Source organism: Lepisma saccharinum, chromosome 26, assembly GCF_977018435.1.
Source record: "Lepisma saccharinum chromosome 26, izLepSacc3.1, whole genome shotgun sequence".
Taxonomy (NCBI): Eukaryota; Metazoa; Arthropoda; class Insecta; order Zygentoma; family Lepismatidae; genus Lepisma; species Lepisma saccharinum.
The window spans coordinates 49658213-49802391 of record NC_139254.1 but is presented as its reverse complement, the minus strand read 5'-3'; the positions used below and the strand labels follow the sequence as shown (position 1 = coordinate 49802391).

General features: G+C 40.0%; 1 protein-coding gene across 3 annotated transcripts; it reads left to right on the top strand.

Moving 5' to 3' along the window:
- The first annotated feature begins 67418 nt into the window (after positions 1-67418).
- Positions 67419-143659, top strand: LOC145979815 (clavesin-1-like). 3 transcript variants are annotated; one of them, XM_083112836.1, is made up of 8 exons: positions 67419-67503; positions 118723-118881; positions 125296-125387; positions 130529-130682; positions 131169-131362; positions 137924-138034; positions 139708-139858; positions 143431-143659. In XM_083112836.1, exons 2-8 carry the CDS (start codon positions 118740-118742, stop codon positions 143472-143474), a joined length of 888 nt encoding a protein of 295 aa, XP_082968962.1. In that variant the 5' UTR covers positions 67419-67503; positions 118723-118739; the 3' UTR covers positions 143475-143659. The 3 variants fall into 3 exon arrangements, with proteins under 3 accessions (XP_082968962.1, XP_082968963.1, XP_082968961.1); XM_083112837.1 differs by lacking the exon at positions 67419-67503 and adding an exon at positions 106284-106396; XM_083112835.1 differs by lacking the exon at positions 67419-67503 and adding an exon at positions 113815-113967.
- Positions 143660-144179: the final 520 nt, after the last annotated feature.

Below are 144179 nucleotides of genomic sequence, written 5' to 3'. Positions count from 1 at the left end.
ACGTCTCCGCAAACTTGGTACAGTCGGTGACGTATTCGTAGGGGTAGACCCCCTTACGCCTGAAGAGACCGGCGTCCAAGTTTGGAAAATTTGCAGAGGTAATGAACATTTGCTCGTTGCTGAGCTTTTTCGCCAGGGCATCGAGGCTGGCCGGGAGGAACCTCAGGGAGTCGAGGAAGCGAAGCTCGACGGTAGAGCATGATCTCGGGATTCGAACCCATTTGCTCACACTGATGTAACGCTCCTCGTTCTCGGCGAGAACGTTGATTCGCATGTCGTCGTACCCAAGATGCTTGATCAGGTGGTGAAAGTCGTACCCCGAGCCGTTGTGAAAAAACACCGGGATGAAGCGCGGGTCCCAGGCGTTAACGTTACATCTGTTGCACCAAGGACCAACATACCTACCGTTAAAGTGATCGTGGTGATGGACTTTACGGTTGTTGATGCTAAACTCACAGGTGCACACAGGACAGGTAGTAGCCTCCTCGTGCTTGATTTTGTCGTCAGAAGACAGCGATTCCATAGGCTTGGGGGTCAACAGGAACTTCCCTATCTCGATGGCCTCGTCAACCATCCTCTCGAGGAAGTGTTTGGCTGCGTCGGGACCGCGATACACATAGGGCTCGGGGGCGATGTGTTGATCTCGTCGCACGACAACGTATGCAAAACTGGATGCCTCGTGGAGTTGGTAAGGGGTGGTGGAAGAAACTTCAGGATCGGGATCGCAAGTGGACAGGGGTTTGAGGAAGGCCTCGAAATCCGCGATGATGATAGCAGGGTGCTCCACCATGGCACCGTGCATGTGGAAACGCTCCACGGTGCCAGGTTCGGGCAAGTCTGCCACCCCCGGTTCGTTGGCATTGCAGTAGAGCTTGTGGTTAGCGAGCTTCTCGGCAGCAATGTTGGGACCTCTGATGCGTTGATAATCCTGCTGTTCTCGATTACGAAATGTAGACAAGCACCTGCGACACACCTCGACGCGGTGACTATCACTGCTCCGTTGGCTTGAAACAAGTCTAGAGAGGGAGCGAATAAGAGTGTAGTGGTGATGGGTCTCGTCCTTGATGAGTAGGAGATGGATTTCTCGAGCATCATTGTCGTCTACGTCGCTCACCCGGATGGGGTACACCACATTTTCGTCAGTGAGGCCATAAACATTGATGGCCAACCGAGGGTTGTGTGTACGGGCCTCGAACTTGCGAATGTCCGAGACCTCCACCGGGTAGTCGATCCCAGCAATGGCATCTTCCAGTTCTGGCTCGTAGGGTAGGTAGTGGTTAACTCGGTGTGGTTGTTTTTTCCAGTGAACAGTGATACGGTCCAGATATGGCTACAAGGCTTGGTCTTCACGGCCAAGAAGAAGAAAAATCACAAGCAGATATATTCTGTGAAATGCTTGTTATATCAGGGTTCAATGTATTTTGTATGTTTCGGACATAACGTCCAGTGAATATTAAATATGTTAATTGTTTACCGTCTGGTTATTAATCCACATTACCAAGTCCTTCACCCCGAACCCTAACAATTTGGCGCTGCGGACAGGATCAGAAGATTTGAAGGATTCTAATCATATCGGCACGGGATTATAACAAGTAAGATTTCTGTAGCAAATCAACAAGACGGTCTTACATGTAACGTTTAAGTTTGCTAATTTTCTAAAAGCAAGTTTCAGTTACACATCGTAACTTTTATATTTTCCAGTTATTTCTATTACTTAATGTAATTTGAAGTTTCGATAACATGGCTCTCAACATTACATTCAGCGAATTTGCTGAAGAAAATGAAGATATCGAGAGTTATTTCATGCGTTTTGATCAACTCTGCCTTGCACAGAATGTGGCAAATGAAAGAAAAGCAGCAGTTCTATTAGCAGTCATTGGTCCTAAGGCTTTCCAAGTTCTTCGCAATATTACGGCTCCTGAAATGCCATGTAATCTAACATATGCTGTCATTCACGACAAAATGGTTCAGCACTTCAGGCCCAAAACAAACAAGTATACAGAGAGGTTCAAGTTTCGAAAATGTATTCAGTCTTCAGGAGAATCAGTTACTCAATTCGTAGTGAGAATCAAACAACAAGCAGCCAAATGTATGTATGAGCAGTATTTAGATGAGGCACTTGTTGAACAATTTCTTGTTGGTGTACAATCTGACAGTACTCGGAAAAGATTATTATCTGAAAGTGATCTTTCCTTTGCTAAATGTCAAGAAATTGCTTTACATTGTGAATTATTAGAACGAGAAATTAAATTATTCTCGAATAAGTACAATGCAGATTCTGTAACTTTTGCCACCAACTCAAGAAATTTGACGCGGATGAATCCAGATCGTCAAACAGACCCTTCAACGAGTTCACACTCGGGCGAAACGAGGCAGAAGAGCTACAATCAACCTCAGAACTCAACTGCTACCAAGCAAAATCCTCACTCCCAGTGCGGCAACTGCACAAAGAATCACTCACAAGGTCTATGCCCGGCAAGAAACGCAATCTGTAGCTACTGCAAACGACAAGGCCATTGGAATATACGATGCAGAAAGAAGCAGAAAGATAGAGCCTTAAATAGAACGTCCAGTTCAACCTCACGGAGCACTACATCCGATGAGTTGTCTACGTTCAGCTTCAACCATCTCAACACTGATGCACTCAGTCATCATTCCACCCTGGTTACTTCTACTCAACACATTTTGGAGCACCAATTCAGTTCGGATAGCTTCATAATAAATCTCGAAATCAATAAGTGTATTGTTAAATGTGAAGTAGATACTGGGTCTGCTGTTACTCTTTTCAACGAGAAGTATTTTGACCAGTTGTTTCCACACTATGTTAAATCTAATTCCAGCCTACGATTACGAGGTGTAAACGAAGGATATGTACGTGTTACAGCACAAACATCCGTCAAACTATACTTAGACAATAAGGATTATACTTTACCTGTCTTTCTCTGCCAGGAGAAACTTTTATATCCATTGATCGGTCGTACATGGTTGGACATTATTCAACCATCTTGGAGGCGATTATTAGTTACAGCCAGTGTTCTTTCAACTAACACAGTACAAGGTACTATTACTAGCGCTGGTGCCGACGACCTAAGGCGAGAAATTTCTTCTAGATACGAGAAAATCTTTGATGGTGATTTGTCCAAGCCCGTTACACCTTATTTGGTCGATATACCACTAAGATCCAACTCTGCACCGATATTTCGTAGACATTACGAAGTTCCTTACGGTATTCGAGACCGTGTTCAGGATTCTATTCAAAATCTAGTGAAAGTAGGGTTATGGGAACCGGTCGAATATTCTGATTGGGCCTCACCACTTGTCGTTGTTACCAAGAAAGATGGCTCACTTCGTCTCTGCACTGACTTCTCAGGAACTGTGAATAAAATGACTGAAAACGTCAAGTTTCCCATTGCTAGAGTCGAGGATATTTTCTCTAAGTTGACCAGGTGTAAATACTTTACGGTAATTGACCTTCAAATGGCTTACGGACAGTTGGAACTTTCTGAAGCTGCCAAACGCATCACTGTCGTCAACACACCTTGGGGATTATATAAACCTCACAGACTACCTTTTGGCATAAACATAAGTGGAGATCTGTTTCAAATGGTCCTAGCGAAGATACTAGATGACATTCCCGGAGTTTCCTTCTACTTTGATGACGTCATCATCGGAGGTGAAACTTTGCAAGAATGCTTCACACGCACGTGTGATGTCCTGAATCGTCTGGCCAAACACAATGTCAAAGCGAGCGCCAGCAAAAGCCAATTCCTAACCTCATCTATCGAGTACCTAGGATACAAGATTGACGTCACTGGTAGGCGGCCATCAGGCAAGAACTTGGAGGCCGTCCTAAATTCTCCACCACCTCAAGACAAATCACAATTACGTTCCTTCATCGGGATGATCAACTTTCATCGAAAGTTTGTACCGAACTTAGCTTCGAAACTTCACTTTTTGCTTTCTTTACTCAAGAAAAACGTCTCTTGGAACTGGGACGATAACTGTCAACACGAGTTCGACAACATCATGGCGGAACTTCGACAGGTAAATCCTATTGTACCTTTCGATCCAACAAAGCCAGTTGTACTTATCACTGATGGATCTCCTTTCGGCTGTGGCGCTCAATTGTGTCATCGAGTTGATAGCGGTTTACAGACCATCGCCTGCTCTTCTACCACCTTCAGTGAGACGGAGCGGAGATACTCCCAGGTAGAGAGAGAAGCTCTAGCCATAGTTCACGGAATCAAGCGATTTCACAAATTTTTACTCGGATCCAAGTTCGAGATTGTTACAGACGCACGTGCTGTAAAGTTTATCTTTTCTCCGGATCGAGCTATTTCGAAACATTCATCCAATAGATTGATGAGATGGGCTCTACTTTTATCTTCATACCAATATAATATAATTCATTCCAGCAAGGTAGAAGTAGCTGACATGCTAAGCAGGTTGCCTACGCAAACACGTGACACAATACCAGCTGGAGAAGAAGAACTTCATGCATATTTCGGGTCCATTGAAGACGCTGTAACTCCTCTTTCTCGAGACGCAATACAGAACGCCACTTCAGAAGACCCACTGCTCTCATTAGTTGTGTCCTGTGTAGTAAATGGTTGGCCAGATCAACTCGACACGTCTACCGAACGGAAGAAGCTCGCACCGTTCTTCGAAAGAAGAGCTCACCTTACGTACGAGCAGGGAACGCTCATGTGGTCGGGTAGACTTATCATTCCCACAGTTAAACGGAATGAAGTTCTTAGAGCTTTACACGATGGACACATAGGTTCAACTCGTATGAAAGAGTTATGTCTATCCAGATTTTGGTGGCCAGGCATGTCAGCAGAGATTACGGATTTTGTAGCGAGCTGCAATACATGCCGAGCAAACGCTCCTAAGGTCCGAAACGGACCCGATTCGTCATGGCCTCTCGCTTCGTACGTGAACGAGAGATGGCATATAGACCACTTTTTCTTTGCAGGGCGTAAGTTCCTACTGATAGTAGACGCCTTCAGCAAGTGGACAGAAGTATGGCCTGTACACACATTGGACACAAAGGAAACGATCCGCTGGCTTATGCAATCTTGCGCCACGCTAGGGATACCAAATACTATCGTATCCGACAACGGCCCAACGTTCACTTCTCTCGAATTTCGTAACTTTTGCCTTAAGAATGGTATCAAACATGTTACTTCACCGCCTTATCACAGCCCTAGCAACGGCTTAGCCGAACGATACGTTCGTACTGTCAAAACCGCTCTTGCCAAGCTTATAACTGACAAACCCAATCTGACCACGCTTGAACTTGATATGGGGATCGCCAACCTTCTTTTCATCCTTCGGAACACGCGACTGGGTGGAAACGGAAGCCTACCAGCACTTTCGGTCTTGAAACACCAACCCAGATTTTGGTGGGAACCAAACAAATTGCCTCTGTCGAGTGAATCTCCGTTCAAGCCGAGGAAGTCAGCAAAGTTTCAGAACGATTCTTCATCGAGATATGGTACTTTCGCCATCAACTCAGCAGTTTGGGTTCAATCACCTAAGCACGGTACTCCAAATTACATCCCAGGAGTTGTCATTCGTCGAATTGGGGATAGTATCCTCTACGAGATAATGTTGGAAGATGGAATCAAACGAGTGGTACATCCCAGGTGGTTGAAGAGACGTGTTTCACGTGACACTGCAGATGAGGACGACTTCAACCTTACAATACCAAATAGAAATTCAGCCAACCCCGGTGGAACAGTACCAGAACCTACCCCAGGCAGAGCCGGATACCCAGGACCAGGTCCTAGCACACCTCACTCGTCTCCGAGAAGGTCTACCAGGATTCGCCGCCCACCAGATCGATACGGTCATCAGCATACCTGATTTTTTTTTTATGGGACACCTGGAGGGATGATACGGTCCAGATATGGCTACAAGGCTTGGTCTTCACGGCCAAGAAGAAGAAAAATCACAAGCAGATATATTCTGTGAAATGCTTGTTATATCAGGGTTCAATGTATTTTGTATGTTTCGGACATAACGTCCAGTGAATATTAAATATGTTAATTGTTTACCGTCTGGTTATTAATCCACATTACCAAGTCCTTCACCCCGAACCCTAACAAACAGGGTGTAACGCTGCAAGCACAGACCAGAGAAAGCACTTGGCGTCACTGTTCTGAATGTTCAGGACGGCCTTCTTTTCCACAATCGTATCTGGTAAGGGGACGTAGCTGGAGGCGGAGAGAGGCACAAACTTGGAAAGTTTGACGCGCAGTTCGTGACGCTCACCACACAGCGAACCCCCCGAGCCCTTGGCTTCATGTTCTTCTTGCTTTGCCAGCAGCTCCTCGACAAACTTGTTGTAGATGACCTCGAGGTTGTCGACATCCGCCAGATGCAGCGTTTTCGCCTTGGTGTTATGGCAGAACCTGTAAATTTCACCAGACGGCTTCTTGTACCAGCAACGTAGCGATGCGTAGAATTTAGTGGAGGAGTGCGTAGCCAGTGCATTACTAAGAATAGAAACTATCTCTGCTCGCTTTTCCTCTAAAAAGCTACAAACATCGCAAGAGCCATCCGACAATTGGACGTAATCTCCTAATATCCCCCCGAAAGCAGACCGGTCTGCTTTTATCGCAGGCTTGACGCGTTTAGCGGGTGGTGCATTGATGGAGGCTGCTTCTGCCTCCCTCTTGGTGGAGGTCGAAGGCTGGGCCCCAGATGTATTTTTGCTTAGACAAGTAAGCTTATGCTTCTTGGCATACGCAATTGTAATGTATTTATTGCATCCGGAACACAGTTCGGTGGCAGCCAAATGCTTGCCTGGCACGCAGGTGCGACAATGTCTTGCAAAATGTTTGCTTGATATAGTTTTTTGCACACAGGGCAACTTTTCATGGAGCGCATTTTTTCGGGGTATGTTTATTTATATATGGGTAGCGTTGCCTTCCTCAAATATGTGCTTTAATCAACTCTATAAAAAAATAAAAAAAATATATAAGAAAAATATAATTGTAGATGGAAAAAAAACACAATAAATATTGTATGCATGTGTAATTCTATTTAGTTTATTTTTGTTAGACACAAATTTTCTTCAGATTTTATTGCCCATTAGTATATTTTTCCGCCAATCTAGTAGAGGTATGAAACTATGAAAATATACTTGTTTATATATATTCTATTATTTTGACTGATATAATAGCAAATATATATATATATATAGCTATTTTGAAATTCTAAAACTTTCAGGTATACTTATTTTTACATGCAAACATACATCATAAAAAAATTACACAATCATATTTTTTTTCCATACACACATTTTTTATTTTCAGAAAACAAAATTATTTTCGATCTTTATTTTTTTAAATCAAGCAATAAACATTATTTGTGTTTATAGTATTTGTCGAGCAATAGCAGATAAAACAAGAATAGGTTTTCTACGACCCATAGTTTGCGAGTTACAAAACAACTTAAAAATTACATCTTGAAATTTAAATTTAAAATAACTCGAAAACAGTAAGCACTAATCATTATGTTTCCAATAGGTTGTAGAGTACATTCAATTTTTTATCAAACATCATTAAAATTTTCGAAATAGGGTAAAAACTAAGCCAGCAAATCAAGTTTCTCAAAAAATAAAAAAATTGTCTATATTTTCGAAACTTGAGGGGGTGGAATCGATTTTATTTGCTAGTCGAATAGTTTTCGTCAAATCCTATCCAACAAACCTAAAATCATCATCCTAGGTCAATTAGGAGACAAGAAAATCAATATCTTGGAAAACATCTTAAGACAAATGTCTTAAGAAAATTTTCTTGACAGACCGGAAGTAACATCTTGACAGACCGGAAGTCGACTTTCTTAAAGATTAAGACAAATATCTTAAGATGTTTTCCAAGACATTGATTTTCTTGGTTCCTATGGGACCTAGAACCACGCAGCTTTGGATTATGTATATACCGTTGTTTTTTCCTACATATTTACTAGGGTTCGATAGTGCTGTGGTTGTGTTGTTGCCTTGTAATCAAGAGGTCCTAGGTTCGAACCCGATAAAAATATATAGTGGTTCGGATCCTACTTTAAAAAAACTGTAGGCCTAGTCCCGATTAGTCTTACTGTGCATAAAATAGACTTAAAACAACAAATCCGATCTAGAGTATCAACAAATTCAAAAAATAGAGTTTCCCCCTGTACACTTGTATAATTTTAAACTCCAAGTTCGATACCCGGCAGAGGTGGTTCGGATCCCACTGTAGGCCTAGTCCCGATTAGCCTTACTGTGCATAAAATAGACTTAAAAACAACAAAATCCAATCCAGAGTATCAACAAATTCAAAAAAAATAGAGTTTCCCCTGTACACTTGTATAATTTTAAACTCCAAGTTCGATACCCGGCAGAGGTGGTTCGGATCCCGCTGTAGGCCCAGTTTCGATTAGCCTTACTATGCATAAAATAGACTTAAAACAACAAAATCCAATCGAGAGTATCAACAAATTCAAAAAAAATAAAGTTTCCCCTGTACACTTGTATAATTGTAAACTCCAAGTTCGGATCCCACTGTAGACCCAGTTTCGATTAGCCTTACTATGCATAAAATAGACTTAAAAAAACAAATCCAACCCAGTGTACACGCGTCAATACTATCCACTATAAGTAAACTAACATGATCATAATCATTGCCCCCTCTCCCTCCGATTGTTACCTCGCTTTTATGTTATTTTGCGATGAAGAATAGTTTTTTTCAAGCACATGTTATATATGCTCATATTTTTTTGTTTAGCGTAATTTCGCTGTTTAATCAAAACAACACTTTCTGTTCACTAACGCCGCTCGCAATTATTATTAACACACACACATGCAAAAAAAATAACAAAAAAAACAAAACTTACCTACAAAAAGCTGCTAGCAATTTAACACACACAAAACAGTAGTATAATTGCGTAAATTTTAGTTTTATAGCTAGTCAAGCAACTTGTGTGCGTATAACTTATGCTGATATGGTACTCACCTGACAGACCAAACTAATTCGGTTTCTATTACACTTGATATTACACTTGGTATAGCGTACACTTTTATGCGACTACCCAGTAGCAATACTCGACTGCAACTGATGTGCGCGGGGTTTCTAATAGAAACTTATACCTGTCGGTAGCTAAAATTCCAAGGTTGGTTCGAGTTACGTGTGCATGGCCTTTGACGATAAATAATAACAAAAAAACAACACACCCGTCCATCATGATTTGGATCGCAGCCTTTGGAGCTTTCTGCGTCCCTGGCGTGCCCAGCGGCGGAACCAACACAATACCGCCGAGGTCACCCGCACAAAAACTGACCGGAACTGGGTGGAGCAGACCTTCGGGTGGGAACAATAACACGGAAGACAATCAGACGTCATCGCCTCACTGGCGTGCCCAGCGGCGGAACCAACACAATACCGCCGAGGTCACCCGCACAAAAAACTGACCGGAACTGGGTGGAGCAGACCTTCGGGTGGGAACAATAACACGGAAGACAATCAGACGTCACCGCATCACTGGTGTGCCCAGCGACGGAACCAACACAATACCGCCGAGGTCACCCGTACAAAAACCGACCGGAACTGGGTGGAGCAGACCTTCGGGTGGGAACAATAACACGGAAGACAATCAGACGTCACCGCCTCACGTTCCCACGCTAACTCCTCCAGTTACCAGCAGCACTTTGCCAAATAACCAAAATACTACAACAACAATTAACCCACCCACTATTGCCGGCACCACCACTACCATACAAAAAAACACGTGAAACTCTACAGAGGTGTGGTTATTTAGAGCCGCAGCCGTTAGAACCTTTTTGGGTTGGGCACCACGCACCCTGGCGGGGTTAGGGGCCAGGTATTCTAAAAAAAACAACAATTATTTATTTGTTTGTTTGCGTCACAATACAGGTGCGCGCGCGCGCATATGCATGTGCAGCACATCGTTCCCGCGAGAGAGGTTTACAAAAATCGCGATATACATTGACGCCCGGGACTTGGAAATAATGCGTATTCGCTCACCACTGTTGCCAGCTTAGTCTCTCTCTTCATCTTACAGCAATATTGGTATCTCTATCTTTTTTAGTTGCAGGTGGGTTGCCAACACACTCTAGTTAATAATGCTACATATTATACACACACACGCACACACATACTGTGTTGCCATCCATCCATCCATCTCTTTCTCTTTTACGGCTGTGTGTGTTTGTTACCAGTTCTCCTTGCCCAGTGTATGTATGTTACGCCAGTATATAAATTGGCTATGCCCTTGCCAAGTAAAAAAAAGCTGTAGGTAAATATTAGCAACATTGTCGGTTGTTTAACTTTTCCCCCTCTCTCTCCCTCCTCTTTTTTTTTTGTAAAAAAGCTATGACAAAAATACCAGTAGGTTGGCAAATTGTTTTATGTACTGTAAGATAAGTCTTAAGTAGTGTTGTCAACTTTTTGTTTTAGGTTAGGTTAGACCACAAAAAATCTTGGTGATTTTTTCGAGTAAAATGTTGGCAACACTACAAGCACACAAGTGCCAGCTCCTTGCTTTAGGTTAGATTAGACCAAAAAAAACCTTGCTGATTTTTTCGAGTAAGATATTGGTCACACTGCGAGAAAATAGAGCTTATGCCTTACAAAAAACAAACCATTAAAACAAACCTCAAGCAGTGTTGCCAGTTCCTTGCTTGAGGTTAGGCTAGACTAAAAAAAACCTTGGTAATGTTTTCAAGCAAGAAGCTGGCAACACTGCGAGAAAAGCCTCAAGCAGTGTTGCCAGCTTCTTGCTTTAGGTTAGGTTAACCCAAAAAAAACCTTGGTGATTTTTTCGAGTAAGAAGCTGGCAACACTGCGAGCCCCACCGAGCCCCAGCTGGCAACACTGCGAGAAAAGCCTCAAGCAGTGTTGCCAGCTCCTTGCTTTAGGTTAGGTTAGACCGAAAAAAAAACCTTGGTGATTTTTTCGAGTAAGAGGTTGGCAACACTGCGAGCCCCACGGAGCCCCATTTTCGGTTGGTGAACCGGGCCACCTGGTCTACTTATGTGTTTGTTTCTTGTATAGTACTTCCAGCGTCTGGAAGAATATGTCTTGTGGTCTTAATAGTTATGGTCGAGGTAGGCGCACAATGTTCCGACGGAGCCTCAATTTTCCGATATCTTTGATGAGCGGATTTGAATGGACTTGGATTTTCCTCCAAAGTTTTGCTTGAACTGAGTGAAGGGCTTCCATGAGAGGTGAGCACTCCAAATCTTCGTGCATTTGTTGCATTCTGGTTGTTCTTGGGTAGTGTCCTATAGCTCCAAGGGCTCCATTTTGCACCACTTGGATTTTGCGATGATGGATATGGGACATCTGCTTCCACACTGGTCCTGCGTACAGTAATATAGGCCGGATCATCATCCTATATACATGGATTCTGGCTTCTAGTTGGAGAACGGGCGAACTGAGTATCGGGTATAAGTATCCAATGCGTTGTTTTGCTCGGTTGGCCATCTTCTCGGTATGTTGGCCGAAGGTGAGATGACGATCCAATGTCACTCCTAGGTAGGTGACGGATGTTGTGCTAGGAACTGCTTTCCCGAAGAGCTGGATGTTCATCTTTCTGGTGGAAGGACCGAGTCCAAATTCTATGGCCCTACTTTTCTCAGGATTGATGTTTATCCTCCATTTGCGTGCTCATACCTCGAAAGTTTGGAGGTATTTCTGAATAGCTTGCATGCTTGGAAGGAGTCTTCTGCTCCATCCAAAGATGGCAGTATCATCGGCGTATGTAGCGATGAGTCCTTTTTTAGGTTGAGGGATATCAGCCGTGTAAATGGCGTAAAGGAGTGGAGATAAAACTGAGCCTTGGGGGACTCCTGCTCTTACTGGTCTTCTTTCAGATCGTCTTCCGTTGAAAGTACCTGTGAAGGATCTTCCGAGTAGGTAGTTGGCTAGGATTTTGCAATAACTGATCGGGAGCTTCATATTGTAGAGTTTGTAGAGAAGACCAAGCGTTCCAGACACTGTCAAAGGCTTTGTGGACGTCCATGAATATTCCCAGGACCCGTTGTTTACGATCCATCTGCACGGCAATATTGTCCACTACTCGCAGGAGTTGATCGACTGTTCCATGTTGGGCTCTAAATCCAAACTGGTGATTGGAGATGATGTGATGTTCTTCAAAAAAGTCAGTGAGTCTTTTTCGCAAGACACGTTCGAATAATTTGGCTAGATGTGACAGGCGGCTAATTGGCCTATAGTTCGTTGGTAGTTCTGGATTTTTTCCGGGTTTGGGAATTGCAATAATATTTGCTAGTTTCCAATCCTTTGGGAAATACCTGATCCTCAGTATATCTGTGAACAGTCTTGCCAGGAAAACCGTGCCTTTTCTGGTGGGATTCTTTAAGGCCGCTGACGGGATCTTATCAATCCCCGGTGCTGATTTGGTTTTCATTTCCTTGGCTGCTGCTGCCACCTCACGTGGGGTGACATGATGTACATCCAATCTCCTAGGTAGGCTTTTCAGTACGTCAAGTCCTTCTTTTACCACTTGTTCCGTGTCTTTGTCCCGGAGGTGGTGATGTGGGACAAAGGATGCGTAAAAGTGATCAGCCATCATATCAACCTGCTTATCTGGATCCATTTCGTGTTCTCTTCCAGTTCGTAGCACTGGGGCAGAAGGAAGTGTCCATCGGAGGCAGATGTCTTAATGTATGATCCCATCTATCCATTCTATTACGGAGAAGGTAGTTGTGTAGATGTTTTTGGACCATCATCCAATGTGTTGGAACTCTGGATAGTTGCCATCGTCTTCGGGTCCATCTAGCCAAGTGAATTAGAATAGTTAGCATCGGTGTTTCCCGTGGTACTGCAGCATTGCTGTAGGAAGTCGCTTTAAACCAAGCCTTCGTTACAATGTGCGTGAATTTGATGACCGCTAGTTCAATGTCCCTTGGCGAATGCAGGTGAATTCTGGGGTAGATCTCGGCATGAGTTTACTATCGGTATTGATTCCAGTGGTAGATTGCTGCAGTGTCTTTAATCGTTGGCAGTAGATACCTTGTGCCAACGATGCTATTATTGGAAGGTGATCCGAGGTTAGTTCAGGGACCACATAGGGGGCAATACTGGTGCCAACTCCTTTCAGAAGAAGAACGTCTAAGACATCTGGGAGACCTCCGTTACGTGGATAAAATGTGGGTTCTTGTGGTGCCATAATATGGAAATCTGTATATCCTATTATATAATGTATTCCAAGCTGTGTTGGAAGTCCTTCAGGACCGTGAGGATGAAAAAGAAAAAAAAGAATATATATATATATAGTGTAGTCATTTATGGTTAAAAAAAGTTTAGTATATTTAAGAATATGTAAGTTATGTCTTAGAGTCTGAAGAACATTTTAGAAAGGTACTATTACTACTACTTTAGGAAACAAAATTCCAAGTGTAAATTTCTCCGTCACATATTCTGACTATTTTTTATTTTATTTTATTTTAATTCTTTGATTTGCGCCCTCTGTTCTCAGCGGCCTAGTCTTTAGGCCCCCTAGCCTATACTTGATGCTCTGGGTCTGCAGTTGCCTCCAACTTTTCACGTTTTTTTAAAAAAAACCTTGTCTACCTTGCCCAGTGATGTGCGTCTACGCGTAAACAACGATAGTCTACATTCTACACGTAGACTATGTTATACACGTAGATTACGTAATCTATGTAAACAACATGGCGAAAGGTGATAACCTAGCAATGAGCGCCGTGGAATTAAAATAAAATTATACTACGTATCAGTTGCAGATTTGTGTGAAGAACTTTTCATACTCTTTCTTCCAAATTCGAACAATTTCTCACCTAGGAAGAAACCTAATATAGGAAATATTCTAGTGTTTTATGGGGAAAATACCACTCGTGCCTCACGACTGCCATCTGTTGTTGTTTTTTGCATACTATTTATCTTCTTCCATAGCTGATAACAGAAGAGAAGATAAATTTTGTTGTAAATAGGGTTCTTTTCATTTCGTTAGGAACTAATATAGTTGAAAATGTCACTTTCATTTCATGAAACCCTTGAAAATGCACTTTAGATTGTCTACGTAGTCTATGTAAACTACAATCCAATGTAATCTACGCGTAGATTACGTGTAGACAACGCATGTAGACGTAAACTTATAGTCTACGGCACATCTCTTGCCCCTAGTCATCAAAATGAAATATATATATTCATGTCGAATATTTCTATTCCTGAAGTCCGTTACTTCATTTCAGTTATTTGTCACTCGTGGCATTTTATTTTCATGCAAGTTGTTGTTTTATTGATTGATGGATTTGCTTTATTTTGCTTCGCCTTTTGTGTCACTTTTGGCTAATTTGCGAAGATGGGGATGAGCAGGGGCGGCGCCAGGGGGGCGCGAGGGGGTAGCTTGCACGCCCCTTCATTTTCTTCCGCACCCCCTTCAGCACCCTCTACGTTCAACTGAAAACACTAACATTATTATGTAATATTATGTCATGTTTGTGGCCGTACAGGCTAGCTCTTTCCCCCCTGGGTCGCTTGGTTGAAGCCGAACAATAGGCGGTTGGGGACCAAGCCGTCCAGGGTTCGATGCCCGGCTGTACCTGCACGGTGCACATAATCAAATAGAAAATACTATTGAGATGGGGGAAAAGGATGGGGTGCATATGAAATTATAGCGATTTGATTCATGGACTGTGATATGTGAGTATGTATTATGTTAAGAATCTCTACATGACATGAGAATTGCAAGTCCACACCTTAATTTCAATTCCGGTCACACTTACACCGATGTCCTGGCGCTGTGTATTGATGTCTCCATTGTCTGTCCTTAGGGAGCCTGGTTGTCCCAACTGCCCGTGGTGTCAATCACACTGCCCTCCGGTGACGATTCCTACATATATATCGGGCCGCGGAAGCACACGTCACAGTTCACATCTGTCTTCTGTACGATGACCATTAACATGTATACTTTTATATGCAAACGTTATATGTAGCGAAAACTATCCCGTTCATCATAAATCAAGTGTTATTTGCAATACTCTGGGCACTGACGGACACTGGCTTCATAACGCAGACTCTTCATGACACCGACTTTTCTGTACTATCCCTAGACACACAGCTGTCACCTCAATTCTCAACACCGACTCTTCACTTACATTCTCAACACCGATGTCCTCTGTCTAGCTTATAGACGCACACTGAACCGCCAAAATTCACCGTTGGGTTAGGGGTTTTTGTCCATGTCCACTTTCTATTGGCTGGCGTGGAGGAGGGGGTTGGTTGCAGGGAAGAATGGAAATATTTCACGTTGGGGAGACAAAGGGGCTTCTGGGAGAGAAAGCGTAAATATAGCCGTCGCCTTTTGTGGGCAAGGCAAATGACCTTTGCTTGGATTCTCTGAAACTGACGGGGATTTGGAGACGTGCTGAAAGTTCGATAATGATAATAAATGTAGAAGATGATATATTTATATATTGATACTAGTGTGCACGTATGGAAATACGGGTACATGTCGTCATATTGAGCGCCGAATGATAGGTATACTGAAGTAAGACCGTTATTATTGTATGCAACAGGCAAGCACTGAAAGAGGTGCCGATACTTTTCTGTACTGGCGGCACCCTCTGTAAAGATCAAAGGCCGTTTTTTTCCTTTCGTCAGCATTGTTGTTATGATTTTTTTCTTCTTTTGTTTCTTCAAGTGGTCTGTTCGTGGTTTTTGATAATTGCCTAATGTGAGTTATGTTTTTTTTTCTTTTTTGCATTGTTGGTAAACGGTTTATTTTCCGCCTAATTGTTCTTCCTTTATACTGGAGCAAAAATTTCAGCTGCTTTTTAGGTATCACCAGGTCGTGCTCGGGAAATTATTTAATGCGAGTTGTAACATGAAGGGTAGGTAGTTTTCTTTTTAATACGTTCTGTGTATTTTTTCCACATAACATGTCTAGTAAACGTACCATTTCAAGATTTTTCAAAAACTGTTAGGAAGAGGCCCCAATGTTCACGAATAAATTTTACAGTTCTTTGTTGGGGATAGCGTGGCAGAAGGTATTTTGAAGATGACACAGTTGCTGTGCTCTTCGCGTTTTGTCTTATGGCATAATGTACTATGTATTTTGTACCTTCATTCGTTACATTGAAAAGGTTCAAAAATTGTGTTTTTAAGGGCAGGATGATTTTATTTTGTATTTCACTACATAGTTCAATAAGACTGCAATGTTTACACTGTATGACCACTTTCTTGGAGTAGAAGACATATCATCATGGACGTCCAGGGGGAGGGCAAGGGCGGGGGTGGGGGCAGCATCCCTGGAAAATGAATGTCAATCTAAAGTTATATATTTCACACATATATTTTAATTTCAGTCAGTAATTTATGTTAATCAGTGGCGGCGATTAGGGATGCATTTTCCCCCTGCTTTTTGCTATGTTTGCCCCCGCACTATGCTAAACCTTATCTACCAAGGGAAAGTAAACTGTCCTGCCCCCCCCCCCCCCCAGTTTTGGTACCTAACTCACCTAGCTTTGAAAGTTGCATGCGTGTTTCATGTTTTCCTTATTTTCAGAATCGCACCCCCTAAATTTCTTTCCGCACCCCCTCAGCACCCCTAGATGAATAATTCTAGCGCCGCCGCTGGGGATGAGTGATAATATGATGAAATTGATGAGTGGACACTAGGGTTATGACTAAAAATATTTCTGCAAAATTTTGTATCTCCTGTGGTCGCAAATGATGAACTTTTGTGACTTTATTACTAAAAAATCATTATTGCAGATGGCTCTAAAAAATACTTCCCGCACCAACCCGTTTCAGTTTCAGTGTCTGTCACGATATCTGTATATACGGTGCTGTAGCCAGTAGCTACTAAAAAAGTAGATCCTTATAATATAGCTCACGATAAAATGACTAATAAAATGTGTTGATATTTTTAGTAAAACATTATTTAAAATGATACGTGTATTTGTCTCTGTATGTAGTTACAGATTATGCTAATTCCACAGTGTGTGTGACTGTTGGTGGGTTCAAACAACAGGGATTCTTTGGAAAGAGCTTCACAATAAATTTAATATTTTCATAACCCTACATTATCAATAACTATTTTCGGGGCTCTATCGAGAAATACCACAAACAACATTTGAAAAGGGCATTATTAATGTAATAATTAGTAAATTAATGTAGTAATTATTAAATGATTATTTATTAAGTGACTGATTGTGTATATTTTCTCTATTTTCAGGTTTGGTAGTTCAATATTAGTATTATAATGGCATATTATAAATCAAGTGAAGCGATTAAGAAAAATGCGGAATCGTGGACGCCGAATGTAGCTATTGATGCAACAAAAAGACGCGATGTACCTATAATTGAAAAACTGAATATGCTGACCAAGGCAGAAATTTATTTTATTATAAAACATAAACTAAAAGTAACGTTTCAACCTTCTAGCAAGGTCTTCTTCAGACTCTGCACCAAGTACAAGTGTAACAAGGTACACAATATACAACACAAAAATTCTCCCCTCCAGACTATTAGAAAGTAGTTCTGGAACAATCTAGCAGGTGGCTTTCCCTTGTCAACTGTACTTTCACCTGAAAGAGAATGTGGTTGGACTCTTTCTCTCACTCTCTATTTCCTTCATTTTTCTTCCTTCTTCTCTCCTCTTTCTCTCTTGTCCTTTAACGTCAGTCCCCCATTCCAGTTCATTGTATCTTCTTCACCTTTCTTCTCTATTTCCTTGGCCTCCTTCAATTTTCTCACTAGTATTCTCTTCTCCCTTCCTATCTACTTAGCCTCATCCCATTCTATGTCATGTCCTGTTTCTCTCATGTGTTCAAATATCGCATTTCTCGCTCTCTTAAGTCGTACATCATCCCTATGTTGTTTCAACCGGTCCTTCAGCCTCTTTTTCGTTTCTCCTATGTACACACACTCTGACATTCTTTACATTTCACTTCGTATATAATCCCTTCCTCTTCTCTGTTTTCCTTTTTCTTGTTTGCATTCTTCGCTATTCTTAAAATGCTCTCCCTCCCTTCCTGTAAGTTTGAATGCCCGTTTTTCTAAGCACTTTTCATATCTCTTCTGTGGTCTTCCCCATACTCCTTATTCCAAACCTTCTCTCTTTTTCTTTCTCTTCCTCTTTTTCTTTCTCTTTCAATTCTACCCTGCCACTTTTCTTCCTTCTTCTGTTTATGTCCAGTCTATCCTCCTTGTCATAGCCATTCTTTTCCAGCTGTTTCCATAGGCTATTTATTTTGCCTTCTTTTTCACATTCTTTTGTGCATATTTTCTTGATTCTATCTTGAGCGTGAGATAAAGAGTCCAGCGACATTCTCTTTTAGGTGAAAGTACAGTTGACAAGGGAAAGCCACCTGCTAGATTGTTCCAGAACTACTTTCTAATAGTCTAGAGGGGAGTATTTTTGTGTTTATATGTCGTCCTGTTGTGTACCTGGTTACATTTGTACTTGGTACAGGGTCTGAAGAAGACCTTGCTAGAAGGTTGAAACGTTACGTTTAGTTTATGTTTTATAATAAAATAAATTTCTGCCTTGGTCAGCATATTAAGTTTTTATATAATGGAAACAAGGCTTAATGGTGCTATAATTGAAACACTTAGTTCTTTTACTCGACTTCCGCGAAAGAAAGACATTGTTGGTCGCTATCATACACTTCTGGAAACAGCGAAAGATAAGAAAGATAGAATGGCTATGATAACTGGTGAGCTTACTGTTCTCTGGGAAAAATTTAGCTTTCCAATTTTATCAAAACAAACAATTATGTCAAAAGTAGTTAAATTGATTAAAGAGAACGATAAGAATAGAAAGAGGAAAAATGATTCATTTCAAGTTGAAATAGAAAATATATTTGACATAACGAAAACAGACGGAAATTGGCTGTGCCAAGAAGATAAAGAACTATAAAGTTACAAGTTAAATCACAGGGTAAAATTGGATATGTAACAAGCACAGTTGCTGCACAATCGTCCAGCCATCCCTCTAAGCGAGTGTGAAATCGGCTTCACAATCTGAACCAAACGCTGTCTTTGCCACTGATGTAGACGACGCATCATCAGCAGAAGTAAGTAGTGATGATCTTTTCTGACACAGCATCTGTATCAGAAGAAAGTGAAAATGAAAATGACAAAAGAAAACGAGTCGTGCGTTTTTCAACATCACGTGCAGCTAAGTTGGTGGGAAAACATCTCTTTCAAGTAACAAAGCTGCTGTAGTGTTCTCCAGTCGAGCCGATGATGGAATCACTGTTCGAACAGCATCACAGTCAGCTGTTTGGCGAGCTGTTATAAGAAGTGGCGAAGGTGCGAAGCGTAAAATAAAATCTATTTTGCAAGAAGAGAAACATTTCTGCCTTCATTTCGACAGTAAGCGAATTGCAAATCATGAGTATCAAGTGGTAATCTTGAAGAGTTCACTTAGAGAATTGAAATTAGGTATAGTAAAATGTGAAAGCGGATCATCACAGGATATTTTTAATGCACTGCAAAGCTTGCTGAATGAATTTGATGCATGGAAGAACTTCAAAATGATCGTATGTGACACAACATCAGTAAATACTGGACGAGTGAATGGAATTGTACAAAAAATAAAAAGTGAAATGATCACCAGAGGATTTGATCAGCCACAGTACATTGGCTGCCAGCATCACATTCTTGATAGAATCGCAAAGCATGTGTTAGACTTCTTTAATCCGATTTCTTCTACCAAACCAACTGTCAACCATGAATTCGTGGACGAAGTGATAAAACAATACGATGTCTTGCAGCAGTCCTATAAGGCATAAAGTGAAATGATAACTGTTGATGAAATGATTTTAGATTTCTGTATGAGTTATGTAGAACATTCAGTTTCCTTAAAGAAACTGGTGCATACCCAGTAATTAAATGGAGAAAACTTACCGTCTCTTCACAATGCCAGATGGAATTCACGTGCTATATATGCTCTTATTTCGTACTTCCTCATTCCTAAGTCGAAAATATCACTGGAAATACCGCGCGCTTTCATCTCAAATACATGGCAGGAAGCCTGGTTTTCTAACCAAATGTTCAACGTAGAAATTCATCAGAAACTGATGGATGGAATTTCCGAATTAAATTGCTCTGCAGCCATGAAGTGCTTTGTAACTCAATGGAACGTTGAAAGATCCGTTGTAGATATAGCACGGACGAATATTTGTGCCGAACGAGGGGTGAAATTAATGGAAGAACTAATTCTTTTGCAGTTATTGAACTTTTAAGTAAATATGACCCAATTTTGTCGCGTCTAATGAACAAAGAGAGTAGAGAAACGTATTTAAGTCCGGAAATACAGAACGAATTAATAGGTATGTTGTCGTCACAGATTGAAAAGGAGATCATATCAGAAATTCAAGATGCTTGTTTTTATTCTCTTACTTTGGATACTACACAAGACATATCAAAAACAGGACCAGTTGAGCTTGGTTTTCCGATATGTAAAAGAAAGCTGTGACGTGAATAGAATGCCAGCAAAATTCATCATAGAAGAAAGTTTCCTAGGTTTTTTGCGAATTACCGATGGAAGTGCACTCGGGTTGAACATTTTAACCAATTTATTATTTTCTTGAGTAAGGAGCGCTTTGTCTTGTATTCTCTTTTTTCTCTAGACCTTGCAAGTTTTAATATGTTAACAATAAAACACCTACAATTCCCACGGAGCCAGGTGTGAGGCATTTAAATTGTTGCGTTGTTTTCAACTCACGAAGGGATGGATAATATTAGCAGCTCTTCCTTCTTTCCTGCAGATTCAGATTTCAGCTTCCGGAAAACAGAGAAAGACATATATAGTGTGAATGTAATTACTAATATAATTTTCTTCAGTAATTTATTATTACAGTAAAACCTCGTGAATCCGGACCCCGATAAGCCGGACTTAGCTTAATCCGCACAGGCCAAAAAAAAAAAAAAAAAAAAGCAGAATGCTAGGTTTTAAATGTGGCTAGAAGTCAACAAGAGAACTTCCAAAAGAAAAGGCAGTGAACCACTGATGAAATTCTGTTTCCCGCAGACTTTGTACTGTACTGTATAGTGTATTTAGGCCTATGCCCTTTAAATGCACCATAATAAACGTGTTTTGTTGCTACAAACGGAGTTTTAATGCACTTTATAGAGTTCTTTCAGGTTATTTCAGTTAATCCGAACTTTCGTTAAACCGGTCAACTTATCCCCCCATTAGTCCGGATTAACGAGGTTTTACTGTACCGGGTCATCCGTTTGAGATGTCAGAAAAGTAAACCTTTACACACAAGAGGTTAATGTACGTATCTCATACTGTGTGCACTGTTGTGCCGTTATCACCACCTTTGGTACCATGGACATTAGCGCCGCCATGTGGCTGAAGTCTGTAAACCTCCACTCACTCGAAACTTACATCCTTTCTGCTTATATTACAACAAGCTGCTGGGAGATATCTACATTAACCTCTTGTGTATAAAGGTTTACTTTTCTGACATCTCAAACGGATGACCCTGTATTATTATTTAAATATGATAATTTGTATCGATTCACATTGAGATTTCAATTTTCAAGAAGGATGGTGCCTCGAATTCTAATCTCACCCAGGGCCTCACCATTTGTTGCTACACCACTGCATATAGGCTTAGGATAAAAAATTAGTTTCTTCTAGAATTCGTTACATTGAAATTGCCAAAATAAAAAGTCAAAATAAATAATTCCACTTTATGCTTAAATGCGGATATACAGACTGGATATTCAGTTTAAAGTAAAATCCATTCGACTGTGCAAAGCACCGACATCAGTGATCCAATGAGGGACGCCTTAATTACAATGCAATGGCTCAAAATGAGTAAAAATTCTCTACGTCATATGAAAAATTATGGACTCTATGGCAACATCCTGTGTACACAGTCCCGTCTCCCCCTTCCCTCACCGCATACACACACACACAACTATATCTCGTATAAACTAAGTAAAATAAACCAAATAATAAGAACTTACTTTCACATTTTCGGATATGTCCGTCCCCTCAAAACATCCTGGGTACGAGGCTAGCTACCAAAGTGGGTCCAGTCGCGATTAGCCTTTCTTTGCATAAAGCGGACTCAAAAACAAAATCAATCTATTCTATTCGAGAAAATGTTAGAGCACGGACATAGTGCGCCCATTATGTGCTCTTCCAAAAAGAAAACTAACATCTATCCAAGATTAAGCAACACAGCACACCACCATCTACCTATTTAAGGACTTTCGTTTTAAAATCATAGTGAAATATTGTGAATGATTAGATGTTAATTCAAGAGTATTCTAAACATATACCAAATTGCAATTTTTTTTAATAAAACGTATTTAAATACATTAAATCTGTTAATAGTTGCTTTCAGTTTTCTGCAAATTACTTTAAGGAATTGATAATTTATAATACCAAAGGGATCCTGACATCTTTTGACAGTTTTTTAAAACAATATTTCAGTTATCTGCGTCCATTCCATTCAGCCATTTATGTCACGAATTTTGCCAAACAAGGTTGAAATGAAAGTAGCACTTTCTCTCTACTCTCTTATTTCATATATATATATACACATACATACATACATATATAAAAACAAGTAACTTTTCCCTATAAAGTTTACCTCGAAAGCGCTTAGTATCTGCGCTATAAGCGTTTAAAATCTATCCTGTACGTATGCAACCCAACACAGCAAACGCTTGCTCTGACATAACTACCAGGGGCGCGTGGCAGGGTTGCCACTAGCGTTCCTCGTTAAAAGAGACCACTTGAAAACAAACAACTTGGGAGTCTTGCCTAAGCAAAATCCAAACATTAATGATATTTGCTATGTTGTAAGAAGCATTGACAGTATTTATAAACTGACCAAGACAAATAATGGACAGACTGAAATACAAGATTACTCATTCTAAAATATTTCCATAATCGATTGATTGATTTGGTTTATTTTAATTCGCCTTTCTGCCAACTTTGGCTAATCGCGAAGATGAGGATGACATGACGAAATAACAAATGACACCAATGTCTAGACCAGGATTTAAACCCGAGACACCTGGCGCCGTAGCGAGCTGTCCTAACCATATCACTACGGAGTGTTTCGTGTATCATGCAATATCAACAATTGCAAGGGACACGTGAGATATGGGAAATCCACGAACGAACAAACTGTAAATAATTCGCAAATGTGCAATACGAGTGCCCTTTACAGTTCAGTGCTTGATATAAGTATGCATTTCTTGGCTTTGGTTTTTAATAGGCACTAGTTTTAATGTGTGAATTTATTCATGTCTAGACGATGTTTTTCATTAAATTGAAAGTCGGCCCCCGTGGCGGAGTGGTTAGAACATCGCGCTACGATCCCAGGGGGCTTGGATTCGAATCCCGGCTTGGGTATGTATGTTTGTGAGTGTCCATTCATCAATTTCATCATATCATCACTCATCCCCATCTTCGCAAATTAGCCAAAAGTGGCACAAAGGCGAAGTAAAAGCAAATCAATCAATCAATGAATCCAATCATTAAATTAAAAGAGCCTTGCAATGATTTCCTCACGATTAGCAATAACGCTAGCACAGATAGGAATAATTTTCAAATACATTGTAGTAACATTACAGTCTGCGTGTTCGAAACGAGGCAGCAAACACATCATGTTTACATTTGTTCGTTCGAGGATTTCCCCTATCTCATGTGTCCCTTGGAATTGTTGATATTGCATGATACACGAAACACTCCGTGGTGATATGGTTAGGACAGCTCGCTACGGCGCCAGGTATCTCGGGTTTAAATCCTGGCCTAGACATTGGTGTCGTTTGTTATTTCATCATATCATTCTCGTCTTCGCGATTAGCCAAAGTTGGCGAGAAGCGAATGAAAATAAACCAAATCAATCAATCAATTATGGAGATATTTTAGAATGAGTAATCTTGAATTTCAGTCTGTCTATTACTTGTCTTGGTCAGTTTCAAAATACTGTCAATGCTTCTTACAACATCGCAAGTATCATTAATGTTTTGGATTTTGCTCAGGCAAGACTCCCAAGTTGTTGTTTTCAAGTCGTCTCTCTTAACGAGGAAAGCTAGTGGCAACCCTGCCACGCGCCCCTGGTAGTTATGTCAGAGCAAGCGTTTGCTGTGTTTGTTGGGTTGCATACGTACAGGTTAGATTCTAAGCGCTTATAGCGCAGAAACTAAGCGCTTTCGAGGTAAACTTTATAGGGAAAAGTTGCTTGTTTTTATGATATATACCAGCACCCAAGCGTTGTTGAAAGAGTTTTGCGACACCCTGACAGTTAATTCTGACAACCTGGAATCATGAGAATGGTAAATAACATTATTATTTCACTCATTTTCGTTCCTTTATTTCTCACAACCGACAACTTCTTTTCACTTTACAAAGAAGTCTACAACCTGCCTTCTCCGCTTTTTATTCAGATTTTTCCCCCAACCCGTGTGCCAGTTGACAACATTTTTATCTTTTTGGAGAGATTATGAAATGAGGAAGTTTTTTCCGTAATTTTTACGCTAAGTGTGTTACCATTTTTTTGAGAAATCCTCTTCGATTTAAACGATAATTTCCAAATTTCTTCATGACGTGTGCTCCAATGACTGTTTCTTTCTGTGGGTATGGGAATTTTGGGCATGAATTTTTTCTCCCAGTAGTCACTCATTCGTCAGCTGTTAGCAACATGTCGATTAAGTGCCCAGGGTGTAGTAGTTTTTTGGTCGCAAGTCGGAATATATCACGAAAATCTACAAACTGCAATAACTCGAAACCCATTGATTTCCGACCCCCTGTGCATAGGGTCAAATTTGTTGCAAATGTGCTGAGAAACAGGAAATTCCAAGTGTAAAATTTCCCATCACATTCCTTTTTTTTTTTTTTTTTTTACTTTGATTTGCACTCTCTGTACATAGCGGCCTAGTCTTCACACCCCCTAGCACCCCTGTGTTGCCACCAAGGTTTTACCACTTTTTACTACCGAACATGGCCTCTTAATAATAAACTTGGTCTACCTTGCTCTGCTAGACATTAATATGGCCGCCATGACAAATATTTCTATTCCCCTGGACCCCGTTACTTCATTAGAGTTATTTAGCATTAATGGCATCTTATTTTCATGCAAGTTCCAGTTAAACTCCATTGTAATAATAGATATTAAAGAGATCCACTTCATCACATAACATTATAAATATGGTGGTTAATGTGGCCGCTAAAATTTAAATTATATGCATTTCACCTACAAGATCAAGTATTGAATCACTCCCTGTGTTTTGGAGGTTCCAGAATTCAAATGGCACCAAAACTAGTACAAGACCAAGTCTATGAAATAATAATAGTTGTCTTTTGACAATCTTATGCATACAGGGTGAATCAAAAGTCAGACACCATAGAACAATCTCGTTATTAGAGCAGATAGCGAAAAATGGAAAGTTATTGGAAATATGCGGTTTCCAAAGTATGTACATCTGGAATAGTTGTCCACAACCCAGGTGCCTACTTAGAGGAGGGGGTGAAGTCTTTTTGTACTCACAATGCTTTCACTTCAGTGCTTGAAGAGTTAGGCCTTGTTTAGATGGAGTTCTCGAAAACAGTTTTTATTCTTGTTTGATTAAGTACGTGCATTATTACTTCTTTATCTAGTACGGCTGCCGTAATCTTAACATTGCTTATCTTTTCTTCGGATCTATTTTTGTCTTTGACTTAAACTTAATCATTACCGGGGCACTGGATATCCAGTATTATTTCTACTTGATTGCGTTCCGGAACGTAAAGGACCAAGAGTGTAGAACTTGTCCGGCTGCGAAGGACCAGAAATGAATGATGATCCGAACCGGTAGGATCTAAATGTAAGTGAAATTGTAGGTTACCACTTACATCTCTCTGGTATGGATTGTGTCGCTACAGGGCAAAGTTCACCGCGATCCTCTTGGGAGTTGTAAAGAAAATACAGGCACACACACTGATAACTATAACTTATTATAAGGTATATACACATAACACTTGATTACACTTCCCATGCACTCCTGTCTAGGGAGAACTGTTTACACGAAGTTGCAGCTGGTGTTACAACAACGCGCCACTAATGAAACGTAGCCACGTTAGGCTTACGGTATCCATAATTGTCTGCGACGGTTTCTGGCTGTGTCCCGAGTGGCTTCTCTACGCACACTGGCTGGAAGTGACTACCGCGGTATGGGAGTGCAGGTTACTTAAGGCATTTGATATACACAAATAAACAATTGAAGCTATATGCAATATAAAATATATAAAGAAAGAATAAACGTGGTGACTTTTATAGATAAATCTCCAACATACACCCCCCCCCCGTTAGAATGTTCACATCCAACTTAACACTAGGGGATATATTGTCAATGTTTTAGCTCATGGAGCGTCTTCTTCCCAATGTGGTAAAGGCACAATTTTGCTTAATGCTCTCTTGTAGACTCCGTCTCTGGTACGCACGGTGACTACGCGCACTAGGTTATCCCTTCCCGGAAACACTTCTTGGATGACGCCGACTCTCCACGAGAGTGGTGGAAGATTGTCCTCCTTCAATAGCACTGGTGTGCCAGGCTTCAAATTAGACTGATCGGCTGTCCATTTCTGCCGCTGTTGCAGAATATGTAGGTAGTCCTCAGACCACTTAGGAGATTACTACAATTGTACCAATAATAGTTATCTCCTGTGTGTTAGAAATGAGGCACCTAGAATTCACACCGTACCAATACAGAGTGTCATCACCGCCGCGCGCACGTGTGTTTATGGGCACATGGTGCATAGTGTATAAAATGGACTTAAAACAGAACGTTGCACAGCTGTGTTTACACTTAAATGTTAAACCTATCCAGAGAGTCAAATATAACTTTACTTATTTCAAAAGACGTTACACAGAAAGATATTGAATTATATGTCTAAATATATTCATACTACCTAGGTAAAACTCCAGGATTTTCTGTTTCCAAATACGTATGCGCATATATTACTGGGCATTTAATGTCAGGATAAGTCAAAAGCTGACTTTCGCTTGTAACGAAACTTCAAGAATATATACATAGAACTAGATATTATTTTAAAATGAATTACAAGTTTTCTCAGATTTTGGACACATTTTGAAATTCTGAGTTTTTCACGTGCCCCCCGACACCACATTTTATTCTGCGTCGCCTGTTTTGCCACTTGAACTAATCGAAGCCATGAGATGACTAGTGACTGGATAAAAGAAGACTTAGAAAGTCGTCACCCATGCACAGACAGAAGCCAAAGTTGTAACCTTCGGTAGCAAAATAGAGAGTCCACCTTTCAACAGGCTTCGCCACAGAGACGCCGGTAATGTGATTGGATGCTATAGTTACGAGGACCACTATTTATATTTTGAGCCTTGGCAACACTGATTGAAGTTAGGCGCGATTTGACGTTTGCACGGAATCGTCTGGCATTATTGACCATAACGTACTTCAAATGTTTTGTCAATAGCTTGATTTGTGTTGTTTATGTTGCCTTGGAGATTGCGCGACAAAAAAAAAAAATAGTTGACAAAAACTTGACAATTTGACAAAAACTCAAAGAGACGCTCGCGTCAATTGGTGCAAACAAATGCTTAATAAATACAATCGTGGTGCTTCAAAAGGCGTATATAAGATTGTAACAGGTGACGAATCATGGATATATGCATACGAGTCGGAACGTAAACAGCAGTCGACTGTATGGGTGTTTCAAGATGAACCCAATCCAACAAAAGTTGTTCGCGCTCGAAGCACATCGAAACAAATGGTCGCCTGTTTTTTCGGGAAAACTGGTCATGTGGCAACTGTGCCTTTAGAGGAACGTAGAACGATCAACTCTGAATGGTACACAACAATTTGTTTGCCAGAGGTCTTAGGTCAAATACGGAAAACAAACAAACGCCGTCGGATCATTCTTCATGAAGACAATGCCAGCTGTCACACATCTCGTCTAACAACCGACTTTATGAAAGGTCAAAAAATCGAATTGATGGGTCATCCGCCGTACAGTCCTGATTTGGCACCCAATGACTTCTTCTTGTTCCCGAATGTCAAGAATAAATTGCGTGGACAATGATTTTCGTCGGCGGAAGACGCCGTTGATGCGTTCAAAAACCATATTATGGAGGTGTCTCAAGAAGATTGGAAAAACTGCTTTGACAAATGGTTCGAACGAATGCAAAAGTGTATTGACCATAAAGGAGAATACTTCGAAAAACAATAAAGCAGTTTTCAAAATATAAATAGTGACCCTCGTATGAAATCATTAAAATACATTCTAAATTTACATTGTTTTTCGGCATGCAATAAACATAATGTATAAGAGTCAAAGAGGCAATACAGCATAGGGGGTAACATGTAGGGATTTGAGCATGTTTTTCAATAAGTTCCTAACAGTGTTATGTTTCTTCTTATTGTACACTCGCCTCAATTAGTACTCCAGCAGTTTGTTCCTTTATGCAGCATATTTGCAGAAGATACAATTCAATTAAGAGGTGTATCAATTTACGCTGTGTAAAACACACCATATTACTATCTTCGTTGACCCTGTATGACGCATGTATATTTTTTTGGTCGTACTAAATACAACTTTTGTGTAAATTCAAATAGGGGAGTATGGGGTTGGACCGGTTAACAAACCGAAAAGTATGAGTTTTGATGAAAAGGATGAAGGTCCACGGGTGCCACCCTCGCATAACTATTCGAAGAAAATATATCTGACATTGAATCAGCCAGGTGATTTCCGGAAAGGCTTCCGAGCTTTCGAGAGCTAACGTCACTCTCATCTTCAGGGAATGAAGTGAAGCCTTTCCGGAAGTCACCTGGCTGATTGCCCGAGAAAACCTCTTCAATATTTGCCGCCAGGAAAGTTTAAAGGATTATATCTGACATTATTTGAAATTTCACGTTTATTATACAACAAGTCCATATGCACATTGGACGTATATCTTCATCGCTCTTCTTCTTCTTCACATCCATGCTTCATCGCATCTTGGATCGTGGCGGTTGCTATGCTGTGAAGTTCCAGTCTTAAGACTTTGCCTCCGTATATGCGTTAGTCGTATTAGTTTTTTGATGTCACTTGCAACTGTCGCAAGTGTAAGGATTGACTTGGGATTTAATGCTTGTCGTATGGTCTAGGTACAGTAGTGCTTAGATAAATTGAAGGTATAAAAGTAGCAGCTGGTGTGCTGCGAAAATATTAACGTAATGGTGGTGATGCCCCTGAGTGGACTTGTAATAGGTATGTTTTTTTTTGGGTAAGCTGTTTCTGGCTGAGTTGATGAGGTATATTTAGGTAGAGGGTTACTTAGATCAGGGTGTTCAGGTGGGGTGAAAGTTGAATCTCAAAGTTCTAGAAGTTTTTGAAGATCAGGCGAATTTCATAGTGAAGACTGAGTCCTGTATGCTCTTCTGGCGAGTGGGACCTGACCAATAAAATTGATTGTGGGATTTTGGTGATGAGGCTGGAAGGCCCAAAATGTTGTTCCCTCCCTCATAATGAACTCGAACAGAGTTTCCATATCCAGGTCCTCGTGGATTTGAGTGTTTCTGGTGAATCTGTCGGCGCCGTAGATTATGCGGAGCGTTCTGTTTTGGACGGATTGCAGCCGGTTGATGTAGTTGTAGCGTCTCCCCATGCTACACACGCATATGTGATGAAAGTGCGAATAAGTATCTTCTTGAGTGCTACTCGGGTGCGGAGTGAAGTACCTGGCTTCGTTGTAGTGGGTAGAGGCTTCCCAGCAGTTCAGATCCCTTGTTTCCTTTTTCCAGTATGACTCCAAGGTAACGTTCTCTAGTGGTATTGTTCTTTGGTTTAATCTTAGACGTGGGCGGAAATGTTTCGTTCTTCTGGTGAAGAGGACTGCTGTGCTCTTCTCTGCGGTGACTTTGATGCGCCAGTGCGTTGTCCACTCTTCTCGTTGCTGTAGATATCGCTGCATGTACATCTCGCAGTATGGAGCGTTGACGCTGGTGGTAAAAATCGCTGTGTCGTCTGCGTATAGCCAGCTGTTATGCTTCTCTTGGGATGTAGGCTTCGTACATTCTGTGGTGTGTTTGGATACGATTCTCTGCCACGGATTCGCTGCTCGGATTGGCGGAGCTATAGGTGTTAACGCGTGGAATTTTCCTCAAATAGAAACATAACAAGAATTAGAAATATGGCATATGAATATTGAGGAACACGTGGCATGCGTTTACTGTAAGATTGAAAGCAAATTTCCGCACCCTGTGCATTTTCTTTCCCATCATTATTTGAAAGGATCGGGTGTAAAACATGGTAAGTGACATTTTGGTAATTTCTGAGTTAATTAAGAAAAATGTCATTAGAAGCTATACTGTAGATAAATTGTTTTCGTGTTGTGTTTACCAACTTTAGAAGACTTCACTGAGTCCAATGCAAATTGTATGACATGGCAATTTCACTCGAAAATTTAAGGATGGCACATTTTACTTTGTAATTAAAAAATGGCCAAAATGTCATTCACCATGTTTTACACCCGAGCACTTCATTTATTTTCCAACCAGTAAAAGAATTTCCCCAACCATATTTTCTATATATATTTTTTATCACTGGAATGTTGGTACAGATTTGTGTTATGAGTGAAACCCCACAGAATAACAAATACGGAAGCACAGTCTAATGTAAATGGAAATTCATGTATAGTTTAATGAAAGTAAAGTCGCTTCAAGTACTAAGAATTTAGAACTTCTTGATAGTTTTATTGTCTATAGTTTATTGATAGTCATACCAAGTTTAAACCACGACCAATAGGTTGATTGATTGATTGTTGTTTTAAGTCCACGTTATGCACAGATATGCTAATAGGGATTGGAAGTATAGTTTTAAGTGGAATCAAAACCACTATGTACCTCCACCGGGTATCGAACCCGGGACCCCTTGATTATAAGGCGACGGCGTTACAAGACAAATTGGTGTAATTATGATATAGTAGCCCGACCCTGTGGCCGAGTGGTTAGCACATCGCGCTGCGACGCCAATGGTCCCGGGTTCGCATCCCGGTCGGGCTTGGTTGTTTGTGAATGTCCATTCATCAATTTCATCAATTCATCACTCATCCCCATCTTCGCAAATTAGCCAAGAGGCACAAAACGCGAAGTAAAATAAACTAAATCAATCAAATCAATTATGATATAGTAGACAAGCCCAAGTCCTGAATTGTGACTTTTACCTGCATGCAATGCTAATAATAGGCACAAACAAGCCAGATCAATCAGTCATAGGTCAGATTTAAAAACTGAGCACTGTTGCCAACTTAGCTCTTTTGGATCCCGATCGAGTTCTTTCGTGCACTCGTTTAGCTTTTGAACTGTGGCACCCGCCCCCCTGCCCCACTATGATGCCATCACTGCCTCCGGCCCACATGGACCGACTTATGCCATGAGTATACATTTTGCACGTGACGTGATATTGTTATAGCCTATTGGTTGCGTCGCCCCACCCTTCTTATCTCGTCAGCAACTTTTTCATAGCTATATTATATTTCGATTTCATACGACCATCGGTGGATTATTGAGATGCACGATGCCGCCGGATGTAGACGGTGAAAACTAAGAATAAATTGTTTTCACTTAAAAGTCAACTGTAATAGCAGGAGCCATGGGGAAAATCCCGGATCGAACCTGGGTCTCTCGCATGGTAGTCCGACGCCCCAACCGATTGAGCTACCGCGGCCATTTTCTACTGGAAATCGCAGCTACAAGAAAATAGAGTAGAGTCTCGAAAGAACACTACTTAATGTAGCAAGAACACTAAGAAATACAATGTTATCAATCAATACTGACAGCTGCCGGCTCCTGTGGCGGAGTGGTTAGCACATTGCGCTACGACACCAGGGGTCCCGGATTCGAATCCTGGCCTGGGCATGGATGTTTGTGAGTGTTCATTCATCAATTTCATCATATCATCACTCATCCCCATCTTTGCAAATTAGCCAAAAGTAGCACATCTGTATGCAGATGAAACTTTTGATAAGTTACCTTTGAGAGCTGTTCAACAGAGAACAATTCAACTGGGGCAAATTACTGCAGAGTTAGGGAAGAAAACCTTAATATTTAGTTTACGGTATGGAACATTAAACAAAAGTTACTAACCAAAGAACTACTAGTCAACCTAAAATGAATAACAAATCTTTTCACCTTTAAATATTCAGTATATATACCATAAGGCAAGGGTTTTCTAAGTGCGGGATTTCGCGGTTTGTAGATCGGTACTTTCCCCAGTTTATATTGCATATTTCGGGGCGTTTTTCGCGTTAAAGTGCAAATTTCGGGGTTATTCTAAACCAAAATGGCATAATTCGCGATATTTCCAGATTCCGAAACACCGAAATTTTGTCTCCTTAACGTAGACCTACCCTAATACATGTTTAACATTTTATTATGCTTTCTTCAAATTTTCCTTGCTGTCGTTAAAACGAAAACTTCATGTCTCTAGTAATGTGAGAGCGAATTACAGGCTTCCTCGTGACTTTAACTAGCGACACTAGCGCCACTGCTTCCACGCCAGGGTTTCAAATGCCTTTGGTGTATATAGTATATCATCATTCAACGAACATTTACGAAAATATCAGATTGGTAACATTTCTAGCAATTATATTAGTAAGTACATTCAATGTATTTCGCAAAACTGAAAAAGCAAGCAAAAGATTATGTCTACATTAATGAAGCCTTCAAGTAATATGAAACTTTCTCCCTACATTTAGTTTCATTAGTTTGAATTTTGTCAAGAGATGGGGTTACAAACATTTTCAAAAAATAAGTTATTTCTTTTAAAAAAAAAGGATTATTAACAATATTGCAAAGTAATGTTTGCAACATTTATTGCAATTAAATTCATTAAATAAAGGTTAAAAAGTGAATTAGTTTTATTTCCCCTTATTTTTTTAGTAATGTAATTTTTCTTTCACGTTCCCACGTCGAGTTTTTCTAGTTCTTCCTTGAAGTAGGAGCTCTGGTGTTTTGCTTTGTCTGATGTCGATTTTGCATTTAATCTTTTTGAAAGGCATAAATTAGGTCGCACGAGACTTTATTTTCTGCCTAATCAGGAAAATAAAAACATGTTTGTTCTTAGCTCCAATCTCGCAGTGTGTAACGTGTCTTTTCTCTTTCACTATAGAAGTTTTATGAGGTGCGTGTGACATTTGGGGCTGGGTGAATGTACTTTCATATGGTAAGTAAAGTGCAGAAAAGCAGCTCTCAGCCTCAACAGGAATTTCCACTTCGAACAAAGTATTAAGAATTCTAAATTCCAATTATGTAAAAATGTATTTACGAATTGTATTATCGATTCTGAGAAAATTCGGTAAAACTAAGTAGTAGAATGTGCAAATGTTCAAATGAGTTATTGTGGAGCTCTGAACCGAATGGAAACATCTGATAACTTAACCTCACAAAAGAATCTCTACAATTCCTTTTTCAGAAAATGAAAATATTAAATAGTATCTTCCACAACTACTAAAAGATGCAGTGATTAAATTAATTGAAAAATATAAGAAATTACCGTGTATGGTATTGTCAAAAGGATGACTTAGGTGGGCAGGCCATTTGGCACGAATGAAAGAGGAAAGAAGAGTTTTCAGGATTCTTGTTGGGAAACCTGATGGTAAGAGACCAGTAGGAAGACCAAGACCAAGATGGAGGGATAATGTTGAGATGGACCTAAAGGAAATTGGTAGTGATGGAAAAGAGTATATAGATCTTGCTCAGGATAGGGTGGCCCGTAGCCAGACAGGGACCGGGGGGGGGGGGGGGCTCAGACCCCTCTGGAACTGCCGTCAGTCAACCCTGGCACTGCCATCAGTCACCCTTGACATTAGGTAAGACTATTTTGTATAATTTGTTTGCTGTGAAGAGTGAAAATGTAGTCAACTCACAACTTTAAGGATAAATCCACAGAACATGGACATCTTGTTTATGAGCTGAAGTCTAAGTAGCTGCAAGTATTTAGAAGATTATCTAGACTTTGTAACTTCTTTCATGCGGGAGCTATGTTCACGTTGCGACTTCTCTGTCTGTGAACTCTGTGACTTTGATGTTATCATGCAAATTCCCTTCCCATCTATATCAACGGTCAACAGTTCCCAATTTTTGGGAATGAAGGGGAGGCTTTGTGATTGAATATTGTGCATTTTTTGTGTGATATAAATATCTGTATCATCTCAAGTAGTATGCAGTGTGTAAGGGATGATTTTAATATCTGTCAATTAACACTTCAAGATGTACAATAATGTAGTATTTGTATGATATTTATAAATTTTATGTAACTTTACGACCCCCCACTCCCCCGCACACATAATTTAATAATAATAAAAATAATCCTTTGCGCAACAGCCCTGAAGGGCCTTGGCGGACCTACCGAATGCCGTCTCCCTCCCACGCTTTCCTTCGTCACCTCTAAGCGTGGAGATCTTCAACCAGTATTGGAATTTGGGAGGTCAGCCCGACGTATCCCCAGCCGTTGTAGTAGGTCTACGCGATCGGATTACGCGTAAGCACACATAATTTACCTTCATTAGATATATGTTAAATTTTTAAAAAATGGACTTGGTTTACAAAGCGCCCCCCCCCCCCCCCCCCATGGATATCAATTCTAGCTACGGGCCTGGGCTAGAAATAAATGGAAGGACTGGGTTGCTGCAGCCATGAACTTTCGGGTTGAAGAAGGCTAGAGAGTTAGTTAGTTAGTTAGTATGGTATTGTCTGGTATCAGAGACTGTTTCTGTCGAAGAGCACCTGGGTGATATTCGAAAGAAAGAGGACAAAACAAACATGCCGTTACGCCCTGACTAGGCAGTGACAGAAATACTAAAATACTACTATCTTCTTTCTTCTTCTCTTCATCTTGGTTTTCTTCTTTGGGCTGGCATAATGGCGTGGGCGACATCTATACGAGATGAGACGTATCGCAGTCTCGTCTCGTCTCGTGAATCAGGATGGTCATCTCGTCTCTTCTCGGTTGCCCCGTCCCCACTCTCGTCTTGAAACATCCGTTTACCTTCAGGTTAACGTTAAACAATAACCCAGATTCATGTACAGTCATGGACACTTCTGGACTCCGATTCCATTGCATTGTTGCAACCCAGAAGTGTCCGTGACTGTACAACCCCTCGGAGAAGTAGTTCAGTCCGGTATTGTCCTTCGTTCTATTCTCCTCAAACAAGCCTCGAAGGGTTTAATTTCGTTCTCGGCTCGATTTGCGCCTACCTTCGTGACGGAGTGGTTGTCACAACGCACTACGACGCCATGGGAGACGGTTTCGAATCCCGGCCTGGGTGTTCTTTGTGAGTCAATTTCATCATATCATCGCCCATCCTCATCGTCGCGATTAGCCAAAAGTGGCAGAAGAGCGAAGTAAAATAGACCAAATCAATCAATTGTTCGGAGTCTCGGTCCCATCTCTAATTTTGAGAAGCGATCGAGACTTCTTTCGTCTCATGATACAAGTATTACTTTCAAGGAAGAAAGAAATTGGTATATTTCTCGTATCGGACAAACGGCTGAAATTTGCTAGTTCATTTAATTTGAATATTCGTACTTACGTATTCTGCATTGAGAAACATTGCTGAAAGTGGCATTTTGCTTATTTCACAGAAGTAAGCTGTATTTGCGACATATCGAGTAAGTTTTCTTCGTTTCTTTTTGTCTTTGGTAACACGCAAAATGGCGGTCACAGTTTCACTACCGTACTCGGCATGCAGTGTTTCCACCCCACTACACCCAAAATTACCTACGTAGCCCCACAAACCATTTCCGGTAAGGTTAGGTTAGGTAGGGTCACGTTTAGGTTACAATAGTTAAAAATTGGTCTAGAAAAAAATATGCGTAGCCCCACACACCATTCTCGCATAGCCCCACGAAGCATTGACACATAGCCCAAAGAACCATTGACATATAGCCCGACGAACCATTGACACATAGCCTCACAAACCATTTCCTGGAACGTGCCTTCTGCAGTTACAAAAACACGTGGTTGGAAACACTGACCGGGTTTACGTCATCACACACAGGCTACATCCACCTGGAAGTAAATGGATGCAAGAGCTTTCGTGCATCGGTCACACATTTATATCGAAAAATAGAAGATTTACTGGTAAAATTCAATGAACGATGCGAGAAAACACTTCCCCAAACTTCCACAAGTATAAAGAAACTGCATTCGGTAAGTAATTTCTCTTGTAAATTTGAAGAAATCCGTTTGTCCGATACAAGAAATTTACCAAGAAATGTAGGCGGGATTATTTTGGTAACATCTGTAACTATTGTGCATTTGAAGCTTGGGAGAGAGTCGTAACTCCCGAAGCAGCCAATCAACAAGTGAGCTGCTGACGTCATCTCAACCCTGCACCTATCGCTTACACTCTTGCTCACGCTCTAGACTGTTGGTAGACTCGCTAGCCAGAAGAGCACACACTCCACTGACCACAAAGTGCACAGATTAAGCCAATGTGGAGATTTCAATTCAGAAAGTGTGGAATATACCGTATGACAGAGGAAAAGCAACTATTACTTCGAAAGCCTCACCATCACAATATATTAGAGAAACGAATGGTATTTATGGCTTGGTATATACGAGGGTCGTCTTCAAACTTCGAGAGATTATTTATTTTGACGTAAAAATTTCATGTTTTTAAGACGACATAAAACAATTAGTGCCGAATGTCGTATTTACGAAACCACTGACATTATGAAATAGACTGAAAAGCTTTCAACCATACGACAGTAATTTTTAGCCTAACCTGGGTGAATAGTCACCATTAGAGATAGTTAACGCAATTGCCTTAGCTAACAAAAAGACCACACTGTGACGAATCTTAACTTATATTCAAATCTTCGTCGCTACAAAGGATATTGGGGTTAATACCTTCTGAACAACGCTGAGAGAGAACAATTCTTCACAGTAAAAATTGCAAGAAAGTACTATAAACACATAGTACAGTTCCTTAGTACTCACACTATCACCTGGTGCCCTTACGTATGCAGATGCAGATGAACGTTCCTGTAGCCAGTTTACCTAAGGACGCTTTCACTAACACTTCAAAATCATGTTCAAAAATTGTTAATGTACACAAAGGAACACCACTTATTCCAAAAATTATACATGCCGAAATTTAACAGCCTGCTTCTTAGTGTAGAAGACGGTACACAACCGTTTTTTTTTTAAAAAATGAATATGTTAATCTGCATAAAGATAAATAATTATTATAAATTATTACAAATTACATTAATTAGGCAACTATATCATGGCCGTTACCACTTTAAAAACTGCCACGATCATATTTGTAACGCTAGTTGAACGCCATCCAATCCAAGGTGCAACTAAATTTAAAAAAATATATATATATAATAATAAAATAATATTTAAAAAAGCGCCCAGGGCACACTCCCTGCCCAATAGTAAAATCTAAAAATTTGGTGTATTATATTAATTTGGCGTTTCAAGTCCACTTTATGCACAGCAATGGTAATTGGGACTGGACCTACAGTCTAAAGTGGGATCCGAACCACTATGTGCCTCCACCGGGTATCGAACCAGGGACCTCTTGATTACAAGGCAACGACGCTACCACTGCGCCATCGGGAAGGCCCTTTTTGGTGTCTTTGTAATTCCTAGTCCGTCACTTCTTCAGTCAACTTTCTACAGGGAGCTTTTCCCTCAAGGAGTCTAAGAGGGGCGCCAATTCCTGGGTATCCCCCTTGAGTAGCGCCAAAACCTTATTTCTGACTAGAAAAACATAGCTGTTTGTTTTCGAAAGAGTTGCATTTGTGTAGACAAAAATTATTTGACGCACTGCTCCATAACATAGTCAGTAAATGCTAAATCATGTAGCAATTTGAGGTACGAGATTCCTGTTATTTTGATTTAATTATGTAGGCACTAAATAAACAATAAACAAGACTTGTTTGAGGTCCACTTTATGCAGATAGGCTAATTGCAACTGCTTAGAGTGTTAAGTGTGGAGACCAAGCCACTGTGCAATGCGCCTCCACCGGGAATAGAACCAGAGGCCTCTTGCTTAGAAGACACGACGTTACCACTTCGACATCGCGGAGGCTCTATACTTCCCTGTCGGATAAGGGTTAAGTGAAAGTGTTTCAGAGCATCTTAATATATATTAAGACGCTCTGAAACACTTTCACTTAACCCTAGCTTACCCGAGTGGGGAGGAGGGGGGGGGGTGTCACGCCCACCACCTCCAGCTTCTATAGTTTTCAACTGAAAATGTTCATAAAAAAATGGTGGTATATTTTGTAATTATTACAATTAATACGTAACTGCACCTAATTAAACAATAATGCTCTGAATAAAAAAATATATGGTCTTTGCGAGTTTTACTGAATGGTAAAACATGTATGACACTCATTCAATAACTGATTATTGTATTATATTATTAATCATGGTATTTTTGTAATTATTATAATTAATAAATGACTAAACTTACAAAAAGAAGAAAAGAATATTGATTTGATAAAGAAAAATGTTCCTTTAAAATTTCAGTGATGAAAAAAAGTGTAAGTATAAGTTTAACGTTAGGCAGGGTAAGGTAGGGTTAACACATACGCCAGGTTGCAGCTCTCCCTCAAAATGTGCGTCTTATCATTACAAGCAGACACATGTCACTTACCGTATCTATGCTTTGAAGGTAAGCTTCGGAATTGTTGTCCAGAGATGTTCCAGCGTGTGCAATCACTCCTCTGGGCTACCAAGACTGGCGTAACCAGGAATTTCTTTTCGGTTGGGGCCCTACCTTTGCTGAAAGGGGAAAAAAGTGTTAATTTAAAAGAATGCTGAAAAAGCAATTTACAATGTGCCTAACTAACAAAAAAAACCTAACGCTCTAGCATTCTTAAACCCGAAGATTTATGGTTGCAGCAACACAAGCGCTCCATCTGTCCCTATCAAGATCAATCCAATCTTTTCCATCCTTACCGATTTCCTCTAGGTCTATCTTCGTTTTGGCCTTCCTACAGGTCTCTTACCATCAGGTTTCCCAGCAAGAATCCTGTATAATCTTCTTTCCTCTCTCATTCGTGCCACAAGGCCTGCCCACCTAAGTCTTCTTGATTTAATCATTCTAATAATATCTGGACATGAATACAAATTGTGCAGTTCTAAATTGCTTAACCTACTCCACTCACCTGTCTCCTCATCCCTTGCACATTATTCATAAATTAATATTCGTATATTTATGAAACTTATAAATTATTCATATAAAATAGATTATTTAGTTTAAATATTATAAATTAGTTCTAAATATATACAAGTTAGTGCTAAATATTGTAATTTAGTTCTAAACACAAAAAAGCGAACAGCTGGTCAGTGTTATAACATCGAATAGTTTCATCATATCATCACTCATCCTCATGGTCGCGATTGGCCAAAAGCGACAGAAAAGCGACGTTAAATAACAAAAACCAAATCAAATGAGTGTATAATAAAACAACCTTGGTCAGCAACTGTAGTGTCTTTTTTTATAACATGAAAACAAGGCTTAGTGTTACCCAATCCAAGTAGTGCATGCAATCCCCCACTCATAAAATGGCCACCGATTACCATTTTTGTGAACAACTTTTAAAACTAAGATTAAAAATGACAGGAAATATTTTATTGCATCCTACCCCTCCCCTAGAACGCTGCTATACAATGTCCACATTTACAATTCCAGCCCCTCCGGAAAAAATCCTGCATACGCTAGTGGACGCTAAAATCAAGAAATTCGTACCTTATTTCTTTATCCAACAACAGTGTTTGTAGTTAGGTAAATCCTCTTTCCAAATTGGAGATGGTTAGCCATATTTCTCGCAGGATATTAACGAATAAAACTTTATATGGCTAAAAAATGTCGTTCCTCTGGAATTTTCGTAGTGTCATTGCCATGAATACCATTGTTAACAGATACTTCTCTTTCTCATTATTGCTACCTTCTGGTTTAATTGTTGTACACACAGCCATTGCCTTCGTTTGGGACTTAATTGAAAACGCGATAAAATTCTTCCTAGCTTATCCCGTAAGGCAACCTTACACCATATATTGTCTCTTGGTTTTTACCATTATCTGGCTTGTCTGATATATGAATAAGTCATAGGAATTTTGGGGTGTGTTTAAAGCCCGCATCACACGGAACTGGATTTCCAGTAGGTATGCCCTAGTTGGCGCTGGATTGGCTACCAATTTGCTAGTTTTCGCCTCACACGATACTTATCAGCGTACATGTTCCCATACGAGGGAAGTTGTAATGGCGGCCGCGTGAGATGTAAACAATGTATCACTTCACATTTTAAAAAGCCGATAACTATTCAACCGAGAGGAATAACGTTTCGTATAAAACTTTATTATTAACAAAACAATGGCGCTGCTTAAATACATACTTTAAAACGTTTACCGTACACGTATGGGAGAATACTTTAGTTGTTTCAAATGTAAACACCGTGCACTCAGCATTGATGGTTTAACTCAACGCACCTTTCATGCTGTATACGTTATACATTGCTGGAGTAACACTCGGAAACCACAGACAAAAACGCTCCTTTGTACACTCACAGATTATCTTCACATGGCGAAACTTTGCTCTGATTGGCTGTTTCACAGAATCCAGTCGAGGAAAGCAAGTAGCAATTAGAACATGTCCTATTCCTCCAAACCAGTCAAGCAGTCAGCCAGGCGGCCATGATTGCTACCTAGAAAGTTAGTTCAGCTCCAACTAGAGCATTCCTACTAGAAATCCAGTTTCGTGTGATAGGGGCTTTAATTAGGGATGGACAATATCAGAAATTAGGTATCGAGATATATCGTGGCAGACGATACCATACATTTTTTTTCCGTGTCGTGATATCGGCGACATACCATGTCCACGATATGTAATGAATAAGTTGATTTATTTTACTTTACGTTTCTTCCCCTTTTTGCTAATTGCGAAGATAAGGTTGAATGGGGACCGATTTATACACACTTCCCCACTACTCCACCCCCTACACACAAAATTTCCTCAACGCCCCCTAAATTATTTCCTCAACGAAGGTCCAATGTATGGTCATTCTGGCTCGAAACATTTCCTTACACCCCCCATAAACCCGAACTTAACTATCTTACATTCCAGAAAAAAAAAATCTGGATAAATCTCTCAATGGTGATATGATGAAGTATGATTGATTGATTGATTTGGTGCTTTAAGTTCACTTTATGCACAGTAAGGCTAATCGGGACTGGAGCTACAGTTTAAAGTGGAATCCGAACCACTATGAGCCTCCATCGGGTACCATTGCGCCATCGGGGAGCCGCTTGATGGAGTATGAGAAGGGAGAATCACAAACACATGTGGACAGCACTCAACACAAGTCCCTTAGAAGATTATACTGGGTCCAGTCACCAGAGCCTCGCAAAATGCAGTCCAAGGTGTATACTACGTGAAAGTGTGATTGACATTTAGGTGTCCTCGCAAAGGGTTACCGCTTACACCCCGAGAAATATTTTGTTATCCAAGCTTTCACTGGATCGCCTACAAAAATAAATGTAAATGAAAGCGTTGATTTCGTATTATTGTGCTTTGTTTCTTGACAATTTTCTCGAAAAAGAAACATTTTGTCGAATATAACACGTGGATAATATAGTGTACAAATGTTTATAAAATGGTGCGAAATTTTTTAAAAAAGAATCGTCAAAAATCATTTTCATTAATAAAATTTGAAACATTACAAGTGAGTATATTATTTCATCTTTATTACAGTAAATTATTAAATAAAATGTAAAAAATAGTTGCTTTGTGCAGTCGAGCAGACTTCTAACCACCTCTCCCCTGTTTTCTTCACAAGGTAGGGGGAATCAGGTGAGAATTTTACTATCAGCCTCCATGGTAGAGGGAGGAGTGTATGAATTTCAGTTATGGCATAGAAGTATGGGGGTGGAGAGAGGAACGCAAAGGTGGCCGCAGTGAAAGAATCGAAAACGAAAGCGTCGTCGGCTCGCTTGTGGTAGCAGATCCAATGCGTTCCTGGATTTTTGAAACTGTCCAAGTCGACGGCTTCGCACTCCGTTTTCTTAACTGTAGAGGTTAGAGAGTCGGACATGACCCCCCCCCCCCTGAAGTGTTTGATGCCTAACGGCTCGATCAAAGCTTCAATGCCGTGGTTGGACAGCGGTTCTTTTTTCTTTAAGCAGCAAAACCATCGTGCCGCCTTGAGCAAGCTTATTTAGGCGGCGTGCCTTCCACAGGCTTGGTGAAGTATCTCTGTACTCCCAACCTCTTCTACAGCAACGAATGCATCCAGGGTTTGGAGGAAGCGAACTGCGGCCACCTTTGCGTTTCCATGCTCGCGTTCCTTTTTCGAATAAATAACTGGACGTTCCAAGATTTCCAGAAAGCGCTGTGGCACCTGAAGCATCATGTAGGGGATTCTCGGAAGAAAAGACAATCACAAAACCACACGCTGGTTCTTTTAAGATACATACAAAAACAATGCGTGAAAGATCTTTTCACGTTATTTAACTTTTCTTTGTATGTGTCCGTTACGCTGATGCTACATTAACAAAATAATTATTAAAAGTATTAGCTATTTTTTGCGGATCTGTCTCAATTACATTACCTGCTTGTAATATGATGTCTTGATTCGTGTTCGTTTTTTTACCTGTTATATGATTAACTATTTTCCATAGTTCTGCAGTTTTGTTTTCTGAATTATTCAACTTTTTATCAACATACAACTGTTTGCAATGTTTTAATGTTTTCGTGTAATTATTGTTGAACTGTTTGTAATGATCTTTAAGGGTAGGGCTGTTTGCATATTTACTCTGTTTATGCAATGATCGTTTTAATTTGCTAAGATTTTTAATTTCCTTGGTTGTCCATAGGCAACTGGTTTTGTTGTGAACTCGTGCTTTTTTAATGGGAAACCATTTATTAAAATGGTATCTTACAGTATCAAGAAATTTTTCCAATTTCCCGTTTACGTGTACAGACATATTGTTTATAAAATCCCATGTTTCTGATTTAAGCGCGTTCCTGAATTTTGAAATGTTCTCATCATTGTTTGTAGGTCTAACAAATCTGAATTTTACGCGTGGTTTATGATTTCGCTTGTCTTCAATTACGTTTACTTTAATAAGCTGAGAATCATGGTCAGAAAAACCTATGCAAGTTTCTACTGAATATTTATTAACGTTTATATTGGTAAAAATATTGTCTATTGTACTTTTTGTTTTGTTGGTGATTCTAGTTGGAGTTGTAATTGTATGAAACAGACCAAAAGAGTTCATTACATCCAGAAAACTATTTTTTTCTGCTGTGTCTTTAGATACATCCATGTTAAAATCTGGACAACAATAAGCTATAGCATTATTTTTGGTTTGCTTCAAGGATAATGTCGTCAAGTGTGTATATGTACAATAATCCTTAGCGTACATATCACGTGAAAAACTGAACATTTCTTACGGGTAGCAGAAAGAACATTCTGGAATCTCGATACTAAATTTATTGCGCAGCAAGCATATGCAGAAGGCGGGGAAGGAAATCAGCTGACTCTTCGTGCGAGCAGAGACGATTGTGTGGCCAACATCGGCAGCGCTGAATTTTGCAGGTAATCAGGCTCATTTAGTACCATTTCCTTTTCCTTTCTTTACATTGCATTACGTTCATTAATTGCATTGTTGTGAAACCTTATCAGTTATCCTTTCACCATGACAGAGGCAGAGATTAAACGTTTAAAAGTTGTGCGAGGAAGCTACAAAGGGCAATTGACCCGTATGAAAGCATTCGTCGATGCATTTGACATTAATATACAGAGTGTTGAGGAAATTAAACTGAGATTAAGTCACTTGACTGAGACGTGGGACAAATTCAATGACGTTCAAACCAGTTTGGAACTTCAATCGGAAACAACCGAAGAGGAAGTTCACAGAATAGAATTTGAAGAAAGGTAATACAGCATTAGGTCTCAAATGGAGACAATAGTGAAGTCGCAACTGAGACTTCCAAAGATTTTCATACCCTCACTTGATGGGAATTATGAAAACTGGCTTCCATTCAAGGACACTTTTAAAGTGTTGGTCCATGATAACAATACATTACCAGCAATACAAAAATTTCATTATTTGCGGTCTTCTTTAAAGGGACAAGCCAGTAAGCTCATTTCAAACTTCCAAGTCAGTGAGGCAAATTATACAGTAGCATGGAAATTGCTCACCGAAAGATATGATAATAGCAGGCTTATTGCATCACATTATGTTAGTGAACTATTACACATAAAGTCGGTGCGTAAAGAAGATGCTAATGAATTGAGACAGTTTGTAAATACAGCAACCTCAAACCTGAATGCTTTAAAGGCTCTTAAACTTGAGGTGCCTTTGGATGAAGTCATTTTATATCAACATTTTGTATCTCATTTGGATCACAATACTCGTAAGGAATTTGAATTATCACAAGAGCATGATTACTTTCCTACCTTGTCAGAATTATTTGCATTTGTAGAGCGCAGGTGAGAAGGTTTCGAAAACATGAAACCGACACATAGTGACACCAACGCTAAGCAGTTTCTATCACATGATAAACAAGGTAAATTCATGAAACAAGGCAACACGTATTTAGCAACATCCACTAACATTCAGTGCATATACTGTTCCGCAAATCATACTTTGTACCAATGTGAGACTTTCTTACAGGCAAGTTATAAAAAGAAGCAAGAATTTGGAAAGAAGAAAGGTCTTTGTTTTAATTGTTTATCTTCAAAACATTCAGTGAAATTTTGTAAATCTGGAAATTGCAAAATTTGTAATTTGAATATCTTGCATAGGGATACATCTGAAAGACCAAGATTGTCGAGTGTCAGTAACTATTCAAACAATGGACAACAATTGAATTCCAGGATGTCTCCTCAAGAAAGCAACAATGTGGCAAGATATGAAGCACCTCAATCTTCATACTGAACAATCAAAGAAAAACACACTTTACAAGTTGTATATTGTCAACTGCCTTAGTGAAGGTAAAGGGCGATAATGGACAATTTCATTATTGCAGAGTTCTCTTGGATAGTGGAACTCAGACAAATTTTGTAAGTACATCATTAGTGCAAAAACTACGACTGAAGAAAGAAAACTATGTTGTGGTGCTAATAACATCCTCTCCAAGATAGCCGACGTGGAGAATATATTTGGGCCCAACCCCGTGACGATTTATATTCTAATAAAATCGTCGCTTAAATCGTTAACAACGTCCTTCGTTCCGCCGTCGACTACGAGTGCACATAAATTCATTTGTTTTGAAGTGTAGTTTGCCTAAAGGTGGTCAGATGGCAGCACCGTAAGATCCTAACCCGGAAATAATTGCAACACAAATGTTTTTTTGTGCCAGATTGTGAGGAATTGTATAGCCAACCAAATGTTTGGGGAATATCCGTCATCTTGGAAAATGGCGGCAAATATTAAAAATAAAATAAAAATTAATATATCGAAAACTGTGCATTGCACACAAAAAGTGAAGATAACCAAAATAAAATAACAGAAAATGTGCTATATTATGGTTTTTGTTTGATAGATAATTGAATTAGAAAGATTCAAACGTTTTCTTTAATTTTTAGAATTAGCGTAAGATTTGGTTTCTGACACAAGAAACAGCAAATATGTAAGAAACTACGTATGTAATTTATGTCCTAAAGTCACTGAACCAAATTCACAGCTTATGTTCTCCTCTAGAGATTGGTTTTTGATTCGTGCCTTTAGAGTCAGGGGTTGAGGAGATATGGAGTCTAATGCAGAATCATGTGTTTCCCTGAATTTACGTTGTTCCATTTCTTATGATATTGGTTGCTTGATTGATTGATTTGCTTTATTTTAGTTCGCCTTGTGCCACGTTTGGCTAATTTGCGAAGATGGGAATGAATGATGATATGATTAAATTGATGAATGGGCAGTCACAAACATCCATGCCCAGGCCGGGATTCGAATCAGAGACCCCTGGCGTCGTAACGCGATTATGAAATTGGTGAGAACGTAATACGAATGTTACTTTCTGCAGTATTTCGTTCACGTGGCGTTTGTTACTTACATGTTGCTTTTGTTGTTTAAAAATGTATGCACACAGTAGCGGCGATTAGGTGTCTTAACTGACCGGGGGGGGGGGGGGGGCACGAGGGGCAAGGATAGTTTACTTTTTACTGACTGCAATTAGAAAGAATCGATTTGAAAATGCAATTCTGGCAGATGATTTTGAGTCAAATTTACTGGTAGACAATGCTTAGCATTACGAGACCATAATGCGGGGACAAATAGTGTCTATGGGGGGGGGGGCTGCTCCCCATGCTCCCCATCCCTAATCGCCGAAATTGTCAATACATTGAACTAATGTGATACGGTAAAATTCGGTTTAAACCTGTCACTTTGCGTTAGACTCCATTGCAGAATTTTGTGTAGATACCTGGTGCTAACATGTTAATTTTCATAATTTCCTCCACATACAGACTTGGACTTGTAGCACAGGTATTTGACCCTGATGTAGCAAAAGGAGAAGATTTGCGTAACTGATTGAAGATGTAAACCCCACTTCCCAATATCCTCGGCTTGAATGAAATTCCGAAGAATATCGAGCATTCTAATGTATTTCAGTCACAGAGCTGCAGTGTCCTGTAATCGTTCACAGTTGAACCAAATTTAGATAAAATATTTTCAGCACCTCAAAGCTTGAACTTACATTAGCGTCTCCTTCTGAATTGAGCAGTCCAACAATTTATTGAACGTATCTTTACATTCCAAAAATGTGACTAATAAAATAAAAGATTGTGCAGCATACTTCATCTTGAGTCAAGTTGTGTGTGGCATTGTTCAGATCTGCAATCTTGGTAACAGTTTCTGGCAAAATTTGAAATGCTACGTTTGCTCAGGCCCGCACCCAGCATTTATTTGAGGGAGGGATCAAATCAGAAAATGTGCAGCAAAGAGAAGATCCGAAGTGCTGTTGGGTAGATAGAGTTTGGTTTCTTTTACGTCGCCCTTCTCTACTTTTGGCTAATCACGATGATGAAGATGAGTAATGATATGATGAAATTGACGAAGGGGCACTCACAAAGAGCACCCATCCTCAGCCGGGATCGAAACCGTGACCCCTGGAGTAGTAACGCACCGTGATAACCACTCCGCCATGGTGGTTGGTGAACTGATGTTGGAATACCAGATGTCACCTCCAATGCTATGGTAGAATTGCAGTTAGAGGTAAGCGTACAATTGTAGAGTCGTAATAGTATGGTACATACGAAGGAACAGAAGAAAATGACCTCACCAGTAGAACAACCTCCCCTCCACTCCGCCAGACAATCATCACCACAGTCGCTTAAAGACAAAGGCTCTCATACGACATACAGCTCATTGTTTACATTTAATTCTCAGACGTCTTCGAATACGCAAATTAACAGTGTATTCAAATATCCTTTAAGTTTCTTACGCCATAATCATTGAACAGCCACGATAATTCCATGTATATTCAGAAAATAATATATTTATAAATGAAATGATACTTAATTGATGATAATTAAGATAAATAACATGACAAAATGTGAGTTAACCAAATACGATACAGTTTCGCCACACGATTGCAGTTCGAGAATAGTCGGGACAGAGAATAGAAAATGTAGGTAATACAGGGTCATCCGTTTGAGATGTCAGAAAAGTAAACCGTTATCTACAAGAGGGTAATGTAGATATCTGTGAGCAGCTTGTTGTAATATAAGCAGAAAGGATGTAAGTTTCGAGTGAGTGGAGGTTTACAGTCTTCAGTTGCGTGGCGGCAGAAGCATGCATGTAATACTCGAAAATTTCGCATCACATACGACATACTGTGTGCGCTGTTGTGACGTTACCACCACCTTTGTTACCATGCACATTAGCGCCGCCATGTGGCTGAAGTATGTAAACCTGCACTCACTCGAAACTTACATCCTTTCTGCTTATATTACAAGAAGCTGCTCACAGATATCTACATGTACATTACCCTCTTGTAGATAACGGTTTACTTTTCTGACATCTCAAACGGATGACCCTATATAATGCCCTACTAAATTGGGACATCTGGTAAATTTTCACGAATGGTTATAAAACTAAAATTACTCAATATTGTAGACTGCAGACATCTGAAGCCTTCCTCTCTCCACAACAAATGCAAGGACGAAATCGAATTCTTGCAAAATCTAATAATAATAATAATAATAATCGTCAGTGTCGTTTTCGTAGGGTTTTGTAGGTTCACATTAAAATAATTTCATAGTTCGATGGCGGGGGGGCAGGGCTGTCATCGCCCAACCAATGTGTACTAACAATGAAAGAAAAAAAACTACCCGTCGCGATGCAACTCGCGTAAAATAATTTCCCGAGCGCGACCAGATGATGTCTTGAAAGCAACTGAAATTCTTGTTGCAGTGCGACTTGGAGAAAAGAGGAACAACAAGCAGGCTGCGAACCGTTCCTTATGAACAATGCTAAGAGGAAAAAACATGAAGCAACTCACAGAGCTACAGTACTGGCCAAAAGAGTGTCAACTTTTGTTTTTTTTGCTGTAACTGAGGTATTTATTGTGAGAATTACACAATATTTGCACCAAAACATCTTCAAATGGATTACATTCGACTGATAACCGAGTGGTTCGGCAAACTGTGAAATGGTCTACAAAAGAACAAGTTGATTTAAATAGAAAAAAAATACACACCATCGAACATAAAGACATATTGTACTTCAGTTCACCGGGAAAGGTCAAAACTGGTGTTGATGAACACAAAACTAACAAACAGTATCTAGTACTTTGTGGCAAAGCCTTTGGCGTCAATAGCGGCTTGGCAACGACACGGCATGGAGTCGATGAGATTGTGGATAAAAGAGACTGGTATCTTCTTCCATTCCTCCTCCAACTGAGCAAACTTCTCATCAACATTCGGTGCTCTCTTCCCTGCCAGTCGACGCTCCAACTCCTTCCACATGTGCTCAATCAGATTGAGATCCGGGGATTGGCTGGGCCACTCGAGAACATTAACGCGACGACGGCGGAACCAGTTGCTGATGTGCTTGGAGGTGTGTTTTGGGTTGTTGTCTTTTCGGAGGGTGAAGTTACGGCCAAGGGTTTGGAGAGCAAATGGTCTCATTGTGTTCTCCAGTATGTACTCGTACTGGAAACGGTCCATAATACCATTTATTCGGCGTAATGGTCCGACGCCATTGACAGTGATGCACCCCCACACCATCACAGATCACCCTCCATGCTTGACTGTGGGAAGTTGAAACTTGGGATCAAATCTCTGGCCGACAGGATGTCTAATCCACACTATTCCTTCTGTTCCAAAGAGGCAATACTTTGATTCATCACTCCAGACCACATCTTTCCATTCTCTCCTGATCCACGCCAGATGAGCTTTTGCCCATGCAAGTCTGGCCTTCTTATTCTTCGCCGAAATCAGCGGTTTCTTGACAGGCCGACGTCCATTGAGACCAGCCGCTTGGAGACGACGTCTGATGGTCCTTTCAGATGGTGACGGGGTGGTTGGGAATGATAGCTCCCGAGGAATGTCGGCTGACGTCAGTATGGGGTTGCTTCTGATGATGCGGAGGATGGTCCTGTCGACGTGTCTCGACGTGATCCTGGATCGTCCTATATGGGATTCCTTCACAACACCTCCCTGTTGCTTCCACCGCCTCAGAAATTTCGATACTGCACTTCTAGTGATTCCAAACTGTGTTGCCAGTTCCTGCAGTTTTCGCCCTTGTGCGCGTCCGTTAGCAATGCCTCTCTGCATGTCCGGAGACAGATTGGTGCATCCACTACGAGCACCCATACTCTGAACACATAGATATGTGTCATGATGAACACAAATTGTACAATGTCTGGTATACATTGTTACAATCATTAACCAGCATGGATAGGTACAATAGTAATTTTTCGGCGGTTTTTCTAAATTCCTCAATATTATGGTGAAAATGGTACACTTCGACCAAAGTACATGCGTTGAGCATCAGAAACATCCTCAACAACATATTATGAGACGTTCATCCTCATCGGATAACACTGGCAAGAGGTATGCAAAAAAAAAGACGAAGTTGACACTCTTTTGGCCAGTACTGTATAGGCAATTACAGAAAACCACAAACAGCTTACTTGAAGAAACAATTCTTGACAACAATGTTGACGAAATAATAACTGATGCTGATTTCTCCAGAGACTACAGGAAAGTAAGTGCGGCATTACTTTCAGAGTAAGATTGATGGATTGCCTGTTGTGTGCAATAATAGCGGTCTCAAATCAAAACTTAACATTCTCAGCTAAAACGATCGTCATATATAGGTAATCATAAAACCATTCCGTAAATATTTGAATGCAGCTACTGAGGAAATCGCCTCAAACACAAAAGTACGAATCCATATGCACAAACACTATTGAAATATGTAATGACTTGGGTATAGACATTTCTCCATTCAACTGAAACAAGTATCTCACCGACTATATGATACAGGGTGGAGCATTTTCGACTACACAGTCGGTTGGCAACACTGCAAAACAAATGCATTGGGAGGGCGGTTCCCTCCTGCCTTGTGTACACTGTGACTTTGGATTTCAGTAGAAATGGAGCGTTGACCTCTACAGCAACGTATATTTTGTGTGGAGCAGTTCGTGTTAACGAAGTCAATTGTAGCGGTGCAGCGTGCATTCTGCAGGGAGTATGGTGATCAACAATGCCGTGGACGAGTTCCTAACAGGAAAACAGTCAATGAATGGTGGAAACAATGGCGTGAAGTTGGAAGTGTTCAAAATAAACCACATGGGATAAAAAGAACAGTCAGAACACCAGATAACATTGAACGTGTTCGCGTTTCTGTGGTTCGCAGTCCTCTGCGTTCGACAAGGGGCATCATTTGAAAGATGTTATTTTCAAGAAATAATTGTGTGCACATTGTTCATGTATACATTTTCTATAATCCAAAGGTGCAATATTTATTCTAGAAATGAAAAATAAAAGTAAATGTAATCAGCAAATCGTCTGTCTTTATTATAAAATAGGTAGTCGAAAATGCTCCACCCTGTATATGGTAAAATGAATACCAGTTGATATGAAAAGAGGAATAATTCAAAGTACAAACACTTGTGCTCCATGACTCCCTCATCAGCGACATTGATGTACATTTCAGTCAAAAAATCTGGTGACTGGAGTGGGTAGGCTTTTTTACATTAAGCCTAATGAAGAAGATCTCGAACTTATTTCTGCATAGTTCCTGAAGTGTGGGGCGTTACCCCCACACCCCCTATACGCCTTCATGGCGTGGTGCTAAGCACAGGGGAGCACTTTACCTTTTTTTCCCCCTGAAGCCCGACTTCTAAGCAGCTCTGCAAGTGAAACCAGACTTCCTAAGGAATGTCTTAGGTAGATTATAGTGATTGTGATACCACTTCAGCTGCAACATACATAAATCCTCGTAAAGTACTGAAGATGGCACACATAGAAACTAAATTGCAATTAAATTTAAATTATCTGATGTTGCCTTATGTTGAGCAAAATCTTGCCGCGCGTGTAGGTGACGTAGTGGATTTAAACTCTTGTATCAACTGCAAGAAGATTAACAATGCAGTATAGTACATTTTCGTAAGACCGCAAGAGTTCATTCTAATGTTGGACGACAGTATTTACGCTATCCAATGTATGTAAATACAAATATACTGTATGTGCCTTTAATTTCCAATTAAAGTGAATTAAGAGCCGTTAAATTGGTTTAGATTCTGCTCTTCATTACTTGGTAAGTAAATATTAGTTCAATTGCTACATTAGGGGTATTATATTGATTGATTGATTAAATTGGTGCTTTAAGTCCACTGTATGCACAGTAAGGCTAATCGGGACTGGACCTACAGTTTACAGTGGGATCCGAACCACTTGTGCCTCCACCGGGTATCGAACCAGGGACCTCTTGATTACAAGGCGACGACGCTACCGCTGCGGCATCGGGGAGGCCCGTGTGTGTGTATTTGTGTACGTAAATGTATGTAAACACAAATACACACATAATTACACCTGAAAGTACACTAAAGTTATATTCGGAGAGTCCAGAATACAAATAAACAGTGAGATGGAATGAGGCTGTTAATTCCCCGACTCGACTTCGAAGCTATTGTCTTCCCCTAATTAGAAAGTCTCCCCTCGTCTATGTTCTAGCTATACTTTGACACATTTGTGTACTGGTACAGAACTGGTGCATTGGGAAACTCTCGGGCGAGCGAACGACATCAAGGCTCTGCAATTCGCTGTCTCACCTTCTCTTCCGTTATGCGTGGCCTTGCCCTCACATATTCCATAGAAAGAATATCTCTTCAGTGATCTAATTTACAATTGTCCAGTATGTTGATTACATTGTAAGCGCCATGTGTCAGTGTCATTTTAAAATAATCATTTCTTCACGCTTGTGATTTATCAAAGAAATACGTATTCTAGTTTTAATAACATGCAACTAACACTGCAAGTTAGCCTGTAAACAAGAAATCTAATGGAAATTTAAGAACAGAATTAAGACACTAAAGTGCAAAAAGTAAAAATAATTCCATCTTTCCCTATCTTGAGCAAGATCTATATACTCTTTTCCATCCCTACCGATTTTCCTTAGGTCCATCTCAACGTTGTCCCTCCATCTTCGTCTTGGCCTTCCTACAGGTCTCTTACCATCAGGTTTCCCAACAAGAATCCTGCAAACTCCTCTTTCCTCTCCCATTCGTGCCACATGGCCTGCCCACCTAAGTCTTCTTGATTTAATTATTCTAATAATATCTTTGATTATCATATTGATATTTTAAAATTGTGAATGGAGTATTGTTTTCTTCTCCATGGCCGAAAACTCAACGCAACAATACTAAATACCAGCTTCTAAAATATCAATTCCTATCGCCAGGATAGGGATACGAGATGCGTAACAGTTCTATTCCAGAAAATATTTGATCACGGACATCATTGTCCCACTATGTGCTCTTTCAAAAAGTACAAATATAGTGTGCAAACGTCTGTCGAATAGTATGCCAACAGTTACATATTTTACGTAAGATATTCCCGTGGCAGTGGCAACAGTGAATATCCTCGCGTAATTGCATGCATACAGGCTTAGGATAGAAAATTAGTTTTCTCTAGGATTCGTAACATTGAAATTGCCAAAATAAAAAGTAAAGATCCGTTTGTCATAGTTCAAGTTTTTTAAAGTCCACTTGATGCTCAGATACGGATATTCTGATTGGATATTCAACTTTAAACTGAAGTTCATTCGACTGTGCAATGGACCCCCATCGAATCAGGGACGTCTTAATTGCACAGCAATGGCCTTATTAATAGACCATCGGGATGATTAAAATGAGCAAAAATTATCTACGTCATGTGAAAAATTATGGGCGGTGTACGGCAACATCCTGTGAACATACTCTCCCCCTCCTCCTTCTGGCTCTACGTATATACATAAACACACAAGAAACATCTCGTATAAGCTACGTAAAATATGCCTAAGAAAAAAAACCTAAGGTTAAGTTTGCAGCAGATGGCGCTCAGCATCTCCCATGCAAGTCTTGCCTCAACTGCCGAGCTGTTCATATCACAGACTTTGAGAAAATTAGCAGTATTGCAGCAGGACTACATTCAGTGTGCACGTTTGGGTTTATTACGTAGGTCCAGTCGCGATTAGCCTTTCTGTGCAAAACAGGACTCGAGAACAAAATCATTCAAAAAAATTATATTCGAGAAAATGTTAGAGCACGGACATAACATGCCCATTATGTGCTCTTCCAAAAATATTAAAAAAAAAGTGAGGAATATTAACATGTTCGTCGACACAGCATTCTTTATTGACTGTTCTAACAAAAAGTAGAGTAAAATATTGTGAATGATTAAATATTGATTGAAGAGTATTCTAAACACGTACCAAAGTTGCACATTTTCTAATAACATGTATTTAAATACATTAAATCAGTTAATAGTTTGTTTTAGTTTTGTGCAAATTACTTTAAGAAAGTGATATAATACAATCCAAAAAATGTCCTGACATCTGTTGAGAGTTTTTGGAAACAGTTTTTCATTTATCTTCGCCCATTCCAGTCCTTAGCTATGAGCTATGAAACCGGCGTAGAGATGGAGCAGAACTGGTATGTGCAGTGACGGCGCCAGCCTGATATAAGTGGGGAGGCTACAGATTTCTTTTTCAAATTCTCGGGGGGCTAACATAGGAGGCGTAACTTGGAACCTAATTTTCGGAGCGGGGAAGGGGGGGGGGGAGAGAAAATCGAATTGAGGGAATAGAGAGAGAACTTAACCTCTAGTTGCCAATTCGATTAGGAGCTAACACTTGATTTGCTGCAAACTAGAATAATGTTCTTTCACATTCAGCTGTTGATGTGGTATGCACATTACAATAAACAAAGCTTAAAAATTGGAATGCGATTTTGAACTTTTCAACTATTGCAAGCAGCTGCTGAGGGATTCTTATTTTGTATTGCCTTTCTTCCTCGTAACGTGCCATAACTTTAGGCTTCTCATCTCTAATTCAGACATAAACTGTCCATATCACAACAGTAGCAGGCGGCGAGATATTATAGCTTTTCATCGACATTTTCTGAACTGAAACGGATAACTCCAATTAACACATCACTATCGCTATCCTTAGTAAAGCTTTCCTTTCATTTAGAAATTAGGTGACCAAGAACTGGAAAAGTGAATCCTAAGTTTAATATCCTCTTCACAGCTCATTTACTTTTACATGCTGGAATAGAAATGGGCTATTATGACAGTACTCCAGATATGATAATTAATGTATAGAAGGCCTACGAGTATTACAATTGCAAAGGCGTTCTGATTTTTGCAGTGTATTACAGCATTTAGTTGGTTGGATTTGTATTTACACGCACTACGTGCACAGAGACTAATCGGGACTAGATCCACAGCTCATAGTGAAATCCGAACCACTTAACGCAGGGCTCGAAATGGACCGGAACACCGTTCCAGTTTGTGAATATCTGGAACCTTTCCGTTCCGTTTCGCGAGAAATGGCAACGGATCGTTCCGGTGCGTTTAATTTTCACATTTTCATTTTCAGTATGAATTGTAATATTAACCATGATTTAATTGTAATACAGCGTGCCATTTCAATAGTCGTTAATCTCGTCGCTGTAATAAGATACAACACGCAAAATCAAGAAAAAACACCATGTTAACGATAGCAAATCGTTCAGTTTTGTGAAAATTTGTATTTTGAGCCCTGACTTACATCATATTTGGAGGTTTTTAGGAAAATATTTGATTAAAAAACGTTATGTAAGTGATATAAAAAGTTTTATTTTTTTGAAATAGGACGACTTTCAATTATATTAACCTTATCGCCTTCTCGAATCTTACTATTTGGATAAATAGTTTGTCAGCTTTATTTCAAGCACAAGCTGAGCAAAGAGCCTCCACCAGGGATGGAACTCGGGACCACTTTTTTACAAGGTAGCAGTCTTACAGCTAGACTACCTGGCTATGGGGGATCAAATTTAATATTTCCAATTCTTAGCATTTAAGAAATAGGCTGATTCATTAACGTCGCATTTCTCAGTCTCGGATATTTCCAACGATATGGATATATACAGGGTGTCATTTTAATCGCGCCCACGGACCACGGAAACGTACAGAGGACATAAAAACAAACAACTTTTCTCAGTAACATTTTTCTCTTTGGTGCATCGTTTCGGCGCTACAGTCGTTCACAAAAAGCCCGTTTTGCCGCCTGAATGCTGGCAACCACACACAACATTTGATTGCATTTGTGACGTCATATCCCGTCGTGAAGCGATGCGTTACAGGGTTGCCAGGAACACACATATTCTGTGAAAAATGACATAGCTACAATCAGCCACATTATGTACCGTAAAACAAAACGAGAAAACACGTTCTGTAACCTAACAGGAAGTAAACAAACGATACGAAAAATGGTAGTAAGAAAATAGAATTCAAGTGGAAGTTATCATATCGAATTTTGTATTAGCTTGCATGTCAAATATTTGCAAATCTAGTTACCAAGTTGGCATCTACAATTTAGTCTATCCACTTCGTCCTTCTGATACTAGTTGTCTGTGACACACTGAACAGAGGACAAAATAGAAATGAAAGAACTCAAAATTCCAAAGCTGATCTTCTGGCTGGTAGGCTATGATGTTCGGTCTTCGGATGTGTTTCTCGCTTTCGTTTTACAGCTAATAATGTGGTTGGTAGTTTGTCATTTTTCACAAAATTTGTGTGTTCCTTGCAATCCTGCCGTGCGCTGTATCGCTGCAGAAAATGACGTCACAGGTACGATCAAATGTTGTGTTGGGTTACCAGCATCCAGGCGGCAAAACTGTCTTTTTTGAACGGCTGTAGCGTCGAATCGACGCACCAACGAGAAAAATGTTACTAAACAAAGTTGTTTGTCTCGATGTCCTCTATACGAATCTGTGGTCCGTGGGCGCCATTAAAATGACACCCTATGTATATATTGAACGACCCACGTATTTGAAAAACTCTGGCCCCTTTTCTTGCCTAGTTTGATGAAACACATCGCCTTGCAAATCACACAATTCAAGTTGGAGAGAAGCTTCTTGTTCTTCGATGTTAACGCCAAGAGGATTGCTAAATAGCTGGATGCTGGTTTTAAGTTCTTCAAAATCTTTAAATCTGGAGTCAAACGCATCCATTATTTCTTTAATATTTGCAATGAATTTAGAAAAGTCCAGCGTTTCTTCATCTTCTGCTAGCCGCCAACAGCTTGGAAAATGGACCAGGTTATTCCTCTCCAAAGTAACGTTGAAGTTATTCAGTTTATTACGAAACCCATTTATGTTTCCCATTAAATCTGACGGGCGAGTTCATTCCGCATCATAGCGAAGGGGTGGAATGTGGAATGCATGGTGTGAAGAGAACGTTACGTCACTTTAGATTCTTCTGATGATCATTATTGACTGCAAAATCAATTCTACCTGTGATATTGTCTTTCTTCACAGAGCTTCCATTCCTTCAGTAAAAATAGAACGTATTTTGATAAAAATACATGAAATTAATGTATTTTGCAAACTGGCTTCGCGGGCCGCAAAAAAAGACATCGCGGGTCGCATGCGGCCCTCTGGCCACCAGTTGGAAACCCCTGATCTATACGATCAGTGATCGGTTAGTTCGTATGAACTTTCCAGCCTGAACATTACCAGTGCGTAGTTAGAGATTGGTTAGTTCATTTAACTCTGCAGCCTAATTATTGCCTATTTTTGTGGGAGCAGGAAAAGGTTTATTATCCATTTTGCCTTGATTCATCTCACTCAACAGGCCGCTAGGTGCCGTTGCTTGCCGCGAGTTGATAGTTTTCTGGAGATGAGGCCTTGCTCGAAAAATGTTTATTATCCAGTTCGTGTCTTCTAACAGATCTCGAATCTGTTAGCTTCTGCTTGATTTACCATTCCCTTAGTGGAAATTTTGATGTATACCAGTGGCGGCGCGTTCAAGTCGCGAACCACAATTACCTTTGGTTGCACGTCCCAGCCGTTATACCAACTTGGATGCGCGTTTCAGTCGTTCAGCACCAAGTATACACCTTGTTGGACTTATTTAGTGTTGGCGCGTTCCAGTCGTTGCCTCAAGGGAGGAGAGTAGAAATAGACGGCGTAGATATCAACCCTCACCCTCGAAATTGTAACCCTCTAGGACTTGGTGTGAATGAAGAAAAAGTGAGGTGTTATCAGTTTGTGGAAAAAGGACTTAGTGAAGAGGGAAAACCTACATATGAAAATACCAGAAGAATTGGCATAAAGGATACGCGTTCCAGGGATTACATAAGAGTCCAGAAGGAAGTGAAAATCCGAATTATCGCAAAGAAGGAAGTCCAAATCCAGATTTCCCACAAAGAAGGAAGTCCAGATCCAGATTTCCCACAAATGAGGAAGTCCAGATCCAGATTTCCCACAAGTAAGGAAGTTCAGATCCAGATTTCCCACAAAGAAGGAAGTCCAGATCCAGATTTCTCACAAAGAAGGAAGTCCAGAAAGAAATTCTGAAGGAAGCATCTACTAAAGAAGATTAAACAAATTAGAAAGAAGAAATAAATTCTCAGAGCATACAAATTGAATGTTAATAAGAATCAGAAGAAATACGTATCTCATTATGTAAATATATAAATCCGTGTATCCTTGTTGAGATAATATAATCGTTTTAACGTCTCCATTGGAAGGCATCCTGTCTGGTTTCGTTTTAAAAAAAAAAAAAAACCTACCCTGAAGATATAAATTAGCCGTGGTTTGATATTAAGATTTACGTACCTTTGCACAAATAGAGGTATCAACGTTGCAGTTTCAAAAGTCCAGTCAAGCCATCTTTAATAGGTTCTATATGATTAACGTTCTAAAAGTGTAAATATTATTTCGAGACACCCTGTATTGTCTTCCCCAGGTCCCGCACCCACTTAAGGCTGGCTTTGAAGGTTATCAATACCTTAACGATCATTTTTACTTCGTCTTCCATGTAGGCCTTTACCAATGTAAGTACTTAGGCTTGATTCACATCAGTTTGGTAGTTTACACCTGCGCAAGGTCCTTTCCGTGGGTGCACCGATTGATTGTACAAGTAACGCTTTACTTTATATACACACGCACGCACGCACGCACGCACACACACACACACACACACAGCTATCTTAGTATTTATGTGTATAGACCACTTCATACGATAACAGATCACACGGTTTCTTGTTTATTAATAGAAAACTTGCATTAATATTCTTTATTTTTTTAGAATTTTACAAGTATTTCCAACGAATTAAAAAGACTCATAATTTCAGAACAGGTGAGGCTCTACGTCTTGTTCTGCTCTCATTTGAATGTAAATATAAAACCAGAAATTTGAAATATGGAAGTTCCTGCCAACAACATACATGGATTAATTGTGATATCTAAAGAACATCAACTAGGAATGGTATTGAGATTAGACAAGCCAAGGCTAGAGAAAGTGTCGTCTTGTCTCGAGTTGCTTGTAAATGTCTGCCTCGTTCTCGTGTCGATTTGTAAATGACCGTCTCGTTTTCGTCTCGTTGTAGTCTCGAAAGCTACACTCAGGTAGGCTAATCGGTACTGGACCTACAGTTCAAAGAGAAAGATAAATCAGTATTCATTGTGTTCCTAACGGGGATCAAATTTCGGATGCTATGATTCAGGCGACAGTGTATCAATGCGCCATAGGGGAGGGCCTCTATGTCATCTTGAGTCTCGAAATATACACAGTGCGTTTTTCCGTCCGTCGCTTGGGTCGCCTGTCGGCGGCTCGCTTTGCGGCCGGACGGACTGCAGCTCCCGTCAAATAGCGTATGATATCTCTGCTATGGAAACAGATAGCTTCGAAGTGACTTCAAGTTCTCAGAATTATGGTTACAATTACAATCAAGGCAAGCATGTACCTTGTCACAGGTGATGGAAATGTTGTCCTCGTGCATTCACACATTTCTGGCATGTTTTTACGAAATTTCGCGGAGCTTTGGTAACAAAACATGCTAAAAGGGCACTTTTGTTTTCTAACAGCTCGAGACGTCAGAGCAGCAACCGAAACCTATGGCTTTGCGTATAACTTGTGAATTTCTTAACCCCATTCCATTTCAGTAACTTAGCGATTTCATTTCAGTCGTATTTTTAAAGTGTTTACGTGTTCTTTTGGTTTTCTATTGTCTTATAAAGTGTTTATTAAGTGTGTAGTGTTCCAAGTGTTATTTGTGTTTTGCTATAGTTTTAATAATGGCACATACATACACATTACAACAAAATAAAGTTCATATATGCAACAAGCCACCACACATTCGAAGAAGTAAAGGAGAATATCAGAAGAGAAACTGAAGCAATTTCAAAAGCTGAACTGTTACGTGTAAATGGAAATTTCCTTAAAAGATTCCAGAAATGGGTGGATGCATGAGGACAACATTTCCAACATCCCCTGTGACAAGTAACGTGCTTATTTTGATTGTAATTGTAACCATAATTCTGAGAACTTGAAGTCATTTCGAAGCCAGCGGTTTCCATAGCGGAGATATCAGACGCGATTTGCCGGGGGTTTCCGTCTGGTCGGCCGCCAAGCGGGCCGCCGACGAGCGGTACAAGCGACGGAATAACACATTGTACTATAAGCAATATATACAGTATGTCATGTTTCACATTTCGGCAGCGTATACAGGTCATCAAGGCAAACAACTTTTTCTGCGGACGCCTCGTTTCAACGTTACGAACACTGGAGAAGCATAATTTTATCCTAAATATATACGAGGGGCGTACTATAATGATTTACACTATTTTTTTTCAGGTTCCAATGGTCCACCATTCGAGAAGTGAGGACTGGCATATGAAGCTACGAGTCTAGTCTACCGATTGCAGGCAGCAATGCTCAAAAAGAATTCCCGGTGTTCACACAGCAGCACGTTCCGTACATCATTGTCAGCGGACTATTGGACAACATGGAAAGCTACTATAATGGCCAGCATTGGACAAGTTGGTTTCTATGGAGAGAGGGTGCGACCACAGCAGAGATTTACAGACGATTTGTGGCAGTGTGTGGTGGCCATGTGCCTTCACGGAAAACAATTTACAATTGTTTGGAAGGCTGCAAAACAGGACGAACGTCAACAGAAAAAGGGACAAGTTCTGGAAGGAAAGTGACTGTGACAACACCAACGAATATTACACGTGTTGAGCAAGTCATTCTTGAGAACAGATGCATCACGTTTTCTGAAATGGAGGAGACCACGGGTCTGTCCAGAAACACCCTGCAGCTAACAAAAAGTAAATTTAAAACAAACCAAGGCAGTGGAGGCTATAAGGGGGTGAGGGGTGGCAGTTGCCCACCCAATATTCACCAATTTTGCCCCCGCACTATGATAAACTTTATCTACAAAGGGAAATATACTGTCTTTGCTCCACAGTTTTAGCACCTTGCCCTTTCTACCACCGGTTTTCTAACCCAATCGCCGCCACTGAACAAAGGTATGAACTTGAGGGGCTTTTATAGAAACGTTTGTGTGTACCGATGAAGAAACTGTTATCAAACTTAGGATTACCAGATTGCTATAAAGGAAAAGTAGGACATAATGTCCCAAAATGTAGGACTTTAAGTTAAAATGTAGGACACATTAACATTCACAATAAATAATACACATATATAGAACACGTTAGAAAGTAATGTAAAGTTTAAACTTTGCAGCTTTTAAGAAACATGATTTCTCAATTAATTCTTAAATGCAAAATTTCCAAACCTGTAATCACTACTAAACAATGCACTTCTCAGTACATATGTTTTAACTCGTACTTCTCAGAGGAACCAATTTTTATCAAAATTTTAAGTTTAGTCAAAGTATATTTATGATAGACTGAACAGTCGAACTCTTTGAAATTATACTGAACTCCAGTACCAAGTTTTACAGACTTTTTGAATAAAATATTTTTATCATGACTCCGTTGTACTGATGGTAAAGAAAGTACTCTCTCATTATGACCTGGAATGGCAAACAAATATTGAGCAATTCCCGTAACTTGAAATGGTTTCAGAATTTCATCTAGGGTAGTTTTTAGTTCAATAACTTTGTTCTCTATACCCCCTGCTTTACAACCAAAATATTGAATAAGAAACACCTTGTTCCATCAGTATAAACCCCAAGGCAAGAAATTCCACTCAGGCACTGAACAGTGACATCATCAGAATGTGGACCCAAAACTACTTCCGTTTTTGTTCTAACAGAAACATTTCTTTTCTTTTCGGGCAATGGCTGAATCAAAATAAATTTCACTATAGAGTTTGGGAGTGCAGTCCATAGACTTGTAACTTCCATAATTTCACTTTAACTAAATCACGAATTTTCCTAATTAATATTAAGTGACGCTCAAAATGTAGGACATTTATGATATTTTTCAAATTCCTCCCGGACGCCGGACATAATGCAAGAATGTAGAACATGTCCGGGAAAATCCGGACGTCTGGACATAAGAAACTCTTCTTCTCTCGGCCAAAATTAAAAAAAAAACATCTTCTGGAGTAAACTTACCAGTACTGAAAACCGCAAAATAAAATAAAATGAAACCTTTTGTGTAAACTTGTAGGACCAACAACCGCTGACTTTTCCTGTATTTTGAGTATTTTAGTTATGTGTGTGTTTATATATTACGTTTATTTTTTTTTTACTTTTTTAAACTTTTCTTGCAGCATATAATATTTTCTGTGTTTTTCTATCCTTTTTTTCTTGTTTGTGTTTTTATTTTCTTTGGTATTCTAAGGTTTTTAGTTTTTAACATTTCGCACTTAGCTATAATAATCAGTTTATAAAATGTAAAGTAGAGATGGTTAAGTGGAAGAAAAGACTCGTGTCTTAACTTCGCCATCCAAAACAAGGAATATATAAATAAATAAATAAATAAATGTAGTTCTTCGCGAACCAAAAACTAGATTAAGAATAATTTAATAGGACGCCAATATTTTCTGGAGTTGGAGTGTCGATTTTTCTTGAACTTTTTTGAACGTTCAGCAACCTCTTGCTACAGTGACAGCCTGTTTCCCCCTTCCTTCTAGCTACAGTTTTGATATACTTGTGGCATTGCTACAAAACTGGTGCAAGATATGCTCCCTGTGTTTCAATTCCAAGTTGGCAGCATATTTTTATAGGGTAAGTTCCGTTGGCCCATGTTATTTCAAAATAATAAATTCTTCATCTTGATTATTTATAATATAAATATTCCAGTTTTGATAATTAGCAACATAACAGTCCTACTGAAATTTGAGAAAAGCACTAAGACACCAAAATAAAAATAATAAATTAATATTCACAAACACATGCATGAGAAGTGAAACAATTATTTTCCAGAAAACGTTTAGAGCACGAACATATTGTATACTGTATACCTAAATGCTTCAACAGCAAATATAAACAGCAATTTATTTAAAGAATCTTTGCCATTTCCTGTGAAGTATTTTAAGCAATTGGATTTTGATTAAAACGTAATGTAAAAGCATTTCTAAATTATACATTTGCTACTAAAATACATATAAATGCATTAAAGTAGTTAAACATATTTATAGAAACATACTGGCTACCTACATAAAGTAATACACTACATAATTTAAAACACACTGGCATATATTAACGATTTTTAATACTACATTGCAATGTTTGTGTTTTTGAGTACGTTCTTGTCCTAACTCGTAAACTCCGATACCGATTTAAATGTACCACTAGATTCATTGCCATAAAAAGGTATTTTCTCACTGTCCTGGGCGAGCTTTTCTTTTGCTAATGCCTCGTGGCTTTACTTTCAGTTGAAAATGACACAGCCCCCCCCCCCCAAATGAAATCGAAGCTGTTGCAGACAAAAAATCACGGATGAAACAATTGAAGTCTCTTATTGTAAATGATAATCAGTTAATCAATAATGTAAGCTAATCATTAATCTTAATTTATTCATGAGAAAGAAGTGTATAGTATTTCATAGTTCATACAACTATTATTAGTCTCTAGCATTTGTCAAAAATAAATAATCATAATCAAGAGAATTATATTTATTTTGCACCCCATTCGTAAAAAGTTGACCGGTTTAACGAAAGTCCGGATTAACTGAAATAACCTAAAAGAACAGTAGAAAGTGCATTAAAACTCAGTTTATAGCAACAAAACACGTTTATTGTGGTGCATTTAAAGGGCATAGGCCTAAATACACTATACAGTACAGTACAAAGTCTGCGGGAAACAGAATTTCATCAGTGGTTGACTGTCTTTTCTTTGGGAAGTTCTTTGGTTGACTTCTAGCCATTTAAAACCTTGAATTCTGCTTTTCTTTTTTTTTTTGGCCTTTTGCCTGTCCGGATTAAGCGAAGTCCGGCTTATCGGGGTCCGGATTAATAAGGTTTTACTGTATTAACAAATACACAAAGTTTCATTAAAATTTCAATCGGTGGGTGTCATAGCCTGGATCATTTGATGTGGAATCAGTCATTTGTTATTTAAGGGATCGTTAATTAATTCCGCTGAACTTATTGGAAGGCAAGGAATTTGGCTCACACGGCTTTCAAGGACAGTTCCAAAGATTTATGCACACTACTGCTTATAACTTATAATATGCATCAAATATTAATCAGGAACATTACTTTTCGTAATTTGTAATAGGCAATTAAAGGCGATCACCGTACAATTATTTTTGCCGAACTTCTTTTTTGTTACCGGCTTCCGTGGCGGAGTGGTTAGCACATTGCGCTACGACGCCAGGTGTCCGGGGTTCAAATCCCGGCCTGGGCATGGATTCATTCATCAATTTCATGATATCATCACTCATCCCCATCTTCAAAAATTAAGTGGCAGAAAAAGCTAAGCAAAATAAAGCAAATCACTCAATCAACCCTTCTTGTTTTTAAATATTCAATTCTTTATGTATTTGACATTAAGTTCCTTGCCAGGGCAGTTGGCGATATTAACTACAAGTAACCTAGAAAATGAATACATGCTGTTGTTGCCAACTTTTTTCCTATTCATGAAATAATACGTAACAATACAGTACTCATTAATTAATTTGAAAATTTAATTAATAATATCATAATTCATTATTATTAGTATCACATCGAGGTACGACGTCAGGGATCCCGGGTTCGGATCCCGGCCTGGGCATGGATGTTTGTGAGTGTCCATTCATCAATTTCATCGCATCATCACTCATCCCCATCTTCGCAAATTAGCCAAAAGTGGCAGAGAAGCGAAATAAAATAAAGCAAATCAATAAATCAATCAAATCAATTATTATTATTATTGTTATTGAGACACTTGGTCGGACACTCCCCCACCCCCCAAATGTATTTATGGATACCTACCTGTTGATAGCAGCTAATGAAGAAATAGCCTCAAACACGAAAGTAGCCCAAGTGAAAGGGAAAGCAAAGGACTGTTTTTGCAGAAGACGACATTTCAGTTCATGATATGTTTAGAGATATTGGCTAATATTTTTTATATCTTAAGCCTTGTATCCAACATTAAACCTTACGCCCAGTTCCAATTAGCGACCTCGTAATTTAATATAGAAAGTGTAATAAGTGGACGGGACATTTGTTTCTGGATTTCAGCTACCCTTTGGCTATTCTGTACGTACTGCATAAGCTTTTCTATCTTACCCTTTGCTTGCTTGTGAAAGAGAAATTTCATCAGTAGAGATACAATTGACAGAACCTTAACGTGGCGTTATTACCCCAAGGGACCTTATGCTTCCCAGGGGTTGCAACATGGAAGAGAGTTTGCGTCTGACTAGGACATGCCATACACCTCAGAAAAATAGTTAAAAGGTGAAGAGTTCCCCGTGCATAGAGCCATGAAGGTACATTTAGGGGATGTGGGGATAGGGCCCCCCCAACACATTCTCGATCTCGGCCATTTGGAGGTGATACGATCAGTACCACACTCCGCCCCTAGGGTTGACCCCAGGTACAAGGGCGCCCGCAGGGAGGGGCCAGGGGGGCACCTGCCTCCCTGAAATTTCTGAAGAAAGTTAATGCAATTCGAATGGTAAAATTGTAGCGATACTTTACAACAAATAATGTTGTTTTCCGTGACTTTCAGGTCGTAAGTTACAACAACTATTATTATTTTTATTTGAAGTAGGGTTATATTTAAGCTTACAATCTATTTTACGCTGATTATAATCAGATAACGATAAAAACAGCTTTTTGACAGTATATAGTTATGCAAATTGTATATAGATATACAGAATATGGAAGTTAAAAACGCATGTATTTTTTATAAAAACATAAGTAGTAGTAGTAATAACAATGACAATAACAAAAAATAATAACAACAATAGAAGTAGTAATAATAGCAATAATAATAATAAAACATTCTCTGAGAAATAATCCTGCAGGTGTTCTTGCCTAGGTACCCATTCATTTGAGACTTGGTGAGCCCCGGAGACGCTTCATGCGGGGACAAGGCCGGAATAATTCCAGTCTTAGATCACCACCCTAGGAATCGAACCAGGGTCTCGAGGGTGGTAGTCAGACACCCTACCAATTATACCACCGCGGCTCTGGCACCTCAGAAAAATAGTGCTAAATATAAAAAATATACAAAATGATTAATTTCATTTCATTTATTTTACTTCGCTCTCCTGCCACATTCGGTTAATCGCGACGATTATTAATTCATAAGTTATGATGTGATGAAAGTGATGAAGGGACACACACAAAGAACAACCATGATCAGTGGCGTAGCAAGGGGTGGGCGAAGTGGGCGACCGCCCGGGGCCTCGCGTCTGAATGGGCCTCGCATCTCTGGGGATGATACAAAAAAAAACGTATTAAATAGAAGTGAGGGAAAAGAAAGATGTGGCTAATTTTTGTAGGCAATAAAATTAAAACATTCTTTTTTATCTGGATTTAAATTCTAGCTAAACGATATAATACGTCAAATCAGGAGTGTAGCATACAGACGGGGGGCTCTAAGCCTAAGGGGAACCGGAAAAAGTAAAAATTATTGTCATATTTCTCATGTGAAACATTTACGCAAAAATTCACAATAACTTCAGTGGACATTTTTACCCATTTATTCTTTTCTGGAATAAAGTTATTTGTCTTGTATTTAATTCTTCCTCTTGACCTTGCACTCCAGATTTTAATATGTTAACAATAATACACCTCCAACTGCCGCTAATCATTTAAATGCTTGGGTCGTTTGCAACTCAAGAAGGCAATGGATAATATAAGCAGTTCTTACTTCCTTCCTACAGCTTCATGTTTCAGCTCCCGAAAAACAAAGAAAGACATTATTAGGGTGAGTGAAATTATTAAATATTTTCTTCAGTAATTTATTATTATTTAAATATCATAATTTGCTGACGTACCCCTGAAGATTTTGTATCGATTCACATTGAGATTTCAAATGTAAATAAGGGATGGTAATCTCGCCCAGGGCCTCGCGATGTGTTGCTACTTCACTGCCCATGATCACGATTCGAACCCAGGATCTCTGGTCGTCGCAGCGCGATGTGCTAACCACTTCGCAAAGGAGATCGGCTAAAATACAAAATGAATGACACCACCCAGACACCAGCCTTTGTACCTATCAGCTTCCTGACCAAAGTACCCTATCCGGTACGTCACGCAAAACTTCTAAACTTACGCAGACGCACGCACAAAAGCGGTAAAAAACGATAAAAGAGTGAACGATGTGACATTCGAAGACAAGGTACACTCGTTGAATCACGCCGCGACTGAGGTTGACGATGGACTTTGACACTGGCATTAGTGACACAACAGAATCCGACGTGTCAACACGATCTCACGGTGAGAGATTAGGTCAGGTTAAAAGACAATGCATCCTCAAGGAGCTATCGGTCTCAATACGTCTCCCCCCACTCTCCGCATATTTATATATAAATTTGATAACGTTGGGAACAAAAGCGAAATTCCTGTCGAATCTTACGCATTCGTTCTGTTGTGCTCGGCGATTGTGTTCAGAGTTGTTTCACAGGTAGGTACTATATTGTAGCCTTAATTTGATTGGTAGTGCTCCCGTGTGCTTAATAGTTAGCGCTTTTTCCTTCGGCGTCAGTGAGCCAGGTTTGGATATCCAGTAGGTAGAACGATACGATTTCGTCTCGTCTTCCGAGCTGAAATAAACATTTAAAACAAACTATTTTCTACTCGCTATATGAACTAAATTAATGTAAACAAGTACACATGGCTTAAGGGAAATCCTGTTCCAATGACACCTGTGCGCAACCAAGGGAAGAGGCATGGGGGGAATGCCCTCCCCCTCGAATTATGAAATATTTAAATGTGAACTTATGAAAGACCACGAAAAAGATATCAACGATATAGTCTTATGAAATTTGTAAAAAAATCGATTTTGTCCTCGCATAAATGAATGAGTTTGTTGTGGAAAGAGACAGGTTTGAGAAGTCTGCAATCTGTAATATTGGGTAGTTTTAGAATTTGATGTAAAGCTACAAGAAGTCCTGATTTAGTCGGGACAGTGAATTCCTTTAACTCTTGTCCCGACTTTTTTTTGGTTAACTCACTTTTACACATTTTCTTTATTATAGCTGCAGAAATAGTAAACTGGTTTTAATAATCCATGGTTTCGTTTGTTGCAGAGTGATTGTTGCATAGAAGGGGCAGGCATGTAGGGGGTACCTTGGAAAGTAGTTGGCAAGTGTTGTTCCGTCAGTGACATGGGCAGTTAGCCATGAGCGCTGAACAGTGGCTGTAGAGTGCTTTATTAGAAGTGTCCCTCTCACCAACACACAGCGAACATTTCGACGACAACTGAATCGATGTGATGCACCTTCTTCTGTTGCTATGCGTTGTTGGGTAAGACAATGGTGTGAAGACGGTAGTGTGAAGAATGAATCACCACCCGGCCGTCCGTGTCTCTGCAGTGCGGAGTCCATGCAGATCACCACTTAAACATGCTTTAGCGTTGAAAATATCGGACAGAAGCATTCGGCGAATGTTGCACGTGGACTTAAACTTTCACCCGTGCAAGATGCAAGTAGTGCCACGTCTGTCAGATCACCATAAGGTGGTCCGTGGGTAATGCTGTCAGCGGATTAATAAGGCAACAGCCGACACTGCTGGACACGTTGATGATGAGGATGAAGCACACTCATCTAACAGGAACAGTTAATAAGCAGTTGTCGCCGAAATGATCTCTGTGTGTTGGTGAGAGAGACGCCCCTAATAAAGCACTCTACAGCACAAATAATCTCCGCCACTGTTCAGCGCTCCATGGCTAACTGCACACGTCACTGACGGAACACACACTTGCCACCTACTTTCCAAGGTACCCGCTACATGCCTGCCCCTTCTCTGCAACAATCACTCTGCAACAAACGAAACCATTGTTAAATTTGCGGAACATAGTAGCTACTATTCGAATATTTCTGAGAATTGATTGTAAGCAATAAGAGCTAAGCTTTTCGCCGTGTGAAAGCTTTTATCTGTAAGCGACTGTGTTGCTGATTGCAGGGTCCGCGGGGGGGGGGGGGGGGGGGCATGGGTGAGTTCAATTTCTTCCGTTACTTTGGACCATAATATTGCAACACTACGATAGTACCTTCAGCTCCAGCTGCAATATTACCATAACATTGGTGGTCGCAACTAATACAGGGAGGTTATTTCAGTCGTTCACCGCCAGCGTGACGGCCGTTCCGCGGACTCTTCATGCAACAGGTCCCGGCAAATTGCGTTCAGGAAGTCCGTAACAGAAACCGCTTGTTTTGTAATGTTTCCACTTTTCACAATTACAGTTACAATTACAATTGAAATAAGCACGTACCTTGTCGCACGGATGCAGGAAAGGTGTCCTCCCAAATACAAATATTTCTGGCACCTTATTTCTGACATCTAATCTTAGATTAGTCATCGCTACTTTATTCTCAGTTGTCGCGACAGCGCCTGCAGCTTATCGGGGGTTGGGTGAGTTGTCAGCCGCGAGAGGGCGCTTCATACTGCACGTGTCGGCAGTGATGCCAACCGTAGGGACATGTCCCTACGCATAGGGACTTTTTACTAAATTTCGCCCGCGTAGGAACGTAGGGACAGATTTTGCCAAATGAGGGAAAACGTAGGTACTTTTTTCAATCTTGGTAAATTACATTTTATGAATTAGTTTATCTGGATACTTTAGCGAGGAGGAGAAAAAAGAACTAACTAACAGATCTCCATCAGAATTTTGGAACATGTTATCGGTTACCAAAAACTTTCAAGGCAAGTTCCTTTTTGAAAACATTTCCACTCTCGCGAAAATAGTGCTAACATTGCCGCATTCTAACGCGGAAACGGAAAGAATATTTTCAATGTTAAGTGATACAAAAACAAAAAAGGGAAATAAAATGGGACCAAAATTGTTAAAGAATGCAGGAAATACAGCATCACCAACCAACATCTATCTCTTCACAGCAGCAGCATGTATGACTTCAAATAACATAATCAACAGTAAACGACTCAACGTTATTCATTAGGGGTGTGCTGGATTCTTTACTTTAAAAAGTCGTTAATTCTCGACGTTTTCTGCCTTGTAAGTTTCTGGAACTTATCGAAAGTTGTAAGTTTTTATTCTAGAAATGCAAAAACAATCACTTAAAGTGAAAATGACTTGTAAAATTCGAGATTTCCAGTGCTTCGGGAAATTTCGAACATTTCCCGTCCAGAAAATTTTCCGACTTGGTCGGGAAATTGCAAATTTTTCAGTCCCGAATGTCGGGATTTAAAAAAATTACCGTCCCGATCCCGTCCCGACCCAAAAAATTCTGTCCAGCACACCCCTATTATTCATTAAGGCAAGAATTTACAATACCGGACCCTTCTGTAATTTCTATGCTACGTCTTATACTCACGAAATAATTATTCGTGATTATTTATCTCAAGTTAACATGTTGGGGTGAGGGGGAAAAAATGTTCATTAACGTGTAGAAGTTGTAAAATAAGCTTTTCAATTCTCGCAATGATTCTCCGTATACAAGTATGGTAGCCATATTTGTTGATATGAACAAATTACAATTAGTTACGCTGTCTACAGCGTTGCCACACTGTTGATTTCATACTTGGAGAGCATGGATCGTGTAAGAATGGCGGAAGAGAACAGTAAAAAAGTTGTTAATGTTGTACAGATTGTTAGGTGGAGTGTGCAGGAGGATGGCTGTGAGCTAATTAATAAACTTATGGATTTCAGTATATTGCCCAAAGAACGTGCTTACATGTGACAGCGACAATCACGATGTAGAAGAACTGATTTGATTACAGGTAAATTTGGCAACAGTACATCAATCATAAAATTGCAGGATACGAAAATGGCGTCTTCGATGATGAACGTTTGCCGTTAAAGTGCTACGAAAATAATATTTTTTATCGGTTCGTAATCACAATTACCGCAAAACCATTCAGGAATAGCCCCACTGACCATTCTCGGTAAGTTTAGGTTAAGTTAGGTTAGGCAAACATAGTTAAAATTTGGGCTCGAAAAAAACATGCACGGGTAGCCCAACAAACCATTGACGGATAGCCCCACGAACCATTCAGGTACGGTTAGGTTAGGTTAGGATAGGCAAACATAGTTAAAATTTGGGGTCGTAGTAATATCAGGAATGTATATTTCGTTTTTTAAGTACTGGAAACACAAAATCTTCCGGTAAATAATAAGCAATCGTGCCGATCGCGGACCACTCAATGTCACTTATTTTGCAATTTCTACACGTGACCCCCCAAATTTTAACTTCAAATTCGTGATTAGGAGGCCTCAATTAGTGAGTATGCGAAATATTACAAAAAATCGGGGAGAGGTCCTGTATTGTAAATTCGCTCCTTCATTAATTGTGGAAGCACCGAGCAGAAAGATTTGGTAAGTAAATGTGTATATTTTATCTTCTGTTTGCATGCTCATGAGGTGTTTTTTTTTTTAGTCACTTTACTTGGCGTAGGGACATTTGGTCAGTTGTAGGGACATTTTGACTACGTCTGTAGGGACATTGCCGAAAAATGGTTAGCAACACTGTCGGCTACCAGACGTCAGTGTTCGTTCATGTTCAATTCTGTTTGCGTTCAACAGTACGCGTGTTGCTTATACTGTGTTATTGTAATGTGCTTACTCGTGGCCAGTGCTTTATTGTGTGTTAATTGTTATTCATTCATTACTTATGTCGTTAAACAAATATAGTCTTGAACATAGAGTTTTTATGTACGATAATTACGTGAAAACGAATTCTTGCAGAAAAGTGGTCAGGGATTACGATAGACAGGATCTCTTGAACCTAAGAAACGTGTTGTATTGCTGTTGAAGGAAGTCATTTTCAACATCTCTTATAACACAGGAGGTTAGTGATCATCATTATTATTACTTTTAAATATCATTTTACGCTTTCGGTTTGCTTTATGCGCCGGGATGCTGTCTTCCCTTTCTGTCAACTGAGGATAAAGTAGCGATGTCTAATCTAAGATTAGATGTCAGAAATAAGGTGCCGGAAATATTTGTATTTGGGAGGACACCTTTTCCTGCATCCGTGCGACAAGGTACGTGCTTATTTCAATTGTAATTGTAACTGTAATTGTGAAAAGTGGAAACATTACAAAACAAGCGGTTTCTGTTACGGACTTCCTGAACGCAATTTGCCGGGACCTGTTGCATGAAGAGTCCGCGGAACGGCCGTCACGCTGGCGGTGAACGACTGAAATAACCTCCCTGCATGTACTCCGACAGCATTTCGCCGAGCACCTCGGCGGAGTGAATAACACAGCTCGCTACGACGCCAAGTGTCCTGGGTTCGAACCCGGCATGGGCATGAGTGTTCTTTGTGAGCGTGATCCTTTCATCGTATCATCACCCATCCTCTTCATCCAATGGCAGAAAAGCGAGGTAAAATAACAGCATTTAATCATCCCCAGAGCATTTCGCATCTTCTCTGTGTTCTCTCTGCCCCTCCGAAAAATAATGCTGTGTACGGGCCTGATGCGTATGTATAAAGTGCATGTTGCAGTTGCGGGATCATATTACGAGCTGTACAGTTAGTACAACCAGTAAATTCACAGGCACAATAACACCGGAACTAAGACACAGGATAGAAACTGCATCTCAGAAATCACGTGGTATTTGTTTATATTAACTTCGTTCTTGCAGTGGACGGAGAGTTATAAGTTTTTGCACATTAAACAACTCTATATCTAAAGAATCAAGACAGCCTTCCCTTGGTGTATTCTAATAACGCTCACACTGAAGAAAATTATCATGTGCATTACAGTCTAGATGACAAGTCTCGAATCAGTCTCATTCTCGTCTCGATTTTAGTGACACATGTCTCGTTCTCGATCTGATCTCGTCAAGTCTATACTCTGTCCCGACCACCTCTGGAGCGAGCAAACGAACACAAGTTTCTGCGCAAGTAGGGACGCGAGACGGCTCCACCAATGAACACGCGAGAAGGGATGGGATTCCGTGGAGAGGGAAGCGACTGCAGCTATCAGCCTTCGCAGCAGCGTGTACTGCTTCGCTCTACCCAATCGATTTCCCCCCTTCTCTACCACTATGCGCGCTCTTACTCAGCAAATTCCGGGGTTTGAATATAGTCCTTTTCTTGTTTCGGTAATTTCGGTCAAGACCACTCTAAAACACTATTTTATTACGAAGCAATACCAATAATTAGGTATGTGCGGGACAGAATTTTTTGGGTCGGGAGGGAAATTTTTTTTAAATCCCGACATTCGTCAAGGGGAAAAAAATCCCGAAGCTCCGGAAATCTTGAATTCTACACGTCATAATCACTTTAAGTGATTGTTTTTGCATTTCTGGTACAAAAACTAACAATTTTCGATAAGTTCCAGACATTTACAATGCAGAAAACGTCGAGAATTAACGACTTTTAAAAATGACCATTCGGTAGCCTATTTCCCGACTGCTCGGGATCTCAAAAAGTCGGGAATTCACGGGAAATTTCTTACCGATCTCGGTCCCGACTTTTCGGAATCCCGCACACTCCTACCAATAATGTCTAATACACTGGTTCACAGGATTGACAGTGGCTGCGATTAGGGGTGCGTGGGAAGCAGTGATGTGCATCTACGCGTAAACAACGATAGTCTACATTCTACACGTAGACTACTTTATACATGTAGATTACGTAATCTGTGTAAACAACATTTCGAAAGATGATTACTTAGCAAAGGGTGCCGTGGAATTAAAAGAAAATTATACTGCGTATCAGTTGCTGATGTGTGAGGAGAAATATTCATACTCTTTCTTCCAAATTCGAACAATTTCTCACCTAGGAAGAAACCTAATATAGGAAATATTCTAGTGTTTTATGGGGAAAAGACCACTCTTGCCTCACGACTGCCATCTGTTGTTGTTTCTTGCATACAATTTATCTTCTTCCATAGTTGATTATAGAAGAGAAGAGAAATTTTGTTGTAAATAGGATTCCTTTCATTTCGTTAGGAATCAATATAGTTGAAAATGTCACTTTCCTTTCATGAAACCCTTGAAAATTTATTTTAATGCACTTTAGATTGTCTACGTAGTTTACGTAAACTACAACCCAATGTAATCTACGCGTAGATTATATGTAGACAACGCATGTAGACGTAAACTTATAGTCTACGGCACATCACTGGTGGGAAGGCAGTTGCAACTCCAATATTTTCCCGCTTTTCCTCTTCCACTTTTCCCTCATCTAGCAAGGGAAAGAAAACTATCCTTGCTCCCCCAGTTTGGAACCCAATCGCCTGCACTGGCCTTCATAAAAATCATCCATGTGTACGTGTGTTCTTACACAGTGGCGTAGCAAGGGGTGGGCGAAGTGAGCCACCGCACGGGGCCTCGAGTTCCATGGGGTTGATACGAAACATGCAATAGTAGAAGTGAGAGGATAGATGGAAATGACTCATTTTCGTGGTCAATAAAATTAGAACATTCTGTTTTTAAATTCTAGTTGAACGTTATAATTTGAATTAATGCCTCAAATCAGGGACGTAACATTCATTTGGGTGGACCCTAAGCCAGTGGATCCAGAAAAAAGTAAACATTATTGTCATTGTCGTATTTCTAATTTCTCTCTCATTTACGCTAAAATTCATGTTAATTAGCTTGTACATTTTTACTCATTTATTCTTTATTGAATGAAAATATCTTTGTCTATATTTTCTTCTTTCCCTTGATACTGCATTCTCGATTTTAATATGTTAACAACAAACCATCACCAACTACCACGAAGCAAGTGTGAGGCATTTAAATTCTTGCGTTGTTTTCAACTCAAGGAGACATGGATAATAATGTACTCGTATTAGCAGTTTTTCCTTACTTCCTAGAGCTTCAGATTTCAGTTCCCGGAAAACAGAGACAGACATTATCAGGGTGAATAAAATCGTCAGTAATTTATTATTATTATGTAAATATGATAATTTGCTGACGTATCTCTGAAGATTTTGTTAGATTCACATTGAGATTTCTAATCTCACCCAGGGCCTCGCGATATGTTGCTACGCCACTGTTCTTACATGTAGGCCTAAGCAAAGCAGTGGTAGCCAGTGATGTGCTTCTCCGCGTAAACAACCATAGTCTACATTCTACACGTAGACTATTTTATACACGTAGATTACGTCATCTATGTAAACAACATGGCGAAAGGTGATAACTTAGCAAAGGGCGCCGTGGAATTAAAAGAAAATTATACAGCGTATCAGTTGCTGATGTGTGAGGAGAACTTTTCATATTCTTTCTTCCAAATTCGAACAATTTCTCACCTAGGAAAAAACCTAATGTAGGAAATATTCTAGTGTTTTATGGGGAAAAGACCACTCTTGCCGCAAGACTGCCATCTGTTGTTGTTTTTTGCATACTATTCATCTTCTTCCATAGTTGATTATAGAAGAGAAGAGAAATTTTGCTGTAAATAGGATCCTTTTCATTTCGTTAGGAACCAATATAGTTGAAAATGTCACTTTCCTTTCATGAAACCCTTGAAAATGCACTTCAGATTGTCTACGTAGTTTATGTAAACTACAACCCAATGTAATCTACGCGTAGATTACGTGTAGACAACGCATGTACACGTAAACTTATAGTCTACGGCACATCACTGGTGGTAGCACGCCTACCAACTAAGCCATGTATTTATAATACTGCAGTTTACGCACAAATCAGCAACCTGTAATAGCATCTATGCACTTTTCTTCAATCAGCCACAAGAGAAATGAGACGGTAAATGGAGAATTGCAGGGAAGGTGCTCTTACGTAACATAAGTGCAGAACAAACAACCAATGGCCTTTCAGGATTATCTAATACAGCCCGATTAGATTTCAGACTAATCCTTGAACATTTTTATCCATGATTAATACTTTCCACACTAGGTGCTTGCTTGGCCTGGTATTAGATTCTCCTTGGCATTTCGTCCAGCTTTTTGCAACGGTTGAGTGGTTTCATTTCAAAAGTTGGTAAATAAACCCATCCTTACGAATGAAACAAAGTGTTTAAGACACAACAAAGTCGATGATTGAAATAGGTTGAACAACGTTTTTACTGAAAATCTTGTTAAGTCTAAAATTGCACTCGTGTTCGACCAAAGAAAAATTTGACAACACATTCAAATTTTAACGTGAGATGGCAGTGTGTGCAGCACAATAAATAAATAACAATATTGACAGTAAGATTGCTTTACACGAAAATAATTTTCTTTAGAATTTCTCTTGATATTTATTTTACTATGTAAAGAGAAAAAAATCTTATAGAATTTTAGTGCTACAACACATTTCATGGCATTGTGAATACGGTTATTGAAGTTTAATAATAATCTTTCTACTATTAGTATCATCATCATTGCAGCTTTGCTTATCTTGCTTATCTTTTATCGATATTATCCTTTGCTAATCAATCAATGTTATATTAGAAAGGGGTTCCTTCTGTATTTATCATCCCAATCACTAATACGTCAGTTACAGTTCTATACTATAGAGAATTAGGAAACGAGGCGGCTTTTTGTTCCATTTTAGAAATTTTATTATTGAAATTTTAATCTAGACCTTGAAAATCGCAACATTCCGTGAAGGAGAGTGGTAGATGTGTAGATAGGGGCTCCACGCGTCCACAATGTCGGCAATTTGTTGAGGTGATGTGGTCAGCACTACGGTCCAGGCGTCTTTATCTCCCAGGGTTGCTGCCAGGTACCCATTTATTAGAGGCTGAGTTAAGCATAGAGTCACTCTATGCATGGATATTGCTGGAAAAAGTCCCACCAGAAATCGAACCTGGGTTTTCCACGTGGCAGTTTCACGCCCTATCGACTGGACGATTGCGAGTGCACACACATGCGCACACACACCCCACACACGTGGGTGTAGTGGCTTGCCCAAAGGTTTTTTTTGGGGGGGGGGGTTCATACCAGTGATCCAAAATGAGAAGGAGACTACGGTTATATCTAAAGAGTATTATATTACAGAATATTTGCATTATATAATAAGTGAATTACAATTAATGTGTAACATGATACCTACACATAATTGCCATTGATATGGATGCACTGATCCTAGCGTGTAGAAGGGAGTGGATGGCTTCAGTGTAGAAACTCCTGGGTTGATTACGGATCCAGTTTTCCACGGTGTTCTGCACTTCCTTGTCACAGGTGAATCGTTGACCTTTCAGTGATTGTTTTAAGGGGCCGAAGATATGGGAGTCACATGGGGAAATATCGGGGCTGTATGGAGGATGTGTGAGGACTTTCCATTGAAATGTTCTCAGCAGGTCTAGGGTCTTCTTGGTCACATGTGGCCTAGCGTTGTACTGGAACAGCACTATCCCCTTCGAGAGCTTACCTCTGCGCTTGTTTTTGATGGCCTGTTTAAGCCTCAGCAACGTGTTGCAGTACCGCCTGCGATAAATTTGTGAAGCATGCTCGCCTTCTGCGCGAAGAAATTGGATTACAACCACTCTCGCCAACTGAGGAAACAGCAGGCGAAGTCGTTCGCTACACTTGCAAACTGGGACAAACACCGCGCCATCTATCGGCAATCAAATTTACCTTCTTCGATTAGATACAACGCCGCTACAGCAAAGGTCTCCTTTTCATTTGGGCATACCTATTAGAACGTCAAAGGCAAGAAAAAATGTCAAAATGAGGGCTGACTACTAAGAAAATACGTATCCCCTCCGTATCGAAAATCCTGGGCACGTCACTGCGTGAGTGTACAGAGTTTTTGGTAAGTCTAAACCGATAAAAGATTTTAACAGAATGGCGCGCCTCCGCATTACATGCTTACAGCGCAACGTTACATTAACATAGATTTTCCCGCATATTGGGAATTTCCCGCATGAAGGTCTCCAAGGAACCCAGATCTCACTCATCTCAATTTGGTTTTGTGTGGCCACCTAAAAGCCGTGATGCACAAGGTAAAGAATCAGAGCATTCTCCTTAAAGAACGCACTGTGGAGGCGTGTCAGCAAATTTCCGTGACCCTGATTCATAAAGTGTTGCAGAATGGAAGATTTAGTCTTCAACTGTGCAGTCAATACAGTGGCGAACACTTTGAACATGTAACATGTAACAAAGATAAAAATCTAAAGGTGTTTGATCCGGAGAACGTGTAGGCCATTCAACAGGTTGGAAATTTAGCATGAAGAACCTGTTCACTTAATTAATCCAAGTAGCCCTCAGCATTTAAGATACCGTCGATGAAAAATAGACTAACCAATCGCCTTGCCCACACCACACCATACCATAAATTAATTTAGCAACTGGTATTTGTCCAATATGGGCTATCACCATGAACATAAACATTAGCTTTGTCACCGTGAAGGAGTTTTCTTCCAGAAGGTAGAGTCATCAAGACATCATTCACAATATTAAACTCTTCTGGGGTGTCGCTGAATAAAATCAAGTGCAATGCTACGTAAACGTATATCCCTAGACGTCAGTATGGTATTGATGCATTACTCACGCGTTATGCATTGCAATGCTTTTTTCTGACACCTCGAGAAGGAGAAAATGGTCTCAAGCATCCATTCATAACTTCTTACTGGTTAAAGATAAGTCTAAAATACATTCATCAATGCATTTCTAGTGAAATTCTAACCTGATTTGATTTATCATATCACCCCTTTCCATTTCAAATTCCTGAGTTGAATTCAATATGGCGGACCTCAGCTTGACACACACAACTACTGTTTCCCCTAAGCCTAACCTGTTTTCTATGAGACCTTTAGACAAAATCTATAACACACATACATACCCACACACCTCGTCCTCATAAGGGTACAAATAGCTCAAATGATGACGTTGTAATAATTTTAATTTCCCAGGGGTTCTGGGTTCGAATCCTGGCCTGGGCATGGATGTTTGTGAGTGTCCATTCATCAATTTCATCATATCATCTCTCATCCTCATCTTCGCAATTAGCCAGAAGTGGCAGAAAAGTGAAGTAAAATAAAGCAAATCAATGAATGAATCAATCAGTATTTTTAATTTGAATGAATCAATCAATCATTCAGTGCTAAAAATGAAGAGATGACATACTGTTTGGGCTGCTGGCGTCAACATTGAACTGAAACGTAAATCAAAGTTGAAAATCCAAGTCACGTGCTACCCAAGCACTTGTGGTAAACCACAACCACAGTTCATTAACCACAATGAGCCATAAACAACAAACCAGCTTCGTCCTTTGAAGGTGAGCATGCTTCCTAGAACCTTTAAAGATCTCCCGCCGCTTTCAAATTTCCTCTTGAATAACCTCCGACATCGGATTTTTTTGAGTTTAGCAATATTAAAACTTAAATATGATCGTTTGCACTTGGCCAGATATTTTTAGAACGAGCCAGTGAAGTGAATATACTAGTCTGTTTTCAGTGACAGCTGCAACAAATACTCATCGTGCTGTAGTTCTTGGTAAGCTCTTGCATCTCGTCTTCCATGTTGTAGAGTCGATGTAAAAAGTTGGAAATTTGGTAATGTAATGTTCCGGAAAAGCTTTACAAAACTCGGACCTTACCATCCTCACACATAACGAGGTGTGGAGGGTCATGTGACCGACCACCTTATGTCCAGAGGCGTGCGCAGACTAATTTCTTTGGGGGTACCTTAATGAAGTTTCAATTGCCTGTGTTCGACACCCGGTGGAGGCACATAGTGGTTCGGATCCCACTTTAAACCGCAGGTCCAGTCTCGATTAGCTTTATTGTGCAGAAAGTGGACTTAAAACACCTACTCAATCAATCAATCAATCAATTGCCTACCAGGACAATGTTAGCTTAATTGTCATAACTTCATGTTCCTTTATTACAGAAACTATTAGGTACATGAAGATGAAATTTTAACGCTGTAGTCTCTGACTATTATCACTTTAGTACAGGTTTTCCTATCATTGTTACGATATTATTTAAATAACGAAAGTAAACATTTTAAAATCACTTTTCTTACATTGTAACTAATTCTAACAAATGTAATACAATACAGGTAAAACCAGCTGTATCTGTGTCAATAAATACATCTGTAGATTCAATTATCCAAGTTTTCTTATGGACATTACTTCAGATAATATTATATTGTACCTGATCACTTGATAGTTAATACAAGGGTTTCTTATATAATTTTGAACAGTAGAGTAATAGCTTTCAGATGCAATCAAAATCTGGAAAATTGATATTTTTAATATACTTTAGCATTTGGAATTTCATAGCGGAGTTAATACCGTGCTTTTTTATTTGTGATTTTCAATCTTACATTACGGTACAACTTCATGCGAGAGATAGGGGTCATTTCAAATGAAACTAAATTCCTGACTTGTTTTTAAACACATATATTATTTTAATTAGCAAACTAAATGAACGATGTGCAAAATGGTTTGCCCAATTGGAAATTGCCGCTTAGAATGTGATTTAATATTTATTTGGAACTCAACGGTAGTTTTGATTTTATTATCTTTTATTTTCTTTTGGTTGAGGGTTATAATTTACTTTGATACTTTTCAATGTAATTTGTGATTAATTTTTATTGCTTTTCCATTATCTTTGACTTGATTAAGTTCCTGCTTAGCAGACACAAACTAACTCCCTTTGACTTCAATATTGTAAGTATTTTCACAGTTACATAAAAAGGAAGAACATAAGTAAGATAATTAATATGAAAGGTGAAGTAATTTACACACTTCAATCTACAATGTATATTTAATAACAATAGTGAGAAATGTTACAAAAATTGAAAAATAGTACAGAGAGAGATAATACATTCGAAATGAAGCTCTAGTGTGGGATATAAACAAGAAGGCTAATTTAAAACGGTGTCCTATTTGCAAATAAAACATTAATGAACTAATGTAAAAGTCAGACAGCGTCCAAATCGTATGCAAAAAGTCAATGAAATGAATAGAACACGGCGTGTGAAGGTATGAATTGTCGTGTATGTGGAACATACTTACAGGGGCTGGACAAAAATATGGAAACACCACGACATCGGAACGGGTGATATCGACGCAACTTTTCCACTTGAAATCGGACGAGGTGAAACATTCTTTTGTTTTGCGCCGTGAGACCCTGTCGAACTGGTAGGAGTAGACAGTTGCGCTGTAGCTAACATACAGTGCAGTTGATACTGAATCATGTCCGCGATGACAGCGTTTCAAAGAGGGCACATTGTTGGTGTCCGTCTTGCAGGCGCCTCTGTTACCAAAGTAGCCATGTTATTTCGCGTGTCGAGAGGGACTCTATCCAAGATCATGATTACATAATAGTGTGTTCGGAAAGACATCATCAGATAAAACACCTGCGTGGACGAAAATGTACACTGCGTGACAGAGACAGAAGGACTATGGCATAACTAGACATCCTTATTCCGGCGGACTAATCAACGTTATAGATGAAGAATGGTGCAGATCCCATTATCCACCATCCAGGACTTGTATGTGTCCATTCCTCGGAGACTGCAGGCCGTTTTGGAAGCTAAAGGCGGTCCTGCACCTTATTAGCTACAGCATTCCGGCTTTTCTTCGCAGGTGTTTCCATATGTTTGTCCATCCCCTGTAAGTAACTGTGTTACGTGCTTTAATTAACAAAGTGACTAACTAACTAAACGACGACAAAGCAACGCAACAACGCAGAATCGCTCCCCGTGACACCTGTCACGCGGATTAAACATTACATGAATTATAATACGGTCAGGATAAGTGCCTACAGTCGGAGTTACCGAGAATAAACCTAGGAGGATTTGATTTCAAGCACCTGAAATGACGTGACATAGTACTACGGTCGTTCAGAATATACACATATATTAAAGCACAGATAAATACACAGTACATCTTGCCCTCTTTCTCTCTCTCTCTCTCATTCATACACACATTCCATTGCATATTGCGACAATATGAAAATTACAAAGGTTAGATTAATTAATACTTTGACTATACTCATGCTATTTCTTGGCTACATTGCCTTTTACAATTTACCGTTTAGGGTTTTAAGTATAATATGAATAATTGTTCCTTGTGCGAACCCTACTATCTTTTCTGAAGGTATAAATATATTTCAATGAACTATTGTTTGCTGTTAACATAAACTCTGATCTATAACATTGATTAGTCCGCCGGAATAACGATGTCTAGTTATGCCATAGCACTGATTTAAGTTATGCGATGATTTGATTTACGCAGATTCGCGGTAGATTGGCGTCATCTCTCTCACACACGCACATGGTTGGATCTTACCTTCGCTGCATTCCCTCTGACCTGGGTTGGGTGAAAGTGGTCCTACAGTTTTGGAAGACGTCCACACTCCAGCGTTGTACTTCGCTGTTATCCTGGTTGGCGAAAGTGGATCAGTCGGCAGCTCCATCTGGCATCATCGGATCCTGGCTTCACTCGTTGGCTTCGTTGGCACGTCCATGACGGTACACGTACACTGTCGACTCCATACGACAACTAGCGCAGTAATAGTAATAGGTCAGTTCTTCGCGGTCACTCGTAGGTAGAGATACGTGGCTTGGGCGATGAGACGAACATACGAAATGAGCCATTCGCGGTTTCACATGGACACACATGGATATTAAATGTTATTAACTTCCGTATTGTTATGCACTTCGGTATTAATTTAGCTATCAATTGTTGTTAACTTCTGCTACTTCGGACGTTGTTTCAGACGATTGACACAGGTGGACGTGTCTGGCGTTATTCTCACATAACCACACGTATGTGCACGGATGCGTTGGCGGCGAGGGGGAAACGACCCCCTGGGTCTACTCTGCTCTACTCCATGGTTCTAAACACTCACGCGAGTAAAAGACAAATCCAGACCTTGGGTCCGATCGCGACTCGCAGCTAGGTCGCGCGTAGCTCACACTCCGGTGTCGATTCTAGGCAAACTGTTTCCTCGCTATTCCGAATCATCTCTTTTATTCAAGATTTGAACGTGGTGACGCTCTAGCCTCGGTGTTTAGGTGTCTATTTATTGTTTCTGGTGCTTTGACCGTTGTCCTCCTATCCTGGTCAACGCTCAGTCCGGTCCTTAACCTCTGGTAGTAGCCCCTCGTGCAGAGATTAGGCTAAATCCTCGGCTATTGTGTCAGGCACGGACAGTGAGCGCCATCTCCACAGGGTATCATCTTCCATTGTATCCAGCGATAGATCTTTAATAATTCATAACTCCCGTAGTTATGTTCTGATTAGGCTCAAATCTTGGAATCAGTACTTTCATGATGTGGTCTTCCGCTGGTTAAAATCTCATCCAATTCGGTCCATTGGTTTAGAAGTTGCTCTTTTCCTGCTATTCCCCATATGAATGCATGTAAATCCGAATTCGGGCGAAAAACGGTGGTTGAGCAAGTTAGCGTTGGCTAAGGCAGTCGCTAGACACCTTTATTCGCGTCGGATTTTAATATTACCAATTGTAATTAATTCTTAATAACGGACAATTAGGTTAATTACTTGTTACTCAATATTTGACCGTTATAACTGCTTCGTAGCTCTGGAAACGTAAAGATCTAAGAATGAAAAGGTACAAGGTATTCATTTTAAAGTACTAATATTTCAGTTAATCATTATGAATAATTTAATTTCCAAATGGGAAGAAAGAAAACAAAATCCAAGGAATTCTGGTTCGGGAATTTACCATGCTACTCACTAGATGACGTGCGGATCGCATATACAATCATTGGCCGATATATATGTAGAAACATTGGAGGAAGCTCTTTGCGTATTCCAGAATACAAGACAACAATACATTAGTAACGATTGTATGTATATTGATTGATTCTCATAAGTATGTCTAGTGTAAAATGGTGGCGAATTAAAGACTTTCTGGGATAGATAGTAACATTGTCACCTAAGATGACTGGCATGTATGTAAAATGCGTTGTTGACCTCTAGTCCAGGGTGATGAGAAGAACTTTCAACAGATCATAAAAATTAATAATAAGTAAAGGCTTTAAACTTGCTACCACTCCCAATTAATTAGTAACTTTGTCAACATTAAATCCCTAACCCATTAAGTCTTTTATCCCATTTCATACACTTTACACTAGTATTAATAACCTGTTCTCTCTAACTTTAAGATCTTCGCGCTTAATTAGTTTCGACATGCGCGCTAAATCCGTTTCGTTCTAATTCCTTTCGCGCCTAATCCGTTTCACTTTTTTCTTTTCGCCCTTAATCCCTTTCGAGTGTTAATAACAAGAAATTTGCTAGGGAACGAAGTTGTATAGTTCAATTTCATAGAAAATAATGCACCTTCCTCTCCCCTCCGTGGCTGCTTAGAACTTTCGTCGGCTTGGAAATACTTAATTTTTTAAGGAGTATAATATTTTTTATTAACGGTGATAACATTCCTCTACACTAAATTTCTAAGTGGGAGTATTAGTGGGGGCAACTGCCCCCTCTTGCCCCTCCGTGCGCACGCATATGTAAATACACTACATTTAGCTTAACCACGAAAGCATTTATCCTGACGTCAGAAGACGAAATACGGCGCTTGATCAAGAATGTGTTTGCATTTGGTGCGATAAGTGATACTTATCACCTAGTGACTACTGCCTATTTATACCACTAAAAAATACTCTAAAGTGCTATTGTTGTTCGCTAACGATGCTGAGGTCCTTGACGTCGCTGATGACTAGTTCCGCAGCCAATCACAGATGTTCTTTGATCGAGGTTTCCACAACCCTATAGGTTTTACCTATGTCACAAACTGTTGCATTGTGGTAAAAGTTTCCGCAAACATGGCGGCCATAGACATCCTGACGTCACATGAAACCCACCTATTGATGCGCTGGGACACTTGCTTCAACCGACAAGGGAATATGTCGTATGTTCATATCGGGCTAATCGGGACAAGATCTACAGTTTAAAGTACGAGGAGCGCTCAAAAAGTAATGCCCCACTTTTTTTCTAAGCTAATATTTAATTGACGTTAATGATATTGCTACAGAATATTGTTGTATGCATCCTCTATACATGTGATTTTTCAACATAATCTCCATTCACTGCTACGGCCTTAGCCATCTTGGAACAAGGGCTTGTATGTCATCCTTGTACCAGCTTACGGGCTGTTTTTTCAACCATGTTTTCGCAGCACGAACCACACTCTCATTGTCCTCAAATTTCACACCGCGCAGTGCATCCTTCATTGGCCCGAAGAGATAGAAGTCGGAAGGAGCGAGATCAGGGCTGTAAGGAGAATGGCGGAGTGCAGAGAACCCCAATCTGGCGATTGCCTTGGTGGTTTACAGGCTCGTGTGTGGTTTTGCATGCAAAAGCAACACATCATTCACATTTCTGTCTGGTCTAACTGTCCTGTAGCGTTTCTTCAGTTGCTCCAACGTGTTGATGTACCTGTCAGAATTTACTGTTTCACCTTGGGCCAAAACATCAACAAGAACGACCACAAATATGTTCCAGAACACTGTAATCATCACTTTACCGACGAAGGCTGTTGTTTTGAACTTCTTCTTTCTTGGTGATTGTGTGTGGTGCCACTCCATCCATTGTTTCTTTGTCTCTGGTTCGAAATGGTGTGCCCACAACCCGTTTGTGAATATTCATCACACTTTCGTTCTCGGCCACCAAGAATTCAATTACCACTCTGTGTTTGTAACGAGTGTCACACAGACTCGCCATCTTTACTCACCGCTACACTGCTACCGCGTATCGGTCGAACGTGAAACTCTGCACACAAACCAAGGAAGCATCACAGTCGGACTGAGGAACAGGACACTTCGGTATCTTGAACCAGTAATGAGGGGGAAAATGTGGCGCATTACTTTTTGAGCGCTCCTCGTAGTATTTGAACCCATGCTTGCCTCCATCTGGCATGGAACCCGGCACTCCTTGAAGGAAAGAAAGAAATAAACAAAATAAAGACAGGAAAGGGACAAGGGAGAAGGAAAATAGAGAAACAGATGCAGAAATATGAAGAGAGGGGTGGGGAGAAGACAAAGAGAAAGAAGAGTACAAAGAAACAAATTTTAGAAACATATAATGAAAGAATGAGAGAAAAGAGAACAAGGGCGAATAAGTAAGGGAGGAGGTAAAGAGTAACAATGGGCGATATTAAGAGAGAGAGAGAGAGAGAGAGAGAGAAAATAATAAGAAAATATACAAATAATAAAACTAAAAGAGATGAAGGGAATGAAAGAGAAAGCACAAGCGATAGACAGAGAGAGAGAGGGAGAAGGAATGTATAGCTACTGGAGAGGCATAGAGGAGGAAAGATAGATGAAACAAAATTATGACAGAGAGAGAGGCAGAGCAAGGTAAGCAGAATGAGTAGTACAGGTGGCCCGGTTCTAAATCCTCATTTGGGGCTCGAATCATCATGTGGGGCTCGCAGTGGTGCCAACTCACCCCCCGAAAATTTCACCAACTGATATTTTGAAGCCTTTCACGGTGTATGTTAACCTCACAAGCAGTGTTGCCAACTCGGCGTAGCCTTTTATGGTGTATGTTAACCTCACCAGCAGTATTTCCAACTCGGCGTAGCCTTTCACGGTGTATAATTTTTTTAGCTTTTTTTTTTGTGTGTGTGAGTGTACATGTGTTCGGGCGAGGCGTAGCTTTTTACGGTGTATGTTAACCTCACCAGCAGTATTTCCAACTCGGCGTAGCCTTTTATGGTGTATGTTAACCTCACAAGCAGTGTTGCCAACTCGGCGTAGCCTTTCACGGTGTATGTTAACCTCACAAGCAGTGTTGCCAACTCGGCGTAGCCTTTCACGGTGTATAATTTTTTTAGCTTTTTTTTGTGTGTGAGTGTACATGTGTTCGGGCGAGGCGTAGCCTTTCACGGTGTATGTTAACCTCACAAGCAGTGTTGCCAACTCGCTTTACAAAAACACTCGCTGAAATGGCGCTCGCTGAAATAGCGCTCGCTAAAAATGGGCGCTCGGGGTCAGTTCTCGGAGAGAGGTTAATTTAACCTAATTTTTTTTTACCTCTGTCTTCCACATGTATGTAATGCGATTTGAGGAGAAGAGGGTGAATTAACCTTATGGCTGACAATGTTCTATAAAATAACAATTCCTATGAACTCTGTAAATTTCCGAACATATGTTGTATTCACACTTTTACATATCTTCGAGTGTACATTACAAATCTGCAAACAGATTGTGGCTAACTCGTACTGTTTAAGAGATGAACCTACTTCCGGTCGCCATTTTGGATTTCCGAGCATAGGTTGTATTCACACTTTTACTTATTTTCAAGTGTACATTACAAATCTGCAAACAGATTTTGGCTATCTCGTACCGTTTAAGAGATAAACCTACTTCCGGTCGCCATTTTGGATTTCCGAGCATAGGTTGTATTCACACTTTTACTTATTTTCAAGTGTACATTACAAATCTGCAAACAGATTTTGGCTATCTCGTACCGTTTAAGAGATGAACCTACTTCCGGTCGCCATTTTGGATTTCCGAGCATAGGTTGTATTCACACTTTTACTTATCTTCGAGTGTACATTACAAATCTGCAAACAGATTTTGGCTATCTCGTACCGTTTAAGAGATGAACCTACTTCCGGTCGCCATTTTGGATTTCCGAGCATAGGTTGTATTCACACTTTTACTTATCTTTGAGTGTACATTACAAATCTGCAAACAGATTTTGGCTATCTCGTACCGTTTAAGAGATGAACCTACTTCCGGTCGCCATTTTGGATTTCCGAGCATAGGTTGTATTCACACTTTTACTTATCTTCGAGTGTACATTACAAATCTGCAAACAGATTTTGGCTAACTCGTACTGTTTAAGAGATATTCCAAAATTATATATATATTTGATAAGCGACAACAACAGAGCCATCTCTGTACAAATGTTGGAACTCGATGAATGCTTGAGTGGGACAAGTTATTTTTTTTCAGTACGTCAACATTTTTAATTTTTTTTTGCCAGTGAATGGGTTAGGTGACTTGCAACGACGAAGGCCTTCTAGCAATACGAACTTAGCTTATGCCGGCGTAATTCGCTAAAATATCTTTAAATTTGCATATTTCTCATACCGCCGTATCTTGTTCTATTAGACCTCTTCAAGAAAATCGCCAATTAGTGAAAACTAATTGAGCACAACAGCAAAAGAGGTGCTAATAGGGCAAGCATACAATAATATGGGGATATGTGAATTGTCGGTTTCTTCGATTCAGATAAATGGATCGAATTGAAACTGGGATATTTTGCATTTTTTTATATGATAGCTAAAATAACAGAGATTTTGATTGGCTAATAATTTATACGTGGTGTTTTCTGATTGGTTTAAGTAAGCAAAATTTCTATTGGCTGTCTAAAGCCGGAGCACAGCGCTGATTTCTCACCTTTGCTGGATTGGCAGAGGAATCCACATGGCGGGGGATAGAACCTGAACGGGCTCCACCAAAGTATAGGAGACTAGAAGCATATAATTTGGCGGAAAAACCTAAGTAAGGTCATAGAGAATATTTCAAAAAAAGATTTTTTTTAAAAAAAAAGTTAACAATTATATTTTGCATTGCACAGCATTGGATATTAAATAACATACCCCCAAAAAATCTCTGCATTATGCGTTCTGTAAAAAATTGCCCTACGTGCCAAACTGCTGTGTCAAGTAAACATTTTCAAAGGCACTGTCGTACTTGTGTGCCGGGAAAACAAATATGTGCGACCAAACTGTGCTCTAAGTGTGGAAAAAATATTTCTATTCCCAACTTCAAGCGACACCAGCTTACTTGCAAGAGCACTGGAACATCTCTACCGCAACCTTCCAAGCGAAAGGTAGAAGTAACCTCTCTCGATGCATCGCCACCTGCCAAACGCGTCAAGCTGGCGAAGAAAACAGACCGGTTTGCGTTTGAGCATTTATTAGAAGACTTTGACATAACATCAGACAGCTTCTGCGATGTGCGTAGTTTTCTGGGGAGCGAGCGAGCTAAGATAATATCCATCCTCAACAATGCATTGGCCACACACTCCACTAAATTCTATGCTGTGCTATGCTGCAAGTATAAGAAACCGTCTGATAAAATATATAAATTCTTCCATGCCACAAAAGCAAAAACACTGCATCAGGCAGATGTCACTGACCTCGACAGCATCTACGACAAGTTTGTCGAGGAGCTTGTGGCAAAGCACGAGGAGCATCAGGCTGAAGGCTCGGGCGGTTCGCTGTGTGGCGACCCCCACAAACTTTGTTTGAAACTTAACAAATTCCTGCCACTGGCAGGGTCTAGCTATATTGCCCTGCCACCCGAGGTTAAAGCAAAAAAAGCTATTCTCAATATTCAGAACAAAGACACCAAATGCTTCCTCTGGTCGGTGCTGGCAGCATTGCACCCTATACCTTGGGAAAAGAGTCCACGCCGTGTTGCACACTACAAGCAATATGAGTTGGAACTGGAGGATGCAATGGCGGGGATTGCCTACCCTGTAGAAGTCTCGCATATTCGCAAGTTTGAGGTTCGTGCTCGTGACTTGTTGGGCCTGCAATTAGCCATCAATGTTTACGGTCTCGAGAACAAACATGAGGTCTACCCCATCCGCGTGAGCAACGTGAGCAACAACAACGAGGCACGAGAAATCAACCTCCTGCTCATCAAGGACGAAACCCATCACCATTACACCCTCATTCGCTCGCTCTCTCGGCTTGTTTCGAGCCAACGGAGCAGTGATAGTCACCACGTCGAGGTGTGTCGCAGGTGCTTGTCTACATTTCGCAATCGAGAACAGCAGGATTACCGGCGCATCAGAGGTCCCAACATTGCTGCTGAGAAGCTAGCTCGCCACATGCTCTACTGTGGTACCAACAAGCCTGCACGAACTATCCTGCCCGAACCTGGTGCAGTAGAGTGCTTTCGCAGGCACAGTGCTATGGTGAAGCATCCTGCCTATATTGTAGCAGACTTCGAGGCCTTTCTTCAACCTCTGTCTAACTGCGAGCCCAACCCCGAAACATCCTCTACCATTCCTTTCCAAATCCACGAGGCCTCGAGTTACTCCTATGTTGTGGTGTGGCGAGACCAACATATTGCCTCCGAGCCCTATGTGTATCGCGGTCCCGACCCGGTCAAACACTTCCTGGAGAGAATGCAACAGGAAGCCATCAAGATAGGGAAGGTGCTGTTGGCCCCCAAGCCCATGCTGCCTCTGTCTCCCAAAGACAAGCATCAGCACGAAATAGCTCTAAATTGTCCTGTTTGCAACTCGGTCTTCACTGACGATAACAAAAAGGTCCACCACCATGACCATTATGGGACCGGAAGCTACATTGGCCCGTGGTGCAACAGATGTAACTCAAGAGCCAGGGACCCGCGCTTCATACCGGTCTTTTTTCACAATGGCTCGGGATATGATTTTCATCACTTGGTCACACATCTAGGGTACGACAATGCAAGAATCAATGTCCTGGCACAAAACGAGGAGCGTTATATTAGCGTCAGCAAGTGGGTGCCGATCCCCGGCGACTCAAAAAACAGGAGCATCGAGCTTCGGTTCCTCGACTCTCTGAGGTTCCTCCAGGCAAGCCTGGATGCTCTTGCTGGGAAGCTCAGAGACGACCAACTAGCCATTACCACATCAAGTTTCCCGAACTTAGATGTCGCACTCATCAGACGTAAAGGGGTCTACCCCTACGAATACGTCACCGACCCTTCCAAGTTCGAAGAAGAGTTGCTGCCTCCCCAGGATAAGTTCTACAGCCAGCTGAGAGGTTCAGGTATTACCGACGAGGAGTACAAGCATGCTCAGTCTATGTGGGTCAAGTTGGGTTGCCGAACTTTTGGTGATTACCACGATGCATACCTGAAGCTTGATGTGACGCTTCTTGCCGATGTGTTCCAGGCGTTTCGGGCGACTGCGATAAACATTTACAACCTGGACCCTGTATATTTTTACAGCCTTCCTGGACTGGCATGGTCGGCCATGCTCCTGCTGACTAAAATTAAACTTTCCCTTATCTCCGATATTGATATCATGCTTTTCATCGGGAGAGCTATCCGGGGCGGCATGGTCCAAGTGTCGCAACGCTTCGCACACGCCAACAATCAGCACATGGCCACTGGTTACGACCGCTCCCAACCATCAAGCTACATCATGTACACTGATGTGAATAATCTTTACGGGCACTCCATGATGCAGCCACTCCCAACAGGACAGTTTGAGTGGGTTGATCCTTTATACCACGACATCGAAAAAGAGTGCGACGAGTTTGGGTTTTTTGCCGAGGTGGACCTTGACTTCCCCGAGAAGCTGCAGGATACATTCTGTGACCTTTCGCCTGCTCCGGAATTCAAGTGTCCACCTGGCTCAGATCAACCAAAGCTCGTCATGGACTTGGAGCCCAAAAAGCGTTATGTGCTACACTACCGGAACCTCCAGTGGTTAATGCAGCAAGGGGTCTCGGTCAAAGCAGTTCACCGCGTGCTCTTGTTCAGGCAGTCTCCATGGTTGAAGCCGTACATCGAACTGAACACCGAACATCGCACTGCTGCCACTTCGGAACTTGATCGCGATTTTTTCAAATTAATGAACAATGCGGTATTTGGGAAGACCATGGAGAATGTGCGAAATCGCGTTGATGTGAGGTTGGTGACGAAGAAAACACAGTGTCGTCGACTTGTTGCAAGCTCGCTGTTCAGATCTCGAACAATTTACAACGAACAGATGTCTCTGATTCACATGAACCGGGGCGAGGTGCTACTCAACAAGCCCATCTATGTGGGAGCTGCAGTTTTGGATCTGAGCAAGTTGTGCATGTTCGAGACATATTACGACATACTACGTGCACACTACAACCACAATATCTCACTCCTCTACACAGACACAGACAGCTTGGTGTACCATGTTCGCACGGCCGATGCGTATGGTGATATAGCCAAAGTTCCAGCTCTTGTCAAGCTCTTCGACACATCGGGCTATCCCCAGCCAAACCGGTATGGAATTCTGCCCCGAAACAAAAAAATACCCGGCAAACTCAAGGACGAGAAAGACGGGGATGTGATTGTGGACTTTGCTGGACTTCGTGCCAAAGCCTATGCGATCCGGGCTGAGGGTTCTGTAACAAAAAAGGCAAAGGGTGTAAGCAGGCAAGTGGTTCGGGAGCACCTCAAGTTTGAGGATTACCTCGAGTGCCTCAGAACAAAATCGCCCATTCTACAAAAAGAGCATCGTATCCAAAGCGTCGATCATGTGCTTACAACTAATATTGTCAGGAAAGTTGCTCTGGATGCACACGACGACAAGAGGTGTATTCTTGAATGTGGGGTCCATACACTTCCGTGGGGCCACTATCGCCTCCAAACTAGTAAGGCCTGCCCAGAGTGCAACAAAAAGTAATAGGCAATGCAAAATGAAAAAAAAATCAATTTTAATTTACTTCAACTTCCTCGATTACATGCATGGCACAGCAAAATTAAACTTCTGGGAAACTGCTTATTGTAGTTTGTACTTGTGTATATAAAATTCCACATTTCTTATTGTGTGCTATTTTTTTAATTTTTTTTTTGTATCTAAAACTGTTCAGTTACTCTTTCATTCTTGACGTCATACACAAATGTTTTCTCTGCAATAAGAATGACACTGCACAGAGTATCTGCAGGCAAGGCGTCGTGGAACTCGCATACAATCTTGATGTTGGTACGATCGTTAACAACCACCTGTTTTCTTTTAGATGTGTTGATGACAAACATGGGTCTGCGAGCTATGAACTCGTCGGGGTTGTAGTACACGTCCACATTGCCGGAGGTCACTCTCTTGTAAGCTGTGTACGCCTCGTAAAGTTTCAGGTAATCATCGTTTGTAATGTTTAAGTTATAATTCTCGCGTGGAAAAACTTCATTCCTTCCATTTTTGAGGTAAACATTCTTAATTTTGCAATTATCGAACTGGCTAGAATCTTTCTCTTGGTTATTATCTTTCCCCGTCTGGAAGAGCACGACGGTAAACTCTGGCATATCGTACCGGATGCTGTTGAACTGCGTAGTAACATCAAATTCAAAATGGCTGCCAGAAGCAGGTTTCTGCACGCACTGGTAGCCGTAAAATTGGATGGGTACTTGGGGGTTCTTCAAAATATCGGCTTTGTACTTGAGACCGTAGTTAGATTCGTATTCTACCACAGGCATGCGCAGCTCCATGAACTGGATGACGCACTTGGCTGCGTCGGGTAGTGTGTTGGCAAGTGCTGCACCGTCTGCACCCAAGGTGCTGTAACGCATCAGCACATCGTTGTCATTGGCGCTTCTGCGAAAAGTGACGCGCAAGCCACCCTTCCACATAATCTCCGTGTAGTCGGAGAAGAAGCCTGGAAGCAAGCGCATGGGAAACAGTACTGTGTGGCTTCGAGTTTTGATTTTTGTATCTGCTTCGAATCCCCCTGCCTGGTAATATGCCGCATCGCTCTTGGAGAGTTTCAGTGTTCCCACAGCTGTAGAAGTAATCCCGGGGTAGTCAACCCTATCGATGACGGTGCCATGCTTTCTAACTTCCACTTGCGAGAACAGATGCGGCACAAAATTGTCCACAAGTTTTAAATTTGCATTGGCGTTAAATGCTTCCCCGTTGTCTCTCTTCACCACATCAAACTTGATATACAAATCAGCTCTGTGAGGGTGAATGAACCCATCCCCGACGTCCACATCGTATTCGATCTCCCTGTTCGGTTCGTTCAAATTGGCGAACGTGCGACGATTGGGTGGGAAAGATTGCAACTCGTAACTTTCGATTTGCTCCATGATTGTTATTTATTATACGTTAATCTCCACGACGGCGGTGGTAGTAGCTCCGGCAAAATTCACCACCTCATCTTTTTCGTTTGTCACTGCCAATTCTATGTTGTCTATGCGATTACGAGATATAGGGAAGTATATCGGTGGTGAGGGTGTGTATATAATCGGTTCCATGAATTCAGAGTTTGGTTTGAACGTAGCGATGATACCTGTCTGCTTGTGGCTGCCTGGGATGCCATCCGAGGATTTGGTGATCATGCCTTCTGCCACGTTGCAATGTATGTTCAGAGTTTCGATGGCTAGAAATTTAGGAATGTTGGCACCGATGTGCTTGATGCCAGGTTCGAGCTTTGTGTTGTTCTCGAATCCCAGAAGCTCTCCAACAGTGCCTAGGTCTACTGTTTCCGTAGCAGACACAATTTCAACTCTGTGAGTTACAGAATTTTGAGATAGCAGTATATTTCTTGGCAATTGGGCTTGCAAGGTAGACAGATTGTACTGTCCTGGCGTGATAACTATTTTTTCATTTCCAACAGTAATTTTGTTATTGTGCTCCGTGACATTGGGTATCAGGTACATGCTGTAGAATGCACGAAGAGCAATAGATTTAGGATAAATGATGTCGTCATGCAACGCGAGTTTCAAGACCGAAGTCTCGCTGGTGAGATGGAACACTCCCATGGTGTTTTAGGTACCACAATGCTTTCTGAAAATGCTCCACTGAGGGGTTATTTATTTTAGACATGTATGCGAGAACGGAAAGGCATAGGTGGCCGCAGTTAACATCGGTGAAACCCTGGATGCGTTTGTCATTGTAGTAGAGGTTGGCAACACTGAGATACTTCACCAACCTGGCAGGCGGTGTGCCACCGAACGAATCGAAAACAAATGCATTGTTATCGTCAATTTTGAGGTAGCATATCCAATGTGTACCAGGATTTTTGTAACTGTCCAGGTTGACCACGCCATACTCCTTTTTCTTCACAGCAGAGGGTAGAGAATCGGACATGAAAACACCCCTGAAGTTCCTTATTCCCAACAGTTCGATCAGAGATTCAATATCGAAGTTGGACAGGGCTTCTTCTTTTTTTTATATTTCTTCAAAGCATCGAGGTTGCTTTTTCGCTTTTTGGTCACACCTTTCCCCTTCTTTTCCATAGCCAGGTTGTGACGTTTCTGTTCTTCCAGCTCGGCCTTGTTCTTTTTTGCATCGATGACGGTTTTGGCAATGGCAGCACTGCCTCCTGCCAAGCTGCCCACTGCACCCAAAGCTGCCAAGATGGCCGGAATGCTGAATATGAAACCTCCAATCTTCTGCTGCTTCCGCGAATGTTGCAACTTTTTCAATTGTGGAGTGCTGAGCAGCAATTTCATTCCGTGTCCTTTAGACAAGCATGAACGTTTCTTCTCGCGTTGTTTCTTGGTGAGTAACCCATCGAGGGCACCCAGCGTTTTCAGATTCGAATATGGTATCTGGTACACGACGCCCTTGGGCTTCATGATGTAATTTTTTTTTTACGGTATGTTATTTTATATATGTTCAGAGATTTTTTGTTTTCCCTCCCGTGTAATTTTTTTTACGGTATGTTATTTATATATACTTTGCAGCTATTAAACAAATTCTATTATGTGCTTTGTTTTCTTACCAAGAAGTTCTTTTGTCCCCTTGTACACGATTCGAGTTGTACTCTCGATTAAAATAGATAGCTTCTCGTCGGATAACATGCTAGCGTATCGATCTGGTAAAAATAGACTGTATTGTCCGTTGAGCAACAGACGTACTTTGGGACCATACTGGGTTGCAACAATTGAACCGGAAGTTATTGCGTAAGGTTTGTCCACTTCCAATTCCTGAATTTTTACATACTCGACTGACAAATTTAGCATTTGTTTTAATGCCTGGACGTCACTAATTTTTTCACTCATATCGAAGAAATATTTTTTTTTGGTCTCGTAGATTTTTTACAGTGTGTTATTTATAGAAAAAAGTTTCGGCATTGCCTAATGCGATGAGGTGATCGATGATCCTACTGGTTTCAGCATTTGAAGCATACCAGTCGTCTGTATATCGTCTCCTCCCCTGTCTCCACTCGTGAAGTTCGTCCATCTTATCAGCCAATTTTTCATCAGCAGCCCGAAAAAGAGCATAGGGAGAAGAAGAAGATTTTACATCGCTTATTTTTCTCAGATGATCCAGAAGTAGCATTTCACAGGGCAAGCGAAATTGTGGTGTTATTTTAACTAAATCAATAAGCTTTTTAACATCCTCGTGACTATCGTCGAAAATAAATGTAAATATTTTGTATAACACTTCTGTTGGTAAGTCTGTTATATGCGTAGACATTTTTTACTGTATGTTATTTAATTACAGCCCCCACCCCAATTTTCGTTTTGTATTCATGGCAATGGTCGTGCCCAATGCTGCAACCCGTTCACCCAGCGAGGCGTCTCTGCTGACGAGTCTCCCGAACGCGGCATGCTCCAATTTTTTATCAGCATCGTGACGCGCATCTAAATTCGTATATGTGTTGTAAGCAATGTCGTGATCCTTGCATGCAGCATCCAGCAGATTTACCCCCTTGTCACCTCTCTCCAGTCGCCGTTCCAGTTTAGTACCCGGTCCGCAGTATTGGTAACCTGGTAGGTGCATCTCGAAGGGTAGCTTGTTGATGATGTCGTTCACGAGACCTCGACCCTCGGCCACATTCCAGAATTTGGGAGGCAGGGTGTTGATGATTTTGATAAGGTAACCTATACCTTTGTTGTCGTTGACAATAAAGTTGCTAAGCTTGGTGCTAATCATGTCCATGATGCCCACTTTCTCGTTGTGGAAGTTGCGATTGCCTGCATTTTCCTCGCCTGCGATAACCAGCAATCGATCTACAAGCTTCCTTACGTCGTCTACCCAAACAAACTCTTTAGGTAGGGTATTGTAGAGTTTGACACCGCTGCCAGTCTTGAGCTGGTTCCATATTGGCTTGATGAGGTTCCTGTATTTTTCTCCACTGCTTGATTTTACGCGATTCTGTGTTGCATCGTTGTTTTGGTACAGGGCATCCGTCATGATTAAAATTTCTGTGTAACTTTGGTAATCCTCGTCTGTGTAATCTTTAGGTTGCTTTTTGGTGATAAGTTCCCACAGGCCCACAGTGCCAGGATACCTAGTCCAGCTGTTCTTCTCGCCCAAATTAATTTTCACGTCGTCACCTTCGAACGTAACTTTTGACTTTCCAATTTTCCAAACCACACCCTCGTTAAGTTCCACAGAGGGGTACAATCCAAACACCTCGTCCTTTTCAAATTTCCCAGTGCTCAGGTAATCTCTCGCGAACGGACCTAATTCAACTACCTTGTCCGAAGAGGTACTGCCTAGAACCTGACGTCTCAGAGGTGCAGCTCCAAGTTCGAACGGGGTAGTGTGAATACTGGATATCGGTGTAGGCACAGCATAATTTCGAGCAGCAAGTGGCACGAGCTCGTTGATTAAATCTTTATTTTGCTCGGTAACATCTTTGATGTCTTTACCTAGTCCACTTATAGCATCAATAATAGGTTGGTCCTGTCGCTTTTTCTCTTCGTAAATTCCGCGATTCTCTGATTTCCAACCCCTGAAGCGTTTGGCCAGGTAGTCGCGCAGCTTCAAGTTGTCGTCTGCGAGTTTGCGTTTCATCATTTGTTATTTATAATACGTCAAGACGTTTCTTGTAACGTCGCAACGTTTAGAAAGTTGTTTATTTTGTTTCTGTATTTTCCGTCATTGGGTTTCCTCGTCATGTCTATCGTGGCGAATCCGAAATCATCTTGATTCCAGCATGAAGAGCAAAATTTGGAAAACTGATTGTAGTTCATGTCCCCGCCTACATAATCATCGTAAGCATGTTTTAAATTGGTGTGGTCTTGACGAAACAAGCAAATAAAATTAGCGTTGTCTCGGAGAAGCTGCTTGGGAATTTTAGAAAAAGTCTGAGCAAGGTAGAAGCAGTCCATGCCTCTGTGCCGCCCCTGTGTAAAAAAATTGCGAATTTCGTTATGGTTCTCCAGGATGACATCGTCGAAGACCACCACCGAATTTTCATGGCAGCAGTCTAGTGGCATTACTTCGGAGGCAAAAGTAGCTATGCTCAGCCCTTCGTACAGTTTTGTCAGCTGTTGATATTTTGCTTGCTCCAAACTTTTGGAAAAAACATACAAGTGCCTGTTCTTCCAATCTAACCAGTCGGGAGCAAGAAGAAAATTATCAATAAGTAAAGTTGTTTTCCCACACCCTGAAGGTCCGACAATAAGGCAGCGAATGTTGTCCGGCAACAGTTCGCCGTTTTTCCTAGCCTGACGCTCCGGGGGAAAATCTGGTAGTCGCCTCACCACATCCCAAGCACCCGTTACACAATCACCTCGTTTGCATCGATCCAACTTTTTTCCTCGAGTCCCAGCCATTTCACCAACAGTTTGTCACCTTTTCTACGTAATACTTTTTCGATAAGATACGTATTGGGGTATTTTGTTTTAGAGAGTTCCTCCTCGTAGAATCGCCCTTTCAAAATTTCGTCGCGATTATCTTTTATTATATACGTGTGACGGTTACCGGGTAACAATCGAGCAACAGTGAAAAGTTCCGTACTCCAGTTTTTGGTAAAGCCTTTTTCAAACATGCGCTTAAATTTACTAATTCTTACTTGGTCTCCAATTTTGAATTTCGGTTTTTTGTTAGTGGGCCGGTACTTGGGGCAATAAACAGTAGAGATCAATTGTGCCTCATCAGACTTGCTGACATCGGCAGGCTTCATGCGTATCGTGCTATGCAAACTGTGATTATAGTCGTTTACGAGTTCCGGAAGCACATTGACCCACTTGTGGTTACCTTGAAGCGTGAATCGTTTCCACATGCGTGTTTTGAGAGTACGGTTAAAACGTTCCACTACGCTGGCTTTGATGTGACTGAAAGTCGAGTAATGTTGAATATTTTGTTTCTGAACAAACTGTTGAAATATCGAGTTGTAAAATTCCTTTCCGTTATCCGTTTGAAGAAATCGAGGTCGCCTGCCACTTTCATTGAAAATAGTTTTGAATGCTTCCATTACGCACACACCTGTTTTAGCCTTGAGGGGCAAAGCCCACGCAAATTTTGAAAATGTATCTATAACAGTAAGAAGATACTTGTATCCTTTGTTGATTTTATGTAAATTTTTCAGGTTGCCGCTACTCATTTCCACAAGGTCAGCCTGCCAAAGGTCATCCACGCCTTTGGTCACCACCGCCAGTCGTTTGTAGTTTCGTCGTGCAGGTTTATGCAGCTCGTTCACGATACCCTGCCTAGACATGGCGCGAAAATAAGAATATAGCCTGGATGGGATTTCTGGCTGCAGACAATGCTGGGTTTTCTATATACAGCTTGTCACCTATTTCTATGTCGATAATTTGAGTGGCATCTTCGGCATAGGCAGTCTCGCGACTTTCGGGGTGTGTGAAATCGACCAGCTCAACTCCTCTTATTTTAGGCTCATCGCCAATGTTCGTCACGGTCATGATTGGGTAGTGGGTTGCGTGAGGCAAAGACCAGTAGGAAACCTTGACGAACTGAAGTGTGCCAGCGAGGAAAAATTGATGATAAGCTTTTGCAGGAGTCAACATGTAGAGTTTGTAACCTGGATTGAAAGGGGAGGAGAACTCTCTGTTTGGTATGCTGTACAGTTCGATGACAATCGTAGACTTGAGATTGTCGATGCTGGCATTTAGAGTGTTTACGTTGGTTCGAACCTCGGTCTCTATATCCTCCAATCTGCCATTCACCGATTCCAGGTGTTCCTCGATAGCATGAACAACAGTGTCGTAGTTTGGTTTGATCTTTACATCGACAATAAGGCTCTTGAATTTTTCATTTAAGTCATGTAGTTGGGTGCTGAAATTAGCTATAGTCGATTCCTGACTTGCCTCGATACTCCCAATTTGCTCTTTCACGCTGGCAATAATCTGCTGCAGGCTTTCTACAAGCGTCAACTTGGAGCTCTGTATTACAAGGTCGTGGACCTGGGTTCTAATTTCCGCAAACAATTCATGCAGCTCGGTGATGTTCTGGTTGGTAGGTAAAGTCGCGACAGACCCCCGTATCGATTCAATTTCGGATTGGATGTTTTTGATGTCGTCGGATTTGAGTATTCGGTTGAGAGTTCTCTTCACGCTTTTCAATTCCTGAGAGGTAGGCAGGGTGGCCACCGTGTTTTGGAGCGATTCCAAAGCTTTTTTCACCGCGTCCAACTCGGAGGCATCGGCAGCAGCACGTATGCCTTCTTGCAGTTGTGTTATGTCATCCTGGGTGGGAGTAGATTGTTGCAGGGTTTCCAACTTAGTTTGTATGTCGTCGATCAAGTGATGGAAATGAGACAACTCGGATTCTGCATTCAGATTTTCCAGTTTGGCGATTTGCTGTTGAACATTGGCCAGTGTATCCCTGATGCCCGGCAGTTTGGTTTCCAGCTCATCGTGAACGTTCGCCAGATCATTTCTAATGACAGCAAGTGCATCCTCAATATGGGTTATGGTGCCTTGCAGCTTCCCGAAATCCTCGTAGGTCTCAAGTTGGACTTTGATGTTGGCCACGCTACGGGCAATGGCGTTCAGTTCGCTAGACGACGGTAGATTGTTGATAAAATCCTCCAGTGTTTGGAGTTTAGTTTTTACTTCGTTGATGGCCGCATGCAAAGCGTCCGTTTGTAGCTCAGCCTTGATGCTTTCCAACGTAGGGATTTTGAAAGATTGAAACTGTTCGCGCAATTTAGCAATACTAGCGTTCACGCGATCGTAGTCGTCTTGTGTTTTAATGCTCTGGATGATAGTTTGCAGTTCGGTCTGGATGTTGCTTGTTTGGTCCTGCAAGCGTTGTTTCAGCTGTTCAACGTCTGAGGTTTGCGTTTGTTGCAGCTTCAGAAGTTCGTTCTGCAGATTGCCCACACTCAGTGCCAGCTTGTCGAGATTGTCTATCGACGCAAGGTCGGTGTATTTTTGCAGCAGCGATTTTAGCTCTGCATCAATCTTGAGTACAGGGTCCAAGCACTGAGACTGCAAGCTAGCTATCTCGGACTGGAGGCTGGAGTTGAGCGTGGACTGGAGGGCCTGCAGATCGCTTCGCAACTTCTTGACCCTGACGTCGAGCATGAGAAGCTCGTCGCCATGGTCGTCGCGTTTCGTATGGCCAAAAATATCGTTAGGCATTATTGTTATTTATTATAGGATAGCTAATTTTCATTTCTATGAAAAAAGGGATGAGTTTGTCGTAGTCGTCCAAGAGCTCTATGTACAGGCGATCGCCAGCAGATACATCGTACGTGGTGGTACTGTTCATCCTATCGTGTTTGATGCGATAGATGTTCTTGCCGGAGGAAATTTTGGCCTCTCCTTTATTCTCGGGATTCATGTCAAACTGCAGTTTGCCGGAGATGGGGAATTGGTAATAATTCAAGTTGTTGTTGAATATGTAGAAAGTCTTGCCCACATCCTCGTCGTACTGGGTCAGGATGCTATTCAAGTGTATAATCAACAAACCGTTGAGTTTAGATAATAGGGAGGGCAACAGGTCCCAGCTCGCAGGTGGCGACGGTGCACTTTGGGCGAATGCCTCCATAGCCTGCTTCCTGAAGCCAAACAGGTTCATAGGCATTGTTATTTTATTTTATATTTAGCGATTTGTTTCAAGCGTCAAATAATAATTCGAGCCTCGTCAGTGCTGCCAATTCCTATTTGTAGGTTAGCTTAGCCAGTAAAAAATTATATAGTAGAATTTTTTTTGAATAAATTGGCAAAAAAACCCAAGCCTCAAAAAAGGCTACGCCGAGTTGGAAACACTGCTGGTGAGGTTAACATACACCATAAAAGGCTACGCCGAGTTGGCAACACTGCTTGTGAGGTTAACATACACCGTGAAAGGCTACGCCGAGTTGGCAACACTGCTTGTGAGGTTAACATACACCGTGAAAGGCTACGCCGAGTTGGCAACACTGCTTGTGAGGTTAACATACACCATAAAAGGCTACGCCGAGTTGGAAATACTGCTGGTGAGGTTAACATACACCGTAAAAAGCTACGCCTCGCCCGAACACATGTACACTCACACACACAAAAAAAAAAGCTAAAAAAATTATACACCGTGAAAGGCTACGCCGAGTTGGAAATACTGCTGGTGAGGTTAACATACACCATAAAAGGCTACGCCGAGTTGGCAACACTGCTTGTGAGGTTAACATACACCGTGAAAAGCTTCAAAATATCAGTTGGTGAAATTTTCGGGGGGTGAGTTGGCACCACTGCGAGCCCCACATGATGATTCGAGCCCCAAATGAGGATTTAGAACCGGGCCACCTGTACTACTAGAATGACAAAAAACGAGCGAAAAAGAGAGGAAGAGAGGAAATAAAGAGAAAAGGAGTCAATAATTTATAGTCAAGGCCACCAAATAGTCAGTCCACCAAAAAGCATTTCTTCCACCCATGAACCCACTAGAGAGAAATGCCTCGACAATGAGACTCTTATCTAGGCAGTCAAGTTAAAGCAGAACACAGAAGTCACTGACTGACAGCTGTAGGATTGAAGCATGTCGATTTATGAGCCTGTGGCCATAAAAAAACAATACACAGCCTGCTGCATCGACTTTTTTTTATGTTCACATCATCGACCCTTGATTACGAAAGATAAAATAAGAAAGTGTTTTTTCCTTGGCAAAGATTTGCTTTCAGCTATCTAAAGCTTAGGATCTAATCTTCTCATGAATAAAGTAGAATGTGATTTATCTTTACGTTATCTACCATCAGATGTTAGACGTTAAAGGCCAAGTAAACTAAAACTTGAGTTTGGCACATTCTGTCTTTAAAAAAGAAAAAGATTGACTATTGATATGCGGTCGAAATAATATACGAGGCTAAATCTATAAGTTATTGATCGATGTGGTGAATGAATTGAATAAGCATTGCACTGTTTGGAAGAAGATACAAGTTTAATAAGAAAGAAAATTGTAATTGTTCAACAAACAAATTATATCCCACAGATGTGTTTAATTTATACAGGGTGCTCGGAAATTCTCCTTACAAACTCCTAGGGCTAGTAGAGGGGAAAGAGTAGACAATATTTGGAATAGGAACCCTTGTCCGGAAACGTACCGTTTCAGTGCTACAACCATGACAATGTGTCGGATGTGCCTGTGTTGGTATGCAACCGGGTAGGTAGAGACAGAGTACGAACTGCTGGCACGAGTTATGGTCGCTGCACAAGATAAGAAGGGACACCAGGTGTGATGGAGGGAGTGTACCGGAACATGATTAGTCGGTACAATGTGTGCAATGACGTTGGTGGTCGTCACATCGAGCCACTGTTGTAGTTGAGCAGTGCCGTATGCGACACATCCAGTGCAGAAGACAGAAACAAATTGTTACGTTCCACTGTCGACACAGGTGTTGATCAATGAATAGTACGTTTCTTTTTTGTTCCCTTGGCATTGTTACCAAATAAATTTGTTTGTATTATGGACTGACACACACGTCATTCACTTCTGTACGTTACGTAACACCTCAATTGACATGGTTGTAATAAATAATTACATTTTTGGTCATCAGGTGATCTTCTGACACCATGTACACAGAGAAAAATGTTTGTTTGGATTAACCAAAAAAATGGTAGTGGTGAACAAAACGTTTGTTTAAATAGGCATCAAGCAAACAATTGTTCACCATTACCAAAAGATTTGGTCAAGTTCTATTTGTTTGTCGTAAACAATTTTTTGGTTACCAAAACCAAATATTATTTTGGTAAATCTAACAAAATGCAGCCGATTTGTTTAGAAAAACCAAATAATTTAGTTAAAATTACCAAACGATTTGTTAAATAATTTATTCATAATTACTTGTTATAATCTGGCTAATTTTAGCGAGGGTGGATAGTTTTTAGAAAGTAACAGATCTCAAAATACACATTCAGAATAGAAAGTTCAGGTAGGCTAACCGATTTTCGAGCGTGTTTATTTCTCTGCGGCACACTTACCTTCTACTTATATAGTCCAGAATCAAAAGGTTGCTCGTGGGAGATTCAATTTTATTCACTGCAGTACATTTTTTTCTCCAATTTGTAACTTTAATGTTCAGGTATCTTTCGAAGAATGTTAAAGCACAAGTTTTCACTATGATTACAATCAAACGTACCATTATTTGTTGTACAAAAACTTATGTTTCTTGTACACATTTTGACAGAACCATCTAGCGGCTGGTGTAGGAAACTCAGTATAAAGTAAGTATATTCTGAGCTTTTTTTCAGAATATTAGCTTACACAGCAACATAAAGACTCGCTTAGAGTAATTACCTATCTACACGAGTTTCAATTTTCGATAAGGGACTTTCATACTACACTCGACGAAACTGGACAATCGTTATTTCAAATTCGGAAGCACGCTCACGCACATATAGTAAATTTAACCAAACGTTTTGTTTCTCTTTACTTACATATGTATCATTTTGTTTACGAGTACCATATTTTGTCTGACCAAATTTTTTGGTATTCTTAAACAAAATTATTCAGTAATTACAAGCAACATTTGGTTATCGGAAACAAAAAGCATAACCAAACAGCTCAACCAAACTTTTTTGGTAATTCCAAACGAACCAATTTTTTCTGTGTACTGCCTACCCGGTTGCATACCAACAGGCACATCCGACACATTGTCATGGTTGTAGCACGGAAACGGTACGTTTCCGGACATAGGTTCCTATTCCAAATATTGTCTACTCAGTCCTCTCTACTTACCCTAGGAGTATATAAGGGGAATTTCCGAACACCCTGTATATGATTTTTTTTTTATTTGGTGGACTTTTGGTAAAACATGGTAAGTAACATTTTGGTCATTAAAAAGTTTAGAAACTGTGCAAAGTTTTCGTGTTGTGTTTACCAATTACAGAAGCGTTCAATGAGTCCAATCCAAATTGCATTGACAAGGCAATTACACGCGAAAATTGAAGGAATGATCTTTGTAGTTTGTAAGTCAATAATGACGCAATGCGGAGGTGGGGGAGGTGTATGGGCTCCCGAAATATTATTAATTGCAGAAATTCCACAGATAGTGTCGCTTACAAGAAAATCGATTTACGATTTACGAATAACATGGGTACCCCCAGGTACCCATGTTATTCGACGCTGGGTGGGCGCCGGGGCCGCTTCCATCGTTAGAAAAGTTCCCGGATTTGAACCGGCCGGGGATCGAACCCGGGACCTTTAGCATGGTAGTCATACGCGTTACTGACTGAGCCACCGCGGCCACCTACGTTCTTGTTTCTTACGAAAGGAAACAGAAATTTGTTTCCCAGTAATATCATATGACGACGTCTACGATAGTAAGCAGTAGCGTATTGTCTCAGCCAGAGGGGGACCGGGTAACTTGTAACGTGGGTCCCCTCCGAAATGTAGAATTAACTTATTTGCTCCGTAGATAGCACACGATAGCAAACTATCCCTAATCTCATACCATTATAGCTACGCAGTTTGTCGCAAACGTAGTGTAGTGTGTGAATTGTCTACAATTGTGAATCCAGTAGAAAGATTCAGTTGCTCAGCCAGTCCATGTCTTATTACTACACAATAAACATCAAACTTGGTAATTCATGACTTTTACCGCTAATATTAGTTCTATACGTGATATTTGAAATGTAACTTGACAATAAATATTTTCAAGGGGGGCCCAAGCATTTTCATATTGAAATAAGAGCTGAAATTAATTTACCACATTATCTACATCTGTTACGTTTTACTTCAAAGGGTCCACAAACTCAGTAGGATGTGGAAACCAGGGGCAATTACCCCATTTGCCATCACCTACTCTGCCACGCAGGGTCCGTATGAGTTAAGGGTGGCCATTATTTTGTATAATTTTGTAAGTTCATTTTTCTTACATATTGATTTTTTTTGGACTAGCTAACTATTGTACGAGTACGTCCGTCCCACTCTGGCATAATTTTTTTTTGTCACTAAGGAGGCCCCCAATATTTTACTTGCAGGTGGCCCCCCCAGAGAACTGCTACGCCACTGCCCCGAGCCTTTCACTTAATTGTCATTTAGAAACCTTTACAAAAATAAATTTGTAGATCCCATTAGAGGTAATTTTACAGTATATAAATACATACGTAAATATATATATATGTGCGTGTGTATGTGAGTGTGTGTATAGTAAGAGGGAAGAAAAAGAGATAGAGAGATAGCTATTATGCCTATTTTTCATCTATCTTCAAAGATATTTGAATAGACACTAAGTTCGGAATCAATCGTTTGTTGACTGAATTTTACTAACAGTTCTATGTGTGTTCTTTGTTATAAAACCAATAATAATAATAATAATCTATGAAACTTCTTAATGAAAACTTCAGAGAAAAGTGAAGTTGAACAATAGACCAGCCATGTTTTCTGTACATTAATTACTATTAAGCGAACTGCCTAGTGACGCTATGACGCTAAATTTCATGCCAATTCATTCGGTTGCTGTGTACGTGCGTGGACAGACTTCAGGTAATTTACAGAAACTCCCTCTCCCCTTTTTTTATCTTAACAAGCTTGAAACCGCAAAGTCAGAATCATCTTGCAGTTTCAGTTCTAGTGACGTGAAGAAATACCAGCTTCTAGAGTTAATTCATGTTTATTCAGCACTTAACAATAGGATTTCGCATGGGTTGAGTCGTTGAGTCTGTGGCTATTTCAAAGAAGACCTGTAAGTATTCGTTTTCTGTTGTGGACGTTTCAGTGTTCAAATTCGTTTGCGGGATACTTGTCTATGTATTTTAGCTATTGTTTATCGTTTTCGAGGTTAGTCGTAACAAAATTATGGCATGTCTGGAATCGAACTTGAAACTAGGTATCGATTGATTGATCGATTTGCTTTATTTCACTTCCCTTTTGGGCCACTTTTTTGGCTAATTTGCGAATATGGGAATCAGTGATGAGAAATTGATGAATGGACACTCGCAAGCAGCCATGCCCAGGCAGGGATTCGAACCCGGGACCACTGGCGTCGTAGCGCGATGTGCTAACCACTCCGCCACGGGGACCGCCTGAAACTAGGTATCGAGACATGGCTGTAGTTAGAGGGGTGTGGGGGCGGCGGGCGGCTGGGAGGGGCATCGCTCAACTTGTAGTTTACAAGTCGATGCACACCAGCGCATATACCCGAAATAATTAACCGTCCTCAAAAAATAGTCACCCAACCACATGGAGAATCCTGATTATAGCAATGCGCAGTGTATTGATTCGAAGAACTTATTCAATGAAACACTTGGGTTCGAACATTTTTTATATTAACTCCATAACACATGTATATAAAATCAACAACAAGTAACTATAACAACAATATATATATCATTTGAAATTTATGGCTGTTTTAGCCCATGGCTTCATAACTTAACTTCCACTAATATATAACAATATTCCCCTTGGTTGCAAAATGAAACATAATAATAACAACAATCATAACATTTCTAATCTGGTTCTTATCTACAAGGTGGTTTATGTATCCTTGCAGACCTTCGTGTAAATGCTGCTGCTGCAGCGGACTCTTGTTAACTCCATAACACATGTATATAACATCAACAACAAGTAATTTGAAATTTATGGCAGTTTCAGCCCATGGCTTCATAACTTAACATCCACTAATATATAACACAGACAAGTCTCGACTTGGTCTCAGAGACCGAGAATGTCTAGTAAGCATCCAAACGAGAACGAGAGGAACGTAGGAACTTCTCGAGATAGCATTTGCAACGAGACAGACCCCTGTACACTCGGCCATTTGAAGGACATTATCATAACCAAAATTTATGTTGTATTCAATACCAAGATCTATTATTAATTATATAAATTATGTCATATATTTTGTTTATTGTAATTAAAGAGTCAATCTATTAGTGGTACTTGCCAGCCTGTGCTACGTTGCTGCATATATTCAGGATAAAAGCCCATTTTTTTTAGAGTTGTAGGGTTCGAAACAACGCGTTGCACATAAAAAAAAGTATTATTTAGAAAAGTTGTTGATCTTAATGACTTCCGTATGCTGCGAACGTTTGTGTGGCGACACGATGTGCTCTTCGAGACCAAGGCGAAAAAGAGACAGACCTATTCAAGTCGAGACGAGACCGAGAGTTCTCCATGTCTCGTCTCGTCTCGTCTCGACTTCATCCCTATCAATTTCCATTTTCATCTGTACTAGCCATCGAAGGACATTTCTAAAGGCACGGCATGAAAATTGGCGGCTGGACAGAATTGCGCTGTTGCCACATGTGGGAAAAGGAAAGCGAGAGCGGGACAAAAGTCGCTGGTTCCCGCGCACTGTATGGCAACGTCACCCGGACTGCGTTGCCTAGTTCGAGCGTCAGACCGACCTCTCTCCGGGGCACTTTTGTGTCATCCCTGGCCTTTAGAGCAAATACTGTCAGTTTGTATCACATGGATTACCCTTTAAACAGCCGAGCCGGTTTTCGAAAGTAACCCCTCTCTCGCCGCGGCCTTTGCGCGCGATTTTTAAATTTTTACACTTACTTCAGAAAAACGTTATGTCCCTGAGACTATTACAGCAACAATTACTTTTGTTTGAAAGCAAAAACATCGGAGCACGCCAATTCAGAAAGCCCAAGTGAGAAAAACGGGGTTGGGAGGGGCCAAGTACCCAAATTTCAATGAAAAAAAATCTGGCGTTCGCTCCCTCTTCTCCCGTTATTTTGAAAAAAAAGGAGCAAACTTTTACATTGTTTTCAAAGAGTAGACCTTGTGCAACAAAGTGAAACTTGTTTCAAGCCCCTAGTTCTCATACAGGCTGAAATATGACGCAATATGTACAATCCTGCATTTTGGCTAAAAATAGCTAATTTGCATATTAGAGAAAGGGGTGGAGGGTGGGTTTTCTTCCACATGACATTTCAAAGTCTTATCTCAACATCTGTCAGCGTTTACAACCTCACATACAAGTATGAAGGTCCTAAAAGCACATGAATGGTAATCGGAACCAGAGTCATATATGACCCATTGGCTGTTTTCGCCTATACTTTGTATGGGTCATATATGACCCATTGGCTGTTTAAAGGTTACAAAGACTACGAGATCTTTTATTCTCTTAAACGTCAGAACACACGAGGTTGTTCTCCGACGTGGTAACAACGCAAACTTCTGCCACCCGCCTAATTTCATGGCTGTGCGTTTAGTGTCGTCTTGCTTCGGGAAGGGGTGCATCAGCATGGAGACTTTTGGGGAATGCTCAAGCAAATTACCCTAGCTGGGGAATGCTTAATGAAAATTTCCTTAACTGGGGGGATAGCATCCACGTATGCCACTCTCCTCTTGAGTTTAACTCAGACACATCGATGCCCAGGGGCGGATTAAGGTGTGTGCTATTGATGCTGCAGCATTAGGCCCATTCCTGAAACAGGCCCAGATGAAAACAGACGAGAATTATCCGAAAGCTGAACAGTTTTCTTTTGCTATATTAACATGAAAATAAATCTTAGAATGAAATTTGCAGCTCCAATTTCGGACGCCTAGACACAGGTAGTAAATTTTTCACCTTGAAAGTTAGTTGCACAGAAAAAATCGACGGTATGCAGCATCAGGCTCAATTTCGTATTAATCCGGCCCTGTCGATGACAAAAGACGAAGCAAATGTCAACCTCGTCTCAAATATTTAAAAATGATGGAGACCGAGCTGTCATTTAAAATCGAGGAAAAGAACGAAAATAGAGGGCTTACAGAAGGGAGGTGGCTATTACGAGTTATGTGTGTTATCTCCGAGAAACTGTTTATTTTTAGTCTTTATTTATTTATTTATTTATTTCAGAAATTGAACGTAACAGGTATATTACCCATTAATGGCGTTCATTATACAATAATTTTGTGATAACATTATTGAAATATTGCACAGATCAATGTAGTATATAGACAGAAAACATTTAACAAACATATAAATCTTAGGTTCTATCGTAATTTATGTAATTTTAGTATATTCCTTTTCAAAATTGCGGTCGGGCAAAATAAGTCCACACTGTTTTCGCTTTTGATGGTATCATTAAAGGTTTTACACATATTCCAAATTGGGGATATTGCCAGAGCGTTGGTTCTATTACGACGGAGGCTGAAGAGTTGCGTTCTTGGTCGTAATTTGCTTGAGGGGACGTAGAAGTCGAGCTGTGACAGGGCGAAAGGAGCTTCAATGAGATTATTTAAAATTTTGTGGAGGAAAATGAGCTGATGCATGATGCGTCTGTTGTTGAGAGTTGTTAGGTTAAAATATCTAAGAAGGTTCTCACGGGATTCCATTTGAGGGTATATACCATCTAGTTTGTACTTGATGTGTCTTAAGAATTTACTTTGAATTTGTTCTATTTTGTTTATATCTTGCTGGGTTTGAGGGTGCCACACTATGCTTGCGTATTCAATTTTCGCTCTAACGTAAGCATTATAGAGCATCATTAAGCTTCCGACATTTTTGAACTCTTTGCATGTACGCATTATAAATCCCAGAAGTCGGTAAGCCTCGTTTGTTACAAAGTTAACGTGCGCGTGAAATGTAAGTCACAGACGAGATATCGATAGGGATCTGAAGTTTTCGTTTCATTTTTCCCTGAATTTAGTTCTCATATTTTACTGCAATTCGGTATTATTTTTTGCGTTTTAGGGCAAAAAATTCGGTGTTAATCGGTTATTTTTACATGCATTTTTACTGTTCCTTCTTTGCTTAAGATTTTCGCATTACTTCATTTCTGGAAAATGGAAACAAATTTTAATTTTAATGACAAAAATAAATATGGCTAAGCTTTGTGAGAAATGAACACATTTCTTCCATTTGAAAACTATTTCATCTCACCAGCTACTAAATATGAAATATTTATTGAATGACAAAACCCAAATCTTTAAACATAGTCATACACATATTTCCATAACAATGCCAAAAAATCCCTCTGCGACCATTTTGTGTACACACACATACAGGCCCTACCCACCGAAACACAACAGCTGCTTCTCCCTGAAAATTTTCCAAGAGAAGATCCCCCTGAGCGAATTCTTTCTCAGGACGAGGTAAAACACTGCCAGTCATATCTGCGCCAAACTGCAATAAATTAAACGTGATAATTAATCTCTTTTTAATCTAACTATTACCAGCTATACAACAAATGACAGAATAGCGCTTCAGATAGTTATTTTTGAACAGAAGAAGTATTATCCGAAGATTATATTGCATATTTCGTGGCGTTTCGGGTATCGGTGGTGCAACCCTCAGGAAGGTGTCTGAGAACATGATCAAACAAACCAACTTATGTATCCAAGAAAATGGTGGACACTTCGTTGTAGGGATACCCACATTTCAGGGCTGCAAGGTGTATGTAATTTATTGATATGTTCGAGAATAATCAACTTTCTTCTTTGTCGTTAAAAGTGCCTTAGTGTGATAGCCTGAGGTGAAACACGTATGTTAGTGACAATTGACAGCAACAGTGTTGCCAGTGTCCCTCGTAATATTGTGAAAACATCGATTTTTGGAACAGCCCATTTATTCCCTTGTGCAATGTTTTTGAAACTTCGTCAAAGTTCTTTTTCTGTCACGTTCAATAGATGGCCATCTAAATTGTTCGTTGGTATTGTGTAATGTTGCAATAATTTACCTCAGTGAGTTCTGTGCATCAATACACACGATTTGCAAAAGAAAAAATATCCGCCTTTGGCAACACTTTGCTTATTTGTTATTAAAACATGCATGTTCTTACATACGTTTGTCTCGCTAAATTTTCCCAATATACAGGGCATTCTCTTGGTAGATCGCGTTTCTTCTCATTCCATTTCGCTATTCCGTTATACGGTCGTGAACACCGGGTTGCTTGACTTTTCGGACACTCTGTACATTTTAAACACTTAATTTCCTCAACGTTTCGGTGTTTTCGTTAAAACTTAAACTTCACCTCCCTAGATATGGAGAACACAGGAACAATATCGAGAATATCCTTTCGAGACCGATACTAGAGCTTATGGGTATCAAGAATAGATTGAGATTGAGACGAACATTTGCAAAGTAGATAAGACGGAGAGCGAGACAAGAATTCTCGTTTACGAAACAAGACTTCGGTCTCGTCTAGATTTATAAATATTTGTATCTTTCTCGTCTCATTTCGTTTCGAGTGTCGAAAGAAGATTGACCGATTGATCGATTTGGTGTTTTAAGTCTACTTCATGCACAGTAAGGCTAATCGGGACTGGACCTATAGTTTAAAGTTGGATCCGAACCACTATGTGCCTCCACCGGTTATCGAACCCGCGACCCCTTGACTACAAGGCGACGACGCCATCGGGGATGCCTTACAAGCTCTCGAAAAGCAACGACATATATATGCAGCCACGGGGCACAGATTCATGGTTGCCAATGCTATTCATTTCTTCTGTTAGAAAACATTAAAGGAATTGGATTGGGCGATGTGGAAAGCTTCGGCAGAGTGATGACATGCATGTCGTATCATCATTACACATACGTTGAATATCCAACTGTATTTAATTCTTTTTGCATTAAAGAATATAAATTTTGCCCAAACTCCAAATGACGGATCTTGCATTGATTGGTAACATTGTTTCTAGCTTTCCGACAGAAAACTCAGAATGGTAACGCATGGCTGCATACTTGCAGGATAGAATATTCCCTCAGCTAAGTTCCACCGAACACATTGTTCATAGAAGTCGTTCGCCTTGATACTCGCTACGCGCTGTGACAGCTTGTCAGTTTCGTATGTGGTCATTCTCCATGTCTGCGTGTTCTCTCTCTCTCTCTCTCTTCATCCTTTTCTCTCTCCCTTACACTCTCTCCTTCTTTCATTTCTCTTTCTTCATCTCTCTGACTCTCCTCTTCCCTTCGCTCTCACCAGCTATTTTATCTCATCTCTCTCTTCTTCACTTTCTTCTTTGTCGTTCTTTCCTCGTTTTTATGTGTCTTACTGTCTGTCTCTCTCTCTCTCTCTCTCTCTCTCTCTCTCTCTCCATCTACATTCCTAATCCATCTCTTCTATCTCGCCCTTTCCTGTTTTTCTTTCTATTCTATCTCTCTTTGTCTATTCCATTTCTCTTCCTCTCTCTCTCTCTCCTTCTCTCCCCATCTTTCTCCTACTCTCTTCGTTCTTTTTCTTCCAGCCCTTCTCTCTATCTCCATTTATTTTATAATGTAGTCTCTCCTTTCTCTTTTCTATTATTTCCTCTCTGTCTTTCTATACTTTAGCTTTATTTCTCTTTGTCCTTTCTAATCATTACTTTCTCCATTTTCTTTCTTTATCTCTCTCTCTCTCTCTCTCTCTCTCTCTCTCTCTCTCTCTCTCTCTCTCGAATAGCACTTTGAGGATCAAAGCCTGTTTAGCGACTTTTCGATGTATGGTCAGAAAGCATTGTGTCCCATCGCCGCTGCTTTTTTCACTTTTGAGCCTGGTGCCTACACTGGGTCGACCTCGGACCCCTGGTGCCAACTTATCGTACTAGTTAAACACTTCCTATAAAATATGTTTGAAGTACTAGGTTAAGCACGCCCCTAGTGGGTACGCCACTGACCTCCTCCTACTCCAAATGCACCCATTACTCCCGATCAGAGTAAAGAACAGGAAAACAGGAAGAATCTATAGTTGAGGACTAAAAGTGGTAAACGTTGTAAGTGCCAAAAGCGAAAGTGTTGGGAAATCGCATCGTTCCGCACATGAGCCCTTAAGAACGTGCACACTAGTGACCTCTTTACACGCCCTTTGAACTACTTAGAGGGCTACCAGCCACATTTCACGTTTACCACATTATAAAGCATGGCACATTTCACAGTTTAACGTGGAAAACGGTGTTTGAATTATTGTGGCACTTACAGCGTTTACCAATTTTAGTCTTCAGTTAATCCCACGTTACATCCTACCGGAAATCGTAGTACCTTTTGGTAACCAATACCCCTTCTAGTACCGATGAAGGACATAGAAAGCCATATGTGGACACTGGAGTCGAGTACATCCTCGCAATGTACACTGCTCAATGCCAAAGTTGGGACGCGATAGGGATTGCACAATTATTTTAACAGTTTCTGCACGGATCCAGGAAACCTCGTCATGCAAGATCGTTTGCTTTTTTCGCTCAAAGTGTTTGTGTTGCCACCATGCGGAATATATTGACTCTGATTGTCTGGATTCACCTTCTAGTGACGCTCAAAAGAGACGCCTTCTCTTTACTATATCCCATTGTGTCGCCGTCTGGGGTTCCAAGTTCACCTCCTCGCATCTGACTATTTCCCAACGCTCAAAGGTAAGGCGATTTGCATACAGTAGCTCAGGATTCTAGTGAGCCCACGTGAACGGTTCTTGGTTCAAGTAACAGTTACTTTTAGGAACCGGAACACACTTACTTCGAGAGATAACCAATCGTTTTGATTGTTGAACACGAAGGTTCTGGTTTCAGATACCGGTCAGTGCGTGCCAGAGACCTCTAGATACAGACTGGAAACGATGCGCTTTTGTTTGAAGCATCTTCGCTCGCGCACAACCAGGGGGATAGAAATATAGCGGAGCTGCGCAGGAGAGCTTGTTATTATTTCATATTTACGAAGAAATTATTTGTTCTCACGTGTGGAGTGGAATATGTACGAATGGAGAGTGTGAGCCTCACAGGGAAGGGGTGTTTGAGCTACAGTTTCTTATTATGATTTCTTTACATAATCACATAATCTCTATAATCACCCCCCCCCCCAGATAAATGCACTTATGCATTCTGTGCTGCAATTTGTTTACATTCATCCGGTAGAATGATTTGTCCCGAGTCTCACACCTCTGAATGACCTCCTTCGTCCGTGTGGAAGTGAATTATTCATAGCAGGGAAAATATGAAAATCTGACGGGCCAGGTCGGGGCAATAAGGTGGATGGGGAAGTGCGGTGAAGCCACACTCGACCAAAGCAGCCTGTGCAGTGAGGCCTTACCGACAGAGGTACCGAATAACGGTTCTGTAGGCCACTCTCTTCTCTGACACTTCATTCATTTTCAACCTGACAAAAAAATAGAAGGAAACGTGTGAATTTCATAAACGTTCGCACAGACAGTCCCGAGACTCAAATCTCACATTCTCAAAAATTTTAACTACCTAACATCGCCCCTCCCATGTGAGGCTCAGAACTTTTCACTCCCCCCTCGTAGAGTTATATCCTTCTCATTAAACTTAAAAATTGCAATCTTCTGTGGTGAAATGACTCACAATCTTCAAAATAGTTGTTACAAGTGCAAATATGAGTAAGCTCGCAACTATGATAGTATCCCCCAGCTTGGAAATTTTTGGTTTCAAGTTGACCCAAGTTAAAATGCTTACTTTCCAGTCTGGTACCTAGAGGTCTGTGATGCGTGCATTGCTATTGTTAATTTATCACTTCCATTAATTTCATCCTCGTTTTCTCGATAAACCTTCAGTAATGGCTTGAGAATTGATAGTCGAAAGGCAGAACGGAGTGGACATTTATGGAGATGTAAGACCGAAGCGACACCCGACACATGTCGCTTGGGAACGAGCCAATCAACAGCAATGCTTCACACCGTAGTTGCATGACAGGCCGCACAAGCTTGCGTTAGAAATCCTCAAGTAACACATGTCCAGATATTATTAGAATAATTAAATCAAGAAAACTTAGATGGGCAGGCGATGTGGCACAAATGGGAGAGGAAAGAAGAGTTTACAGGATTATTGCTGGGAAACCTGATGGTAAGAGACCGGTAGGAAGGCCAAGGCGAAGATGGAGGGATAACGTTGAGATGGACCTAAAGGGTGGAAAAGATTGGATTAAACTTGCCCAGATAGGACGGATGGAGGGCTTGTCTTGCAGCAGCCATAAACCATAATATACTTTGAATGCAATACATGCAATGCGTATTTGGCTAAAAGTGCGTCTGAGTGTTTAATATTTCTTGTTTGTTGTAAGTGGAAAGTGAGTGAGTGATACGTACTTGTCCACTGAAGGGGCATTCGCCCTCCCGTCCCCTCTGGACGTTGAGTAACAACGGCAACTGCAGTAGTATTATCCTTGACTGCACAATAAATTCAGATCGAGTTAATCGTGATTTTAAGTCTGAATGAACAAAATGGACGATTGAAGACAGAATGGCATTTCCATACTTTGTCAGCTAGTTGGCCGAGCGCATTAAGATGTCAACTTTCTGACTCACCCCGAAGTTCTCGGGTTTGAAACCTGACCTGGGCATGAGTGTTATTTCTTAATATCCTTTCATCAATTTCATCAAATCATAACTCATCCTCATCGACGCGATTAGCGACGATAAATAGCAAAATACAAATACATCCATGACTTGCCCAGGATTCGAAACCAGAAGCCCTATCTACGGCAGCACCTCACAGACCAGCCCAAAGTATCATGTACATTGACATCAAGTTAAAAGATTTCTGATTTACCACCCAGAAAAATATATATCATTGATAGATTATATTTTATTATACCGGGTGGTCCGAAAGTTCCGGAACGGTCACATATCGTGAGAAATACACATGGAATCGGAAAATGAAAAAATACGTGTTGAATAAGTGAAAGAAAGGTATTCAATGATATCACACTTGATTCCCCACCCCCGCCCCCTGGATTGCAGATTCGGAATTGCATGTGATCGTAGACCCCCTTTCCATATACTCTATTGAAAGGTCTTCACGTGCAGATTCCGAATCTACAATCGCTTTTACTCTAGCTCAATTAAGGGGGCAGAGATACGCCTTTTTATTTTTGGGAACATTTAAAATCGCCATATCTCCGTTCCTAATTGAGCTAGAAGGATGGTTGATAGCTTGTTGGACTCAGAATGAAGTCCTCTTTTTGATTCTACAATACAAAATGGGGGTTTCCATTTTAAAATTTCACAGTTGCCCCCCGCCTCACCCCCCAGAGGGCGAGGGTGGAGAATCAAGTGTGATATCATTGAATAGCTTTCTTTCACTTATTCAAATCGTATTTTTTTCATTTTCCGATTCGATGTGTATTTCTCACGATATGTGACCGTTCTGGGACTTTTGGACCACCCGGTATATAATATAATGATATTATTATTATATACTCATAACTGGTGGGGATTTTCTATCTTCGGTTACAACTTGGTGAAATATATCTAGCGGGTATGCTCTCGTATTGTGTCTTCAGTGCTATTGAAATCTAAATATGATCTTCTATATTATAGCACGTGGATAGTAAGGAAATGACACTGAGACGAGACAAGTCAAAACGAGAACGAGAAATTTGTCTCAGAGTCTCGCCTTATTCGAGATTTTTGTCTCCGAGTCTTATTGGAGACTTCTGCAAAGTAGAATGATGGTTATGAAAATACCACTTCAATCAAAAATTTATTTACCGTGCGACTTATTGACATAGGTGTAAATGGATTGTTATTTGATTGCAACTTAACAGAGAAATGATACGTTTCAAGACCCGAGATGAAAGTAAGACTTAAGCTTTAAATATCGAGAAAAGAACGAGATGACAAGCATCTTGACTCTTCAAGTTTATCCACATCGTTAGTACCAGCAGATGACAATATCCGCATCCGGTATTCATCCAGGCTCGTGCCTCTGTGTTAGATACACGATATCAGAGTAGAGACCGGCTAACACATCGCAGATAACTCGGGGATCTGGTTAGAAGGAAATTCGTCATGAGGAACTTCCTGTTTAAATTTGTTTATCTGAATTGTGCAACATGTAATTTAAGTTCTTTGAGGAAGCACAACTATAACAACAAAAACTGTGAGCTAAAAATAGCTTAAAATGTAATTGTAAATTCACAGTTTTGCAAACATTAGGATACCCTACTAACTAAAAAAGAGAAAATCAATCTGGGGTACATGTTTACTGTACAGGGTGAGTCAAAAGTCCCTTAACACCAGGGTTGTTAAAAGTCCAGGAATTTTGAATAAATTAAATTCCGGTCCAGGAGCGAAAATCAGCAAGCGTAAATGGGCTCTGGACCGTAAAGAACCTTTTTTGTCTGAAAAGTATTTCAATTCGGTCCAGGAACCATTTTACTAGATCAATTTAAATTCGGTCCAGGAACCTTTTTTCAATGAAACAATACGCAACTTGTACCGAATTAAAATTGTGCGAGGAAAAAATGTTCCGGTCCTGCAGTCCAACCCAATAGAACCCATTAGAATTTATGGGTCCCTGGACCGTTAACAACTCTGCCTTAACACTCGCTATAAAATCTTAAAAATGAAAGAGTTATGCTGGATACAATCGGTCATGATAGAAACATGTTAGGTCCAAAGGGAACCACATGTGGTGTGTGTCAAGCGGAGGTCCGCCATATTCTTGGCCTCCATAATGGCCGAAGCCTAAAAATAAAAAAAAATAAAAAAAAACCAACAGCCACAGACCATGACACTACCGCCATGTTCAATTGGGTGTCCGGTAACTTTTGGATATAGTGCAGAGGTTGTCAAAGTGTGCGCCACGGCGCTTAGGTGCAAATAAGCTTATTTAGTACGTTTCACACATAAAATGTTTCTGACTTTGAAAAATGTGCTATTTTTTTTACTTAAGGCAAGCAACATAACCACACTAATAAGAGTGTTGCAAGTGTTAGACAAGTTCTGACTTTGGAGCCACAGGAGAATCTTGAAACGAAAAACTTTCGAAACTGCTCAATATTTAGGACAATTATTTTGAATTTGTGTAGTGCTGGTAAACAATAATTTTAACAACCATTTAAGCAAATATTTGTGTACGGGAACCTGTTTTCTGCCTAAACCAAAATAAGTTTTATTTCTGTAATCCAGTCTTAAAGCTAAAGATTGATCCATTCAGTTACTGAGTTGGTGTTTTAAGTCCACTTTATGCACAGTAAGTCTGATCGGGACTGGACCTACAGTTTAAAGTGGGATCCGAACCACTATGTGCCTCCACTGGGTATAGAACTCGGGACCCCTTGATTACAAGGCTACGACGCTACCATCTGGGAGGCCCACATTCAGTTAATAAATTCTTCATATTAGGACATCTTATATTTTCGCATTTTAATTGCAGACTAACCCAAACCCATCATGTCGAACGATATCAAGAAGGAGTTGAAGATGGACAGTGGTCCTCTGAACCCAGAGCTACTGGAAATAGCGAGCAAGGAGCTAAGGGAGTCACCGGAAGTCAAGAAGAAGGCCATAGAGGAGCTAAGGCAGAAAATAAGAGGTAAGATTTGTTGATTATGACTAATAATCATGCCAGGATACATTCGTCACTCTGTCGGAAATCGTCATCCTAATCGCCGCCACTGATTGCCGTTAATGACCTGATCAGGTATCCTTAGATAACCTAACCAAACCTAACCTAACACTATTGAGATAATAATATGCTTTCAAAGTCTTCCGGGATGTAAATCTAATCCTGCTACCATTTAGTTTAGAAATCCTCAACAGAGGGCTCTCGCTCTTAAATATGGAGAAGCGTCAATTTCGATTAGTTTTCCATTGTTTTATTACACTAGCTATGGAGAAATAAATACAGTATATATAAGCTTAAAATGAAAATTAACTCATGACTCATTTTATTGATGCTCTACTTCACTGGTACTACGAGTATACCGAAGTACATATCAATAGCTCTGCCCTAAAGAGATATGGTTGTTTCTAAGTGAGGCGTCTTCATTATACAATTTCCCTCTCTTCTTTTCAAGTCATCCAAAAGTTTCGTTCCTTTTGTTTCCCTCTTTTATTTCCCTTCTGTTGCATCTTTTTTCCTCCCTCTCTCTTTCCTTCCGCCTGCCCCCGTGGCGGAGTGGTTAGCACATCGCGCTACGACGCCAGGGGTTCAGGGTTCGAATCCCGACCAGGGCATGGATATTTGTTAGTGTCCATTCATCAATCTCATCATAACCGTATCACGCCAAAGGCGAGATTCGAACCCGGGATTCCTGGCGTCGTAGCACAACAGAGTAATCGCTTCGCCAAGGGGTACGGCCGGAGCGTTACAAGCATAGTACACCGGCGACCTTTAGTGTATCTTTAAAACTCCGCTGACACTGAAACCAACAGGAAATCATACGAAATAAGTAAAGTCAGCTTTATGGAAAAAGTACGGTTAACGGAAGGATGGAACAGGCTCAACGGCTTTAACGATCGGAAATTTGAATCCCCTTTAAATAGATCGTGAGACCAGATCTCACCCCAGTTGTAATCAGAAAGTTATGGAGCGAACAGTTGTTGCCTCCAATGTATAATCTGGTTATCAATTGATACGATAGGAGTTACCGCGTTATCTTAATTTCATTTCAAGAGCGCCTTATATACAGATCAGCTGTGGACAACCATCTATACAGAGTCGACAGGGTAAAATCCTTTCCATTATTAACATGACCCCGCCAGACCCGTCAATCGAAGTGTAAATAACGCATGTTAAAGTGTTTTCCTCATTTCTCAGGGGCTAGTCCCCTTACACCTAAAAGGTACCTCTCGCTTTAGGCTGGCACAGCCTAAGATTCGATCCTCATTAAAAACCCATGTGGGCTTTTATCACTCATCCCCATCTTCGCATATATCAGCCAAAAGTAGCACAAAGAGTAAATTAAAATACAGAAAATCAATCAATCAATCAATCAACCTTCCACATAGCCCTTTGTTGCCGCTCTTTCCCAGCTGCTATAATGGCGTGTAGGAAGAGCAACTTACACTATAGGTCTTTTTAATTCTTACGGCGGGCGATCCAGAAGCTGGCAAGGGAGGTGGGGAGCGGGGAATTCGGCGCAGATCAACCAGACAACAGCAGTGGCACCTTTATACACCTTCCAACTTTCATGGAAATCTTAGGGTGACACAGGGGTCAGATCCCCATTTCAATTTGCCCTCATCTTGACATTTGATGTGGGGCTTTGCCCTGTAGAAACTAATTTTATTTACAAGTATTTAAAAGTATAAGTACAGTATTCAAATTATAAAGTAAAATCTTTTACAAATTCACTTTAATATTAATTTAACTCAAAACCTGATTATAAACAACATTTTTAGTTTCACTTACAGGTGAATGTTACCAATTAGCTTAGCGACTCCGAAAACTATGGATTCGACACTAATGTATGTCATTTTTGACATTTTATTTTTCACCCCCTCTCATCCCTCCCATGCCGATAAGTGATGAAATTGGAGTTGAACGACATTCGGAGTGTCACGATTCATCTTATTGACCACGAAAACTATGGACTCTACACTAATATCGGTCGTTTTCGATTATTTTTACGTGTCACCACCTCCTACCCCCCGTAGGAGCACCAGGGGTGCCTTACCCCCACAGTATTTCTTTCCAGATTGTAAGTCAATCGTGTACCAAGTTTGGTTGAAATCGCTCCAGGCGTTCGAGAGTTATGCCGGAACAAACACACACACACACATACATCCATTTATATATATATATATATATATATATATATATATATATATATATATATATATATATAGAGAGAGAGAGAGAGAGAAACTGGTGTTTAATCATTTCTACATCTCTACATATTGCTACGTATAATCGGTTAATCAGAAATTGACCTCCTTTCTATTGGGAACTAAATTTTTCCTAGTATAACCGTGATTTTCTCCTCTAATACCGATTGCTCTTGACCTAGAAATTCCAACACTCGACGGCAAGTTATTATCACACAATGCCCCTTAATGTAAATCGAGTTCTATTTGAAATACAGGCAATATCCATCGATAAGAAAGTGAAGGTCATAGCATTATCACTGGAATTGGTACCTTGATCAATGTGTATTTTGTAAGGAGACAAAGCTAAAATAATCATAGATAACTTTGCTATCCGTCTTGGAAATATTTCCACTTCATGATCACATTGTGTTGTTTTAAATGCGGCTTATTTTTATCACTGACACTTTGGACTTCAAACCAAAGGAATCCATGGTGAGGCACTCCATACTTTACTTTACCTATTCATTCTTCGCTTTTAAGTAGCAAAAAATGCAAAAAAGCGACAATTGTGAAAAAAATCCTGACTTTCAATTTGCAATGGAAAAACACTATCTAACGTTACATTATAAAAGATTGCTATTCGTTTGCAGTGTAAAGAATTTTTAAAAAATGAACAAAAATTAATTTAGATTTTTGTAATGTAATTTACACCTTGGAGCAATGGCTCTATTTTTTTAAGGTCTTTGACCTGATGTCAACAATCTTACTCGTAAATATATTTATAATTTTTAAAACGTTGTATATAAATATGTACCCTTGAAACTAATTATTAAATAAATTATGACACAATAATAAAAACGTAATATTTTGTATATATCTAGGCTTCTTAGCAGTTTTAAATTTGCAATAAATTCACCAAAATGTCTAAGTGAGAGATTTTCACAATCATTTATAAATATAGCAAGGATCTCACTCATGCATATGCACGTATGTAGAGGGAGGGAGGAAGTGATAGAAACAGTAAGGCAGGAATTAAGAAATTGATAAAAATATATATGTATGTGCAGTGGCGGCGATTGGGTTCCAAAACCGGGTGGGGCAAGCTGCAAAAACTGGGAGGGGGCATAGAGAGTATATTTCCCTTTGTAAGATAAGGTTTAGCATAGTGCGGACGCGAAAGTGGCGAAAAGTGGGAGGGGACAACTGCCCCCCCTCGCCCCCTAATCGCCGCCACTGTGTATGTGGAGAAAAGAAGAAAGAAAGACAGACATGGAGATAGAAGAATGATGCGCACAAATATGGGAAGAAACAAAGAACAGATAGATAGGTAGACAAATAGAGGAAGAGAGAAATAGGTGAACACAGAAAGAAAGAGAAAGAAACATGTGAAGGAAAAAAGGAAAGACAATAGAAGAGAGAGAGAGGGAATGAAAAAATAAAGGAATCGGCGAATAGAGAGAAAGAAAGACTGTAAGAAATATACAAAACTGGAAGATAGACCTGCAGAAAAAATAGAACGAAAGGAATAGGGCAAGACGGAAAAAGAATAAATGAAATAGATTCAGAAAGATAGGAGGATAGAAAGATTGAGAGAAACAACTAAAAAAAGTAAAGATAGCAAGTGGGAGAGATGGGGGGAGGTGAAAGAGAAATATTTCACTCTTCCTTGAGCCCACCTGACCGAAATTCTCTGGCTGTGCCACATGCGTGTTCTACCCTGCCCCAGCTATCTATGGAGGAAGGGCGCGCATTGCGTCAGAGAAGGGGAGGAAATCGAGTGGACAGAATGAAGCAGTATACGCTGTTGCAAAGGCTGGTAACCGCAGTCGCTTTCCCCCTCCACGCACTCCCGTTCCCTCTCATGTGGAACCGTCTCGCGTCACTACTTGCGCAGAGACTATTTTCGTTCGCCTGCTCCAGATATAGTTGGGACAGGGTATATATATTAAGTTCACGCTAGTGCAAAACTGAATTGTACTCCTGCCTTTGTTATTTGCATATTTACTACAAGAGATTATTTACTTTAGGGCTACTGTTTGATAAGATTCTATTCACTTTTACGAAATCTTTTCTGTTGACTTGTCAAATTGCCACTATAGATTAAATTGTCAATGACCTAATAGTGAAAAATCACACACAGTAAGGAAGGGTACGGCCCGTTTCGCCTTATCCCGTTTCGCCCTATCCCGTTTCGCCTTATTGCGTTTTCACCTCCACCAATACAATTTCAAATGATTTTTTGACACTAAATTTCTAAGGCGAAACGGGACATCCCATTTCGCCTTACAGAAAAAAATTACCGCCAGGAAATATTATCGACTTACAATCAACCTAACCTAACCTAACCTAACCTAACCTAACGTAACCTGGTCGGTGCTCCTGGGGGTCGTGGGGGGTGAGCCAAGGTAGGCAACATCACAAGCTCTGCGCTCCCATTATGAATTACCCTTCAAGTCTATAATATTCCCTGGTGGGAAATTTTTGTGTGTAAGTCGAAATGGGATGTCACGTTTCGCCTTAGAAATTTAGTGTCACATAAATCATTTGAAATTGTATTGGGGGAGGTGAAAAAGCAATAAGGCGAAACGGAATAGGGTGAAACGGTGTAAGGCGAAACGGGATAAGGCGAAACGGGATAAGGCGAAACGGGATAGGGTGAAACGGGATAGGGCGAAACGGGAGGACACGTTAAGGAAAGTTCATCAAATTTTACTCATGCCCTTCAAATGCATCATTTGATACATTCGTCCGTGTCATTGTTGCTTTCTTGGTTTGTCGTTGATCGAAACTTCTGATCCGATGCATTTTGAATGCATTAAGGGAGAAATGACGTGTTACAATACTTCAAGAGATAATAGTTGTATGCGCTTGAATAAAGATTTTTTAATGCACTTCCTTGCATTATGTGCGTTTCAACGCATCATTAGTTTATACGAGGGTTGGGGAGTAAGTCATGGCAACCCAGTAATAATTCGACACTCGAAGGATGTATTAAAAATTTGTTATATACAACTGAAAGAGTATCCATTATGGATATTTTGTTGGTAGGAATCATGAAAGAAAACCCAAGCAACCCTGTGACATACACAAAAACCTGTCTCACGCTGTGACATACATGTGCACATGTTACAAAAACTTGTCTGATGATGACAAACCTTCGAAATAATCTCCCGCATTGTCCACAGCACGCTGCCATCGATGTGGAAGACTTCGAATACCATCGGCAGCAGCATTCTCTTCACCATGCTTGAAGTCTTTGTGATCTACGACGTGCCGTTAGGGAGAAGCGTCCAGATCTACTGCATAATGCAATCATACTCCACGATAATGCAAGGCCACATAAGGCAGCTTGTGCACGGGGCCTACTGCGCCGATGGGGATGGGAAGAGTTGGAGCACCCAGCGTATTCACCGGATTTGTCACCGTGTGATTTTGACCTCATCCCCAAGGTGAAGGAACTACTGTGTGGTACACGGTATGCGACCCGCATGGACATTGAAAATGCTGTGCGACGACAGATCACCCGCTTCAGGCATGGTGACGAGGATGGTATAATTGCTTTACTTTCAGTGAATTTATTTGTTATTCTTATTAATAGTCATTAATTTTGCGCTGCTAAAAGGCTGCAATAAATAACAAAATACTTTATGCAATGTATAACGGTATTTTCTGCATTCCGAAAAGGAATTGTTTAGTTGTCTTTGGAAGAAAGTTGATTCAGTTTGGAGACTTGACTAATATGATACAAATAATATTGATAAAATTAGGTGTATTGAGATGTTTGTTCGATGTTTGCTTGACACGTTCGAATCCCGACCTGGGAACGGGTGTTCATTGTGCATGTCCCTTCCACAATTTCATCACATCTTCCTCCATCCTCGTCTTCACGATTAGCCAAAAGTGGCAGAAAAGTGGCGCTAAAAACAAAAACAGAAATCAAAACCTTCTTGCATTAAATAATATGTTTAATTTTCTGGGTGTGTGGTGTAGGATTTCATTGACATCTAGCTACTCCTCCTCAGAAACATAACCACAATTCCTCCATATGGGTCAGAAAAAAAGTTTAATTTTTTTAAACAGAATATTTTTGTTTAAAAGTAAAATTGGAATTAATTTATCACAATAGTAATGGTGTTAGTGTGTTTTAGCAGTTGATATGCATTATCATTAATCTTCCAATTTTTAATCTTTTCAGACGAGGGAACCATTGTACTTCGTGACGACGATGAGTTCCTCACAATCTTCTTGAGGCCAACCAAGTTCTACCCGGACAGCGCTTTTGCATTGGTAAGTTTTTATTAAAATATTAGCGCGAGATTACTTTCGTGTCATCTCTGGCTGTTCTTCTTCACATATAGCACATGGAGGTCCTTTCTTTACATCTTGTTTCGACGCTACGAACCCTTGAAAATCGGAATTTCATCCTGAATATTTGCAACCACACTGTTCTCACAATTTTCACTAATGTGTTTACTTTAGAATTAGTATTTACTTATAAATTAACCGCTTCATGTGTCTTGTGGTAATTATAGTAATTTTGGCGGAAGCATTTTTCTTTCAAATCCTATCATACGAAACAGGACCAATAGATTTGGACACTAAATATCGGTATCGTGAACACTGTGATTACAAAAATCTGTGATACTGAAAATGTCAAGTTGTTTTGTAAAATAATGTAATAAAAATGGAAAAGTTTACATTGATTACATATATTTTATATATATAAAATTGTAAATGAATTTAGAAAGGGGTGGCAACCTTAAGTAAACTCGATAAAACATAAAAACGGTGATTTTTTGGCTGATTCAAGCAATATTCTAAATAGATGAAAGAACTCGTACTTTAATGACCTCTTAAATGTTCACGTAGGAGATAAATCAGAAGTAAATGAAGTACACACAGCAGAACCTTTAATTCCAGAACTTGACTGAAGTTAAAGGTGCTATTAAAAGGCTCAAGAATAACAAAGCACCTGGCATTGATTTAATACCAGCTGAGTTAATTAAATATGGTGTGAATTCGTTAATATGTCAAATTAATAAATTAATTTATTTAATATGGAATAAAGAAGAAATCCCTCAACAGTGGAAAAATCCATAATTGTTCCTATGTTTAAGAAAGGTGATAAAATGAACTGCAATAATTACCGTGGAATTTCTCTACTCTCAACAACATATAAAATATTATCTAACATTCTTTTAACATGACTAACCCCATATGCTAATGATATTATTGTTGATTATCAATGTGGATTTAAACGTAACAGATCAACTACAGATCAAATTTTTCACACCAGACAGACACTTGAGAAATAGTGGGTATATAATCAAAATGTCCATCAGCTATTCATTGATTTCAAAAAATCATATGATTCGGTCAAAAGAGATAAATTATATAATATAGTAGTCGTGTTTGGAATACCTAAGAAGCTTGTTAGTATATTAAAAGTATGCACCAGTGAAACAGAAAGTAAAATTCGTGTGGGTATTAATATGTCTGACAAATGTACAATTCATGATGGGTTAAAATAAGAAGATGCATTATCTCCATTGCTATTTAATTTTGCCTTAGATTATGCTGTTAGTAAGGTAAAAGAAACTAACGAGGGACTGAAATTAAATGGAGTGACTCAGTTGTTAGCATATGCAGATGATATAGACTTATTAGGGGATGATATATAATAAATACAATAAAGAATAATGCTAAAATATTTTTCAAAGCAGCTAAAGAGATAGGTTTGGAAGTTAGCAAAGATAAATCTAAATATATGCTTATATGCCGAAACCAATGGTCAGGTAATAATCAAAATCGAATTATTGATAACAACTCGTTTGAACCAGTTTCCAAATTCAAGTACTTAGGAGTAATTCTAACAAATTAAAATGATATTAAAGAGGAAATAAAAAGCAGGCTTAATTCAGGACATGCATGATACTTTTCTCTTCATAACCTTTTGTCTTCTCGTTTAATATCTAAGAAACTGAATGTTAAAATAAACAAAACAGTAATTTTGCCTGTATTATTATATGGATGCGAAACGTGGTCCCATATATTGAAAGAGGAACTTAAATTGAGAGTATTTGAAAATAAAATCCTTATGAAAATATTTGGACCTAAAAGGGATGAGGAAACAGGTGAGCGGAGAAGGTTACATAATTTAGAACTACATAATTTGTATTCATGTCCAGATATTATTAGAATAATTAAATCAAGAAGACTTAGGTGGGAAGGCCATGTGGCACAAATGAGAGAGGAAAGAGGAGTTTACAGGATTCTTGTTGGGAAACCTGATGGTAAGAGACCTGTAAGATGGAAAAGAGTATATAGATTTTGCTCAGAGTAGGGACAGATGGAAGGCCTGTGTTGCTGATGCCATGAACCTTCGGATTTAAGAAAGCTAGAGAGTTCGTTAGTTAGTTAGTTATCTAGATGCCATAACCAGATGTAATTGAAGTGTAGAGATAAGTAAGTTGTCTTTGTCGAAGCACAGCTAAGCTGACATTGTTCATTTCAAGGTCAGTGCGTTTGTAGCAAAATATAATAAAGATTTCAATATGGTATGTTAGGCTTGTTAGAAATCTTGCATTTATAAATCTCTAGAAAATGCTTAGATGTCACATTTTAGCTATTTGACAATCAGAAACGCACACTTGTTGATATGTAGGTTAGATAAATACTTACCAGTCTATTAAACTTTCTCTCTGATTTAAGTTTTTCAGGCAAACGAGGTCATTGAAGCCCTAACTCGCTTATGTTACACAAAATCGAAGGTATAACTTTGTCATGTTTAAGCACGGTAGTTATTAATTTAGTGTGGCTAATAAAGTATCGTAAATTATTTGAATGGCATGAATATAATAGATTGCTTGAAAGTAGAGGCTCATCAAACTATCAGCTAAAAAAACCGCATCAAACACTATGACAGATTTAATCCATAATACAATATATAATCTCTAAAACGGATTTCTTTACCTCAATGAAAAGATAATCTGTTCTGGATGAATGATTGATATAAAGGTATGATTAGCACTTCTGTAAATTTCTTACTAGTTATATAAAGAAGAAATAAGCACGTGGGATGCGAAGTCTTGAGTTACACGCTCTCTCTAGCCCTCTTAAACCCGAAGGTTTATGGCTGCAGAACCACAAGCCGCCTTCGATCCGTCGTTACCCTGGGCAAGAGCAATCCAATATTTTCCACTCTTACAGATTTCCTTTAGGCCCATCTCAACGTTGTCCCTCCATCTTCGTCTTGGCCTTCTACAGGTCTTCTACCATCCTGTAAAAGAAACTATTCTTTCCTCTCCCATTCGTGCCGCTAGGCCTGCCCACCTGTCTCCTTGATTTAATTATTCTAATAAATCTGGACATATATACAAAATGGTGTAGTTCTAAATTATGTAACCTTCTCCAGTCACCTGTCTAATTTCCCCTTTTAGGTCTAAATATTTTTCAAATAACTTTATTTTCAAATACTCTTAATTTATGTTCCTCTTTTAATGGAACAGAGAAGAAAATGTTCAGTTTCCAGTTGCGTATTCTGAAAATGAGACCTGGTTTACCGCAATAATTAATATTTATTATATACGTATATTTATTGTTCGTGCCTTCTAGATTAATTAGATATAACAGAAATAAAATTAAAATACCAATGCAAGTAAAAAAAAACAGAATTCTGACAACTTCAAATTTCCCGGCAATTTTTATATTTTTCATAAAATTTACCCTTTTACCTATAATCGGACTTGGATCCCCCTTCACGAAGGGAAATTTCCCTTAATGTAGCAACACTGCCTCTGCCAAGCGCGGCACAGAAAGTAGGAAGGAACAAGCAGTTTTATCCCTCCAACGCTGTTTGCAGCAGTGGAACTAACCATGCTGGTCACGTGTTTTCAAATAGCCGCTCCCTTCGGCTCCCTCGGGAAGGAAAACCTGTCGCCAGAAGAGTGCGATGGAGAACAAACAGTGGCAGTACATAAACCAGTCTTTCAGTTCTTTACATAATTTACTTACATTCTGGTTTAGAAGCTTGTCTTAATAGTTTACCCATATATTACAGGTAAATATATAAAAGTATTTGAAAAACTATGGTTTACCAGCGGTAATTGCGGTAGCATGGAGAATACGCCACTGATAGTTTAAAATAACAAGAGTTTATACCAGTTCACTCCGTGTTTTACTTCATTTGTCGATTATTGCTGTCCAAACGCGGTAGACGCACCCGGTTTGGTTGGACGAGTCCAAATAGTATTAAAGGGGAAGTTGCCAGAACATGTGCGAAACTACGCTGCTGGTTTGAAATCGGTGTCTCCTTTGTATGCATACTGTTGCTTATTTTCGCTTCGTTTTTGTACATGTCATGTGATGCTTGTTGCAGCTCGTAAAGACACCATTTCGAAGTGGAAAAAAGTCGATTTTCGAGAAACCTACTTCCTCGTCAGCGTTCCAATTGTAGTCGTCATCCATATTTTGCAAATTGACTTGTTGATTGCCTGTCGGTGTGTGTACGAGTCTCGCAGCATGAAAGGGATTAGTATAGCAAAGCATTGAATTACATAAAATTAGTAAAAAATGTCAAATAGAAAAAGCATATATGGTCTAAATGTTGTAGAAAAATGAGTTTTGAGCTTTGCTTTTAAGTCCACTTTATGCACAGTAAGGCTAATCGGGACTGGACCTAGAGGTTAAAATGGGATCCGAATCACTTGTGTCTCCACTGGGTATCGAACCAGGGACCCCCTTGACTACAAGGCGACGACGGTACTGCAGTAGAAAAATGATGAACAATTAAAAAATATATTTTCCTATTATTAGTTCCTTAGCAGGTAATGAGTTAATTTTAGAAATATATCATTCATATGTTATTAATGCAACATGTGAAAACCTCATGCAACATTTCAGAAATGAGAAATTATCACTTTAATTCAGGATGTCGATGATTTTTTTTAGAATTTATGGAAGATTTCTCATAGACGAACAAATGAGAATTGACACGCGGCATGGGAGTTTCACACCAAGATAAGTGATACTTTTAGCATCAACTATAGCATTCTCTGCGCATGCGCAACAAATTGACTGGATCGACATGATGCGCACTCAAGCATAAAAGGCCCAGTCAGTTAGGCAACCAAGCGACACGTGCAGCATATCGTGTGAAAGAAATCACTTACATCTTAAGGGTCGTTTTGAAGAGGCGTGTCACTCGGATGCCAGGCAGCATGTCACTTTGGTGTGAAATCGCCCAAGATTTAACACAAATTCCTGAGATAATGTTACATGAGATTCATGTAACTTTATGGACCAAATGAAATATTTGAATTAGTAGACATGTTGAGATTCACTTGACAATAGCACAAGAAAAGCTTTAAAAATTATAATGTTGTTATCAGGTTTGAAAGATTAATTACCATTTATTTTGTTACTTTCAGATCAAGAGATGTTTAGATTTCAAGGCGAAGAACGCGCAATATGTCCATGACTTGACGCTTGACAAAATTGAGCCTCTAGCGAAGGAGGATTTGGTGAACGTATTGAAGGACAGGGATCAGCTTGGAAGAAGGATATTGTTAATGAAAGTCGGTGGTAAGTATTTCTAATTAATGTGTACGAATAGAATGATCATATGCAAAGCTAATGTTTGTAAAGTACAGTATCGATGACGCAACGCATATTTTGGAACGACAATACTGCATTCAAAGAAAGGAAAATGAAATTGAAAGCCTGATTAGCCTTTGTGTGCATAAATCTTTGAAGTCGTATGATCTCAGTATAGCTCATTCTTGCCTTCCAATAAGTTCGGCATAAATAAATAACCATCAATTTTGCAACAAATGCTAAACAAGTATATTTTCATAATTTAATTTTAGTATTTAGTAAGTCTCTCTGCGGGAGGTTCGGATCCCCTAGACCCTCCTAAATACGTCCTTGATTGTGGACTTTTTTTCTGAAGTGTGTTACAAATATGCGTAAATAGAAATGGCAGATGCAATTGAAGTTAACACTATAGGGAAATAAGGCCAAGTAAATATATACAGTGATGTATGTAAAAGTGACCTCAATCGTTTGCAGACATCTGGGATCCAAAGAAGGTGTCTCTAGATGACGTTTTCGGTTTGATCTACCTCTTCCACGAGTTCGCCATGTTGGAGCCAAAAACTCAAGTAGCTGGCGTTGTGGTCATGATGGACTTCGATGGACTAGGAATGAAGCAGGTCACTGCCTTTACCCCAGGCTTTGCCATGAGGCTCTTGGAGTTCATTCAGGTAAGCAAACATTTCAACGCTACTTGAAGATGAGCTCGGGTTCGGTGTCCCATTCTACACCCTCGATTTCGGAAGTTTTTTTTTATTATTTATGAAAGTTTTGTGATGCTAATTATGAAGAACATAAATTTGAAGCGCGGAAACAAGTATTTACGAATGTACAGCCGTTTAAAGTTGAGACATTGTCGTTTGAAATTGTTGAGTCAAAATTTCCCACCGATTCCGGGCTCCGCCCGTGGGGTAATTGACCTACCGCCCACTACCGCTACCGCGACCCCGCCTTTATCTATAGAGTCCCTTTAAAAGGCATGTTAGAAAGTGGACGGAGTCACCTGCCCCCAACACTATTTCTCACTGTTTTCCGCATCGAGACATGAAGATACCAAAAATTAAGGCTAAAATTAAACCCAAGAAGGTAACTTGCCTGTTTTTACCAAGGCCAGGCACTGAATTGCGGGTCGAAGTTAAATTTCAAAGCCCAAAAATGAAGTAACTCCTATGTTGAAAGTCCTTGTTGTCCTTTTCCACAGAACACCCCCCCCCCCACTCCCGTCCCGTCATAAATATAAGAAGTCGCAAATTATCCATCCCAGAAGCCATTTAGAAAATACAACCCTCCCCTTTTCGGCCTGCAGTTGCCAAAAAGAAATAATTAATTCCAATTTTTGAAGTCGCATAAATGAAATCCAATGTCTGAAATGTCCAACCCGCCAATATATCACACAAATAACATATCGCAATCGCAAATGTTCCTATTGCACAAGTCAATCATAAGAAGAAAAAGAAAAAAAATCAGACGTGCGCCTGTGACATGAATCCATCATCCGCCATTATAGAAGACCTGAAAAACCGCTTTGACGTTACGCAAGGAATTTTAATTTTAAGAAAAATGTAAGTTTCGTAGCACGTAGATCTAAAAAATTACCTTCCGCGCTATTTACAAACACTGTTTGTTATGGGGAACTAAATATTTTCACGAAAATATTTGAAATGTGCGGAAAATCGAGGGTGTAGAATGATACCCCGGAGCCACGAGCTCTTTTCTACCATACTTTTACAATACAAGATAGGCAAAGCTAATCAAGAAAACACAATTGTGACACAAATGACAAAGATGTGTAGATCGCTTCGGCTTATTCACAGCTCTATTGATTTTCCAGCATTTGTATTCGAATTCTTGAACGTACAGTAGGAAGCCTTAGATCTAGAGTGACTATAATATTTTGGCCCGAAAACGGGACATCCCAAGTATGTCCTTAAAAATCTGTTAGGTCTAATTATAACATAAGTTATTATTATTATTGATTACAGTATGGATCACATTAATGATACAGCATAAATAGGGTGACCATACGTCCGGTTTTGATCGGGACAGTCCCGTTTTAGAGGCGTGTCCCGGTCGTCCCGTCCATATATATTTAAAAAGCCACTATTTGTCCCGTTTTATAAAGGTCTAGGAGTTATTTTGGTAACTATCCGATATCGCCCGAACAGATTTCTTCAAATTTACAGGAGAAAATACTTACTGAAATCAGTTTCTGTAGCATTGTCGAAGTTCTTGGAGGTATTTTCTTTCGCGGAAACTGAAAATTTCACCATAGAATGCTGCAGAAGAAGAAATAATCACTTGTTACGTAAGGAACTTGCATCTTCTGTAACATTAGGCCGTTGTTTCCATTATGGACGTGCAGATGGCGCGAGCGTCGAAAGTCACGCGGTCTCGCCAGTGTTTCCAAACGTACCTTTTTTTAAGAGAATTTTTTAATTTATTTTTTTAACTATGCTTACCTAACCTAACCCAACGTAACCTAACCTTGCCGGAAATGGTCCGTGGGGCTATCGTGAATGGTTTTTGAGGCTATCCATCAATGGTTTGTGATGACATAATGAACACGAAAGTAGGTATTTTTCGGTTAAGAAGGTTGAAACACTGCATACCCACTCCAAATAGACAAAACACAAGCACAACGCGCAATGATCCATGACGAGTGCACGCCATATTGTCTGTTACCCAAGCAGAACAAGGAAGACAAATAATAACTCGTAATATGAAAAGGTGACACTATTTTATGGAAAAAGGCATAACCTCACCTTAAAGAATCTTCCGCAATGCAGAATAGGTAAGTATCAATGCTAAAATTAACGAAATAAACGAGTGAGAGGTGTTCGGGCCTTATCGGATAATTACCGTTATCTTGAGAACCAAGTCTAAATTTGAGACATTTCATCCTAAAATAGATGTTTTGTGTGTATTCCGTTATTTGTAGAGCAGTGAATAACCATGCAACAACAATTTAAATTTCTTGTCTTGTCACAAACTCAAAAGAAAAATCTAGAGTTGTGTGTCTGATATGTGGCATAAGGTTTTCAAGGAGATTTAGCGTTTGATGAAGAATAAAGCTTCTCTCTGAAATTACTCAACTTAATCATAAATGTTGATCAGAAAGGACGCGAAACGCTATGTCAATTATACCGAGATTATAATAATTAATACATTTTGACAACGGGAGATAATATTTCATTTATTCTTTATGATGTATCATTTATGTGATAAATCTTTTAATAAATAATAACAGTACTTTAATAATAACAATACGTTAATAATAACAATTTTATGTTTCTTCAGGAAGGTGGTGCTGGGGCGGGGAGAGTAAACTTCCTTGGGATGTCCCGTTTTTGGGTATAGGCCTATCGAGAAATGTTCACACCCAAAGTACCCTTGAGGGGCATTGGTGCATGTACATTATAAAATACATCATGTTGACATCGCACATAATATATATCTATAGGCCTACATCAATTGGGCAGTATGTTTTTATAATAGTATAACGTAATATAATATAAAAACTCAATATGCATGATGGTGTTATAATAATATAATAGTAAAATCATACAGTGACAAATTATATCTTTAAATGGACTAATGTTGTAAATGTACAATATTATATATATACAATCTAAATTTATTTTATAAAGTTATTTAAGTCCTGAAATTCTTTAACTGAATATAATGTATATTCCAAGAACAATTTTTTCACCTTACTTTTTATGGCCGTAGTTCTTTCAAATTTTCTTGAAAACTATTTGGTAACATATTGTATAACTGGATGCCTGTGTAAAAAGGTCATGCTTGGTATGCAGTTAGCCGCAGTTTGGGAATGTGGAAGTTATTTCTGTCTGATATTGTAATTGTGAGTGTCTATGTTCTTTTGATAGTTCGATTTTGTTTCGTGGGTCGAAATATTGTGGTCACCCTAAGCATAAACATAAATGAAATTACTCGGTATGACTTACAAAGTGTTTCTGTTCTCTTCAAATTTAACTTTTGATGTTAGTTCTACGCTGAAGTTCTTTTGAGTTTGCGTCAAAACGCAGGATTTTGAATTACAGTAAAACCTCGTTAATCCGGATCCCGATAAGCCGGACTTCGCTTAATCCGGACAGGCAAAAGCAGAAAAAAAGCACCCGTCGGCACATCATCATAATATGAATATCGCGTATGTACGTACGTACTGCATTGTATGTACAGTATTGGTTTACATTTTACTGTACTGTATAGTATATTTAGGCCTATGCCCTTTACATACACCATAATAAACGTGTTTTGTTGCTATAAATGTAGTTTTAATGCACTTTCTACTGTTCTTTTAGGTTATTTCAGTTAATCCGGACGTTCGTTAAACCGGTCAACTTATCCCCAATTAGTCCGGATTAACGAGGTTTTACTGTATTTTTATATGTCCGTATACACAACACGCAACACAAGCTTATTTTACACAGAACATCCTAGACTACAAATTCAAAAAAAAGATCTCTCTTATACAGACTTGCCACACAAAACAATGGTCTCTCCTCAAGTATCGATATATTTTCCTCCGAGCCTGCTCTTCGGTCTTCTATTAGAAGAAACGTTTGAAAATAATATCAAGTAGTGCCATCTATTACTTATTTCTTGTTAATTTGCAGGGGCATGCATATTTCGTTTTTGACGAAAAAACTAAATTTGAAAAAACACATTGTAGTGTTAATTTTTCATGTTTTTGAAAGGTGTGAGATTCATTTTGTGACCATGTTTTGTCACGAAATAATGCGAAATGAACTGCAAAAAGCGAAATTAACTCTTAAACACGAAATTTAGGGTTTATTCACCGACGCGACACCTTCTGAGGTCTGAATTATCCTGAGAGTTATGCAATTCCCGGAAAATTGATTAATTCTGCTGTTAATATTGGAGAAGCAAAAATGGACTCCTTTACACAGAAATAAACTTAATACTCTGATAACTACATAAATGGGCTATTAGAAGTGAAATGTTAATTCTGTGGAATAAGTGTAGTTTTTAAATCAAATTTAGGATTATATTCACAATTTTAAAACAAAAATGTATTTTTATATACCACTTTTCATCCAATTTTTCACCGCTATAACACCGATATTTTATTTTATTTACCGCTTTTGAACCCGAAATTGACTCCGTTTTTGTACCGAAATTTTGCTTTTTTATTTACCAAAAATATGTGCCTCTATTAATTTGCTATTCATTTTTGTGTTATTTTGTTAATTTTAATTATTATTATTATTATTTGTTATTAGTACTACTATTATTATTTTGCTTTTTCATTGTTGACAATTTCAGTGTAGTGTAGTTGAGTTGAGTTGGTGTTTTAAGTCCACTTTTTGCACAGTAAGCCTAATCGGGACTGGATCTACAGTTTAAAGTGGGATTCGAACCACTTGTGCCTCCACTTGCGCCTCTGAAACGGGACTGTCCCGGTCATAACGGCAGGTATGGTCACTTTCTTGCATGGCGTTGTGCGTGTTGATGAGTGAACGTCAATAGCATATCTTCAACATAAACTTCCCCTATTGCTGAAGAGTTATGCAACACACATAAATCAACGTAGGAAAGCTACTATTTTAAGATTTAGGTGTTTCGTTTTTATTGTTGGTGACTGTACGAGTTTCTTGAACTTAATAGTGGAATCACCGCGAGAAGTCAACATATGCAAGTTTAAAGACCAAGCATCACCACATAGTCGCATTGTAAGAATTTGTAACGTACGCTATACACTATATTTACAGTCGAGTCTCCTTTATCATATGCCACTAAAAATTGTGTAGCATATACCAGGTGTGCCGGTTAATAATTCTTATTTAATCCGAAAGAAAACATGTGTATCTGGGGAGAAAGGTAACAAATGCTTTATTCAAAGTATGCGCCATCGCTTGCTATACATTGTGCCCATCTGTCCGTCAAATTGTGGATGCCCTTCCAGAAAAATCGTTCACATTTTGAGGTTATCCAGTCAGTAAGCCATTGTTCGACATCTTCGTAATTGTTGAAGTGTTGCTGGGAAAGTGAGTGAGTCATCGATGAAAATAAGTGGTAGTCCGAAGGGGCTACGTCTGGTGAGTATGGCGGGTGGGGTAAGAATTGCCAGCCAAGTGCAGAAATTGTGTCTCTGACTCCTTTCGCTGTGTGTGATGAGGCGTTGTCGTGCTGCAAAATCACTTTTCCGTGTCTTGTCGCCCAAGCTGGGCGCTTTTCGATCAATGCATGGTTCAAATTGACGAGTTGTTGACGGCATTCACTGTTTCACCTGGTTTGAGAAGCTCATTGTACACCACACCCTTCTGATCCCACCCAATGCACAGAATTGTCTTCCTTCCGAAGCGATTAGGTTTTGCGGTCGATGTTGAAGGTTCTCCTGGGTCAACCCATCAGTTTTTGCGTTTTGGGTTCTCGAAGTAGATTCATTTTTGTCCCCAGTCACTCTCCGATGCAAGAAAGACTTTCTTTCATGCCGAGAAAGCAACACTTCACACGCAGTTTTTCGCTTTTCCATTTGTCTGTCGTTCAGATGATGTGGGACCCATTTTCCTGCCTTCTGGATCTTTCCCATGGCATGAAGACGAGCAGATATGGTTTGGCGACCAACATTTAACTTCTCTGCCAGTTGTTGTTGCGTTTGCGTATCGTCTTCGTCCAACAGTGCTTGCAATTCAGCGTCTTGGATTTTTTTCGGCTGGCCCGGGCGATCTTTCTCTTTCAAGTCGAAATCACAACTTTTGAATCCTCGAAACCAACGCATACACGCGTCTTGCGTTAGGACATTGTCACCGTACGTTTCCACAAGGATACGATGGCTTTCACTCGTGTTTTTCTTTTGATTGAACAAGAAAAGCAGGACGTGCCGCACATGCTCCTTATTTGGTTTGAAGGTCAACATGTTTCCCACACAAACCCAATATCACGATCACTCGCACTCGGTTGCACATCCACGCCGTTTTGACAGGTACTGTCCTGGCAACACACTGACGTAACAGTTGAGACTGTGCACCAACCCTTGCTTTCAGCGCCATCAAGCGACGAAATTAAGAATTATTAACCGGCACGTATATATGTCAGTCCTGCTTCCCCAGAATATTTATTTGGAATTGGTGCTACTACTTTGTATAGTATTTTGTTAGTTCAAAAGTTCACCAATTTTGAGGTTTGGTACAAACTATCCGTTGGCCATAATCATGTCACTAATTTGTTTATTTGTTCTTATATTCCAGGACGCGATGCCACTCCGCTTAAAGAATGTACACATTGTGAAACAACCTTTCATATTTAAGATGGTGTATCAACTCTTCAAGCCTTTCATTAAGGCCAAGCTAAAGAGCAGGGTAAGTGCATACATAATCAGAATGTTCGGCATTGAAGAGTCACGTGTTCCCATTTTGGATGTTTACATGCAGAGAATGTAAAATATCGGATACTATTTACTAATTTTTTTATCGTATTTTCTCCTTAATCCTTTTATATTTATACGTACAGTTTGCAATTTTAGAGAAAAGTACACACGTTCTAGTCAAATGATTTTTTTCTCCATTATGACTTCTTGTTGGAACGCCAGAACAGCCACATACTCATTGCACTACATTGTGACATCTTGTTCACTTTGGTTGAAATGTGCCGCTGTAAAAATGAATATTGAAAAACATAAGTGATTTAGCTGAGTTATTTATTAGAAAGACATTTGTTAGTGGTTGGAAGTTGCGAGAAAATAATCTCTAGTTTATTGCAAGATTGCAAGGTAAAGGTAAATCCATAACCAATTGGAGCAGTTTACGTCATTATTACAACCCATCATGGAAGTACAGCGCCACATTTCAACCTGGTGGCGGAAAATTGAACTATTTTCTTTTATCACCATCCTCTTCCCCATGGTCTACATAGTGGATTCACCAAATTTCAGAGGTCTACGATGCCTCAAACAGGCTACAGAGGGCTCAGAGTTGGGTAACTTTAATTCTCGCCACCCGGTATATTTGTAATACTCTTTATTACAAATCAGTATTAGACCAAGACAATATAAACTGGATTCTCAACTATTTTTACTATTTTTAAAATTGTTAATGCAAATTTATTGTAATGCTTTGAAAGAGATGATCAGGTATACGCCTTGAGGAGCACTAACTTTATAAAAATGAAGTTATTCATAAGAGTAAAAATTTTAATAAAAAATAAATATATTCTTAAATGTGCTAAATGCGTGAGGTACAAAAGCTGATCATTATATAAATCATGCCAGATAAGTGTGTGTGTGTGTGTGTGTGAGAGAGAGAGAGAGAGAGAGAGAGAGAGAGAGAGAGAGAGAGAGAGAGAGAGAGAGAGAGAGATATATGATATGTATTTGCTGCTTTAAAACTAGTCATAAGTATGTGTATGTCTGTAATTCTTGATCTTATGTTGACAAAGTCTCATATAGTGCCTAGAGGGTGATTCAAAAGTCAACCCCTGTAAAAAGTAAAGCAGTTAAGCTAGTTACAATTGGTCATTATTGAAACCCGGGGTGGGAGATCTAAGGTAGGATTTTTTTCGGTTTTGTCCCCGCATTAATAGGCTCTGGGACCCACCCAGACTCAAATCAAACGGTACCCGGGGGGATGAGAGTAAAGGCGGCCGCAGCGTGGTGCTGATCCCATCACCTTCAAGATGCCCTACATCGAAAATATGTGGGACCCCACATACCGTAAATGTGCCTTCATGACACGGTACTATAAGCACAGGGAACTTTAACTTTATCTTTACCTGTATATATTATTTTATTTTATTTTTTACATACGCATATACGAACCCTCTACTTTGCCAATGGCTGAGGGTCCTAAAGGCTTAATTGTCTCCGCCCCCCACCCGCACTGCGGGGTTTGCGGCTTGTAGATCCGGCACTGCTTGTCGCTAACTCCTTGATCAAGTGTTACATCGTTGGTAGGCTCGCTGGCTGGTGATGTTCAGAAACAAAAATGACTCATAAGACAGTTTTACATCCGGATATAACATTTACTTCTTTTTCCAGTTGTTTTTCCACGGAAACGACATGAAGTCCCTGCATAAGTTCATTGAGCCTGGCTGCCTGCCCGAGAACTACGGAGGAACATTGCCCACAATGGCATACACTACACACGACTGGATGGACGAGTTTGTGAAGAATCTACATGTTTCTAAAGGTAAGGTTGTCTTCCTATAGGTGGTACCGCGCTGCTTTCATAATCTTTTAAACCAAGCCCCACAATCAGTGATGTGCGTCTACGCGTAAACAACGATAGTCTACATTCTACACGTAGACTATGATATACACGTAGATTACGTAATCTATGTAAACAACATGGCGAAAGGTGATAACTTAGCAAAGAGCGCCGTGGAATTAAAATAAAATTATACTGCGTATCAGTTGCCGATGTGTGTGGAGAACTTTTCATACTCATTCTTTCAAATTCGAACAATTTCTCACCTAGGAAGAAATCTAATATAGGAAATATTCTAGTGCTTTATGGGGAAAAGACCACTCCTGCCTCACGACTGCCATCTGTTGTTGTTTTATGTATACTATTTATCTTCTTCTATAGTTGATAAATAGAAGAGAAGATAAATTTTGTTGTAAATAGGAATCTTTTCATTTCGTTAGGAACCAATATAGTTGAAAATGTCACTTTCCTTTCATGAATCCCTTGAAAATTAATTTTAATGCACTTGAAATTGTCTACGTAGTCTATGTAAACTCCAACCCAATGTAATCTACGCGTAGATTCCGTGTAGATAACGCATGTAGACGTAAACTTATAGTCTACGGCACATCACTGCCCACAATCGAACAGTGACTTTATACAAATTAACACTAATTAAACCTTCAAATATTGAGCGGAATGTATAAGTATTACCAAACGAATTGCTCATCATCATGTTATGCTATGCAATGAGAATTTTAATAATTCAAAGAAGTTGCTGCCAATGTCTGCGCCAAAAGGGAAATAATTACTTCCCTAAAAACGTACGACGCAGGAGAAAAATTAATGAAATTAGTCATGGACAATTTGTCGATCAATACTTCTCCATCCGACTGTACGAGGAGTTAATGATAATCGTAGGCAAATTGTCCAACACAATGCTAATTTATTCTGATATTGAAGAACTGAAACAAAATTTCTACGAAGCAGAATGACAACATCTCTTCTAACATCAGTACAATTCTAAACATAATAACAAAAGCTTTAGAGAAAATTCATGAAAAAAGTAGGAATTTTGCACACCATTATCCTTGCATTTACTGTACAATATTACCAAAGTTTCCACTGATAAGCGCCGCCCTCCGTGGCGGAGTGGTTAGCACATCGCTCTACGACACCAGACGTACCGGGTTCGAATCCCGGCCCTTGCGTGGATGTTTGTGAGTGTCCATTCATAAATTTAATCATATCATCATTCATCCTCATCTTCGTAAATGAGCCACAATTGGCACAAAAAGCGAAGTAAAATAAAGCAAATCAATCAATCAATCCACTGATAAGCAAACCCTGCAAAAATATGGAAAATATAGATAGTAACAAGAAATTGAAGGACTTCCGTGACAGTATTTCAAAATATGGTAAACATAAAGGATATTAAATATGACTGTTATACAGGGTGTCTCAAAAGTAATAGTGCAAACTGACACAGGTGAAAGTACACGATAATAGAAGCAAGAAAAGTCTCAGTAAACATGGGTCTGCAAACGAGCCGTTTTCGAGATAATTGCGGATGTGTGGTTACGAGCCGCCACTGACTTCATTGTTTGTAAACGTCGTCCTAGTTGGTAAAATGCTTTCGAACACCCCTGGTTCAATTCGGAATTGGTCACAAGCATGTACTGATTGTATCCATCCTGTTTGATTACAACCCCACCTCTCGGAAATGTTCTGTTTTGTAAAGGAAGAGCAAAGATCGGAACGCGCGAGGAGTAGAGCACTCGGTGTTTACAAAATGCAATCAGTGACGGCTTCTAACCACACATTCGCACACATTATTAGCACTTTACCAAATAGGACGACGTTTACAAACAACGAAGTCAGTGGCGACTTGTAATCACACATTCGAGTTTATCTCGGAAACAGCTCGTTTGCAGACCTATGTTTACTGAGACTTTTTTGCTTCTATTATCGTGTACTTTCACCTGTGTCAGTTTGCGATATTACTTATGAGACACCCTGTATATGAAGTGACTCTGAATATATTTCTCTACATATTTCTAAACAATAATATATATTACGAAGGATGTTCAAGAAGAAATAGCCGACCCCTGTGGCGGAGTGGTTAGCACATCGCGCTACGACGGCAGGGGTCCAGGGTCTGGGCATGGATGTTTATGAGTGTCCATTCATCAATTTCATCATATCATCACTCATCCCTATCTTCGTAAATTAGCCAAAAGTAGCACAAAAGGCGAAGTAAAATAAAGCAAATCACAAAACCACAAATCAAGAAGAAATAATTTATAAAATTGTGTTTCTAGCAACTGTAACCATTTCTTGATGTTTACACTCTTAAAAAGTATACTGCAAACCAGTACTTTACTGTTTTATAAAGAGCTAAATGAATTACTAACGAGTCTGGATTTTTAAATCCTTTTTTTTTAATGTGGAAGTTCATTGAATCTTGTTCTGACAAAATGAATGTGAACCTTCATTTATAATTACACACTCTTTCTCGTAATAATCGAAGCATAGTTTTAAACCCGTATTGAAACATTTTACTCAATATGACAAGGGATATGCTTCTTGGAATTTCTGTTTCTTCCGGTTTGACAATGATTGCTAATTAAATTACTTTTTTATTCTCACAGGAAACAATTTTCTTAGTATCTAATTAAAATTCCTAAATTCGCCTGTTCAAAACTTCAGAAAACTTTTTCTCATCTTAAAAATATAGAGTACATTTGTAAATTAAACTTTTCATACAAATTTTGAAATGAACATGTCCGCTCCGCGAACAAGTAGACCGTGAGACGCACTGTCTGTGTTTGTGTGTGTGTGTGTGTGTGTGTGTACAAACACACAAATATATACATATGCACTACAGCCAGCCCCGTAGAGGAGTAGATAGCACATCACGCTACGACGCCAGGGGTCCCTCGTTCGAATCCAGGCCTGGACATGAATGGGTCTGAGTGTCCATTCATCAATTTCATCGTGTCATCACTCATCCCCACCTTCGTAAATTAGCCAAAAGTGGTACAAAAAGCGAAGTAAAATGAAGCAAATCAATCAATCAATAAACATATACTACACACACACACACACACACACACACACACACACATATACGTTTGGTTTGGTTTGAGTTGCTGTTTTAAGTCCACTTTATACACAGTAAGGCTAATCGGAACTGGACCTACAGTTTAAAGTGGGATCCGAACTACTTGTTCCTCCACCGGGCACATATACGTATATATATATACTGGTCGACAATTGCTAAGGAACAAACACATATTGACCCATATCTTTTTCATACACAACTCCGTGTCAGTTTGTTGCCAGAAGTAGACCAGTAGAGGGAAATCTCCTCTAACGGCTGACGGTTCGACGTGCTGACCCCACGTCACCCCAATATCGGTTGAAGAACTCCACCCACACCTCTAGGTAGGATTGTGGGAGGGAGACTGGCAGTCGGGAGATAGGCCAAGGCCCTTATTGGCTGTAGAGCCACGGTTTATTATTATTTGACGTGTGTAACACATAATAATATAATTGTATTTGTATTTTCACAGAGTGGGACACATACGGATACAGGGATGCTTCCAGAGGAATGTGAATCGTCTGCATGCTTGAGGTGTTGATTGTAGAGTTCTTCCCTTTCAAAAGACAAGTCCGGAACTAATTAATCTTTGAGCTGAAACTGATTTTTGTACATTGAGTGAACTACGTAGATTCCAAGTTGCCCTTGTTTATAACTTGGTGTTTAAAAACATGTATAATAAAGTTGTTTATATATATCTACTTTTGTGTTGTAATTGTGAACCTTGCAAGCTTAAGATTTTGATTCTAGGGCGAGCGAGTTAAGTGCTCTACTTCTGACCGAAGTTCTAGGGATCGATTTGATATTTGTGCGTCGTTTCTCTGCCGATTTTACCTAATAGCGATGATTCAAGGGATCAATTCATCGCTTAGGCATGTGCGTTCCTTGTGAGCATGAACGTCTATAACCAGATATGTTATACTACTTTTTGTCTTAGTAATATCGTAGTTGTAAAGAGAGAAAAGAACTTGGATTAGGATCTGGCAACACTCGAGAGTGCCAATGGAGGACGCATCAGAAACGGTTGCGTGAAATTTTTAGTGTCGCGGACTTTCATGATAAATAGTTATTTCTAATGTGGAATCTTCGGCGTAAGTTGGCTGTTGTTGTTATATGTGTTTAGTACATTAATACATCATTGTTCTATAAAACTAACTGTTGTTTCTTGTGACTTGACTAGTATTTTGCCTGTCCACGTGTGAGTTGTACTTTTAACCATTT

Bases quoted from the DNA above. Each gene is read 5' to 3' on its own strand.
- LOC145979815 (XM_083112836.1), top strand. From the start codon at position 118,740: ATGTCGAACGATATCAAGAAGGAGTTGAAGATGGACAGTGGTCCTCTG. The intron at 118,882-125,295 runs GTAAGATTTGTT...TAATCTTTTCAG, and splicing joins GCTAAGGCAGAAAATAAGAG to ACGAGGGAACCATTGTACTT. The intron at 138,035-139,707 runs GTAAGTGCATAC...TTCTTTTTCCAG, and splicing joins AGGCCAAGCTAAAGAGCAGG to TTGTTTTTCCACGGAAACGA.